Source organism: Strix uralensis, chromosome 26 (genome assembly GCF_047716275.1).
Source record: "Strix uralensis isolate ZFMK-TIS-50842 chromosome 26, bStrUra1, whole genome shotgun sequence".
Lineage (NCBI taxonomy): Eukaryota > Metazoa > Chordata > Aves > Strigiformes > Strigidae > Strix > Strix uralensis.
Window position 1 is genome coordinate 3,265,134 of NC_133997.1, and position 140,318 is coordinate 3,405,451.

At 46.6% G+C, this 140,318-nt stretch overlaps 5 protein-coding genes across 15 annotated transcripts in view; all 5 read left to right on the plus strand.

Moving 5' to 3' along the window:
* The first annotated feature begins 11,727 nt into the window (after positions 1-11,727).
* On the plus strand, positions 11,728-23,364 carry OAF (out at first homolog). Its single transcript, XM_074851094.1, is given in 6 exon segments — positions 11,728-11,809; positions 11,812-11,906; positions 11,909-12,148; positions 20,342-20,476; positions 21,044-21,224; positions 21,736-23,364. Coding segments are annotated over 6 exon segments (1,008 nt in total). The 3' UTR covers positions 22,011-23,364.
* A 4,437-nt stretch (positions 23,365-27,801) lies between these two features.
* On the plus strand, positions 27,802-69,055 carry POU2F3 (POU class 2 homeobox 3). Its single transcript, XM_074895025.1, has 14 exons — positions 27,802-28,087; positions 32,396-32,449; positions 33,234-33,302; positions 44,393-44,427; positions 58,001-58,105; positions 59,126-59,228; positions 62,459-62,541; positions 62,682-62,864; positions 63,252-63,393; positions 64,277-64,413; positions 65,560-65,721; positions 67,325-67,391; positions 67,943-68,075; positions 69,016-69,055. The coding sequence occupies exons 1-14, from the start codon at positions 27,802-27,804 to the stop codon at positions 69,053-69,055; spliced, it is 1,599 nt and encodes a 532-aa protein (XP_074751126.1).
* A 6,971-nt stretch (positions 69,056-76,026) lies between these two features.
* On the plus strand, positions 76,027-79,585 carry LOC141954860 (TLC domain-containing protein 5-like). Of its 2 annotated transcripts, none has more exons than XM_074894866.1 (3): positions 76,027-76,121; positions 76,565-76,764; positions 77,395-79,585. In XM_074894866.1, the coding sequence occupies exons 2-3, from the start codon at positions 76,569-76,571 to the stop codon at positions 77,931-77,933; spliced, it is 735 nt and encodes a 244-aa protein (XP_074750967.1). In that variant the 5' UTR covers positions 76,027-76,121; positions 76,565-76,568; the 3' UTR covers positions 77,934-79,585. The 2 variants fall into 2 exon arrangements, with proteins under 2 accessions (XP_074750967.1, XP_074750968.1); XM_074894867.1 differs by having other exon boundaries at positions 76,031-76,121; positions 76,568-76,764.
* LOC141954858 (TLC domain-containing protein 5-like) lies at positions 78,041-88,851 on the plus strand. Of its 6 annotated transcripts, none has more exons than XR_012632282.1 (4): positions 78,041-78,172; positions 84,326-84,525; positions 84,948-86,660; positions 86,939-88,851. XR_012632282.1 is itself a non-coding variant. In XM_074894863.1 (4 exons), exons 2-3 carry the CDS (start codon positions 84,327-84,329, stop codon positions 85,484-85,486), a joined length of 738 nt encoding a protein of 245 aa, XP_074750964.1. In that variant the 5' UTR covers positions 78,041-78,172; position 84,326; the 3' UTR covers positions 85,487-85,497; positions 86,285-88,851. The 6 variants fall into 6 exon arrangements, 5 of the variants coding, with proteins under 5 accessions (XP_074750964.1, XP_074750965.1, XP_074750962.1 ...); XM_074894863.1 differs by having other exon boundaries at positions 84,948-85,497; positions 86,285-88,851; XM_074894864.1 differs by having other exon boundaries at positions 84,948-85,497; positions 86,530-88,851.
* Positions 88,852-96,038: 7,187 nt separating this feature from the next.
* ARHGEF12 (Rho guanine nucleotide exchange factor 12) overlaps positions 96,039-140,318 on the plus strand; it is an 80,855-nt gene continuing 36,575 nt past the window's right edge. Inside the window, exons 1-6 of one of the 5 annotated variants that reach the window (XM_074851203.1) lie at positions 96,039-96,888; positions 129,470-129,493; positions 130,235-130,323; positions 131,930-131,986; positions 139,287-139,385; positions 139,850-139,899. In XM_074851203.1, the coding sequence (XP_074707304.1) occupies positions 96,857-96,888; positions 129,470-129,493; positions 130,235-130,323; positions 131,930-131,986; positions 139,287-139,385; positions 139,850-139,899 (351 nt within the window). In that variant the 5' untranslated portion in view covers positions 96,039-96,856. Of the gene's footprint in view, positions 96,889-102,905; positions 102,924-129,469; positions 129,494-130,234; positions 130,324-131,929; positions 131,987-139,286; positions 139,386-139,849; positions 139,900-140,318 lie in introns of those variants that run through there. The other 4 variants (XM_074851204.1, XM_074851207.1, XM_074851205.1 and 1 more) reach the window with 4 other exon arrangements.

Genomic DNA, 140,318 nt, shown 5'->3' on the forward strand with positions numbered 1-140,318 from the left:
CAGGTAAGTTCCAGGATCTCACCGGCCAGGAGCTGTCAACAGGCAGCATAAAGACAGAGCCTTAACCCCAGGAGTACTCAACCACGAGTAGGATCTTGTTTGTCCTTCTTCAAATGTTATTGCAGCCCTATGTTCTACCCTGCTGTAATAACCAGCCATGTTCTCCATCTTAAATCATTCCCCATCGTTTTTCAAAGCGTGCTAGGTTATCATACATTTTTTCATGTCTGCACACATGGCGCATAATGCACCGAGGTGCTTTCACTGTGTTTCAGGCTGGTCTGGACAGCACTCATCCTCCTGGAGCCACCGGAAAAGTTTTAGTGACAGTACAGAGTGAGTGTTTCATGGCTTCAGGGCTTTTGTTTGTTGATTGTATCACCACGATTATTTCAGCGTCTGTATTCAATACTGATTGAAACCACCTCGGCAAAAGAACAGAGTGAGAAACAGCCTGGTCATGAATCTCCACTAAGTCCCAGGGCTGCATCCAGCTTGCATTTGCACTATGTGAAATCCCCAGAGCCAGATCCTGGCCCCCATGCTCACAGGGACTAGCAGCATCCCTCGCATCTAATGATTTCAGGGTAGGACTAGTTGCAGAGGCAAAATAATTCTTGGTGTAAAATTATAGAAATCTAGGACAGAAGGGTAACTCTAGTGACCTGTACGATTATTCCTTCAGGACGGACTGTAGCTGAGGCTTATTGCTGTTTCAAATAATTGGAAGGTTTACTGACAGCCAAAGGAAGGCAGGAGGCATTGATGTGCCGCTGTGGGAACCAGGGCTCGCAGGAGTTCGTTCTGGATTTGGTGTGTAGCTTCTAGCTGTTAGTCACCAGACCTATTTTCCAATTTCCAGCTCATTCGTTAATTCCAAGTGTCACATCTTATTCCTTCCAGCTTGGGCTAAATCAGGTTTGAATTTTGCTGATGCTGAATGTCTGCCCACCTCCTTGACTCCAGGTAATGAGCTCGGCGAGGTTTTACTGGAGGCGCCTTAAAACAGAGGTGTGGTACAAACAGCTCTGTAAGGGTGGCTTATTCACTCTCCCCTGGTCATCCCAAGCTCTTTAACCCAGTTCCAAGCTGATCCCCGTGGTTAGACCCCCCACGTGGCTTTGATAAGAAGAATATAATCTAATGTAATATAACAATATTTTACAAAAATATTTCCAGCGAGCTTTAAGACCACATAAAATTAGGTGACACAAAATGAAAAGCATCTGTCCATAGATGAAGTGAATAGACATTTTGGTTAACTTGGGGGTTTTTTTAAAGCTGTTTGATTCAGTGGACCCATCAGTCAAACAGACTGCCTAAGTTTGCATTAATGTTCCAAGAAAGCACAGGAGAAGTTTCCAGCTAAATCTGCAAGAAAAATATTTGCATTTCCCTCTAGGCTGATTTCTAACCTAAATTGTTGGGGTTGGGGGTTTTGGGAGGGGGTTGCTGCTTTTCAGTAAGTTTCCACAAAATAGATATTTTCCTTTACTCTGGAAAAATGAAATTCAGACCACTGCAGATGCTCAAATGCCAAATGACTTTCAAGCACGAGAAAATTTTGAAATCGTGAGTATAAAACATATGGCACTTTGCTTTGGAATAAGTTTGGAAGGGAAAAGCTCAATTGTAAAGCTGAACTGAGGATGTTTTATTATTCAGAATGAAAAGAAAGAGCTTTCTTTTAGCTAAAGGAAGACAGAATTTTGAGCAGATCTGACTATTTTCTGAAATTGATTCTTTTCCAAAGACAAGCAACAGCCTTATTAAATATTTGTATTGTGGTCGTATTAGGTCAATTATTAAATCACTCAAGTGAAAACCAAAAGATCCTTAGGCATTTATTTTATGTGAAAGTGGATGAAAATGGAAACGACTAATGAGATTTTTCCAGTTTAAGAGAAAAATATTAACCACTGTCTCCCTCTGCAAACGTAGATTTGGGACAGTTCTGCCTTTAAACATGGGAGGCAAAGGGGGAAGGAGGGGTTCATTGCTCATAACTGAACTGGAAAAAATCCCCAAATACTTTTTTTGTTGTTGCTTCACCATACACAGGAAAGTTTGAAATGGAAATGAGCCTCCCTGGGGAAGAAATTTCAGACAGGACTATGCTGGCTGCCTCTGCTCTTGTCCCCTCATCTGCAGGGAAGCCGGACCCCTCGGCAGCTCCGGGGAGAGGGGGAGCCACTATCACCCCTCCCAGCTCATCCCTCTCACTGCGGGAACTGCTGCGGGGTGTTCGCCCCGTGGCTGCTGGCACTGGGCACCCAGCGACACCGCGCAGCGGGGCACGGCTGAACGTGCCTAACCTTTTGCTGAGGGCTTAAATTGATGCTGATCTCTCTTAACTGTTTTGAGAGTCGACCCTCCCCACGGGGCCGCCTCTCCCAGCCCGCGTTGCTGCCCCGGGTCCGACAGAGCCGGATGAGTGCGGTCAGTCGTGAACTCCGCTTAACTGAGCACCCCGTAACGCTCCCAGGACCTTGGGCTGGAAGACTCTGGGGTTCCCCTGAGCAGCGCTGTCGTTATCTTCACTATGTTACATTTACCCCATGCAAACGCCCCCATTTTGCTTTCTTGCCATTCATGTAACGTGGGTCAGAAGCCACTGTGGCTCAGTGTCGTGCTCAGAGAAGAGCAGCTTTCCCGACCCCTTCTGCAACTGGACATTCCCTGAAGCACAGCACCTCATTAACCTTGTTTTATTCTTTGTTGCTGCAGGTGTTTTTATTGCTCATAAACCTATTCTGGTCCCTCTCTTCAGCTATTCTCATCTTCTGTGGGCCATGACTCTTTTTGAAATGTCCATTTTATAAATCACTTTAATTAGTTTTATATCATTCTCTTATATTTATATCACTTGATTTAGGTTTCAGATTGCTTCCATTACATCTTATATATTGCTTTGATTTTATTTATGGTTTTTCTAGTGCATTTGCATTGCTTTCCTTAGATGGATATCATTTTGGCTGGATTTACAGTGTATTTCTTCAGTTAGATTTATATCTCTTTAATTAGATTTATATCCCTTTAGAATTTGAGGGCTTCAGTTAGATTTATAATATCTCTTTTTCTAGGCTTATCTTGCATGGAGATTCACATCCTTTTTGTTTTAAAGGATACTGCTTAACTCAACACTGATGTTGCTTTATCTAGACTTTGGTCAGCCTCCCAATTAGATATATGAAGCATCACCACCTGTTTTCTTTCCCGTTAATTTCCACTGGGATCATTCCAGCATAAACTGTGCTGATTTAAAGTAACCTCCTCCAAGTCAGCACCATCAGGAATGTAATGGAGATCATCTCACTAACTGGATTCCTCAGAATACCCAGTGGGAGTCCAGTTAGTGAGATACCACGTTTATTCCTTTCTTTCCTGTACACTGAATATCGCACCATCACAGGGGAGCTGAGCACCCTCTCCCAGCATCGCAGGGGCCAGGACTGTACTCTCCCAGGATGCAAGACTCCAGAATCAGTGTCCAGTTGGGCAACGTAGGCCCCAAACTGGGCTTTCCCTGTCCAAGCAAGTGCCCTAATCATGAAGCAAGTGAGTGTTGAGAGAGCAGTAGCATTTCCTTCTCTGCTTTCCTTTTTCCAGGAAAATACTCAAATATTTTAAGGAGAGCTCAGAGCTGGTCATCCCAGGCATAGTGGCATCTCCCTCCTCAGCATTTCCTACTTGCTGGTGTCCCCAAGACCACAACTGTGCAAGGCAAGCACGCACCGGGGCAAGGCCATGCCCCCTCACTCCTTGTTGAGCTCTTGCAGGACACGAAATTCCAGTGCAAGAGCCTGTGCCCCAACACCACAGCAGGAGGAAAGCAGCAGTGCTCTGAAAAGCCGCTCTTCCAGTTACCAGACGCTGAGAACTTGGCTTTGTGTTTCCTGCCCAGCTCTGATCACATCAGCGTAAGAAATCAGCTAGAAGGGATCTAAATCCACGTGTTTCAGGGTGAAAGCCAACCTCTGATTGAGACGGGTCAGTAGATGTCCCTGAGGGCTGTTATTTCAGATGTTCACAGCAGGATATTTGGTTGCTTTCCCGGAAACATGTAATTTGGGGCTCTGTTGGAGGGCAGGACAGTGGGCCAAGTGGACCCCTGCTCCTAGACCTTACCCAGTTCTATCTCTAAACCCACTGAGGGCCTTAGCTGATGGGCTTTAATTTCTATTAAGATCTTCAGCACTTAGTTTGGTAGGGGCACTCACTCAGAGGCCTCATGGAGACAAAACCAACCTCCTGAATCTCTTCTTTTACAAAACACAACACGACACTGGAGCTTACTGTGTGTCCAGGGACACTAAAAGCTTATGAGACATGCCACTCACACAGCTGCAGCGATAGGGTACGTGGGGCCTGGCTGTGGGAGATACCTGCCAACCAAAGGACAGCCTGGCAGCAGTGCAGAGAGTTGCACATCCTCCCCACCCCTGGAAATGGCAGGAAGGTTTCCCTTCTGCTCGCTGTGAGTACTGCAGGGCAGCCTTCATTGGACAGTTTCAAGAGACTTTTGCAGTGGGTGTGAATGGGATTCCTGTATTTGTGAGGCATTTTGGAGCCCATGTCAAACAGGCCAAGAGCTGGGTTCAGGAAAGGAAAAGGAAGAACTTTTTCACCTATCGATGCCTTCATCCTGCCCTGTCTTTGTCTCTCTCTGACCTCCCCTTCTTTGTGTTTATTCCCTCTGTGAACAGCACAAACCCTATGAGGCATGAAGCAGGGAGGGAGGCAAGGAATGTGTTACAGAAAGCCTGGTGCTTGATAGTTGAATCCAGATGTTAAGGGAAGGAGCAGAGTTGTGTGAGTGGGACAGAAAAAGGCTGGAGCAGGGGCACCAAGCCTGCCCTGCCTTTTAGACCAGTGAAACACAAAAGGGATGTGAATTTGACTCTTTGGGTACAACCTCCATTCTGCCCCCAGCAGAGGACAGAAGCTGGACTAAAAGGGAAGCCTGTTCAGATCTTCAGGGTAAGAGAAGGGCTGACTTGCAAAACCTCCTAAATCCTACTCTCCTATTCCAGTGCGATGTATTTTGGCCCACACCAAGAGGTGTCTTCTGCAGAAGGCATCCACAGCCAATGCTTAGCCCTGAGCCTGCTTCACAAAAGCAGCTGTTACTCCTGTGAGGAGCTGTAGGACAGTGTTGGCCCTGAGGAAGATTTTCCAAGAATTTCCTAGTAGCTGCCTGTCCTGGTTTAACCAGGATACCCTATCCTGGTTAAACCAGGACACTCCCAAATCTACACCATCAGCATGAACTCTGAAGTCCAGACTTTTCCACGTGATCCTTCCAGCTCTCATGGCCTTCCTAAGGAAGGGCAGCCCAGATCTTGATTACTGTTAGTGGATGATCCCCACCAGCTCCCACGGTTCAGAATTTCTCTCTTGGGGCCTCAGGTCCCCTGTGAGGGATCCTTATCTGTATTGCATGGTGTGGCTTCAAGGATATTATTTTTGTGGCATTTCCCTATTCCACCCTAGCTGTGAACCAGGTCACACGGACCATGGCCAGAGCAGGCTCATGCTTCTGAGTCTCTTCCCACAAATTTACCCAGGAGAAAAGGGGCAGAACCCCTTCTGCACACACCAGGAACTGCTCCAACTGCTCTCCTCCCCCCTTCATCTGCCTTTCTCATCGTCCCTGCAGCTGCACCCAGCCTCTGCATAAATGAGTATGGTATCTCAATTAATGTGCATCTAATCAGGACATCAGCATCTCTGGAAGAGAGTCTGCATCAGCTATAGATGTTGAGCACTCAGTTAACCTCCCAGTGCTCTGCCACTGGGGCCTGTTCATTTAATTACACCCAGGCTTCTGTACTCCTCAACCTTTTAATTGCCCGGGGCAGAGAATAGGGTGGTAAACAGGTCAGATAGAAGATGCCAGGCATTGTTTTGAGACAGTAAAGCTGTTTTTAAACACCATTCAGAAGCTTGTTTCATGTAATTGCCGAGAAAAGGAGGGCATTCAGGAGGGGCAGGAGGGAACACTCAAAAGGGATGCTGAATAGTTTTTAGTTAATGAAAAATGACTTGAAGCCTGATTCCCCTCTGTAACAGTGAGATCTCTACCGAACACCACAACACAAATCCTTTCCCAGAGCCTCAGATCAAGCCATAGGTCCTCTGTAGTAATATTCCTGATAATAGCTGGGATTTAGTCAACAAGTTGGGGGACTGGGAGAGTAAAAAAAAAATCCAATTAACTCTCCCAGAGCCCTATTAGTTCTGCAGTGCTGTGAACAATAGTAAAAAGCTGGGTTTTATGTGTTCAGATCCCCAAAATAGTTGCCCTGATTGAATCCTTCAAAAAGCACTGATGATTCTTTCATGTAGCTTTAAAAGCAGAGTTTGGCATGAAAATGAAGGATGGAAGATTAAAGAGATCAAGGCAGAACATTTTGGTCTGATCCCTGACCTCAGTTACACCAACTTTAGTTGAGATTAACACCAGCGTAAATAAGATGAGAAACTCAGGGACTGAACAGGGGGCAAAAGCTTGTTCTTGGTTGATTTTTGAAGACTTGGATCTCTCAGGCTGTTCTGGACCACTGCTGAGTGGGTTTTCAGAGCACAACCAAAAGCCTGCTTTTCTTTCCCCTTGCCTTTGCATTACTGCCCTGAACTCTGTCTGTGCAACCAGTTAGCCAAAGTGCTGGAAGGAAAAGTCTGCCTGGCTCTCGGGATGTGCACACAGAGCTCTTCTCAGGCCAGCAAGGGAAATAAACCTGATGAGGCCAGGGCAGGGGACAGAAAGCCTTGGTAAACCACAGGCAAGCTGCCCGGAGAAGGCTGGAAGAGAGGATGGCTCTCGGGATCTGCTAGCTGGATTAGCAGTCTGATCGGGGTACAAGGCCTGAGGCTGTGGTGACAGGGTGTTTCCTGGGGTTCTGCTCAGCTCTGCAGCTTCTGAGACAAGCTAGCTGTGCAGTGTTTTCCCTGCTGAAAGTGCTGCAGGAAGGACCTGAGGAGCTGAGAGTGTGCTGTGAGTAGCTCCCAGAGAAATGCATTGCCCCAGGAGCACAGGTGAGCCTTCTCAAGCCACTGTTCTACCTCCATCCAAAGCACATTGTGTTTCCCAGCTCCAGCAGGGTCAGGATCTTGCTGCTTCCCATTGCAGTTTGTCGGCAATCCTGGTCTGTTGTAAGTGAGCATAATCTAGTCTTAAACCTCTTGCCGTGACAAAACAGGTATATACACCAGCTTTGATGCTTGCTCCATCCATCTCCTCCACGCCTTAACCAAGCAAGGACAAGGGTGCTGTGCACAGTTCATTAGACACAGCCCAATAAATCACCTTGAAAGAAATATGGCTTGACATCAGTGCTTTGTCTGAGCTCCGGCTTGGAAAAGACTTGGTGTCAGGGCCCTGAGCACACCAGCAGGCACTAATTGCCCCAGCGAGCATCACACGCTCTCTTCCCACTGGCCCCACAGCTCCATTTAAGCCCAGGCCCCTCTGCCCTCCCCTGAGCTGGCTGTGTGGAGCACCCAGAGGGGGGCTGCCCCCCTAGAGAAGATGAGCAGTGTGGGACAAGGCTGCATCTTTGCCAACACAGGCATGATCCTGGGCAGGGTGAGCAGAGCAGGCTTAGCGGGGATAACTGGTTCAGCCAATGGTCCAGTGAGCACCAAGCAAGTGTGAGATGATAAGCCAGGTCCAGGGCCATGCTGAGAAGACAAGTCAAGCCAAAGAGGTCCTACCTGCAGTGGAGCTCAGGTAAGGGCTGGGGTCTTTGCTTAAAAGCAGCAGTGGAGCCAGGGCAGAGGGGGTGCAGGGGGAGAGCTGAGGCTGGATAACTAAGGCTTGTTGCTCTTGGGGTCCCAGCAGTTAGGCATGGCACAGACCTTCTGAGGGTGCCCTGCCTGGACATATGTGTGCCTTCCCTGGCAGCCAGGGATTCCTAGCTGCTGCATGGCTTCTGTACTGAATTTCTGTTCAACAGAGTGCAAACTGGAAGTGGCAAACAAGAGGCCTTTCTGAAGAAGTGGAGACAATTTGGAGGACCTAGAGCTTCTTGGGAACCACTGTGGTTGTTGATTTAGCAGTCTGAGGGGAACCACTCTGGCAGTGATAAAGCTTGTTTCTGCAGCAGCGGCGTTGTGCAGGACTAAGATCTGTAAGAGGTATGGTGCTGCTCCTGCATGAAATCCCCCTGCAGCCCCCGGTCACCCGACACAGGCAGGGCTGGCTTTCTGCCTGCTGCAGAGGGTAGGAGCAGTGTCCTTGCCCCCTCAAAGGCAAGGGATGCAGAGGAATTGCTGGCAGCAGAGTAGTTCTCAGCAAGCTGCTGTTCCCCACTGCCCAGCCTCGCACAACCCAGCTCCTCACTGAGTTACCAAAATAGTTTCTTAGAATAAGCAGCTTGTTCACAACAAACATCCTCACACTTTGATGTATTGCTGGTGCTGTTGTTGCGGTGTTCTAAATACCTTGGTTTCATGCTCATAATAAGAAAACTGGCCACAGAGCCTTACTGTAAGTTGATGAGAAAGTAGCAGTAATTATTGCTCTCTCCTCCATGGGAGAGTAAACTTCAGATGCTAATAGCTTCTAGACTATTGACTGATTACTCACATTGGGGTGAAACAGCAAGGGGAAAGGGCCTTTGTTCTCTTTGGTCTTAAATGTTCCCGTGTTCAGAGGACTGGGCAGGAAGCATCCTAGACTGCATAAGAGAGGGTTGCAGCAGTCGGATTTTGGACTAAGGGGGGGAAGGGATTTGGCGGGGGGGGTGGGGGGGGACAGGACTGGGCATATGTTTTCCTGGAATGGGTGAAGGGAGAGGATGGTGCAGGTATTTATGCATCATCCAGCTTGACAGCATGCATGCAACAGCAAGTGGGTGGTAAGTGGTGAAGACAGGGTGGCTGCAAACATTTCTGTTTGCCTGGTAAATTTGCATGCAGGGAAGGTAGGGCTCTTGCAAGCAGTTTACCCACAGAGCCTCGTGTGGGATGCTGTAGGACTCCTCTCACTCTCTGCTTCTGTTTTTCCCTTGCCTGCTAAGGCTCTAAGCTTTTTACAGTGAGGGCTGCCTTTGAGTCCAGGTTTTTGTGGTCATCGATCCCTTCCCGGTTTTCCAAGGTGCCGATGTGACACTGAGCTTCTGTAAATGAAGTTTTGAGGTGAGGAACAGGGAATGAAGATTTGTAGCTTGGCCAAATATTAGTGGTTTTCCCCAGGGATGACAAAGGATGCATCTAAGGCACCAAGGCAAACCCCATGTCAGATTGTAATCCCCTGCTCCCACGCACTGCCCTGCTGAAACTTCACAACAAAGCACAGCGGGGAGTGTTTTAACAGCATTTTTTTTTTTTTTCCTTAACCTTGTTCTCAAACACGGCTGAGGTATTTTAATGGAAGTTTCCTCCCAGTAAAAAGACTGCAGCGTGCACACATACCAGAAACTCTTGGCCCAGACCATTAACATTCAGTAAAACTAAACGCAATTCAGCAACTGATCCTGCAATGGGAACACTGAACTGGAAGGCATGTTCCAACGTTCCTACAGCTCAGAGAAGAGATTACATGTATGAAGAGCTGTCCCATGCAGCAAGGTAGAGGTGGCCAGTTGACACCAGTAAAGAATTGGTTTGGCCATTTGGACGTGTCCCAGAGTCTTTGAGCTGTACTTACTCTTCTCTGGCCACCCTTAATAGCCAGTAATTCTCCACACACCACTAACCTGTTGAAGTGTCTCTTGCTGGGATGCTGACCAGCCTTTAGTCTCGCTCAAATCTCAGCAAAGTTCTTCTCTCCTGTGCTCCCTGGTTACTTTTTTGTTATCTGCTATTAGAGAGCTACTTGTTCTTTAATTCTGTTGCCTGCCTGCGTTTTGAATCCCTTCCCCACCCTCCAGTGCTTCTGGTCTGTGCATCCATTCATTTTAGGACTGGGATCAAATCTGCCATTCCCAGGTCAGATTTAAGGTTCAGTTGTGCCCTGCTCAAATTGCAATCTGCAGGACTACAGCGTTCCTGGCAAGGTCCTGAGCCTCAGAAAAAGCTCTCCAAGACAGCATGCTTTCTGATTTCCTTTGCTCTAGGAGGTACCAGGGGAAAAATGATATCACTTACTCCAAGCCAACTTTGCTAGCTCGGCAACACAGCAAAGGATGGTCGTGAATTACCACTCGCACCCCAGGATGGGCACTGCTAAAACCTGCAGCTGGGAGAGTGTGTTCCCGCAAACGTGTAGAGCCACAGGGAGTGTGGCCTTATCTCCCTTTATCCTTTACTCTCCAGCACAGACATGGGACTGTGCTATGCTCTGGTGTTGAGGCTCAGTTGAGAGCTGATGGAGCTGAAGTAACCCTGGTGCAAGGGAAGTGGATTCCAGATCTGGGCCAAGAAGTGAGTGTGGCTCTTTGGAAGTCCTCCAGGGGTTATTTGTGCCCACTGGCCTCATGGCACTCTTCCTTCCAGCCCCTGCTGGGGTCCTCCTGTCTTTTTGCATAATCTCCTCTGAATAAATAGACTGTGAGTGGGGCCACCCCCTTTGCAGCTTTTGTCATGAGGAACTGTCTTCCTCTACGTTTCTACCTTGTGGGCCCTGCTTCTCTTTTTGTATCTGAGCTGAGCCGTTTCTTTCCTCGGATCTTATTTTTAGCGCTGCTATTGTCCTGAAATGTATTTCAAGGAGACAATTTGTTTGAGGGAGGCTGTGAGAATTTAGGGTTAAAACTTGTGTGAGGCCCCACAAAAAGCACTCCTTGGACAAGAGTGATCTCTTTGCCTGGAAGCGTGGATTTAAATGGTTGTTTCTATTTATTTCTGTGCTTCTCCTTGCAAAGCTCTTTCTCTGAGGCCCTGATCCTGCTGCCACAGTGACCTTTGTGTTTGCAGAGAGACCTTTTGAAATCAAAGGGGCCCTTCATGAGCATCTGCCCATCTGGAAGTGATTGCAGAACGGGGTGGGTGAAGGGCGGATTAGGAGCCTTTTGACTGTGAACTGCAGGGTCTGAAGTGACCCAGGTCCAGATGGCTGTGAAAGCAAATCTGAAGTGCCCCGCGCTCCATCCTCAGGGGCAGGCAGAGACCCTCAGGGGCAAGAACACGTCCTCAGGGGCAGGCAGAGACCCTCAGGGGCAAGAACACGTCCTCAGGGGCAGGCAGAGACCCTCAGGGGTAAGAACACATCCTCAGGGGCAGGCAGAGACCCTCAGGGGCAAGGACACATCCTCAGGGGCAGGCAGAGACCCTCAGGGGCAAGAACACATCCTCAGGGGTAAGAACACATCCTCAGGGGCAGGCAGACATCCTGCACGCCTCGCAACAGAGCTGTAACGGTGCGCGGAGAGCCTGAGCAATCATGTAAATGTCGCTTGATTCACAACACCCACATGTTTAGAGGACTCGGGGTGGATTTGTGCCGGCAGAAGAGCTGGGTTTGGTGTTACCGCTGCCCTCCCTTCCCCTTCCCAACTGCAGTTTGGGAAGAAAAACCCCCAAGCCACGCCAAGCGAGCGCGGGGAAGCCCCGGCGCTGGAGGGGGAGATGCCTCTCTCCATCCCCCCGCACCCCGCGGGCAGGCACGGAGCCGTGTGTCCCCTCCCCTCCCCTCGCTCCCCCGGGGGCGGCCGCGGCCCGGCGCTGCCCCTTTAACGGGGGGGCGGCGCGCAGCCTGCGCGGGGCCGGTCCCTGGGCCTGGGGAAGGAAGTGACGGCCAGGGGGGGTGGGGGTGGGCGAGGGAAGAGCCCGCCGAGGGCTCGAATGAAAAGGGCGAGCGGGCGGCGCGCCGAGGCAGCCCAGCGGGGCCGGGGCCGGGGGCGCGGCGGGCCGCCATCCCGGGCCGCCATCCCACGCCGCCGCTCCGCGCCCCATGGCGGCCCTGCCCTGAGCCCGCGGCGGCCGGCCCCGGCTCCGCGCCCCGGGGCGGAGGAGGAGGAGCGGGGGGATGCGCGGCCCGCGGAGCCGGCTGCCGGCGCTGCCCGCGCTGCTGTGGCTGGCGCTGGCCCCGCTGCCCGGTGCGCCGGGCCCCGCGGTGCGGGCCGAGCTGCGGGTGCGGGTGCGGCTGCCCGGCGGGCAGGTGACGGAGGAGAGCCTGCAGGCTGATAGCCGCTCCGACTGCGTCAGCCTGGAGCTGCGCACCGCCGACGGGGCCCTCGTCACCCTCACCGCCGACTTCAGACAGGTACGGCCCCGGGGAGAGCCCCCCCCGCTCCCCCATCCCCGCCAGCCCGGCACGGGGGGACGCGGGGCTTTCCCTGACCCCTCCCGCCGACCCCCAGCTCCCGGGAAGGCGGCGGCGGGGGGACCCGCGGGGGTTCCCGGCGGAGCTCCGAGCCGGCAGCACCCGAGCATGGTCCCTTCACGCCTCGCCGGGCAGCGGAGAGGGTGGGCGAGAGGACGGGGTCAGGGCTCCGGCGTGCGGGTTTTTGTGGGGTGGGTGCCGGTGGTGCCGGTGCACGGGGGGTCCCACCGCACCTGGGACCGACTCGGAGCCTGGGAAAACCCTGGCTGAGGGTCCAGGAGCCAGATCTGCTCCTGAGGAGTGGAGGGTCCCCCGGCACCCACTGCCGAGCGCCGGGGTCTTTGCAGTCCCCGCAGAGCGGTTCCCACGCCATCGCGCTGTCCCGGCGGTGTTACACCTGTCTGTAACTTGCCTCCTCCCTGGCGAAAATAGGTGCCAGAATCCTAGCGGGATGGATGGCAAAGCCTTCCCCTGCCCAGCTGCCCCAGCAGCTCTGCTTCTCTTCGCTGAGCTGGGAGCAGCACGGTTTTGCAGGGCAGAAGGGTCTCGGTGGTGGGGAGAGCTCAGGTTCTTCGCTCCTGGCTGGGGGTGACCATGCTCAGCTCTATCTCCAGAACATCTCTCCCCACGATGCATGTGGGATACGGGTAGTTCCTTAGGTGGGCTCCTGCTGTCTTTGGGAGCACGTGTGTGAGTTTGTGGCGTGGGAAGTGTTTGGCTGACAGCTGTCTGTGGGACTGACGACAGCCCTCCTCTAAGGAGAGCCTTTCCTCCAGCCCGTGCGTGAGAGGTCGCCTCTCTGCGGGGATGCGGTGCTTGCTGAGCCGAAGCCCAAGATCCCACACTTCTCGGCGGGAGATGGTAGCTTCTGGGCCAGCGTGGCATTCTTTGGAGCATGCCAAGCCTGGCTGGATGCAGCGAACTTCCTCTTGCACAGGGAAGAGCTGTTTGCTGCCATGTGGGTGGCACGGCTGTCTGGGTGGCACGGCAGGGTTATCTTGTTCCAGCCCTCCGTTCAGACTGTTTGCTCAGGTGGACTTTGGTTCGCAACAGGAGGAAGCTCAGACTCATGAGATAGGAAGGTGTTGTGTCCCAACCTGTTGTGAACCTTGGAGCCTTTTGCCAGGGATTGTTCTGGTGCCTCTTCCCCTTTCAGCCACGCTCTTTGGTCTTAGTCTCCTTGCAAGCCTCTCAGACAGCCCTCTTCCATCTGGAGGGTGCAGGGTCAAGCCCACCTCTTTCCAAGATGCTAGCAGAAGCCATGGTGATTTTGGAAGTGATGGTAGGCTCCGTGTACTGCATGTAGGAAAGCAGTCCCATGACTCCTGCTTAAAAAAAAAATAAAATTGTAAGAAGACATGGCACACCAGGGAAGTTAAGGGAAGAAGAGCTCTTGAGCCTGCAGAGTGTAAACTTGCATACCACAGCATATTCCTGGCCAAGGGAAATCCAAACTCATGATGGGTCCTCTAGGTAGGCCCTTTGGGAGCCTGGGATGTGACTTGGGACTTCTGGTGTCCTGAGCTGTTGATCATCTCAGCATTTTTCACCTGCTTTAGCTCTTCTTGAGGGGAGCTTGCTCTCAAATCTCATCAACAAACCCAACAGAGTGTATGTTGCCTCTTCTGTTGCTCTCATCCTTATTATAGTTGAGCTGCTTCTGGGGACAGGTTCTCTGAAGGTATCTTGACTTAAGTATGTTAAATCCTTAGCTCCATGCATCCCCTCAGCTCCTGCTGAAAATACAAGATGGTCCCTGGAAGGCTTTGCATCGGACTTGCAGAAGTCCATTCATAATCTTTAGTTTTAGAACAGTTGGGTACTGGCTCTCTTGGTTTCATGGCTTTGCTAGAAAATAGCTGAAAAAAGCCAGAAAAACATAAAGGACCGAGGAGATGAATTTACGGTGCAGTGAGTAATGATGTGAGCAGGCAGCTGCCTGGCCAGGCTTCCCCTCCTGACCTGTTCTGGCTGCACGCAAGCATTTCCCTGTTCTGCTCTGGTGCTCATCTCACTAATATTACACAACTTCTGCTCTCCAGAGAGAAGGTGTTGAGGCTCTTAGCCTTGGTAAAAACAGCTGGGGTTGTTGATCTGCTAAGGTTGTGTGGTCATGCTGTGGCCAGGATGCTGGGGTTTTGCACAAATGCTTTTTCCACTTCTCTGGCTTAAACTGCAGGGGGTTAGTCCAAAGGCAGATTTTTTTTTTTTTTTTTTTTCTCCTTTGCCAACAAGAAGTTGCTGCTAGACCAGGGGCTGGAGAAGAAAGGAGTTATAATGAGATCACGGTTCATTTCTCTTGACACTGGTGGAAGCTGGGTGGGACTTGAGCAGTGGTTGGGTCTTCCACAGAGGTGGGTTTTTCATTTCTCTTCCACCCCTGAATCCCCTCCAGAGCTGAACCTGAACGAGTCATGTCCTCAGAGCACACCAGGCTTTCTTCCCGTTCTGTAGTGCCGCACAAACTGGTCTGTGGGAGTCCAAGCTGGGACTTGATGTTTTCTGGGCAGTGCAGTAGTGAAGACTGTTTACTTTCTTGCAGTTTGAAAGAGTGTGATGAAAACACTTCTTCTTTCCCTGTGTAGTACTGTCAGGCATAAAATCTATTGCAAAAAAGAGTGAGGGGGGAACAGCAACCCCAAATGTTGTGTCTCATTTGAATAGTGTGATCTTGCCAGTTGTTCAATAGTGGCCTGAGAACAAAGTGGGTGGTTTTATTCCAAGGTCAGCACAAAGATATAGGAAAGTTTCTTTTTCCATTTGATTGCTGGAAAAGTTGTGTTGGAAACACAAGGGAGAAAGCATGGGTAATTGTATTTTAACACTTGCACTGCCAGTCCTTTCAGTTTCCTTGTTAATAAAGCTGATGTTATGTTATTCTGGGGTGGTGTTTTGAGAATTTCCTTCTGCCGGGCGTCCACTGTGTTAGGTGCTAAATGACCAGATGATACAGGAAAGCATCTGCCCAAAGACTGTATCTGTGTAATTTGGAAAGCAGTCTCTTCTCTGTAGAGATACCAAAAATATGAAAGGAGGAGCATTCAGCACTCTCTGGGAAGGCAGGAGGGATGGCGCATTAAACCAAGGTGGTGGTTGTTACCCTGAGCTGTAGTGAAGTATCTCAAAATGCTCTCTCTTGATCAGAGCACTCGAGGGCGGGTGGATAGTGGATAGCAAGGGCAGCGCGGCGGCTGCTGAGCCGAGCACGGGGCTGGAGGGCTCAACTCCTGCCTTACGGCCAGAGCTGCCCTTTGCTCACTCCACCGCTTTGGAGAAGTAACTTGTTAGGGAGGATCCAGTTTCGACAGTGGTCTCTGACAATTACTTCTAGGCATTGCTCACGTTGTGGGTGCTGAGCACAAGGATGCTTAACCTAGAGGATGATTTTCTGAGCATTGTGGGGATTTCTGGCTGCTCAGTGCTTGTAAGAGTCAGGGTCAAACCTTATTGCTCCTGAAAATATGGGGGTTTTTTTTCCACTCTGCCAGCACATCCTTAATTTGCCTTTATAGATACCTGAGCTTAAGAGGCAATGCACCAAAGTGCCTTCGTTCTAGCCATTTCCAGTAGGAAAGGGGTTTAAAACCATAATCCCCACCCAGGCAGGGTAACTCAGCTGGCTGGACCCCTGATGTGGATGCAATAACACATTCTCTCTGTTCACAATGACTTTCTGGCCAGCTGTAGCAGTTTCCCCAGGGCAGCGCAGGCAGGGCCCTGACCACAGCAAAGGCTGCTGACAGGGTAAGGAGTCAAGCCCAGGAGCATCGGTGTTACCCAGAGCCCTGAGCAGCTCAGCCCCTTCCATGTACCCCCCACTCTGAGCAGGCGTGTGACAACAGAGACAAAAGTGGGTCCCACAGCAGCACTGATGCGCTTGAGGGAGAGAAATTTGGCAGGAAAACTGTATGGGTTGTGGGGAAGAAGACATTGAAATAATTTATTTCCCTGGGAACTGGTATGCTCCACTCAATGTGAAGTTGAGATGCTGGGCTCAGATCTAGACCACACAGGCTTGTAAGTCTCTGTTGGATAGACCCGGGAAATGGGGGTTGAATTGTTCTCGCACCCCAGATGACAGTCCCTGGAGGAGCTGGCTGAGGACAGTGCGAGGAGGGAAGAAGTTTGATGATTTCCCTGCTCCTCCTTGCAGGCTAGTCTTTGCTGGAAGTCCTTTTCATAGGTGCAGGCAGCCTGGGCTGTTGGGAGTGCACTGATTTCCTTTCAGCCTTTAGGAAAGAGGAGCTGCTCTCCCCTGGCTGTGAAAGCCAAGGCTGCGGTTACCCCCAGTGCCATGGCTAGAGCTCGGCTGCAGAACTGGTTGTTCTCCGTTACACCAAGCATTTGTCGTCCAAACCTAAACAATAGCTGTAACTGTACCCGCCACACGAGTGCGGGTCAGGGCCAAGGATTCTCAACGCCCCCGTGATGAGTTCATCCGGAGAGTCCCCGCGTTGCAAAGGCAGTGTTCTGCTGGGACTTGTTCGCTGCTGGGAAATTTTGCAGAAACCCAGAATTAAAGGTGCCGTTTGTTGCCTTGGCCGGGTACCCGCCTTGGCACTGATTTGCCCTACTGCTGCTGGTGGGAAAGAGGTAAGGTGGCTGGGGAGGGAGAGGCGTGCTCTGAGTAGGAAGAACTTCAGTGGCTCTTTCAACGTGAGAAGTGTGACACGTTTTTGATGTGACAAGCTTGGGTTCTTACTCCACCTGAGGTTGCATAGCCAGGGCAGGGAGAGCTGGGAAGCTAGGGAAAGCCAAGCAAAGCTTTGAGACAGAGTGGTGAAGCAAGGCTGGGGAAAAGAAGAGACTGACTGCTCAGGAGAGAGTGGTCACTGCAGAGGACACACGTCCCAAAAAAATGGGCCAGTGTGTGGCACAGTTTTAGCCTTGCTCTGAAATCCACAGCAAGGGTCGCTTTGGGTTTACTCAGAGACAGGTAAAGGTGAGATTTTTCTCTTTAGAACAACACATGCCATAGGAGCCAGCTCCTCTAACAGAACAGTTTGGTTAAAGCTGTTCGTTGGTTCACTGGTTATTTCAGTGCGGGCAAACCCGGTCCATTCCTGTCTTTCCCAGTGCACCTCCCTCAGTATCAACAGGTGTGCTGGAAATCCCTGACACCTGGAGTTCAGGCAGCACCAGAGCCCTTGTCATGCCTCAGTTACTTGCTTTAGATGATGTGGAATGAGACAGAGCTGGGAGAGGGACGTGGGCCAGAAGCCCTGGGGACACAGGGAGGAGGAGAAGAAATGACCCCTCTCTGGGGGACCCAAGCCTGGCATAGCAGGGGGTTACAGGCGTGGAGGGTGGCAGCTCAGGGCAGTCACTCTTGAAGGCACCAGCGTCAGTGGGGCTGGTGGAATGCAGATAAAGATCTGGCTTTGCTGTTTCATGTACCTGTCCAAGCAGCTGGGCACAGAGCCTCTCGGATTCAGCTGGAAGGGGCCGCAGCAGGCAGGTGGGGAGCAAAGGACTGGCTGGGTGTGTGCCCGAGGACAGGAGGGGGGAGGCGTGAGAGCCATCAGCTGTGCCTTTCTGAGAAAGGAGAATCTGGGGCTGAAGGAAGGGATGGGTCACACAGTGGGACACCACCCCGTTGCTCTTTACTGTCTTCTCCCTTGCCCTTTCCTCCTGCAGCTGTAGCCCCCCCACTGCAAGACCACCTTTCCCCACCTTTTTCTTTCCCTACTTCCATCCCCTAACAGTGAGCTCCTTCAGTGATGATTTTTGCAGAGATCTTTACCAGAGGACTCGTCATGGACTCGTCAACCTATAAATCAGGAAGCACACAGAGATAGGCAGATAAATATTTAGATTAGCTGAGCAGCAGCCCCAGGCCACTTGCTCGCTGGTGTGATGGGAGCAAGGCTGGAGCTGGAAGGGATACAATAAGGTGCTTCGAGGGCAATACAGCAGTGGCTGGTGACCCTGTGCATGCCAGGCTTGCTCCTGGTGTCTGCCTTGGGTTGGAGGGGGGAGTAGGTGCTTGTCTCGATGCCGAAGAGCTGTTCGTTTGCTCCAGTGGTGCATTGATGTGACACAGATTTGGTCCTTCCTCTCCTGTGTGCTTGCTTGGAACTCAGAAACACTTAAAACAGATATTTAAAACCCTTGTCCGAATTCTTCACTGAACAGGGTCACTGAATCCAGGAACCCTGTGTATACTGTGGAAGTGGTGCCTTGGGACCTGCGCCCACTTGGGAGGGAGCTTACCTCTGCCTAGACTCTGCGGGGGCTCTGGACTTTGGAGGCAGAGCAAGGGACCTGCAGCTGGGTGGGATCGCTCGGGAGCTCTGGATCATTCGCTACAAGCAGTGAGAGCTGTGAATCTCTCACACATATCAGTGGTGAGGAGGAAAGAGAGTTGGATGTCTGAAGGCTAATTCTTAAATAGGCAGATCAGGAGGACTAATCAGTTGCTCAGCATGTTCTCATTTTACAAAAATTGCCTCCAACCTGGGAAGTACTGCACTGTTTTTAATCTCCTGCCTGTAGAGGTTTTCATCCCGAATGCAAAACATGGCTATCCCTGTTTGCGTTTTCCAGACTAAATGCTGATTGTTCAAAGTGAATTAAAATTAAATTCGCAGCTGAAGAATATGCCAGGGTCAGCTGCTAGTTTTAGTCTACTCATCCTTGGGCCCTGCACAGTATGGGAGCTCACAGCAGACGAGCTCAGCTGGACTAAATGTAGATCATTCCAGTGGTGCCAAGGTCTCAGTGGGAGTTCTCCCCATTAAAGCTGTCAAAAAATAATGATTCCATAGTAATTGCACAAGCATTTTTGGTGTATCTTTCTTCTCAAACTTCCTTCATGTCTTCCTCTTACGGCGAGTTTTCAGTCAGCAAATGCACCAGCAAAACCCTTTCTCCTGTGCTGGGGAGGGGAATGTATCCCAGATTGCAGCTGTTCTTTCATCTGTCCAGATGTGCACTGAATTGCATAACCATTTCTCTTCTGGACATGGAAGAGAAGGCAGGGAATAAATAGTGGGCTGTATGAGCTAGTCTGCAGAAAAGCTCAGCGCAGACACTGCTTAGAGCTTGTAGAAAAGAGAAAGGCTCTCTTCTTCTCAGGGCAGGATGACGTTTGGAAGAAGCTGAGCTTATGAGCCATACGACAGGAATAGCTCAGGAGGGGAGGGATGATCTTAGCAGCTTGGCATAGCTTCTGCTTGCTGGTCCCTAGCCACCCGTATCTGTCCAGTTCTCTGCGGAGGATGTTGTTAAGAGTGGTGGGTGCCAAAAGGCAATTAATTGCTCTTCGTACTGAGGAGGAGGCACCGTTCTGATCCATCTGCTTAGCCCTTGTAGTAGCATGGTCTGACACCAAGACAGGGGATGGCAGATTCCCACAGAGTCTACAAATGCCCCAGAAGCTGGATGATTTGATACCTGCATAGAAATCACCGTCAATCTGTGCCAGAACAGGGTATAGGGAGGTTTTGCTATTGAGTCTACGTGAAGGTAACCATGACTGGTTGCCAAGCTGGATTTGGAGATGGACTACAATCCATGTCAGAAGCTCTATATATAACATGCCAAAATTATTGACCCAGGTAGAAAAAGGAGGTCAGCTGCAGCTGATCATAACAGGTTCCTTCTGGCTTTAACAATTTAACTTTCATTTCTGTTCCACATGCTGTTGGGTTCAGGAGTAAATAACTTGTTCTCCAGGATGCCAGTTGCTCAGAAGCAAGTGAGGGAAGGCAGCAGAGAAAATTTGGGACTGCTTGCCCTAGGTAGTGCATGGAGACAACGGCTGTGTGATATTTGTTTAACAAAACAAAAGGAGACTCCTTGGAGGCTTGCCTCCCTGCTTGGTAAAGGATAGAAACCTCCAGCTGTTGTTTGAGGAAGACATGGATGTGGGATGTGACCTGGCAGCAATTTGTCCTTGCCACAGTGGGATTGCGAAATCCCTCACTTCTTTACAGGCACCAGTTATTACGCTGCAGGCTTTTGGGTGGGATTGAACCTGGGACTACACCCCTGTGCTCAGGTAGCAGAAGTATGAGACCTTTGACTTTGTTCTTTTGGCCGGAGCCTTTCTCTTTAACCCTGACTTCTGGGTTCACCCCACTGATGCCAAAGATCTGTGACTCTCACTCTGTTTATTTATGTCTTTGTCAGGAGGTGAAGATCTTCCGTGCCTTAATCCTAGGGGAGCTGGAGAGGGGCCAGAGCCAGTTCCAAGCACTCTGCTTCGTCACGCGGCTTCACCGCAACGAGATCATCCCCAGCGAGTCCATGGCAAAGCTGCGGCAGGTAAGGGGCACCCTGCAGCTGGCTGCAGTGCCGGCTCCATCCTCCAGTCCATCAGGGTTTCCTAGAGCTGTCCTGCCTGGATACCCTTCCCAGGCAGCTGCCCGATTGTTCAGCTGTTAGACCCACCTTTGATCACCCTTGCTGCTTGAGGGACTTGGTATTAAACTGAGTTTATCAATAGTATTGATCCTGTTCTACTAATATCCTAGAAGGAGGCATGATTTAGTTCAGCCTAGTCTGCATCAAAGGGCAGGTAGATGGTTAGAGCAATCACCATGAAAATCCCTGCCCCACATTGCCCAGTGAAGTAAGTACTGACTTGGGACCATTCGTCATGACAAAGCATTGAGAAACAATCACAGACAAATCAGAGCAGTGATAAACTCTCACCAGTTTCAGCATCAGTATGAAGTTTTTTAAGTGCCTTCCATCCAGAGAGGATGCAGGTGCATTTGCAGAGGAACATCCAGTTGCACATCATCTTATGTTGGCATGAAATCACAACATGCTATAAAGAATAATTTGTTGCAACCAGGATTCACGTTTTTGCTGTTTCATCCTCTGCAGAAAAACCCCAGGACAGTGCGGCAGGCTGAGGAGGTGCGGGGCCTGGAGCATCTCAGCATGGATGTAGCTGTCAACTTCAGCAAGGGGGCCCAGCTGAGCTCTCACATCCACAATGTCTGTGCAGAGGCCAAAGAAGCAATTTACACCCGAGAAGATGATGTCAAATTTTGGCTGGAGAAAGGTAAGTTTCCCTTGGTTTCGTTGGAACTGCTCCTGTCAGCAAGTTGGCACTCTGCTGTGATCTTCCCTGCCAGGTTTCTGGTGATCAGCGCAGATCGTTTGGGCTTCTCTTGCACTGTCTTTACAGTGGATGAGGCATGCGTATCGCTTGCACGGCGCGTTGCACCAGTCTGTTAGCATGTCTGACTTCTTTCGGTGGTGCTCTCCTAGTGAACCTGTTTAGGTGGGTATTTTCAAGGTAACCTTCCACCTGGTCCGTCACCCAAAAGAAATACGTTCTTTACACTGTTTGTGTATCTTTTGGCTTACTTTCCCCAGGGCCCTTTCTTCTCCCACGGTTCCTGTTTGGACTCATGTCCAAAGAGCCCCTGGAAATGCACTCTGTCTAACCTCCTTCTCCTCGACTGTCCTGGACAGCGTGCGGAGAGCGCAGCGCTTGCCTTGGTGGCTCTCTCCTTTGGCCTTGCCTTTTGGCAGCGCCCTGAGCAATGTCTCTCTGCTTTCTCCCGCAGGGGTGGATGGCTCCATGTTCGAGGTCCTGCCGCAGACATCGGATCTCCCTGACCTGCAGCGTTGCAAGCTGTGTGCAGACCGCTGGAAACCCTGCATCTGCAGCTACTCGCTGAGCATCGAGTGGTACCCGTGCATGCTGAAGTACTGCAAGAGTCGCGATGCTGGGGGCAAGGTTTCTTCTTACAAATGTGGCATCCGCAGCTGCCAGAAGGGCTACACCTTCGATTACTATGTGCCACAGAAGCAGCTGTGTCTCTGGGACGAGGAGACCTAGCAGAGCCAGGCCAGACCTTTTCAAGGGGCAGCTCATCTGCCTCCTGCCACCGTTTATGATGCTAAGGGCTTCCTGGAGCTGGCTGCTCCAAAGAAGGAATATGGTTCACAGCGGTGCCTTGTAACCAGGAGAGCTCTGTGTGTGTGTGCCTTTCCTTCTGGCCCCCTGTGACTCTCTCATACTGTGATAAGCAGGCTCAGCCCCCTGAGTGTTGATGCTCTCCTGCCGGGACATCCGGCTCCCTGGAAGAAGCAGGAGCCGCAGGTTTCTGGGGTGAAGCACCGGGAGGGGTGTGTTTTGCCCTGCTCTGGTGTTAGCAGAGGTGAAAGGAGGCAGCTCTGATCAGTTATCAGCCTCGAGCATCCTGATCCTGTCAGGGCAGGGAGAGAAATGGTCTTGATGACCTGGGTTGTCAAACATCTCTGCTGCTGAAGAAGCCCCTTCACTGACTTCACCACCTCCTGGTGATGCAACAGCACTTCCCAATGGGAAAACAGCTGTTTTATGGGACCACATACCTGAGCAAGGAAGGTGTGAAGCCTACCCAAAGCAAGAGCCTGCCTGTAGCTTTTCCTAGTATCCAAGTGGCTATTTTATCCTTCCTGTGACTAGAAGATATAATGGGGGGATACATCCCAGCAATGACTGTTGCCCCTAAAGGGCTGGTAATTAGGGCTCTAATTAATCCCTGTTTAGACTAGTGAAGGCCCAACTTTTTGTGTTGGTCCTGTGACTCTCCCACTAAGAAAGAAGCATCTAGAGACTTGTGACTACCATCATAACATTGTAGTTGCAAGGGGGGAGGATGATCCCAGGTGGGTTTGTGCTGTCGTTTTGAAGAAGACAACATCCTACATCTACGTCCAGTTTTATATCCTACTCTGCCAGCTATTCACAAGAAGCTCTTAGATAATTGTACTGCTTTGCTGTGCCTTGGTTTCCCCTATATGTAAAACAGGGACAACACTGAAGCTGACCTTGACCCTGGTGTATACCTGGAGGGCATCAGACAAAAAGCACTGCAGGAGTGCTGCCTGGTTCCCGTGTCCTCTTCCACCCAAGTTAGAATAAGCAGGGAGGGGAGAGAGGCTGTTGGGGTCATTGTGAACCCCTGTACCTCCTGGTGAAAAGCCTTCACAATGTGCCTTTTTGTCTAAAATACAGGAATTTTTGACAAAAAAAAAAAAAAGAATTTGGTCGCAATTATTTTTGTATTGATCACTTAAGGGGGGAGAAGGGAAAGGTATTTTAATATTGCAACATGAAGTAAAACACACTTGAAATGATTTTTTTTTTTAAAAAAAACAAATTATTTATCATTTGTAAGGTAAAATAAACTGAATTTTTTAAAGCATCTCTGGCCTAAAAGATTCTCTGTGCATAATAGTCTGTGACATCCAGACGTTTGGGGTTTTGATTAAGAGTTGCTCCCTTATGGGTAAATCTCAAGCCTGCACCTAGGACATTGAAGACCCATGGATGGGGGGGAACATCCTGCTGTTCGTGACCATGACCACGTATCGGTGTGCTCCTGCATCTCAAGCATAACGTCCACCAGCTCCTTAGTAGGGAGACAGCTGTGACTCTTCTCAAGCAGCTGTGGCAGCTTCGAGCCTGAGCGCCGGTAAGTAAAAGACCAGCAGTGGAGGCAGCTCCTGGGGTTAGGCAGGCTGGTGCCTGCTCTTCTCTCCGAGGGATCGTGGGGTCCCACGGGCGGATGTTCTCCAGATGTGCTGCTGCACCATGTGGCTGGAGGCTTGTCTGGGTCCAGCAGCCTCCATAAAGTATTCTTTGTCCGTTCCTCTGCAGCTATAGCTGAGGGGAGGTGAGGGCGGCAGAGTTTTGGGCCAGCTCAGAGCTCTAATTCAGCGGCTGCTGGAGGGAGAAACGTGGAGTGCTGATTCCCCCTAGTGTGGTGAACGCGGAGACGGGACAAGGACTCCTGCAGCCGCGGCCCTTCGCTTGCCCCCTTACTGCCATTTCTGGGGAAGCTGAAATTGCTGCTTTTTCACTTAGGGGGTCAGCGTTTACAGGGGTGTGTTCTCCGCTGCCTCGGCTCCTGCTGCGGTGGGACCCCGTGGGATTTGTCCCTGCTTGCCCGAGTTAAACCCGGCTGTGGGGCAAGGTGGGCTGTGGGCAGAGGGGGTGGGTTGCAGGGCGGCTGCGAGCTGTGCTGCGGGGAGCCCTGCGTAGCCCATTTCCACTGTTCCCTCCGGCACGGGGCTGCTGGGAGGGACAGGAGCTCGCTCTGGGAGCATTGGGTCATATCCCAGCGAGCTCCAGCGTGCTGATTTTGTAGCGGAGAGATTTTGCGCAGAGACACCTCGGCCCTTCCCCGGTTCTTGTGGCAGCATCAAGCTGGGGTATCCCCAGGCCACCTCGGGAAAGCAGTGTGATGCTCAGCAGTACCAAACCGTCGCCTCAGCTCGGGGGGGTGATGGAGGAGCCTTCTACGAGCTGGACCCACGCTCAGCGGAGCAGGTTGGAGGGGATTTTGAGCTCCTGCATGCAGCAGGACCAGCACTGTGTCGTGGGAGCTCTGGGAGTAGCAGATGAGTGACGGACATTAACTGGAAAATGCGCAGATACACTGAGCTCAACTCGACAGTCATTTCTGGATTGGTGGGCGCCCCGGCGGAGCTGGGCTTTGAGGGGAGGCAAGCAACCGGGGCCTCAGGTGGTGCCTCCCCAGGCTAATGCCACCTGCATGCCCTCAGCTACGGGGGCCTCCAAGGGGTCCGAAGGGTTGGCCAGAAGTGGCGGGGGGCTCAGCAATCGCGGGGGGCACTGGTGGAGCCCCAGCACTGCCTGGGCTTGGGACAGGGTGGGGTTCTGCCCAGGGCTGGGGGCTCTGCCGGGCTCTGGGGGGGCTCTGCCTAGGGCTGGGGGCTCTGCCGGGCTCTGGGGGGGCTCTGCCCGGGGCTGGGGGGGCCCTCCCCGGGGCAGCCCGGCTTGCGGTGCAGCTTTCCCGTCCTCCACAAGTGGGTGCTGGCGGAGCACGCCTCGGCTCTGCGGAGGTGAGGGGGGTGCGGGGACAGAACCTCCTCCGGGCTGTGCTCCGTGCCCGGGCTACAGCTGCGCACCCCGGTCCCTGCAAGGTCTCGCTGTCTCCCCAGCCTTGCGAGAAGAGAACTGCACTGCGGTGCCTTTGCCTTTCCAAAGAAAAATCCTTCTTCTTGCTGCACTTAAATAACACTCTCAGAAAGCAGCTGTTGCAGGTGGAGACAGGAGACCTCCCTGGCACAGAGAGAAGGCGCAGTTGGCCAAGAGAACTGGTATAAAAATCCTTGCTGCTAGAAAAAAGCAGTGGGGGATTTTGTAACATCTTTCTGCAGGCCAGGTTGGATGAGGCTTTGAGCAACCTGGTCTAGTGGAAAGTGTCCCTGCCCATTGGCAGGGGGTTGGGACTGGATGGTCTTTAAGGTCCCTTCCAACCCAAACCATTCCATGATTCGTGCTTTCAGGGCCCGTCCAAAGGCCATACTCCATAAATCAGGTGCTATCTGCAGAGCTTATCTTCCTCCAAGAGGGGAATAAACATTGACAGCAGGCGTGGAGGAACACATGAAAGCAGATGGATCATTCATTGATGGCCGTGGAAAAAAAAGAGCAGCATATCTGCTGGCATGTAGGAGTGATCATCTCGGGACAGAGTTAAAGCAAATCTGCCTTTGCCTGGAGAAGGGGGTCTTCTTTCCACAGCAGAAAGGAGTGATGATGCTGTGGTCCCTCCCCTGTTTTGTCTCTCTCTGGGTAGCAGAGGTGTTTCAGGGAGCTTAACAAGGGGGGGGTGTATTCTCTTGCCTGCATGGCACATCACTGAAGCTGTCTGGGGAGAAAAGTGCCTCGATATTAATGTTTTCCCTGCTGTTCCGTGGACCACAAAATAATAGTGGGAAAAAGCAGATCCCAGTGGCTGCAGAGCGGGACTGGTGGCGGCGCGGGCAGGGCCAGGAGAGGGCACTGCGGGCTTGCCCGTGGCCGGGCCAGCATCCCCGGCCGAGGATGCCCGGGATCCCTGTCGGGTTGGGTGAAGGTGCCACCGGCGAGGACCTGCCTCCCTGGGGCTCCGGGACAGGCTGCTCGGCTCTGGAGCAAAGGACCAGCACCAGCAAGCAGAGAGAAAAGATCGGTGTCAAGTGAAACTCCCGACTGGGGGACAAAAGGTGCTCTGATGTGGGGGGAAGGAGAGCTCTCGGGGTCCCCAGCCTTTCCAGGGCCTTCAAACTGGCTGGAAGCCACCAGCAAATCCACGTTTGACGCAGTGAAGACACTTGATCGCGTCAGTCTTCAGGATGGGGAAAACCCAGACGTGCATGCAGAAAACATGACCCAGACGGGTCATGCAGAAAACACTAGAAAACAGACCAGCAGCTGCCCAGGAACGCCCCGAGGATCAGGGCCTGAATGGCTGGGGCTCTGCCACAGGCTGGGGATCCGTGGCAGGAGGCCAGCCCCTCCAGCAGCTTCAAACAAGCTGCCTGTGCAAACCACCCCCTGCCACCTTTCTGCTTCCTGGAGCAGTGCTAAACGCAGCCCGCAGAAATCTCCCCTTGCGCCCTGTCCTGCAGACGTTAGTATGACTCAGGAACTTCCCCTCCGCCCTGCTTTCCCCCTTCCATTTCTCCCCCCACTTTCCTCCACTTTTTCCTTGTTAGAGTTTCGTTTAACACATCCACCCTTTCCTCCCAGCGTGTTGCCCTCTCCCGAGGATGTCCTCTCTGACCACGCAAGCCAAGGGCAACCACTCCAGCCCAATAACTCGGACTGGGTTGGAGGTGAGGCTCCAGAGCCTGCCCGCCCGCCCACCCATCTCTTCAGAGAAACCTGTCTTTCCAGGGAGGGAGAGCAGTATGTGGGAAAGCCGAGAGCCCTGGAACGTGAATTAGCCAGGGAGAGATGAATGTGTGATAGCTTGTACCTGGCAGCTACCAATTGAGCGTGTTAACACTTTCAGGAGGGGGTTGAGCAGGGCTGGAGCTCAGGCGTTGAACGCAGGCGTCCTGCTACCCTGGGCCGTGGCAGGGGTCATGGAGGCAGCGCACGGCAGGGACAGGGACCAGCTGCAGTGCCCAGGTCCATCAGGGTGACTGTTGGTCCCTGTCACGGCACAGAGCGTAGGCTGAGGATCTGGCCTCTGGCAGCTTCCTACAGAAGAAGCCAACATTAGGGGATTTTTTTTTTCCCCTGGCTTCCCTGGAAGTCAGTTAAATGCTGCAGCCTTAAACAACATGGAGGAGGAAGAGGCTGTCTGCCACTTCTCCACGCTTCTTGGGGGACTGACGTACCACACAGAGCACAAGTCAGGAAAGGGGAGTCTCCATGTGCTGCCTAACACTGTGTCTTTAGCCAAACCAGGTTACCTTTCTGCTCTTAACTTTCCTTTCTGTGCTGACTGTTTCGTACGGCATCACTCAGGTTCAGCCCAGACCTAGGGGATGCCAAGACTCAACCGCACAGGCTGTTCTCATGGCTCACTCTGAGCAGACCCCAGGGTTTATCAGAGAGGCCAGAAATGAAGTGAAAGGGCTGCTTACTGGAGGTGCATTGCAAGGGGCAGAGCCAAAAGCCTAGCCACGATGGGACTACTCGGATCTGGGGCTGGCGGCGGAGCCCCTGAAAAGCCCCCGGCTTGCAGCCCAGCGGGCAGGTGCTGCGGGGTGTATCTGTGCAGCTGAGGGCGGGCAAACCACCTTCCTTCCTCCCTCCTTCCCACCCCACCCCACGCCCTGGTAGCGCTGCAGGGACTCATCCATCCCCGAGTTACTAATATGCAAATGGGTGCTTTTGCATGGGCCGGGCGCCAGGCTGCTGGGTGTCAGGGCACCCGAGGGAGCCGGAGGTGGGGCGAGGCGTGGCGCGGCGCCGCATGCTCACCTGGCCCTGCATGGCAACAGGCAATGGAGCTCTAGGTCCCTTCGGGAGCGGACCCACGCCCGGTTCGAGAGGCAGCGGGTGGCAGAGGAGGGAGGGCAAACTGGCAGCCCCTGGTAACCTGGGGCTGACGGCAGGAGGCTGGGCGCACCGCGGATTTCCCTCCACCAGCAGGATGGTGAACCTGGAATCTGTGCACGCAGGTAAAGAGCACTTGAGGAAGGATCGGGCTGGAGCTCACCACGTAGCTGAGACCGTGGACTTGGGCAGGAAATGGGATTGCTCTGATTCCTATGAACTTTCCTCCCTCCTTTCCCTCCTCTCTTCTCCTGCTGGAGTCAGCTATCACAGGCAGTGGCTGGTTAAGTGCTCACGTTCCTACCGGGGGATGGATGCTGCCCTGATCCTATTTAGGGGGATGCCAAGCCATGCCCACAGTGTGGGCGCAGCGCTCGTGCTGCCAACCCTAACGTGGGTCTGGGAGCAGAGCACAGAGGTCTCTCAGGTACCTGGAAAATGGGCACCTAGTGCCTGACCTGTGGGTCCAGTCACTGGGATAAAGCCGGGAGGTGTGAGAGGGGATAAATTCAGAGGGATGTGGCAAGGGTGAAGGGGGGTGTGTGAGTGAGAGCGAGATGGGACGTGGGTTGAAAGGAGAAAAGTTAATGACAAAGAGGGAAAAGGAGGGAGAAATGAATGAGGAGGGAGCTGCAGGAGGCTGGGCTGGGTGAGGAATGAATGAACAGCGATACTCAGAAGGAGGGAGGCTCCTTCCAGGGAGTCTGATCCAGAGGTACAGCTTAGGTAGTCTCACATCTTCTCTGAGCAGACCTCCCTCTGCAATTAGCTGGGGAATGAGAGCAATCACTGCCAAATCCCTCAGAGCTGTGCTCAGCTCTGGCTCGCCCTGACAGAGTGAATTTAGCTTCTGCCCTCAGCTCAAGACCCCGTGCTCGAGGGGAAGGACGGCGTCCCTGGGCATGACGGAGCTGAGGGTGACGCTGAGGTGGGAGCAGGGCAGCAGCGGGGAAGGCCAGAATATGACAGACACCAGGGCATTGGGGGTACAGGAGCCGTGTGCCCTGCTAGTGACCTGCGTCCAGTGCTTTGTGCAGCACAAAACCCTGCGTGTTGTCCCCAGGTTTGGAGGGGAGGGGGTGGATGCATCCATCGTGTCCCAGGCCCGTTGCTTTTGCGTACCTATTGGCATGCTGCAGTGAAGCTCGGGCGTTTGGTGGTCCTGCCGTGCAGGGGAGACCTGGCGGTCCATGCTCAGTGCTTGTAGCTCCTCAACAGGCCCCTGTGCGGGCTCAGAGGCAGCCCTGCCAGGCGAGGCAGATGCTGTGGCAATGCTATCACCCAACACAGTGCCAGCCTGCCGCGGGCCAGCAGAGGTGGCCAAAGCCTCTGCTCCACAGCTGCATTGCAACCTCCCCACGGCTCTGGGGTGCCAGCAGCCCCTTCACAGCTGGTTGGCACCCCACTGAGCAGGCTGGCTCCCTGTGCCAGCCACGGGGGAGGGGGGCAGCAGGGGAGCCCCCGGCGCTGCGCGGCCGGCCGTGAGGAGAGGCTGCGGGAGGCTCGTGGTCTTGGCTCAGCGTGTGAGCCTGACTAGTCTGAGCACCTGCGATGGGCGTGCTTGTGTGTGGTGTCTCTCGGGGACGCATCCCCCGCAGGCTCCTATCCACCCATCTGCTTTGCTTGTGGGCGACTCTTTCTTCATGAGAAGATTCCCAAAATCGATACTGTGCCCTCTGTCAAAGCCAGTGGCATCGGTCCCAGGGAGGATTTGGCCAGGAGCTGTGCAGAGCTGGGTCCATGCTGAACTTCCATTCTCCCAAATCTGTGAGAAGGGCCTAAGCTTTAAGCAGTCTTTTCGCAGGGAGGGAGACCAGCCTGGCCCCAGACGCTTTCACGGGCCAGAGCCCAGCGCTGGTGGGAGGGTGTTTCTTCACCCTCGTGCAAAGGCAGTTCAGTGTGTTCAGTCTTGGAGACCCCAAACAGCAAGACCTTGCAGTAAGCTGCTCGCAGAGGTGTGCTCTGTTTCTTCCCTGGCCGTGCAGAGACACAGGGTGCAAGATGAAGGTGGGCTGCTCGGGCTCCACACGCCCTCCACCCTGCCGAGAGGGTTTCCCTGCAGCAGCATGTTCCCCGGCGTGTACCACCACCTCCTCCCCAGGCGTTTGGAGATTTCACCTTCCTGCAGCCTCCAGAAGGGCTCGGGCACCTAAAGGGCAGAAAATTCAATAGGCCCCATGTAATGGTCTCAGTCAAACTGAGTTCCAGCCCCCCCCCACCACCACGGGCTTTCGTTTTCCCTTTTAAAGTCATCAGGCTGGTTTACCTTAGTGCCCATGTCTGAACAACTGCTAGGAATAAGGGCTTGGGAAAGCTTTATTTGCTGACAGCATTTGTTTCAGCAAAAATATAGATGCAGATATATCCCCAGAGAAGTGTCTGCACTGGCAGAGTTTCTTTGGTCTGGGTGAACAAACCAGACTACCCCTACTCCAGGTATGTTTGCTAGCTGAGGTATAGCAGCACATTTTTAATATGGCCCAGGCCACAGTGGCGGCTCCTAATAGGTCTGTGGTTAGGAGTTAGGCAGTCCTAAGTTGCATTATTTTTCCCAGAGATTTTTTTCACTAGCCTGCTTATTCTCTATATATTGCCGACCTGGCAAAGCTGTATGGAAGGAGCCTGCGTTTAGCTGGACTCACAGCCTGTCGTGTTTTCAGATGGAGGGGAGGTCAAATCCAGGTGCATCACTCTGCCCTGGATTATAGTGGAAGACTCTTGGGTGTCAATAAAAAGGTGTTGCCTTTATCTTGGCTACACTTATATCGTATTAGAAAGTAATTCCTCTGTATGTCTGCTCCTTGGTCTTAAGGACCCCTTGGAGGATGGCCGGGGCTGCACTGCTGTCCACAGAAACACAAAAGCTGGCCAGCCCCAAACCAGGCTTTGATCTAAAGGGGTTTATTTTTCTTCCTGTTGCTTTTTTTCCCCCACAAGGTACTTAAACCGTAATAACTTGTGTACATTTATGATGGGAATTTGAATCTTTGTGAAAATAAAATTCTTCTGCTCTATGTATGAGAGAATCACAGGGTAATATCTTCTTATCTCCTGACTCCAGAAGGAGGGAATTTAACTGATGGCTAGCATGTGATATGTAATCAAGTCACAGCTGCAATTCCACCTTTCCTCCCCGCCCACCCCAGGTTATAAATGGCAGAGGGGCTGAGGACTTACTCCTAGGGGAGGGAGAGAGCTTCTCATGGTTTGCTTCTGTGTCTTCCCTTCTTCAACTCTGTCTGAATTGCTCTGTCTCTTGATCTGTGCCCATAAGAGACACAGTGATCTCAGTGATTAGATAATTTTCTTTCACTAAGATGTGTTCATTCGTTGTTTCTGTGCTCACAATGAAACCTGCATTACTTTTTTTGCAAACTTGCAGACTTTCTCACTAAAGCAAGCAACAAACTTTTGCACAGTTTATGGTTTTTCTTACTCTATTTTATGAGAACTTGGCTCTTTTTTTTTTTAAGACACTTTTTGGCAGCAAGCAAAACTTTGTGCTTTGTAGATTGCCTCAGTTAGGGTCCTTTGGCAGTATTACAAGACAAGAAGATGTTTATAGCTGATGATAATTACTCTTCCTGCAGTAGAAACACTTAGAAACCCCACTAAATGTTCATGTCTTAATTGCAGTGGGTTTATTTGAAGGGGGGGGGGGGGGAAATCCCACAACTCTTTTCTCTCTCCTTTTCCCCCCTCACTACTTAATACAACTTAAAGAAAGGAAATTTCTTAAGTATGTGAATGTTTCTGTGCTCTGTCTCTGATATAAAATCTTGTATTTTTTTTCTTTCTTTACTCATTTGCTGAAGAAAAAGACTCAAACTTTAACCTAAACAAAGCTATTCAGTTTTGGTCAAAAAAAAAAAAAAAGATAATTTGTCATTTGCACACTGGGAGTTTGAGTAGGGGAAAAGAAAAACTGAACAAACACACAAACAAAAAGGCCTGCCTGCTTTAGTGTGTGTAATAGAGGGAAATAGGTATAAAAACTTATGGGGTTCTTCTCACCCTTTTGGCTGTTTGGAAATAATACAAGGCATATATAGGAAAGAGGAAAAGGTTTGCATGATGCCTTTAAGAAGGCTTCCACCTGCCTTTTCTACCCCAGCAAAACCACAGCAAATACTGGCCCAGCTTTCACACTGTTGTTATTACCCGATGCAAATCGGGTGACTTCTGTGGCCGGGATTGGCTGCAGGAAGCACATGCAAATCAGTTGGTTCTTTATAAAAAATTATTATCTTTTTTTTTCCCCAACTAGCCTGGAAAGAGTTAAAATTCCCATGCAAAGGGTAGAAGAGCTGAGGGGGTGTCCATCTGAATTTGAATAGATAGTCTTCCTTCTTTTACTGGTGTGTACTTTGCCTCTGTTAAGGAGGAGATGAGCAATCCAGTGCAAAGTTGACTCTTCCCACCTTTTCTTTCAGCTGTCCCTGAAGGAGAACGTGGCCCCGGGTGTGGTGGCAGCCATCACTTCAAGGGTAAATGACAAATTTATTGGCTGGATAAGGATGGGGGGAAATACGCAGGAGCTTTATGGCAAAGCACTCCTCTTGCTCCTGGGTTGGGGACAGTGCTTTGGAGCAAGGCAGCTTCTTCATGGTTTGAGAGGGCTGTGAGGATGTGCATGTGGGAGAGAGCAGGGGTAATCGTTTGCAAAGAGGGATCAGACCTATTGAAAGGAACAAGCTGAGTTTGCAAGGGAGCGAGAGGAGAAGACTTTGCTTCCCTCTCAGAGAGCATCTTGCTCTGCGCCTGCCTTTCCAAGGCCGGTCCTCCCTGCGTGAGCTTTGTACAGCACCAAGCACCGGCCCAGCTGAGCCCTCTCGAGGGACAAGGAAAGGATGTGGGAGAAGGGGAGAAGGCTGGGAGGGCCCCCCTGCCTCTACAGGTGTGGTGGGGGATGGAGTCAGGCTGAGAGCCATGCCGGCTGGTTTGGGAAGCCAGAATAAAGCTCGGGGAAGAGGCTGGGATTAACCAACCCCTCATCCTCTGTGGGGGAGAGGAGTGATGGGAAAGGTGAGAGCACGGCAGCAAATTGGGGAGGGGGAAAGGAATGAGGGGGATGCAAAGAGCAACAGGAGGGAAAGTGCATCCTCGGAGCTGATGAATATTCTAGTGACTGTATGTTGAGGAATCAGAAATTTGAAAGTCTGATGGTTTATTATAATTACACATTCATTTGTGCTGTTTAGTGGAAGCCACATGTGCCTGTTGCCTGGGACTGTGACCTGTTATTAAAATCAGTTGTGCCTTCTTTTCCAGAGATCAAGATGAGCGGTGATGCGGCAGATTCCACAGATACTCGGCACGAACCTGACCAGGTGGAGCCAGGTAAGGAGGGTCCAGGATGTGGGGGGCTGGTGAGGGAACCCATGGAGGGAGGGGAAAGAAAAGAAAAGAAAAGAAAAGGGGGGGCACAGGTGCTGGAAGTTTCTGTCTGTGCTTTGCTTGACTCCTGTTGCTGCTACGTTACGCTCTTCCAACCAGCCTGGGAGCTGATCAAGAATGTGCTCTGGGCTAGGATTGCGTTCGTATCTTGATCAGCATGCAAGATCCTTCTGTAACAGCAGTGAATCAGTGTGTGTCTCAGTAAAGTCCTCTGCGGTTTTAGCATGGAAATACGCTCACGCCTTGCCAAAGGAATAATGCCATTGAAATGCTCTTGGTCCGCTCAGTTTAGCACAAACAACTCTTCATTTTATACACGGCTCATGCGAGGAACATTTCCTTAGACACAACTCCCCGGGGAATAAGCCCTTCTTGGCCACGTATATGTAGAAAAATAGGAAGGACTTTGGGAATAATCAAATCCAACTAGGTAGCTCCAGCAAAAATTGATCACTCCTCATCTTGAAGCATGATTGGGTTTCTCATCTCCACTACTCCCACCTGACGGCTGCTCTGTGGCTAGAAGCCCCAGTTCTCCTTGAATATGGAAAGCTGAAGAACAGGGTGTTCCTTTGAAGATGACAGTGCTGGTGTTAGTACTGACTTCTGCCAGGTTACCTACCAACTTCTGCACTGCCACAAGGTGTGATACGCACCAGAAAAATCAGTTTTGTATATTCTGGCATCGCTTCTGCCTGACGCTGCCTGCAGTGGGCTTTGAATGTGAGACCTCAAGTCTGTAATTTCACAAAGGCTCACGGTCAGATTCCTTTTTAGGCAAATAAACAGCAATAAGAAATATTTTTAGCACCCACTAGGCATAAGAAATTAAGATTATTAGAAACCCTGAGGCTCATCTATACACCTAGAAATAAACACCTTTTAAAACCAAAACTGGTAGAGACAGTGTGGAGGAATCACTGTTCTCTGAGTAATGGAGAGCCCTAGGCTTGGGGTGGGGGGGGTGTAACAGCAGATTAAAACTTTATGGAGAATGATGTTACTGTTTCTCTTTTACCTCTGTCATTTGAGAGAGCTTAGAAAAAATGAGATCTTGGTAAAACCAGAGAACTCTAGTCATGTTTTAATGGGACTAAAACTACCCCTTTATTTACACCTTACACTGAGGACTAGAAATCCTCTGTGCTCTTGCTATTAAACTGGGTTGTTTGACATAATCTAAGGTAGAGATAAAATCTGGTCTATTCACGTCCATGAACTCTGATTGACTTTGGTCAGGTCAGCTTCTGCTCAGGGCTTTCAGATGACCCCAAGTTGTTTTTTTGAGATAAATGTTTCCAAGCCGCCTAGCAACAAACATGTCCTCAACTTCCCAAGCTCTTTCAAAAAAACCCTGGTAGCTGTTACAGGGCCTTAAATTGGGAACCACAGCCTCCTGAAATGTTTCATGCATCTTAGAGTTGGTGGATAGCGTAGTTGAATCAAGATTAGGGAAGGCTGTATTATGTTGAGATTATGGTTGGGTTCGGTATTGGCTGTTACTAAATGTAGTGGGACATTCTGGCTGCTGATGCTGTAGTCAAAAGTGTTAAATGGGTGAGAAGCTGGCACCGCAGTTGATTGGATAAAATACGTTTTTCAGCTTAAGCTTCCCAGACAGCCATTAGTGTTAGCTGTAGCACCTCTTTCTAGTGGTAATTGGGCAAAGAAAGCAGAGAAGTGAAGTCAATTTGTTTTAAAATAATAAAAATGTTTGCAGCAGCATTAGCGCTGCTCTAGGAGCCTTCAAATCAAGCAGGGAAATCAGAACAAGTAAATCTCCTTCATTTGCAAAAGAGTGACACTTCCCTGCGGACTGATACAAGGAACCTGTTTAAATTATTCTTTTTTTCTAATGCAGTCCCCGTGACTGGTTGATGTGTTCAGGCTCTTCAGAGATCACTGATGAGAGACACTGCAGTGAGTTAGGAGCTTCTTGTGGGACTCTCTAGCCAAAAGCCACAACCCCTCCTGCAGGGTGAGCGGTCCCTCATGGGACTCTTGGAGGAGAGGGTGGCCGGGGCAGGAGCACACGCTATTGCTCACTGTATGTTCTACCTCAGGTGCAGTAAGCTGGCACATCAGCCCCACTGGAAGTCACGACCAGTCAAGCCCACAGAGGGTCTGCCTCGATGTTTTACCCAAAACCTCTACGCCTCTCTGTCGGGTTTTTTTTTTTTTTTTTCCCCTCTCTTTCCGACCATTCTGTTTATAAACAACAAAGCTCTTTGTACTGAGCTTCCCTGGAAGTTTTTACTTTCCCTTATACACATTGTTAGAGGAATATTTACTGCAACACCTAATAGTTTAGTGTTTTGTTTACTAGCTTCATGTGGGAAAATCTGTTTTCCAATGACTCATTAATTGAAGACCCATTTCCTAATGAATTAGACCAATCCACACAGATCCCCAAGGAATCTTGTTACCCCCAAAGGAGAGGGCAGTTACCAAACTAACAGTATTACAGCTTATAAAGAATGGAAATCCTTCTAGGTGCGTATTTACAAAGACCTTTCATCACCAAAAGATGCAGACTGGCTCCAAGAAGAATTAGGGAAAAAAAAAAAAAAAACCAACAAAAAAACACTGGAGGGAGTTGGGTGCCAAAACGCTTTTGTAAACCAAGCCCTTGATCTAAAACTGATGCCTAAAGATCTGATGGGAAGTGTCAGTAGCAGAAGTATAATCTCATCCTTTCATATCTCTGCCAGTTCTAGGCTTAGAGGGGAAAAAAGGGTAATTTGGGGCATTGTTTTACTTTGAAAGTGTTTAAAATAATCGTGGGGCTTTTTTTTTTTTTTTGAGAAAATTGTCAGAATTGTTCATCTCTTATAGGAGGTTAGGAAAGTTAAGCTTTTTTTTTTTTCTTTTTCATCTACACCAATTTCATAGAAAATGCTTCAAAGCTTTTTAGTAAGATGTTCTCCAAAAATCCATGTTTGTTTGATTCCACCCTTCCATGTCTACTGGTTGTAGCGAAACTTTGCCATTTTACAAAAAGCTATGATTAAAAAAAAGAATACATTCTAAGGAATATCACCCACCCTGCCCACTCCTGTGAATCTTAATCATTCCTTTACCTTAACTCTGCCTTTTTTATCATCACAGTATGCGTGTGAGGAGGAAGAGGGGGTAGGCAGGAGTTTCTCCCGCAAGGGCCGTGGTTTGGACTGACTTCCCCTGTTACCCAGGAGCTGTGTAGGTCAGTCCCAGGCCGAGCGCCGGGTCATCTCTCCAGTCTGAGGGTCGTCTTTACCCTTTCCTGGGTGATGTCAGCGTGGTTTAACGCTTGGCGTGAGGCGGCTGTGGCTGGGCTTGCAGGCAGTCCCACTGACTCCATGGGGGGTAATGACAAGCGTGAGTTTTATGCTTGGCTGTAAGCTCTTTTCATCTTTTTAAACTGATGAAAGCCATGCCAGCAAGTTCTGGGCTGATTTTTTTTTTTTTTTTTTATGGGAACTGTGGGGGCTTGGCACTGCAGAGTGTCGCCCCTGGTCTTCAAGCCGAGAGGCAGAGATCTCCCCCTTCTTGTGGTTTATCTAAGCCCTCTGTATCTGATGCAACAAAATGCTGAGGTGGGACTTGCCTCTGTCTGTCTGTTTGTTTGTGTCAGACACTTGTTCCCCGTTTATCTGCTTGATCAAAACAGGTTACACCAAGCAAAGCTACTTCCCTTTGATTTCATCTGTTGAGGCTATGGGGGGGAAGCCAAAGCTTTAACAAAAGGGCGATAGGGAAGCTCTTCAAACACAACCATCGGTAACTGAATAGCTGCAGGCGCTCCGAACATCTTCCCTCCCCACCCTGTAACAGGGGGAACTGGCCGGCCTGCCAGGAGCCCAGGGCGGGGTGCGCGATGGGCACCCCGGCACACGGGGAGAGGAGCTGGGGTGTGGACGTGTGGGTGCAATATAGGACAGCCCTACGGCGTTATCGCTGCCTCGGGAGCAGCTGGTATCGCTCCCTGGGACAGTGGGGTATGGCTGACCCGGCAGCTTCGCCCTGCTCTGTCGGGGCTGGGATCTGGAAGAGCAGCAGCCAGGTAGAGGAGTGCGGTTTCATGGGGAGGGCACACGGAGCCAGAAAGCTGGGCTCTTGGCCCGCTTCTGACTAGTGGCAATGGTAGCAGGGTTATCTAACCCTCACAGCTTGGGTAACCTATCTGAGTCTATTAGGAAGCAACAAAGCAGGTATCTTCTCTCTGAGGGTAAGAAAGACCCTTTCCTTAAACCCCAAGAAAATGGAAGCGGTAAGGAGCTATGATGCATCTGCTCCTATGGCCTTGCAAAGTGTCCCTTTTGAGGAGATGTTCCTGCGAATGTCATCTTCTCCCCTGGCATCCTCAACTTCAGCCAGCTTGTGCCTCTGGAAGGATATCGGTACGAGACACCATCCTCCGCTGCTGCCCCCAGAGACCTAAGGTCCCCTGGCAGTGGAGGAGGGAAAGCAAGGGCAGCTCTGGAACTGAGCACCAAAACTTCCACCTAGCACCCCAGCTTCTGTGTATTTAATGCATTTTGCATTAAATCAGGGTAGATGGAAAACCACAGGCCTTGTCTCAGTCTTCCTCTCTGCCACACACTCCCTGTACAAATTAAGTCTATCTCCGTTCCTCAGCTCCAAAGTGAGGGTCCTGATCTCTTCTGCCACCTTTTTGCCAGGGTGTAAGCTCTTTGATGCAGGTGCTGCTCTCCCCAGGGATGGTACCGCTCTGGGCAGAAGGGAGCCAGGATCTCTGCCAGGCTCTGGGAAGGCTGTTTATTGTATTCCAATCACAGGGGTCGGGCTAGGGGCTCTTTTAAACTTGATGGCTCATGCTGGAACAGGGTGTGGAGGCTCTGACCTCTGTGTCAGATTCTAACTCGGGCAAAAATAAATGTGCATCAGCAAGGGATGCCAGACTGAGCAGTGCAATGGCTTGTGTGAAATGAGTCGGTGGGTGCTCGGGCTGTGCTGCTCGGTGCACAGGCACAATCCCTGGTGCGCTCAGCAGGCGAGCTAAGGGCTGCACAGTCTGAGATTTTTTTTTTTCTCTTGCCTTTTGTTGTTACTTCTTCAGATCTGGCTGGAAACAGATTGCCAGGGCAAAGTCTTTTGAGGAAACTTGGCCTTCCCCGGCCCCCCCGCTGAGCCTAGACCTTGGCTACGCCTTTGCTCTCCAAGGCTAGCTCTCCCTGGTGAAACTTTCCTCAAAGCCTCTAGGATTTCTCTTGTCTCTTCCCCCTGCAGCCATGCACAGCCCCAGGCCAAGTCCCGGATAAATGAAAGCAGCAGCAGTCGGGCTGGAAACAGCTGGTTGCTATGGCAATTGGCCCTGCTCAGGATTTGCATAAGGCTGATGATTTTCATAGCACAGCCACATTTAAGGCAAGCAGGAGAAATTTCCATATTCCCAGCTCCGAGTCAGTTGGGGCGTGGGGGAGGCCAGGAGGGGGATATTTGAAATTCAAATGAAGGTGATTAGGGTTTGAGGTTGGGTTATTTTATTTTTTTTTTTCTTAAACATCCCATTATGGAAGAGGATAAAAAAGGATGGGGAGGGGAAAGGGGAACAAAAGGCTGGTTTGACTTGAATTAGAGGGGCAAAGGAAGAGCTGGTCTGATCTGCCTCTTGCCTCTGGTCTAAGAGAAGAGACTTGCCCTCTCCCAGCACCTGCAGGTGAACTGTTTTCCGTGGGAACAACTGCTGCCCTCGGGTTTCCTTCTGGAAACTGCCCGAGTCTCCCACACTCGCTGTCCTGCTTTCTCCCCCTGCTCCCTGCCCCGTGCGAAGGGTATATTGCACTCAAAGCTGCAGTGGGACTAGAAGATGGGATTTCTTTGAGGCACTGCTGACAAAGGAAACGTGTTTTGATAACCCAGGGGTTTCCACCCAAATAACACACTTGAGTCTTCAGTGAAAGCTTCCCCTGAAGTCTGTAGTCATCTGAGTCAGCGCAGATTCACTTCTCTCTAACCAGCCTCAACTTTCCCATGGAGATGCTCTGATGCCCCAGTTTGGTCCGTTTGTGTCTTTAGAGCAAATAGTTAACGTGAAAATTGCAGCCCTGTCCAGCTGTCTCCAAAACTCCCCATTCTGTTCACACTTTTCCTTGCTCCCTTTGGAAAGCACTTCTTAAGGCAAGGCTTGGGAACAGCAATCACACCAGAAGGGCACGTAAAGATCCAGGGAACTGACTGGTGTCTGCTCAGCTTCACTTTCTGCTCCCCAGTGCCACTGGATACAGCAGGGGGCAATCAGGGGTAGCCACTAAAATGGAGAGATGGTGATTTGAGTGAGCTCCTACCACCCAGGGCTTTTCCTGCTAGTTCTGGAGAAGGTGCTGGTCTGACTGGGAACAGTAACATCAGGGCTATGACTTGGCGTTTGCTTGAGTCTCCAAACTGAATTGAAATCCTGCAGGGTGTATTTGATGCTGAATATATTTTTAGCTTAATACAACCACATCTTTCTCGGTGCAGGTGGCCATTTTGCTTCATTTACAGCATGTGGGTCCAGTATTGTTTATAGTTATAATAATTGTTGCCACTGTTTTCTTTACCTGCTCTCGGGTAATCTTTTAACTTCACATGTCATTTGAGGCGAGAGATTTGATTTGTGTCTCAGTTAATGTGAACAAGTTAGTATCTAAGCTTCTAGAAAATGTACATTGAAAGGCACTCTGCATCTGGCCTGCTACGTCAGTCTCTAATGGCATCGTGCTTTATCAGCTGGAGTGCTAAAGTCTTCAGGATAGGTGAGATTAATCTTAATTTTAGATATTCAATACTTTGAAGCTGAAGTCTGACCTGCTCACCCCAGGCTCCTTGTACAGTCAATGATGAAAATAAGTATCTCCAGAAGGTGATTCATCTCTCTGCCGTCTATCTCTGGGGCGAGATGAATTGCCCTCTGGAAGCGCCTGCTTCCTCTCGGTGGCTGTAAAGGGAGCCTAGAGCAATTGGCTCGGAATTAGACACCTAAAAGTTAGACATCTAAGCCCAGGCAGCTGAATCCCCTGCCTGGTGTCTGCCTGGCACTGTTCCTCCATCGCCGTTCAGCTGTTCTGAATTTCCCTCCCAAATGCACGCGGCAGAAAACTGATTCCCTGTGGGAATTCCCCAACACCTGTTAAAGATTGAAATCACCTTCTAACTCCCTGTCCCTTCTGTGCAGCTGAGATCAAACCGTGGGGTGAATTCAGCGTGCAGTTGGGTGGGAAGGGGGATAAGGGCAGCCTCCTGGTTGCAGCCCTGGTTTTGGCACTGGGTGAAAAGCCACGGGAGGCTGTCGCTCCCCGTAGGTGACACCTGCATGTTGCTGCATGTGTTGCCTTGCGAAGAGGAGGGAACACCCCAATCTTGATTTTACTTTTCTCCCATTACGGCGCTTTTATCCTCAAGTGCTGGACTGGCTTGGCGGCTTCCAGTGGGAATCGTGTCGGTTCTGATAGAACCGCTTGTCTTTGGTTTTCAGAGCAAACGCCGCGTTCCAGGCAGGGGGAAGAGCAGCGGGTGGGGGGAAGCCGTCCGGAACTGTTCTGCTGCTCCCATCCCCAGAGAAACCTCCCCAGGCAAACTCGCACCAGATCTGATGCCAGTGCTATGCAAAACAGCTGCCAGGTGAACCAAGGAGAGCAACATGGTCCCTGTCTGCCGTGCTGCGGGAGCCAGCTGAGCTTATCACTGCCTTTTTCCTCCTGTCCAGAACACCCATAAAGAGGGGAAGGAAGGCTTTTTTGGTGGGGAAGCTCTCAGGAACAGTAGTGCAAGGGGCTCAAAGCAATCTTTCTCTATTTAAATCCCAGGGCTTCCCCAGTTTGATGCAATTTAAGGAGGGGAGGACTGCGTCTAGCAGACGCTGGAGACTTTGGATCCCATTGTGTCTGGCTGGTGTAGCAAGAGGCAAGTTGTTGGCTGGTGTGAAGCTCCATTAAAATTAGTGGAGTTCTGGCAGTTTACAGCAGCTGAGAATCTGCTGCCACTTACACTTTTCTTTCTTTTTATCTCCTGGAGCTAGAAAAGATTAAATCTTAAGTGCAGATCCTTGTTGTTTGAACAACCCGTTCCTTTAAGGAGAGAAATGACTACTTCAGTGTGAGTCCTGATGTTGATAGAAACTGGGAGGAAACCGAGTCTATTTTTAAAATATTTGTAGGAAAGTTACTGATTTAACTGAAAGAGGAGAGTTGTTATCCCTATCACATTCAAACCTTGGCTTGCAGCTGGAATCGTTTTAATTTTACTCAAACACAAGCTTTTACTGAAATAGAAAAATATGAGATTTGTTTGCAAATAAATCTGTGCACAAACACTCACTTGTCCTGCTGAAATGTTGTTGAGATTTGTGTATCCAGCTCCCATTTACATAACCACTGGGAGTAGAAATCACCTCGCCCAGTTTTAAATATCTCACTATTGGACATCTAAGTCTGAACTAGTTGCCCCTGGGTCCCTTTGTAGTCAATAAAGAGAAATAGTCATCTCCAGAGGGCCATTCATCTCAACTTAAGATAGGCGTCTAAGATAGGTCAGATGAATGGCCTCTGGAGGTGCCTATTTCTCCTCACTGTCTACCAAGACAGCCTGGGGCAGTTATCTCAGACTTAGACGCCCAAGCTACGACTGAGTTAATGTCAGTCTCCATGCATATTTGCAGTATACTCCACTGTCACACAACACCTGGCTGAGGTGCTCCCGAACACTCCTGCTGATCTGCAGCAGGACGTGCAAGAGAACAGAGGGTAGGAATTGGAGGAAGCTGTGTCTGGCCTTGAAGGAGAGGAAGGGGGAAAAAGAAAGGTGGAAGTCTGTCAGCTGCACGTGCTTGTGAAGGGAGTGAAAAGTAAGAAATGGTAAGCGTGGAAGAGGAGGAAAGAATATGCTGGAGAACTTGGACCTGGTGGTAGCGATATGGAGTGAAACTCCGTTCCAGCTGTGCATCTCAAATTGCAGGTTTTGGGGTGTATGGTAGTGACTCAGAGACATCGTCACTGGGACCCAGGGATTTCCCTCAAGGTCTTTGAATCTGGCCTCTTCAACAAGCTGCGTTTGAACGTGAGCAAAACTCTTGTATCCAGGATACCAGAAGATTGCCTTTTCCTTCCTGTTCTATTTTAGCAACTGGGAACTTTATTTCCTCCTTCTCTCCTCCTTGCCTTTCTTCCCTTTAGCTACTGCCTTTAGATTGCATCAACCCCCCATGGGTTTCAAAGGTAGAAACTGCAGGCCTTGAAGATCCTCACACAGTCCCGCTCAGGTGTGTGGATACTGATTGCGATCATCTATTAACACTATCAGCATTCCCATCGTTTATATGTGCAGTTGTTGGCTCTTGGGGCGTAGAGCTGGAACGCAATGAATGAACAAATTCCTCAGGCGGGAGCAGCTGGAGAGAGGTGGTCAGGGAGCAGATGGTTACAGCGAGTGGCACGGGAGCACGGAAGCACGTGGCAAGTTGGAGGTTGTAGTGGAGTAGGGAATTACATGGAAGAAGATAAAGACCTGAGATTGGGAAGAGAAAAAGCTTTGAGAAGCAGGTCGGGAGGAAGACAGGAAGCCAGGGCAGGCTCTAGCACAGCAGAAATGCAGACAGGCTGGGGGAGAAGGTGCAGAGCTGGATCTAGGTTGAGTTGCAGGTGGTGAGAAGACAGAGGAGATTTCAGACCAGGGGAGGGCAACAGCTTGTTCTGCTGTGAAATAGTGCTCTGGTATTGTTTGAGAACAAAGACCTGCTCAGCCTAACAAGAGCAGCAAAGGCAGCTCAGTTTCCACTGTCCATGCTGTTAACGTGTTGCAGATTAAATCTCCAGAGCTGTTTCTAGATAGCAGAGAAGAGGGTGCCATGAAATTGTTATCATTGACTCTAAAATATTTTGCCATCTATGAATAATAGTACCAAGCACGCTCCCCCTGAGGACCTCAAAGAACCATGCTGATTCACCTGGGAGTATTATTTGTATGGTGCAAGCTGAAAAGCTGTGTGCTAGAGGAGGGTAGAGGCTTGTTCAGCTGAAGAAAGCAAGTCAATGGGAGAGCTGGATTTGCACTCCTGCCTGCATAGCCTCTCTTAACCGCTTTCCAACTTTTTGCAAGAGAGACGTGAACTACTGAAAAACATGATGTGTTGAAGCTTGATCAGATCACAGGGCACGGGCTATGCTTTATGGGGAACGTTATACTGGAAAAAACAGGAGCAAGAGGCCCTCAGGGCTTGTGCCGGTGGGATGTGAACAATTTAAGACTGTTTATCACAAACTCAGTTGGACTGGAAGAGAACAACTCAGGGAATGGATTGCAAAGGGAAGGGAAGGGGTATCTTGGGGTTGCCTTTGCACTAAAGAGCTTCGTGGAATCCCTTAAAGCATTCATATCTGTGGAGCGTACAACCTTTCCTCTGTGATGTTCTTGATGAATTTGGCAGGTGTGATGGGGGGGGAATGTTTATCATCAAAGGGGAATGAGTGAGGGCCTGTGCGGTACCTTCAGGCTGAAACCTGTCTGATTTTTCCCCCTGTGCCTGCCAATCTCTTTTGGAATCAAGGAGACGCCTCTTGAGCACAACCCCACGGCACCCTCTGTTCCTTTAGATATCCCGTAATTACTCAGTGCCACACGGGTTCCTGAAGATCCCTGGTTAACAGCCTCGGCCACCTGTTTGCTAACCTCTCCCACAGTTAGTTCTTGTTTTGTGTACAGTGCCTTGGTCCTGGATGTCTCTGGAGATTTGTAATGTCCTCCAGCTCACCTCTGCTGGAATCTCCCTTGCAGTCAGTGAGCGTCCCCCCACCCTTGCTGCTTGGCCAGGTATCTCCCAGGCAGAAGCACTTCTGTTGTACTTCAGCAAGGGCTGATACCAAGAAATGTTGCAAAAGCTGCCTTTGTACTTCCATGGCTGCATTCGCACTGACTCCACCTTCCTCCTCCTCTCCTTGCTCTTACAGTAAACTGGCCTAGCAGAGTGTCTTTGGTTACGTGTGTTCTAAGTTCTGGAAAGTTTACCTCAATGCTGACTGTCATTAATACTGAGATATTTTTTTGTTTGTTTCGTGTAGGGAATGAACAGAATGGGCTGGACTTTAACAGGCAGGTAAGACACTCCCTGGGTTACCAGGTATTCTCCTGCTTTCTTGACTTACTGTTTTTTAATTGCTCATCTTGCTGAGTCCCAGGCAGCTACTGCTAAGAGATAAAAACTGTTAGGTCAGAAGCTACCATTAAACAGACCACATAAGTTATTCTCAATTCCCCTTGTGGGATAGAATGACAGATTAAACTTCTGGTTTCCAGGCCTTCCTATTTCATAGAAGTTCAGTTAATTACAGAGTTTCTTTAAATCACCATTTGCTTGAGGCTTTTTAATTTTTCCCATTGTCATTTAGAAACAAAAGGGACCTCAGTTACACTGGCAAATGTGTAAATCCCGCCCCAAAGCCCCATGCATTTCTACTGCTTGTGACACTGGTGCTGGAAGCACTGTGGTATGCAAGTCTAAGAGCACGGGGCTGACTCACAGGAGTATCAGCAAGGACTGAAGATGAAGTGGTTTGAGGTCTTCAAGTTCATAGGTCAAGAGCAGGCCTGCCTACAACAGCAGATGCCTCTTTGCAAGACAGTGGGGAAAGGGATAGCAGATAAAAGCAAGTGCTTTTTGCAGGGCAAGCAAGCCCTAATTGCAAATGAACATGTGAGGGACCGTTGTCTTTGCTGTGTTTGCTGTTATCCTTCTGCTTCATACAGCTAAAAGCAACCCCTGTCCCACTGAGGGCCTGGAGATTTTCATATGTGGCTCTAAGAAATCCCAAAATGTCACCTCAGAATTGCAGTGGGAGGAAGGTGGCAGGTCTTGACTTGGTGAGAAAATGCTCCGAGTCCAGAGCTAAGGACTCCTGTGGCCATCAGTGGAGCTGGACTCAGACCTTGTAAAGAAAAAGAGGAGGTCTAGAGAGCTAACCCACTGATGTACTACAGGACTCCAGGGGTTAGCCGGGGAGCTGGAGTGAGGAAAGTGAAAGGGGCTGTAACTCCACGGGCAGTCGGTAGCATTTGAAGCAGATGTTGGCACTCGTAACAGTACAGCAACCTACCTGCTTCCAGCCGTGCATTCCCCACATCCAAAGGTTGCAATCCTTTGCAAAGGCTTCCTGCTAGCAGCAGGTGGGAAGCTGAAGCTTCTCGCTGTGACTTTTCTGTCCTTCAGGCTTGCCTTGGTGGCTCTTCTCTGACAGATGTCAGCGAGCTGCTGTTTGTTTGTTTGATTTGGCTGCTCTGGTTTTGGGTGGGTCGTAACTTCCTATCAAAGGTGTCTTAACACGTTCAGCCATCTTCCAGGTTTTTGGAATACCCAGCTGAAAACAAAAAGTCTTGTGTCTCCAGCTCTGTGGATTGCAGAGCCCAAAGCACAGGCTTTCTACACGCCAAGAGAAGAATCCAACCTGCTTATAACTAGTGATAAAAGGAAATTCCCTCAAGATAGAAATAAGCTATGAAAGTACAAGATCATTACATGTTGCAAACTTTTCCTATGGCAACACCACAAAGATGGTAGAACTGGAAGCTGGGCTGAGGTTAATCAAGGAAACGTTATCGACTATGGTGAGGCGGTGCTGATTTACACCCACGGATGATTTGACCCATTATCTTTAAGGTCCTAGTCCTCTGCACGTCACTGAATGAGTAGCTGATGGTAAAGCTGAGGGGGCAGACAGCTTCACCGTCAGTAGGATTTTGGGACAGAGTCTGCTTGATAGAAACGCCCTCCTCCCCAAAAGACACTGTGGTTTTATGACAGCTTTTGTAGCGTTCACTTCCCACTTCTGTTTTTCTCCTTCCGTCAGAGGGGTACCGCAAAACCCCTTTCATTTGTGCCAGCATGTCTGAGTAACTGGGTAGCAAACCTGACCGAGGACTTATTAAGGTTTAAAAAGCAAAAGCCTGTGAACAAGCTCATATTAATGTGGGTTTTTTTCAATCTGGTCCGATTCTCCAGAGCACAGGTGGTGCCCACAGAAGGGATTTTGCAGTGATGTCAGGGATGAGGCTGTACCAGTCCGTGTGAGTGGACATAGGCGATGCAAATGGCTCTTTGTCTCCCTCTCTTGGCCCTCTCAAGGCCATGTGTAGACTTGAGCCATTATTGTTATTATTATTATTTTAAATGAGCATGAGCCCAAATGCACATGGGTTATACACTCATGTTTCAGGCTGACCTCAGCTATTGGTGAATTCATCTTCAATTCAGCAAATAGATTGCAAATGACGAGAAAAAGGGAGATATGGAAATATCAAAACGTTTTCATGTAAAATCAGGTGCTGAGCTCTTTCATTAGGGGTGGAGGTTGGTGGGTTTTTTAATTTTGGTTTGGGGTTTGAGGTTGGTTTTGGGTGGCTTTCTTTTTTTGTTACCTTGCAATTCAAGTTTTCAAACTGAAGCCAGAGAAGTATGGTTTGAAGCCCAACTGCAAACTGAATGCAAGAGCTGCTGAGCTCTCTTTGACTTTATTTGGAGTGCTGGGCGCTAATCACTTTGAAGATCATAAATCTCACATCATTTAAGCCTCTCCCCCAGTCTTTGTAGATGGCCTACATTTCAGGTCTGTTTCCCTCCCATGTTATGCTCCAGGCGGGAAGAGAAGGGTGGAGTGACCTGGTTAGACCCCTTACCTGCCTACCAATTCCCTGCTGTGGCTGCTCTCACCCTGCAAATGGGGAGGAGGGAAACTCTTGCGGAGTTTGAGGTTTTCTCGCAGTTTGTGGGTCAGCCCTGAGCTTTATGAGAAAGCTGCCTTCTGATCCCTCAACCTATTTGGCAAACATTTCTTCCCCCCTCCCCTCTTCAAACTCTCCTCCCACCTGGATGCAACAGTAATTTGTATGTGAATGAGAGGGGAAAGGGTGTGTATGGAAAAAGAAGCATCTTCTGCCTTGCCTATCTGGTTTGGCTTTTTATTTAGTGAGTCTAATGCTGGTTGTTTCCTGTTTATATCAAGGGAAATGCAAAGAGACAGCAATAAACTTTCACCTTCGGTGAGAGGCTGGCAACCTGGATAGGGACATCTGCTTCTTGATGGTTTGGGATCACATCCAGAGCGTGTCAGGGACAGAACTGAGTAACTCGGCAAATGTGGTTTCAGTCTTGCCATGAAAGGGCACAGAGTGGGACCAGGAGAAGGCCTGACGTGTTGAAATCAGATCTTTTCCTTGCTATAATGTGGTGATCCTTACCAGGTGATGCTGCTGCGGTCTTACCAGGTCTTGTTTGGTTTATTTCCCCGTTGGTATAAGCAGCATTTAAGGAAATACTGCATTGTTTGTTTTTGTAGATGGGTTTGAAGAGAGCTGTTCTAGAGAGACAGGTAATTCACTCTGTGTCTGGGCTTAATCCCTGAGACAATAGTGCCTTCTGAAATACACACACGGAGCTCGGGCTGATGGCTTTGGGAGATGACAGGGCTTATGTGCATGGTGTGAGTGTTGTAGCCCAGCACATAGTGTCATGCATCGATCTGGAGGAGGGAAACAGGTGCTGAATCATGGATTTCTTTTCCCTCAGGAAAGTGATGTGTAGGACCGTGTCGTCTGTTGGTCCTTGCAGCAATGCAGTCTCTGAGTAGCAGGGAGGAACAAAGGCTCAGACCTCCTCTCCTTCCAGAGGAGGGAATGAGAGGTCCTCTCCAAGCCCCTTCATGCTCTCCAGCTACGCTCCAGTGCTGGGAGAGAATATGTCTCTTCTGAAAGAAAGCTGAAAGGTTATGTGTTACCAGTGCAGCGAAGGCTTAGCAGGATCTGCATGTGCTTTGTATCCAAATATGTCATGCAGTTCCATTCCAGCAAAAGGCTAACCCTTGCAGACAGGCTGTCATTTGTTTAATGGTAATGATAGGTTTGATATTTGTATCAATGTAAAGGTGATCCTGCCGTGAGACTTTACAATATTTAAAACAGACAAGCAGGCACTAGTGTGATGGAGTAGCCCAGGGCTCAGCACAGCCTGAATTTTCCTGTTGGTTCTTTACTCCTATGACTTTAGTTTCTTTGGTTTACACCAATCAGGGAATGTAATAAGGATTGGGAAAAGGAGGTAGCTTGGAAATGTATTGCTGGGGCAGGAGAGATCTTCAGAACACAAAGGAAAGCATCCAGAACAAAATAAGGAAATAAGATATGCAATTGAAGTGGCCTTGTATTTCATATGCACATTAGCTCAACACGTACCTTTGCACATCGGGTTGTACTCATTGCCATTTTGACTGCTACACGTGACCGTAAGGGACATGTTTCCAAATCCCTCTCTTCCAGTGATCAGTCAGCATTAAATAATTGAGCTGCTTAAGATTCCCAGTCAGGAGAACTTGAGCAGACTTTTTTTGGCCAGTTGAGTGTGTCTGCTAGTATATCACAAAAGAGCGGTGAGAGACTGGGTCCATTGAAAAATTCCTCCCTTCCAAAACCAAGTGAAGGGTCCTGTGTGTTAACTGCCCTGCTCTCCGCCAAAGGGGTTCCCCTCCCTTGGGGCCTCCTTACTGAACTCATCTCCCTGCCCTGTTCATACCTGACAGAGTTATTGTCCAAGGAAACTCTAATTTTTGAGGTTTATGTGGATTTTTCAACAGTTATTTTGAGGTAATCGAGTGAGTTGTCTCAGGTCTTCACAGCTGATGTTCTGTAGACACATGATATGAGAAATTAAAGTGGGCAAACTGCACCTGAGATCTAAAATCCCTGTTGGCTCTTTTTCAGTGCCATTAACGACACTCTGACCTTGTTTGGTACTTTCCACCCACACGTCTGAAGGTACTTTGCTAATGAATTTAGCATCCCAGTGTCTCTGGAAGGTAGGGAGGTGTTTAACCCTGTCTTACAGATGAAGCAGACACAGACTGACTACCTGGCTTTTCCCAAAGATGCTGAGCACTGTGATTGCAGTTGAAATCAGTGGATGCTTTATAGGACAGTTGCCTGTGGACATTGAGGTGTATTGTAATCCAGGGACCTGCTCCCTGGCAGAGCTGGGATACGGACTCCGATTCTCTGATTCATAGTCTTGTGCTCAACCACAGACAAGTTCTTCCTCCCCTCCATCCTTTTGAAGGTGGAAAGAAGGGCCTAACTTGCTAGGTAGTTTGTTATTAATATCTGGGATGCAAAACTCCCTGCAGATTTAATTTTGCTCAATCAGGGCTTCCCTTCCCCCCAGGGATCTCTCTCATAGTTTTTCATTCCACTTTGTGTTCCCACCTCCCCCTAATCTCATGTGTTCCCTATATGTCATTTCTGTTCCTGCTTGGCTTTTCCCTGTGGGTAGTTCAGGTTTCAGTCTACCCTCCAGATTTCCATCCCAGTCCTGTTTTGCCCTCCTCTCAAGGGGAGGTTCACATCCTGCTTCCTTCTCCCCTCTGGGGATCAATTCAGATTTCACTCTCTTCTTCTCCGCATTGCCCCAGGGTATCAGCCTAAGTCTTGCATCTGCTTTTCATCTCTTGAGCCTTCGCTAACTGGAAATCAGCCCGGCTGTCCATATCTGCCTTGACTGACACTGGATCTAAGCTGAACACTACCTTGGCCTTTCCCTTTTGAAGTTTCCTTGCTCTGTCCTAGGGATAGACTGATTGCATAAATTTGTATGTGTGTGCTGGTTCTTCATTGAAATGCAGCCCTTTGGGAAAGCATCAGAGAAAGCCCTGGCTTGAGGGAAAGTCCTCTGTTTCTATATATGGCACTGTTTTGCTTAGGACAGATATGTAGAGGAACCCCTTCTTCAAGCTAGTTTTGTTCTGGCACCTTGCAGAGGCCCTCAGATGAGATTGCTGGGAATGAACTCCAAAACAGGCCAGCGACTCTCTGGGGAAGGTATGAGGGAAAGGGGGATGGAAACAGGAGGAAGGATTTGGTCTTTTAAGATTTTTTTCTCAAGAGGTAAACTGAAACCACTGAATTAATTTTATGCTAGCCAATAACAGCTGACAACAACCCAGCATCGCTTCAGTGTTGGCTGGATTGTATCTGTTCCTGAAGGTCCAACTGCAGTCTGTTCTCAAACTCCTGCTTTCCCGCTCCAGGCTTCTAAAGAACAACCTATATTTAAAAGGTATTTCCTATATCTGTTGCCTTGTCCACTGGCAGTATATCTTGTACAGCTGTTTTAAAGCTGTCTTAGAGATGAGGGAGAGACAGATAGGTCTTGTCTTAGTGCAAATTCCCTGCTCCAACTGCACTCCTATCATCCTTCGGGAAATATTTTCTAGGCTCACAGGGGACGAGCCTTAGTTTCATGGACCTGTCTAAAGGGACATAACAATTGTTTCCACAATAGGAGCTAAGCTCAAGGCATGGTTGTCACTGTCAAACCACTATTTAGGTTGCTTGGCACCTTTTTAAGCAGTGAGTTGCACGAACTACTGTGCATGGATATGACTCTTCTGCCTACTGGAGCATGGCTCATTGCTAATAAGGAGAGGACTCCGAATTCTTGAAGGCCTTTCATCTGGTGAGCTCCAAGAATTCAATCAAAAGCCTGCACCACCCAGCAAGGGTGGGGCCCTACACCCATTTTGCAGAAGGGCAAGTCATAGCATAAAAAGGTGAAGGCGATGGGGTTTCAAGCAAGGCCTCTAATTTTGGAAGCCTGACATCAGAGTACACTTTCTCTCTTCCCAGAAGTGCTGATCTGCTAGCGCTCCATGTGAAATCAGTGGGCTGAACTGGGGCTGCTCAGCCCCTTAGGAGTCAGACATTGGGTTTATGCTAGCAAGAAACCCTCTTGCCCTGCTTCCCCAACACATAGAATTGCCCAGAGCCACCGAGCCGGGAGCAGAGAACTGGCTCTGAGCTCCCTCTTCCCCTCAACTACTAGACTTCATTCCCTCCACCCAAAATGAAAAACGACGTGATACTCTCCAGCAAAGTTGATCTTTCTCACTCTCCCTTTCTTTCTTAATTATATTACTTGTGTGTATTTAATGCAATCCCTCTAGCTGCTCTTCTTGTGTCCCAGTTCCCTGGGGCGCGGCAACTGGTGCCAAAACTACCGTGAACCAATCAGAGAAATCTGCAAAGCTGGGCTGGAGCCAGCCCCAGTCACGGGAGCGGTCTGACTCCAAGTTAATTCCTTTCAAACGTGGGATGTGGTGGAAAGTGCCTTGCTACTGAGGGCTACCTGTGCCATGACACGCTAGGTGGACGCTGCTCTGCCCTCCTCGTGGATGACCGATCCGGGGACATCGGTACTGTACAGCAGGGAGGCAGTGCCAGGTATTTAGATGGTTTGTGACTGGTTGACAGCCAATGGGCACAGAGAATCCAGAACAATCACAGTTTCCTCCCTCTAGACAAGAGATCCATGGAAAGGGGAAATTTTTTATGCAGGGAATTTGGAGAACAGTTAAGGGTCTGTTTCTGGCCCCAGAAAAGCCCAATAAGGCACCTTTGCTGCTGACTTCAACAAGAACATGATTAGGCTCCAGGGAACCTGTGTGAGCATGCAAGAGGGCATGGGAGAAGCCATGAAGCCTGGTGTGTGTGAAATCGGATTGATAAGGAAAGGGGCAGGGATGCAGCCCAGGGTGGGAGCAGAGAAGATAAGCACAAAGGTGTAGGCAGAGGTGGAGTTCTGGAGAGCTTTGGAAGTTGGGCAAGTGAAATTGAGAGAGATGCAGGGAGCAGTGCTGCAACGCATGAGAAGGTTGGGGCAGAGGGGCAGGACCCCTGGGCTGAGGAAGGGGCAGGGAGAATCCTGGAATGGAGACATGAGAGAAATCGCAGCCTTAATGCTGGTAAAATTGTTTTCCATGCTTTGTTTGGAGGTTCTCACCATTCTGACCAAGAAAATGGCATCTTACCTTCTTTTTTACAATACTTCCAATCTGGCATGTCCACAGGCCTTGGCAGAGAAGGTGCCACATGCCTGAGTACCAATAGCAAGAGTGAAGATGCTGTAAGTGGTTGCTTTTCAGTATCTTTTTTGCCAGTTCTCTGCTCCCTGAACACAGATCACCTTCCGAAAGCACTAGCTAGCTTCTGTGCTCCTGAGGCTCGTGCAGAGGCTGCAGTCTCATGTGGAGAGCAGCCCTTTGTCAGGAGGCACCTCCTGAGCAGGCGCCGATACGAGCATGGCCATTCAGGGCAGGTGCTCTTCCCACCTCTGGTTCTGGTTCTCCACTCCCTTGCCCAGAGCCTGCTTTTGAAGCCTGCTGTGCTACACATGATCGTTTTGAGGTTTATTGTTCAGCACAGAGGAGAGCGGTGACTTCTTTCTTTTTCCTGTTCTCTGTTTAAAAGCAAAAACACTCTGGAAACGCTGTATCAGAAAGCCTGTGAATACAAAGCTGAGTGTGGTTCTGTTTGTTTTCTTTTGAGAAGCATGTAGCTCAGTTACTCTTAAAGTTTTGATTTCCCATCCTGACTTCTACTACAGCTAAGGCACAACTATTAACATCCCAAGCTGAACCACGGAGAATAAAGCAGATCAGATCAGGCCTCAATTAATAAACTCGGGGGCCTCATGTAGCTGTGATGCAGGTGTGTTGGGGTTAGGGATTACATTTTAATTTTTCAGCGTGCTGTCATTGCTGAGTTTTAGGATATAGTCTGTTAGGCATTCAGCACGGGATTAACTCCCCTATTGACATGCTGACAGGCTCTGAAAAATCCCACCCTTCAGTGTGAAAGGATATCAAATGTTATAAAGTGAATATCGTTGCACTGACATGAGGGTTTTCTGGTTTCTTCCTGGGTGTCTGTTAAGCCTTGCCGTACATGCAGGATAGTACATGTGGAAATAGTAATTGCAAGCCCATTATTATTATTGCTATAATTTATTATTAGTGTGTTTTTTATTTTATGATGCCCACGTGTGCAGGTAATTCACAGAGAAGTACACTTACACCTTCGGAAGGTGGGAAGGCTTAGTTAACTGCAATAGCCCTGGATCCAGTTTTGATACCTGTTTCTATCATAAAGCTTCCTCCCTTGACTTCAGGCAAATCACTTTGCAGCAGCTTCTGACAGCCCTGTTGAATTGAATAGCGCTTTGGGAGTGATTCAGCCCTGGAAGAACTGTGCTGTTGGCTTTCAGCAAGGGGCAACTGGTTCAGATCCTCTTAAGTCTGTGTGCACCTGCCCCTCTTCAACCCAGGGAAATAGCCTTACCGCTCTGCAGTGGGGGGAGGGAGGGATATGAGTAAGTCAAACTCTTAAACAGTTGTGAGTTGCTGACTATGAGATAAGCCAGATACGAAGGCAGATAAATATCTGTTTCAAAGAGGTTACTGTCTAAATAGAAACTACACAACAAATATGATTGTCTTCTATCTTACAATAACGACCGCAGTTCCTGCCTAATAACTGGTACTGGAGAAGGCTGACATGGCTTTGACGGCCTCACTCTGGCAGGGTACGGAGATCTCTTATCTAGATTTGGGGAAAGCATCCGAGGCTCTGGGTGCTGAATCAGTCAGTGGGTCCCACCTTTGCAAAGAGGATGACGGAGCGGTGCTTACGTTACATCAGAAGTGCTCCTCCAAAGGAGGTGGCTTGGGGCTGCATTCAGGCTGCCTGCTTTGGTGTCTAATAGATGAGAAAGACCAATTCAGATTACCAGAGAGCAGTGACCCTAAGCTGGGTTTATGTGAGGAGGGCTGCAGCTAGAGTCCTGCCCAACAAATGGGATCCAACCGTCAGTCCATTGAATCAAACGGGGGTTGGCCGGTCTGCCTGTCGGAAGGGTATGGCCTTCCACGCGGTGAAATCAGAGCTGCTAAGGTGAATCTTTCCAACTTCCTCATCTAAGGCTGGCTTTTTACAGCTTTGCAATATGTCTGCAGGATGTTTTCATGAACCGAATGTTTGCCAAAAGTTCACAGATCAGTTACAAAACAGATGTACTTTTTTTTTTTTCCTCCCTTTCCTACTGGTAAGGAAGAGTTTGTGCAGTAATTGCAGGCAGGTTGGGAGATGTTTTCTTCATAATTCTCCTTCTTATGAAATGTTTATGAAACACCTTCCACAAATCGGTTACGCAAGCAAGCTGAAGAGCTTTGATCATTTTCCATCGCCCTCAATATGTTTCTTAGTTTGTTTTGCTTTTTGTTTTTGTTTTTAGGCCAGAGATAGGTAAGAAACAATCCATCCTTGGCCAGGCCCAGCAGATGTGCTAGCCAACTAAGGAAAGGACGCTCCTTCCATCCAGTCACCCTTCCTGTGTTTTTCACTCTGATTGCCTGGGGGCAGCTGACCCTATTTTAAGGCTGTGAAAACATCCACTTGAGATTTCCAAGTGTGATTCCTTTCCTATCCCGGAGAAACCCTAGGTAGCTCTACGGACGGGTGCCGCCACCTGCCGTTCCCTCCTCCGGAGGAGCTCCAAGCTGCTCCCAGCCTTGCCCGGAGACTCCCCTCAAGCCCAGGGGGAAGAAGGTGCCTGTAGATTCGCAGCTGGCAGCCCAGGCTCCGCACCTCTCCCTAGCTGGATGAGTTTGCAGCCCATTACTTGGTCCCGCTGGTTTACAAGTCTGTTTTTCCTTAGACAGTGTTATTTCCCCAAATCAAATTCAATGGGAAGAAACTTAGCTTTGCTCCCAATGACTTCTTGTTCCCCATTCCCTGTCTGGCCTGATTGTCGTGTAAAACCAAGGTCCTGAGGAACCCCAGTGGGATCTGGTCCTGGTTTTAACTAAATCACAGTTGCTTGCTTGCAATGTTTTAGCAGGGTTCTCATCAAATACTTATGAGGTGATTCTGTGATAATTTCAACCTTTTTTTGGTTCCTTAAAGAAAACTTTTCTTGTATTTGTAGAAAGTGCTTGCAAATGAGTCAGATGCACTGGGAAAGGAGAAGGCAACTCCTCCCATTGTTTTATTAATTTGAAATTTACATTATTTTAAGGGAGTCTCATGATATTGAGTGGCCTCGCCCACAATGTGTGTGGTTTTTTGGGGTTTTTGGTTTTGGTTTTTTTAATGTACAGTTGGTAATACTGCCGGTTTAGCCAGGGAAAAAATGAAGGTGCAGGATTTGCATAAACCATCCCAAAAGTTTTGGATATACCCCGAACTCTTGCTAATGAACAATTAGCCAGCTGCAGGCCTGTTGGGGAGAGGAAGAGGAGGGAGAGGTAAATTTGAGCCTAAACCCAATGAAAATAGGTGCAGGGGAGAAGGATTTGTCAAGAACACACAGGTTCCCGCCCACTGCGCAGGAGGGAGCCAGAGAATTCCAGGGACGGGGGAAGGAGCAGTGGGAGATGTTGTTGTTTTTAAATCAGGAACCGGTCCTTTGCCAAACCCACCTCCCATTCTCATATTGTGCGATGCCGGGATGCAGCTACACACCCCTTTCACCCTGGAATGCTTCCAAATCATTCCGCTTGGCAGCTGTAAAAATTGATTTCAGTTTGGAAATGGCTCGTGCTTCTTCAACACTTCACTCCAATTGGGACCATAACTTAGGCGGGATCAAGTGCCTTGTTCTCTAAGACACGGATAACTTTTCTTTTTGGGACTGTTCAGACTTGGATGACGGCGTTGTGTGAGGGAGACACGCATGAATTGCAAGCAGGAGTAATTTTTAAAAAATAATTATTTATTTTTTTCTTTTTGGCTCAGATGACTTCTTTTTAATGAGCCGTCAAAGAAAAACGTGCATAAAACCATTTGCCTGCAATGACTGGATGGCTCAGGAGTAACGGTGTATTCTCCTGAGCCTTTTCTCTGACATTTAGTAACTTAGACACTATCCGCATTGATAGTGATCAAGAAGATCCTTCCATCTGATTTTTTTCGCCAGGCTAAGAGGGATGATCATGCCAACCTGAAAGGTAGGAAAGAACTGGAATTTGTAGCATGTATAACTCTTGTTGCAAGGAGCTAGTATTATTGCAAAACTAGTTTCGGCAATATCCAGAGCTATAGTTGTAATGAAGGGAGATGTTGTAATTCTCTTCCCTTCATGCAGGACCTTCCAAAATGCAGAGGTTATTGTTACAGGGCCAGCTCCCTGCACTGCAGCTGCGAGCCTCTTGCGATCACATTTTCTCCTTCATTCCTGCTCCTGTGGGGATTTGTGTGTTTGTTTGCTTTAGTCAAATTGAAATAAAACCTCCTGCAACCAAATATATTCGCTTGGGCCATTGTTTTTAAAAGCTGAATTTCTTGTCCCCCTCTGCTGGTGGGAGGTTGTATGACCTAAAGTCCACATCAGCACTGCAAGACCCCGGCAACCGCGACCCTGCTTGTCTCCTGGGGGATGTACTGCTTGGGAGTAATTTGATGGGAGATGGTGAGGTTCAGCCCTAGTAGTAAGAGTGAATCTGCAGTGCTGAGCCCGTGGACAGGGTTTTCAAGAACCTGTCCTTTCTGGTGTCCTCCTGGTTTTTCCAGTCCGTGTGAACTGAAGCGTCTTCTTGAACTGGAAAGGCTTAGATGAGGAATGGGACTCATGATGTGAGCTTTATTCCAGGCATCCTCATGCTTAGGAAAAACTGGAGCCTAGGTTTCAAAATTGTTTTCTTGGATCCTTTGTTAGAGAAAATGCGTTACAAGAGCTCTGTATGACTTTTCTCTCTCCTGTGCATGGCATCTGCGCAGAGACACTCTTCAGACAGCTTTCAGAAATTAACCTAAAAACTTCTAAAATCTCCCCAACCAGGTCCCCCTTTCTCCTGCCCCAGTCAGCCTTATCAAAGGATTTAAGCTAGTACAAAGTGATGTAACAGTTTTTTCGTTGGGTTTTTTTTTTTTTATTATTATTTGTTAGGTTGATTGGTTTTTTGGTTTTGTTTTTTGTTGTTTGTTTTTTTTTTTTTTTAAATGTAGTAGCAACATTAGAAATTAACATGGAGACTATGGAATAAACCAGAAACAAGGATTCCATTCTGGTCCTTGGATAAATTCTTCTCTTAAGAATGTGGACTCAGAAGTCATGATTTTTTTTTGGTAGACAGGAATCTTTCTTGAAGATTAAAGTAGGTCAAAATGACCACTGGACAAAGGGCTGACATCTGTGAACCTTTCCAGTTCTTTTTCCACAGCTTGTAAGGAAGCAGATTTTTCCTTGCCAGACCAGTACAATTTTTTGTTGCTTTCTGGTAGAAGCTGACCAAATACGTTTGGTGTCTGTGGTGCTGCATTTTCAAGTCTGGATGATTACACTGCTTTTTGAGGTCTTTTACTTCATGACCTTTCCTTTCCCATCCCCTCATACCTGCAGAACAAAATGAGAGGCCATCCATAACCAACCCCACCATCGGTTTGCAAGTTGTGATTTATAACGGAGAATTGCTTTGTGTCTTCCTTATAACTCCACAAAATGCCTCAGTGTGTTGTCTGAGGAAAGCACTCACACGCTTAAAACTTGGTAGGTCACTGGAACTTGGTTACTTCCTAAAGTGTTTTTATCAGTGTGTTTTAACTGAGCAAACTCCAAGCTTCCCCTTGGCTTGGCAGAGCAGGACAACTATGTCCATGTTATAAACTGGAGAGCAGAAGTGGGGAATGACCATGGCATTCTGCAAAGCCAGGGATGGAAGCAGTGAGTCCTGACCTCTCACTTTTCCCTGAAAGGAGCTTCTTCCCGATCCTTCCAGCCTCTCAGACTCCTAGCTGCCCCACGCCTCCTGCATCCCCTTGTCTCTGCTCCCTAACGCTACAATTACTTTGTTCTTTTTCAGATTAAAACCGAAGACCTCAGCGACTCCTTGCAATCTACAATCCCCCCTAGGTCAGGTCACCTTGTGCAGGGATCATCAATGATGCCCGGAAGCCAAATCGCAGGGGTAAGTGACTTTGCTGCTTGAGGGATTCAGACGTCTGAAACGGCACTGGTTAGTGAACCTCCGGAGAAGAGGCTGGTTTTGAGACACTTGCCAATTTACGTATGCATTTTGAATGTGGCAAAAGAAGACTTGAGGGTATGATGGACTAAATTGGAAAAGTGAACCTGTGTTGGCAAAAGCCAGCTTCCTCCTCAGCCTCTTTCTCTTCTGCAGAAAGATTTACATGGGTTCACAGGTAGACTGGACACATACTTGGAAGAGATTTCGTTTGAGGGTTTACTACGTAGACAAACCACACCATGCTCAGGAAATCCCTTGAACTGAAAATAATTGGAGACTGAGACAACACCAAGGGGAAGTGTTAGATATACTTGCCCTGGTCTTCCTCTTTCATGAATGTCTGGTTAATGCCATTGTTGGAGATAGGATTCTAGGCTAGATTAGCTCTTGATCTGAACCACTGTAGCCATCCTTGAATATGTTGCCTCAAATTGATTTACACCAGAGAATAAATTAATTCCTTGAGGGAATTTTTTTTCACTAAGGTAAAAAATTGGAGATTAGCACTTAACTCTTATTAAATTCTAGTGGGAGTTAGATGCCAGAAGGCCACACAGCTGCTCCATAATCTCTTCCCTCATTCTTTCGCGGGGTATTCAGATCCCTTACACAACTGAGGGACTGTTCAATTTCCTCAAAGCTTCAAAACAATTCTTGAGAAGCTCAAAGACTCATTTTCTTGAGTAATGAGTTCCTTCAAAAATATACCTCTAAAGAGAATTGGGCTTATTGGGGCATATTTTTTTTTTGTGTCTATCCCAAGCAAATGCAAAAAAAATACAGCTGAAAACTTCAGATCCTGGAGTACCTCTGGATCTGTAGCTCTCCAGTGCATGAATTAGACAAATCTGCTGTGTTGGCAGTTAAATGAAAATTGTGAATGGGGTGAAGGAGCAGGGAAGCTTTATGAGAGGTGATGCTGTGCAAAGACCTTTGTGTTCCCTTTGCTTTTTCCCATAGGATATGAGCTCTCTTCACACCCTGCAGCAGCTTGTATTGCTTCCTGGTCATATGCAGTCAGTTCCCCAGTTTCTTCTGTCTCAGTCTCAGGCCGGGCAACAAGGTAAGAGAAATAAAAGCTGTCAGGGCATTGTTATGAGCAGATACATATCTAGGAAAAACGTCCCTTCTCGTGACTGTTGCTTTTAACCTGATCTGTTACGTTTTCCCAGCAGGAGGGTGTCTGTTCCCCTGCTATGTTCCATTTTCCCCCCGTACTAGTTCCCACCCCTGGGATGATCCCGTACGCCTGTAGCTGCTCTGGGAAGGGTCCCACTCGGGAGATGCTCCTGGCACCTGTGGCTTGTGTGCACCAAGAGTGCCACCTTGGGGCCAGTCTTCGCAGGCTTGGTAGGGATCCTGCCTCTGAAATTCAGGACAGCATCTGCTTGACTCTCAGCAGAACAGCAAGGAGCCTGCTCCTTGGGGAGCAGTTGCAGCCTGCCTGGGCTCCCAGCCTCGCTGGGTTAGCACTCTTCATTTCTTCCAGAAAACTGATGAGAGGTTGAGTTGATCTCTCTAAGTACCTTAGAGGGAGAGCAAATCCAGGGAAGGAGCTGAGCTGCTCTGGTGGAAGGACGATGCTGGCACTAGAACAAAGAGGTCTAACCTAGCCAGGAGCAATGCGGGGATGAGAGCTGAGAAGTTTGGAGTTGCCAGTGGTTGTTCCCAAATCTCGCTCCAAGCCATGGGGCAGGAGAGGACAGGAGGTCTAACTACTTCTGAAACACAGTGTAATCAGCTCCACGAAAGGGATGAAAGGACTGAGGGCTGAACTCAATGCTTGAGAAAGTCCCTCTGTTTCTATTTTTACTGCCAATATTTTTTATGGCATTTCTCCAACAGCGGGGATACAGGCGTGCCATTGATGAAGTTCTATGCTGCTTATGGACAGACAAACATAAGCTTTGATCCATAACCTGACAGATGCAAAGGGGCTTGGGTCCTTTGCTCACATTCTTGATTTATTTCGGCACAGAGGTCCCTCCATGTGAATCAAAATTCAGAATTAAAACCTTAAAATCTCTGCAGCTGGAATCCACTGGTACATATACTCCAAAAGAAAACCTGTATTGTGTACGCAAGTGGGAAACCTATTTCTCATTGAGAGTATATAAACTCTTCTTGCTACCAAATGATGCTGAGTGATGTGTAAAGAAACTACTTGATGTGTATTTACCAATACTCTAGAATCTAGTTTGTTTGAAATGGCAGGGTCAGGATAATCTATTGCTTACTGCCTGCTTTTATTCATATGCAATAGGAAACGCATTATACCGCAAAACAGAACTTGCTTCCTTTTATAGAGTTAGAGTTTCTTCTGTTAAGTGACTCCCTTTGGCAGCTATAATCCCTTCAACAGATGGCCACTTGTTTGGCCATGACCCCTTTTGGTTCCAGACTTGATAAAGACTGGAGATCCTGGCCAGTAGCCGGCTTTTTGTGCAAGAGCACTTGCATTTGAATAGATGATTGCCAAGTTTTAATGATCCTTTACCATGTGATGCACAGCCACTGGGGAGTGAAAGTGAAGGCATAGATTGGTTTTGTGGAATTAGTTGTTTGGTACAGATACAGTTAGAGTGTTCTTCATACCAAAGAGATGCACAAAATATTCCTGAAATTGTCCCTTGGGCTTTCATGGGAACACCCTCAATGTTTCCTGAGTTCTGACTGGTGGGTACAGCAGTTCATGGATTTCATGGCCAAAGAGACTTGGTTGTGGGCTTAATCCTTCCAAGAGGACACGCATTTTGGTTTGGTTTTCTTGTTTTAAAGCTGGTTTTAATCCAGATAAGTTCCCAGTTCTGATTCATTGTGCAGCCTTTCAAACAGCTAATGCTGACACACTTGAATAAGGGGGTGAGAGCTCCGTGCCATAAAGGTGGAAACAAGCAGCCAGGTAGATGCTGGGAATGCTGTCAGCCAAAATATTGCTGCTGAAGTCTTCATCTTACGAAAACACAGCCTCGGTCTCATCAGCTGTCAAACCGGTGAATCCTGAATCCAGTCCATAATTTTCATTTGGGCTAGAGCTTAGCTTTCGCAAAGGTGTTCAATCATGATTTTAAAGACTCCAAATGACAGAGCATCCGCCATGTCCCTAGGCAAGCCATTCCGGTGATTAATTACCTTCACTGTTAAAAATGTGCACCTCATTACCAGCCTGCATTTGAAATTCAAAGTTGGAATTCAAAGCATTAGAGAAGGCTTATTGAAACACCAATCTAAATAAATAAATGGGAACCTGCACACGCAAACCTAAATTAAAAAAGGAAAGACAGAAAGAGAGAGAGGGGAGAGTGATTGATTCTGGAGATGATCTTTTTTTCCTTTTTTTTTTAGCAGAAGTCCATAAATTTCTATAGTTTTCCCTATAATTGTCAGTTACAATCAATAGAATATATTGGCTGTTTCAAGAAAGGTTATAAATCCTCACTGAATTCTATAGGCTTCACCCACAACAGACTTGAAGAACCTAACTAAATTTCTAGGGGACTACACTGCTTCAGTTGCTACTTAATCCTTTAGGACGTTCCTCGTAAGAGATATAGGTTTGTACTTGGCAGTTTGTCAACTGAACAATTACGCAGTCTCTATAAATACTAGTTTTTGTTAGTTTTATAGATTTCCCTTCTTTTGTCCTTTCATCATTTTGTGTCAGCTTATATATTCCGAAAGAAATTCAATTTATTTGAAATACAGTAGGGTAGAGAAGAAAGGGTCAGATGGCTTCAAAATGACACTTCAAAATGAAATGTATAGTAGAAAGCAGAGTGGGTAGGCTCATGAGATTAACTGTAGGATCAGGATTTTTTTAACAAGATCAAGTGGCTGAAAGTTGCAGTCAGAAAAGCTCCTATTGGAAATAAGATGCATGGTTTTTTAACAGCTACAATGATTAAGCACCGGGAGAGATCACCACTAAGGATGTAGTAAATTCTCTGCTGTTTGACATCTAAAATCAAAGTTATGTCTATGTAAAATGTCTGTGCCCTGGTTCAGCCTTAGGTTAATGAGCTACATGCAGGGATCAGTGGATGAGATATTTTACCTATATCATTACTGTAATAATCCCTTTCAGGCTAAAAAGCCATGAAAAGAACCTTTCCTTTCTCATAATCCAATTCAGAGCCACCCACATTGGTAATGGCTGGAATCCTCCTATTTTGAACAAGAGCTAACGTTTTCCATTCAGGGCTTCATGAGCCTTTCCTGTGCAGTGATGTTCAGCTGCCTGGGTGCTGGTGAAGGAGCTGGTCTGACCAGATGTGTCTCTCTTTCTCTCCTCAGCTTTACAGCCAAACATCCTCTCCTTCCCTCAGCAACAGGGCAGCCTTCTCCTCTCCCAGCCGGGACCCAGCCTGGCATCACAGGTAACTTGTCTCAACACACAGTCCCACACTGAGAAGCACCCACCTACAAAACGTGCCGCTTCATTAAGGGCAAATGGCAGAGGAAATGGTGTACTTTTCTATTGTTGTGACTCTACGCATCTTTGTTGTTGTTTTAACAGGCTGTGGGCCGTTCTGGACTCCCTGGCTCATCAGTTGAACCCCACCTGGATGTACCCCAGCATTTGCAAGTGGCAAAGCACCTAACTCCATCAGGAGCGTCTGAGGAACCCAGTGACCTGGAGGAGCTGGAAAAGTTTGCTAAGACTTTCAAACAAAGGCGAATTAAATTGGGGTTCACGCAGGTGAGCAGCCTCATCAGTGGGAAGGGTGGTGCCACCTGTGATGTGGACATGTTGGGCTGGGGGAGTTTGTGGCAGAGGCATGGATGGAGGAAGGGCTGGATTAGATAGTTCGGGTTTCTTTGGAGTATCCCCTTCCAAACACATGAAGAGACAAACCCTTCCTAGCACTTCATTACCACGACCTCATTATCTCCACCTTCTCCAGTACACAAAGGCCTCAGGGGTGTGGGGCAGGTTCCCATGGGAAGAGAAATCACTTTCCCTGCAGCACAGGTCACGGAAACAAGGCTGAACCTATTCTGGAAGCAATCTGAGAGGTGGTCTGACAGCAGGAAGCTGTGAGGGGTTTTTCTGAGCTCATGTTGTGATTTGGATCTTCTCTGGCAGGGTGACGTTGGACTTGCCATGGGGAAGCTCTATGGCAATGATTTCAGCCAGACCACTATTTCCCGCTTCGAGGCTCTCAACCTGAGCTTTAAGAATATGTGCAAGCTCAAACCCCTGCTGGAGAAGTGGCTGAGTGACGCAGGTAGGTGACATTGCATGCAGAAATGCCACCAGTCTTGGCCAGGATGAGAGGATCCATCCAGGAGCCTCCAGTAAAAGCCAGGAAAATCGAAGCTGGAGCTATGACCTCTCAGATCCGTGGCCGGGCTGGTAACAGAGTGCTTTCCCCTGCGGATCACACGGCGGGTGGCACAGCAGCCAAGATATCAAACCACATCTGTCCTTTCTCTCTGGCAATTTGGAGTCTGGGGCAGTCCCTGCATCGCCTCTTGCTGTGTTGCGTGGCCTGGGGCAAATCACTGGGCTAGTCCGTTCAGTCCCTCCTGTGTAAACTGGGAGGAATAGGAAGGGACTCCTCCTAAAGTGCTCAGAGCTCTGCCCATGAGCAGTAATTAGAAAAGGAAGATATCGCACAAGGGGAATCCCCAGTAGCAGCAGGATTAGGCTGGTGTCCTCTGCTGACTGCAAACTGCTGCAGGAATGACATTAGTCTGATGTGCTTCACCCAGCCCTTCAGGAGTTGCGGGTTTGACCAATTTATAATGTCAGGAGGTGTCTCAGCTACATGAGGCCTGAGCCTGGAGGTGTAAGTCAACATCCTTAACTGTGTGAAATTGCATCATTGGAAAATGCGTGGTGCCCAACAGAGCTGGCTGGAAACCAAGCTGGAAAAAGGAAAAAGAGTGTGTTGATTAAAATCTTAGCACTCATATTTCTTTCATGATTTGGACAAGATCAGTGATGGATTTGGGACTGCTGGAGCAATTTTAATCATCATCAGAGGAAGGATCAACAATGTACGAACATTTTGCTTATTTTAGGAGGTGCCATAATTCCCAGAAGGGATCTAGGAATGAAAATAACTATCTTCTTGAATATCTCTTTTCTCCTCCCTCTCTCCCCAGAATCTGCTCCTTTGGATTCTTCCATGAGCACTCCCAATTCCTACCCCTCAGTGAATGAGATGTTTGGACGGAAAAGAAAGAAGCGAACTAGCATTGAGACCAACATTCGCTCCACGCTGGAGAAAAGATTTCAAGATGTGAGGGGAAAATCTTGCAATGTGTTGTGAACTCTCTCTGAGTTTAGCATTTGTGAGGTCGTAGTAGCACTGAATCCTTATAAAGAGAGATCTCTTTTTTTGTTTGTTTTGATAGCAGGTTAGAAAATGCTTGAAGGGGTTAACAGGAAAAATGTCAAAAACAAAGAAATTGGATCAAATTATTTATTTGGTAAACCTCTTCTCTTTGGGAGTTGCGGGCCTGTGTCACTGGGACGGTGTGGCCATGGTGCAGCATGGAAACAGATGCCCCGTTAAACGGGTCTTGTGAGACCCACAGATATTGCTGCCGAACCATTTTACATTTTACGTTTTAAGACTTTTACATTTTAAGCATCAAGATTTTCAAGAAAAATCACTACAGAGAGCAAACAGGGCTTTACATCAGTAGGACTAAATTGTGCATTGAAAAGTTTTCATCAAAACTGGTTTTGACCAGCCCCCATTTTTTCTTGGCTTCTCCCTCATATCTGATCATATAAAAATTTCCTCCTAAGACTGTCAATGAGAACAAAAGACAGTCATTGGCAGATCATTATTGGCACCTCATTTTTAGCTAGTATGAGGCATTCTTTGTAACGGAAAACTGTCTTGGCATCTCCCTCCGACTCGGACCAAAACCCGTAGAGCTAAATACTGTCAAATGCACCAGAAAATAAGTGACTCAGAAGAAAGGATAGGTACTATTATTTCCCTTTATAAATAAAGGATGGAGGAAGAAAAAGAAATGGCTTTTCTGAGATGGTGCAGGTAGGCGTACAAAGAGCACTCAGAGCTTGTGTGTCCTGTGTGGTGATAAGAAGACCACCAGTCATCAGCTTCCCCCAAGCAATGATTTAGGTGCTGTTAAGATCAAAGAGCGTGGTGCTTTATGCAATAACAGGGCCAGGGACTGTGACTCATCCCCCACTGATTCCATGAGACTTGATGTTGAATCAGTGGTGCTTTCTGGTTCACAGAACATAATGTCTCACCCAAATATTTACCCTTTGTCTTAGAAGCAAATTTTCTCCCCTCCCCAGTTTACAGCCAACGCCACCTCTGCCTTTCCAGCAGCAGAAGCATACATTGATGCTGTACGTTACAGCTCTTTGGGGCTTTCTTTAACCTCCTGCCCTTTCTCAGCAGAACCCCAAGCCCAGTTCAGAGGAGATATCCTTGATAGCAGAGCAGCTCTCCATGGAAAAGGAGGTGGTTCGGGTCTGGTTCTGCAACCGGCGCCAGAAGGAAAAACGGATCAGCTGCCCAATGCCATCCCCCATCAAATCACCTATCTACAATTCCAGACTGGTGAGAGACTTTGGATTAAGGAGTTCTACATGCCATCCCAGACAAGAAGGGGAAAGGGTGGGGGGATGCAGTAGGGTTTGCTGGAAAAGGAAACAGGCCAGGACGCTTCCTTGCACACACAAGTCCCTGAGCTGCTGGCAGGCAGGCCCACTCCACAGTCCAGGGTGGGACTACACCTGCAGGAGTGTGCAGAGGGGCAGCTGGGCTAGCCGTGGATTGGACATGTACTCAACATCCCAGCTTGAATGGAATCTCATGCCCGCACTTACAGAACATTTATTCTATTAGTGAAAACAATAGAAAGAAAATACAAGTTTCCTAGAAGGTGCAGGTCAATATAACTGTAGGATAATTTATCCAAATAGAAGTGCTATCCCAAAACTTCTCACCCTGAGATTGGTAAATAAAAGCTTTCCAAAGCTAATGGAGTAGGAATCAGCACTCCATGGAATGAGAATTGCATCCATTCATGTCAACAGAGTTGTTAACTCTGAAACCTAATGGTAACCATTTACATATCGGCTTGTTGTTTTACAACTGTGCAGAACTGCAGAATACACTTCAGTGGTGTTAACTGTCCTTCTCTCATGTTGTACAATCACATTTTGGTAAGTGTATTTTCATTGCCAGGAAGGATGAGGAAAAGAGAAACTGTTGTGAGAGCTGGTGAAAGTGTGTCCTTGTAATCTACTGTCAGTGGCTACTGTGGATAACAAGCTACTATTGCATTTCTGCTAGTTAATAGTTGCGTAGCTGCTTCCACATATAAAAGTGGCAGGAACCTCCCTACGGTGTTGTTAGTGCCAGAGCACATGTGAGTGGGAGGGAGAGTACGTATTTGCAAGCAATATTTTATCTTGAAATCTTCTGGGTTTTGGAATTATCCATCAGAAGGCAGGAAAACATCACAAGAAGTTTGGTCACTTGTTGCACAACACATTTGGTCTACAGTCACAAACGCAAAATGCTGCTTGCAAGCCATGAATTTTTAAAGCAGTAGCTTTGGTGAATAATTTCCCTGTGAGTGCGTTGTACAAAGTATGCCTTTGCTCATCAGTCATTCTGAACAAGTGTCGCCTGTAGTTAAAGTATCACAGTTGAACAACAAATGCCCCAGGCTTGTTTTGATTGCAGCCACCAAATTACTAATTGTCACCTGAGAATTCTCACCCATCAAGAACTCCCTAAAGCAAAAGGGATTATTTGTGCCTAAAACCAGAGCTGGGAAGTTTCAGACTGAGAATATCCAGCCTGAAACATCCAAAGGGCAGCAGCTCCTACCAACTGGATCTCGGGACTTCCAGGAAGTTTGGCTTGTGTTTGATAATTTCAGGCTTTTCCACAGTTGATCCATAAATTTAGACTTATGTAGAGAGTGTCAAGCACGTGTAATACTCATTTTGGTTTCTTTCCATGGTCTTGGATATGGGAATGGTGCTTCTACACTAGAGTATAAATAGAAGTATCTGTGGGAGCCTCAGATGTAGATAAGAAGCCTGCCTGGGAGCCAGCACACTCTAAAGGGAATGTGAAAGGAGTGGCATTTTGTGATCTATACCCTCATAGCGCCAGCTGCTTACTGTTCGCTTCTGTTTCTCTCTAGGTGTCTACCTCAGGGTCCTTGGGGCCCCTCTCTGTCAATCCGGTGCATAGCACCATGCCTGGGACAGGTAAGCCTTGAGAAGCCTGTCTCCCTCACCATTCCTTCCCTCCTTTGCTCTTGCTCTCTGACTACTTGGTCTCTAGGTCACATTTTCAGGCCACTCTTAATAAGACCCTTGGGTTTGACCAGGGAAAGTATCCCCACGTAACTAGTGTACAAGGGATAAAAACAGCCAGGTCTTTCTCTTGGCTGGAACGACGAGATGGAAAGCTTCCTGGGCATGATAACATTCCCAGGATAATCCTAGGCAAATTTTATTGGCTGTTTAGGTTTGGGAGCCAGGCACACCTAGAAGCCAAACAAGAGGAGTGCCTGGGGTTAGGTTACTGTGTTGCTTCAGCAGAACACAGTCAGATCTCCTCCGAGAAGTGGGATTCACAGTCATAGAAACCCAGCGCTACAGAGGGCGCAGTCCTGGAGACCCCCACCCTCTGCGGGGCAGACAGTGACCTGGTGAACGACAGCATGGGTACAAGATATGGTGGGAGCGTTTGGGCTTGGGCTGTCCTTAGCAGGAAAAGGAGATCCCAGTCTTATTCTGCTTTCTCTGCTGCACAGTAACATCATCGTGCTCCCCAGGCAACTCCAGCAGGCCCTCGTCCCCTGGCAGTGCACTCCATGCCAGCAGCCCCGGCACAGCCCAGAGCAACTCCAAAGCTGCAATGAACTCGTCCGGTTTCAACTCTTCAGGGTAAGGCAGCGCGGCCCCACAGCTTGCTCCTTGGCAAGGGCATCGGAGGGCTTGGGAGAAAAGCAATGGGACCTTAGTGAAGAACATGCAAGCCCTTAGAGACTCCAGCAGTGTGGAGCTATGTGCTGGCACGTTCTTACATGAAGCTTCACATCTAACCTGAAGCTTCTTGGGATATGGCTATTTTTCTGCTTGAAGACAAATAGTACATCAAGTTTTGCCTGAAAAACTGTGCTGGTTTAAAAAAGGGAAAAAAAACCCCAAACAACCAAAAACCTGAATAGAAATGCTGGCCATAAGGACTGTCCTGAACCAGCCCCTTGTGTGGAGGAAGCAGAGAAAGGCTTGTTTTGCTGTTTCTGCTTGGATAACCCCCTCCACAGCCAGTTTTCTCTCCTGCAGTGCCATCCAGAGAGCTCTGCTGCAGAGTATCTATTGCACAGTGGCAGATGAACGAGGATTTTCCTCTGCCCTGCCTTTAGATGCTACAAAAGCATTAAGCCACACATGTGGGCTCAGAGCCCTCCTGGTTATTTCACTGAACATGCCTCTGCCACAGCCTGTGCTGCTCAGGCCTCCCTGCACTGGTAGTTTCTGCTCCATTGCATCAAGGATGCTGTGTTAGTAGGAAGGCAACAGGGAGCAGAGGGCGTTACCCGTAGCTGCTGGGCTTTCTGAGTCATGGCTCATCCTGTGCCGTGAATCAGAGCTCCTCTTACGCGAAGTCCAACAGCCGGGCAGCATGTGAAATCACGAGCACAATGGAAGATGTTGCTTAGAAAGACAGGGGTTTTGCTCTGAGCTTCCTGTAAGATCAAAGGATCGTTTGCTGGCTGCCAGGTTGAAGTAAGGTTACAAATGAAGTAATAATGATTTTTATTTCAAGGGAAACCATTAACAACATGGCAATTGTAGCTCTTATTCCCTGTGTTGCAAACAGATCTTGGTACCGATGGAATCAACCTACCTACCTCCACTGAGACGACTCCTCCATCATGTGTAAAAGGAGCTCTGGCTTCCAGCTATGGACCAACTTCTCTAGGAACAATGCTTGGGGCAACATCTGGCATTCCAGTGCCTTCAAAATGCTGCCAAATGAAGGTCTTGTTTAAGGGAGCCCATAGCAGCAGAACTCTCCAGGGACTCAAACTGCAGCTGACCTTCCCCAAGGATTCTCAACGCCAACAGTGACATTATAATACTCTTCCAGGCATTCACTTCAGGAATGAGCCCTTGCTTAGCACTATTAGCATGAAACACTGCCCTCTGCTTGCAAATCTCTGCATTCACACTGGATCACCTGGCAATCTCTAATCTGGAAGGATTTCTGTATCAGGACCCCCTTTTCCCCTCACTCATTTCAGAGCTTCCCATAAGAAGGGTCTATCATGCTGTTACTATCACGCACACGTACCATAAACCCCCAAACTGAGCCGAGGTTACCCAGTTCATTTCACCAGAGACCTGTGTCTAGATGTGAGCCTTGGTTTTCAATAGACTTCCAAGGTCAATGGCACTGTGCTTTATCCACTGCCAAACTCGCTTTGCTTTGAGCCATTCTGCTCTGTTTCTAAAGGTGCTTTTTTTTTTTTTTTTTTCCCTTTTTTGCTTTCTTTTTTTTTTTTTTTTTAATTAAGTATTTTAGAGCCTTCTTATTTTTTCCTTTTAAAAAAAAATTGTTGTCTTTTGCAAAGCTTGTGTCCAGGTCTTGTTATTGTTCGCAGCTGGCCTCACTGCCCCACTGGAGGACATCACTGTTTGAAAACCTTGGGTGAACTTCTGACTCCATTGAACACAGAGCAGTTTCTGTTGATTTGATGGGACAAGGATTAGTCTTGACCTTCCCTTCTTTCTTTTATTCATCCCTTGGGTTTTATCTGATACCAAATGAAAACAACCTCTCTGGAGTAGAGGTGTGCATGTGTTCTGGTCTTTCCTGAACTGTAAGTAACGTAGTTTGCCTGTTCTCTGCAGCATGCTCTTCTGTTCCTGGGAGGACAAGTTGATTTGCTCAGGTGTGAATCTTGAGGTTTGTGTGTGCAAGTGTTTCTTAACTTCATGAGATGCCAAAGTGTAGGAAACTTCAACTTTCACAGCATATCACCAAGGAAATTGTTGTTATGTTGCAACTCTCCACTTGAGAAGAGGTAGATATTTAATTTTGTTAAAGTAGACTTGAGTAATACAAATTCCCGGTCAGGTTGTCTATGGGTACAAGTAACTAATTCAGTGGAACTAGAGTAAGTGAGTGAATCTGATTCACAGAATGTAAATAGACATTTTTGAGCAGTAGACTTTTTTTCTGATGGCTTTTTTTTTTTAGGTAAATGTGAGCTTTTTTTTAAAAGTAAAAATCATCCTTTGTCACTTCTGGGGAAAAAAAATATTTGATCCATTGTTTCTTATCCTATTCATCGAGTCCTGTGTGATGAATTATTACTATAGGGAGTCTGTGGACCTTAAGAATTTATCAGCTACCTTCACACAAAGTATTGAGCCCTACATGCACATTGTATATAGAACTGCATTTGTTGCTTTGAGTGAGGTTTTGTTACAGAAGCAGACACTGATAATAATGAGAGAGGACTGGAAAAGATAAGGTAACATTTCTTGAAAAATGGAAATAAGAAAATATTTCTTTTTTTTTAAATACTAAAATAAGTTTTTTCAAAATGTTCTAACACAAAAAAGGGAGAAACTGTATTTCTGTTTCCTGGATTCCCTACCACCACTCATTTACCTCTAACTGAAACACTTTCATCATATCTGTTTTTCAGTGGAAACATTAAAATTAAATGAAACTTTTTTTTTTTCAACAAAATCTGTTGTGATTTAAAAAACATTTTATGTTGGGAAAGCAAGAAATGTAGATGGGAAGTATTATTCCAACTCTCCTGATTGCCATGGCCCTTCTTCTGCCATTAATTAAATTTTCTTACACGCTTGGAGGGTTGATTTCAAGCCTTGTTCTCCATTGCTTTCCAACGAGATTTAGAGATGTGAAATGAATTATTTGAATATAATCATTCTAAAGCCAAGCTGCAGCAGGTTTGGTACAGCTGCACGGGGGGGTTTCCTGGCAGATTGAAGGTTCCTGTTACTGTCTCTAACAGGGACTTCCCTGCAAGAACTCTCTTCTACAGCTAGAGTGACGGGAATTAAACGTGACAGCTTTTTCTATGGTGTGCCTCCATCACAGGATCCTTGAGGAAAAAACAAATTCTCCTCCAGCCAAGAGAATGATACTATGACAGTATTTTAAAACAACTGTGCTACGTCAACTACATTTAAACTTGGCTAGCTGTTCGCTGGGTCAGCTGGAGGGACGGATCCTGCCAGCGGGCCCTCCCTGCGTGAACCTACCCCTGCCCTTTGCCTCCGTGGGACTGCTCCTAATGGGGGGGCTCTCCAGGTGAGCTCAGGCAGGCTCTGGGGACACAGAGCAGCAACATCTGCTCAGCTCCACTCCAGCACTGGCTCTGTCCTGCTGGAAAAGCCTGTGTGACCGCTGCTGAACGCTAGTAGTGGAAGATCTGTAGAAACGAATGCACTCACGTATACACAACCAGGGACTGCTACTAGATGTTATCCACACACGAGGTCTTTGTTACTGGGTAGAGAATTGGGGTTGACAGGATATTTAAGTATTTTGCCTGATTTGTTTCCATTAATTTCATGTAAGCAGCTGAGCTAAACTGGCTGGGGGCTGATGGGGTGAGATGAGGGGATCTGTACTAAAATGGTGGAGGGTAGAAGAAACAGGAATGAACAAATCAGCAGAAATCTGTTTTGCAACTAAAACATGCCAGTGTTTTGTTGGAAAAGAACCTTTTCAGGGTTGTGTTTCTCTCTAATCTGGTCTAAAAGATTTCCAAAAACTATACTTTTACATGAAAATTTCAATTCTGTCATAGTTTTTAAAAAAATCCATTCAGAAAACAAATCATTGACCTGTACTCGTGTGCAGATAAAGTGTGTGAGAGGAGAATGTTCCTCTCCTGTCTTGGGCTGGGATGGCATAAACCCCACGGCGTACGAAGATGAGCCAATGTGCATTGACGACTCAATCATACCTGCCCCGGCTGATCCCTGGCAGCTGCACTGCTGTGGGCTTGTGTCCTTGGAGAAGAAATGCTGCAAGTCCTAAGGGAGAGGTGTGGGTGGTGACTGGCAAATTCATAACCCCTCCCTCAAGGAGCTGCCTTTCCTCTCAGGCCTCTCACTGAAACACCTCACAGGGGCTCCGTGAGGGCTGGCCAGCACTGTGAGAGGAGGATGGAGGACGAAACAGTCTCTTTTCATGCCGGCCTGAGAAGTGATTTGCATGTGACTGTTCACTGAGTGTGTTGCATAAAGTCAGCAGGATTTGGATTTTGACCAAATAACAGCCCAGGCCAGGGATGAAAAAGAGGGGTGGCTGGCTGTTGCTTTGTAATTATAAAGACCCCTTAAGGAGTTTCTGGATCTTTCAGCTATAATTTTACGATCCTTACTCAAAGCCAGTTCCACATGAAAAAGATGTTCAAGTGGTAGGAAGGGATCTTGCTCCAGCCTCTCCCTCCTAAGATACAGACCTTTTAAAATTAATACTCTACATAATGGAAACAAGTGCATCACAGGATGGCATGCTGCTAAGAAAATGACACCCTCTCTCTTTTACTTTTTTCTTTTTCCCTTTTTTTTAAAAAAAGTTGGCTATTATGAATATTTAAAGATTAGCAGATCGAAAGAATGAATTTAAACCACCGATCTGTACCTTTGGGACGCTCTATTTTATTTTCCTTCCTGCATGACCTTGAACAGATTACTTAATCCCTATTAGGCAACGGTGATGATAAGCCTCCCCTTCTCCCAGTTCTCAACTTGTGCTAAATAGCATAGTTCAGGAATGATGGACATCACAGCTGACACTGCTGCCAGTCATCACAGAAGACATGTAGAAAGCTCTAGTTTCCAGCTCATTTCTACTGTGAAAAATCTCGAGTTATTTCACTGATTATAAGCAATTATTTAAAAGCTCAGAAGTGACCATTATGATTGCCTTCATAACCCTAGCCTGCAACTTTTACCCAGTAATTCCTGCATTAATCCTATACCTGGTAGCTGAGCTGTAACTTGGCTACTGATTTCAGAGTCAGTTGACAGTCTCCTTAAACACGGGGTAAAGGCTCCCAGATGGTTGATTCTTTTTGTCAAAAGAGACCAAAAATAAAGTTGTGAAAGGCAGCTATTTACAATAATATATTTACAAGTTACTCTATCTGTATACACTCTTATAATATAGAGAAGATACATCCAGATCAAAATCTGGCTCTTAACTGACAGGGACGATTCCATTTAATTTTTAGAAATTCTTCTAAGTAATTTGCTCCCAGAAAAGCAGCACTGCATAAATTTTTGAATATTATTTCTGAAAGCTGGGAGGGAAATGACAAATGTATTAAATGCTGAATAATGGTATCTGCACATCAGTACTGCAGCTGAGATCAAAGCCAAGCTGTGTCAGGTGTTGTGCAAACACATCATGAGAGCTGATCTCCACTGAAAAGTTTATAAACACAATAACAAGTCTCTCAGATTTATTGATAAACTGGTCCTGAATAGGAAAACAAACAGTAGCAGCTGGTTTGTTTCACAAAAAGCTACAGCTGGGAAGGTAAGGTCTTCATCCCCCTGTCTTCTAGGAATACTTCCAATCTCACAGGAGCATCTAAAGGATTAAAAATATACAGAGCAGGAAATTCCAGCTTTCCAAGGCTAAGAGTCACCTCTCACAGCCACAGATAAACAACGCAGGGAGCAATTGTTCACAAGCAGATGTGCCTCACAGTGGCTGTAAGGACTCACGTAATCTGCTGAGCGACCTCGTCTGCTACCAAAGCAGTCTGCACGCTCTGTCCTACTCTCCTCTTGAGGAGAAGAGCTCCTCTGCTCCACCACCGTTAGGGCTCAGGCATCAGTGATGTGAACCCCAGGAGTGAGTGAAGAGCTGAGCTGCCAGCTCAGTCCCTCTCTAAAACACCCCTGTGGGTCCCATCCCTATCGCCTGTGAGTATAAGGGGTGTAACCCCACTTATCTTTTGGTTTTGTTTGTGGTCTGGATATTCACAAGTTCTCTGGAGAAATGGGCCAGATCCCATGCAGCTCCAAAATCAAATCAAGGACGTGATACGCCTTTGGAAGTTATGGTCTGTCTGTAGGTAGACCTCTCTCTCTAGTTCCTGCTCTTCTCAGCCAGAGAGAACTGAACTGTCACTCTCAGAAAATAAAATGGACAAATACTCCTGACTTCCCTCTCTGTTGACGGCTGCTGGAGTGCATATAGGAGATGCACTCCTATTAACGACTGACATCAAGGCTGACTTTTCCACTTAACTGCTGCAGCAACTCCAGAGCTCTAAGGGAGTGTGCAGACCAGGTAGGAGGTGGGATACCTGATACATCCATGATGTTTAGCAGTGCCCAAGTTCAAGCAAGACTGGGAAGGGCTGGAAAATTAACAATTTGCTGTTGGTGTTTAATTTCTTGTCTTGTTCATTCCCCTTTCTTTCCTCCTCTGTTTCCACCTATGAGGAGAGTGAGTGCAAGCTGGGAGAACAGGGCTCTGTCCCTTGCCCTTCCCAGCTTTTCCTGTGGCCTGAAAGGAGACTTTGAGCATTTCTAAGTGTCCAAATGATCCCTCATCAAGTGCCTTCATCATTCCTGGTGCTCACAGCCTTGGGACTTACAGTCCTGGTAGAAATAGCATAGATCCTAACACTACAAAACAGTGCCTTCAGTAGCTGGGTTTAAGTTCAGGCTCACCTTTACAGATGTCAGCAGGGACTAGTGCCCGAGCTGCACTGGGACCCCCTTCTGCAGTGTCTGCACAGCCTGTGGGCTTGCTTCAGAGTGGGGGCCAAAATGCTGCAAAGGAAAGAAAAATAAGGAAGTTTCATCTCAAATATAAGAGCAACCTATAATCTACAGTCCCAACTAGAAGTGTACCTTAATGTATTACTTTTATAGCTTTTATAACACAGAGAAACATCCTATGGAGAGCCAAGTGACAGCGGGTGAGGCCTCTCATGGTCCGAGTGATTGTCTCGCTCTCAGCGTCGAGTTCTGTGGCTGTAGGAAGGCTTGGGTTCTTTGGGTCACACAACCTCCTTTAGACAGTTTTTAAAGCAAACCAAATAAACAGAAATTACATGGTATGGACACAAGCTGGCTGTCAGGGCTTGGAGGAAGCACAGCCCTTTCCCGGTTACTCACCCCTGCCTCTGCCCAGCCCTGGTGCTCAGCCCCAGCTCAGCTCCTCGCCCACTCACCCTGTTCTGCGTGTTGCGTGTCCCATCTCCCCGCACATCCCGCACCACTCCCCAGCTCCCGACCCAAACTGCCCCAAAGTCACCGGCTCCCGGCTCTGCCTCCCCTCCTCGCAGTCAGCACAGGACAACACAAACCCCCACCCGGCCCCTGCTTCCCGGAGCAGTACAGAACTCGAAAGGGGACTCCAGGACGCTTGTTTAAAAAGCAAGAAAAGGACACGTGCACCTCCCCCCTTGCTTTATTCTCCACTTTATTCTCCTTTATAAGAGAAGAAAAACATTCAGTCAAATTAAAGCCCGGGGACCCTCTGGGGCTCGCCCAGCCGGGCGGGCTGTAGCGGGATGGCGGTGCCAGCCCGGCGGACACTCCTGTCCCTGTTTCTCCTGCCCCGTCCCCCCCCCCCCCCCCGCCCTGCCCCCGCAGCACGGCTCTCTCCCTGCCCCGGGGCACGCAGCGGGGCCGCTCGGATCCCTTCGGTCCCCGGGACAGAGCAGAGGGGGATGAGGAGCATCCTCCGGGGGCGGGGGGGGGCAGAGAGACCCTGCCCGGCGGGAGCTGCCCCGGCTGGGGGCGGGGAGGGGAGGGGAGGGGAGGGGAGGGGAGGGGAGGGGAGGGGAGGGGAGGGGAGGGGAGGGGAAGGGAAGGTAAAAGCTTCCCGGGGCGCCGCCTCCCTTCCCGGGCAGTCCCGGAGCCCGCGGCCGGGCGCGCAGAGCCGGACCCAGACCCGGACCCGGGGTAAGGAGCGGGCAGAGGGCGCCCGGGGGTGACCCCGGGGGGAACCGCCGCTCTGCGGGTGCCCGCGCTGCCCCCCCCCCAGCCCCGTGCCGTGCGGGGGAAGGGGGTCCCGGCCCCACGGGTGTCTTGCCGCTTGTCCACCGGCCCCGGGGGGCGAGCGGCCGTCGGGGAGGGCTCGGGGGCGTGGGGGGGGGGGCTTGCTGGGATCGTGTTTGTCCCCAGACGCGGTAGGGCAGCGTGCTCCCGGGAGGGGTCCGAGGCGTGTTTTGGTGGGATTGTTTGGTTTGTTTTGCTCATGTGTGTGTTTTGGGTTTGGTTGTTTGGTTTGTTGGGTTTTTTTCCCCCCTGGGATGGGCTGGGGTGGGTGCTGAGGCAGGCAGCCTGGGCGAACGCCCCTTGCTGAGGGGGCTGCCGTGCTCACAACGTCCTCGCTCGGTGTTTAGCAGGATGGTTTCCATCGTTCTCGAAGTGGCCTGCAGCCTTGGTGCCTGGCTGTTTCTGTACATCTGCTTCTGCTACTGGAACAAGCACCGTTCCCACGAGTGGAGCTGTCGCTTGGTCACCCTGCTGCATGGGGTGATTGTCACCTGCCTCTCTGGTTACGTGGCTCTCTGGGATGGCCCCTGGCCTCTGACCCATGCAGGTATGTCTGGAGTCTTACCCATGTCCTTGTCATGTGGTGGAGTGGGGGGCTGATTGCTTTTGCTGTCTGTTCTCTTGCGTTTATGCTTCTGGGATGGGATTTTATTGAACTCCCCTGCTTCTTCTCCAGCACTTACCGCTTCTCACTGTTAATCTTTTTATTCTTTTTTGTTTGGTTGGTTTATCCTTGTACATATGCAAAGTTTTCAGGTTGGCAGCTTGAGTTTATTGCAGCATTAGGTGTAGCAACGTGTTGAAAATAGACTTAAGTGCTGTTTGCATCTTTAAGGGTGTAATAACTGCTGGCATTTGTTTGCTGTTTTCTATCATTAAATCTCAGATAGTTCTGCTGATGGGGTCAGGCTTTCCATGCCTGTTTTCTAAAAGGGAGGAAGAGAAAAAGAGGAACAGAAGTGTGGCAGGATGGGATGACCTGCCTGGGTCTGCAGGGCAGGCTGAAGTGTGGAGGGAGAGCAGAACCAGACATCCAAGCTTCCAGCCTGGCACCTGGCCCATAGGATGAGGCTGGAAACTAAGGAGGAAAGAGACACACTCACAACCTGTATTGCTCCATATAGCAGAAGAATGTCTTAAATTAAGACTCCAGGCTTATGTACGTCTTTCTTTTCAGGTTCACCAAACACACCTCTTCAGATCCACGTGCTGTCCCTGACTTTGGGTTACTTTATCTTTGACCTGGGCTGGTGCCTGTATTTCCAGACAGAGGGGGACCTAATGCTGTTCCATCACACGCTGAGCATCTGTGGCATGATCATGGTGCTGGGCCTCGGGAAGTCTGCTACGGAAGTCAATGCTGTTGTATTTGTTAGCGAGATCACCAACCCACTGCTCCAGACCCGCTGGTTTCTGCGGGAAATAGGGTGTTACCACACCTTCCTGGGAGAGGTGGTGGATTTCTTCTTTGTGTTCCTCTTCCTGGTGCTGCGAATTGGGGGAGGAGCTCTGATCATGTACGCGATGGTGATATCCCCTGATCCCAGCTGGCTGCTCAAGGCTGGAGGCCTGGCCATGTACATCGTATCTTTGGGGTTCATGGCTGAAATCTGCCGCTTTATCAGGAGGAAAATGTTGAAAAAATACCATTCCTGGACAAGGCTGAGGAGTATGAATGCACCTGTGAAAACTAATGGGCACTTGGCAGCTCATTAATGAGTTGTGGATGACAACCCTTTGGGCTAGGATCCCTGCTACTGAGGCCTATTCCTGTGAAAAGAACTCCTAAAAGTGATGTAGAATTGACTTTCTGGCACTGGCAGTGGTCCACTACCCCTGGAGGAGATGAATCCGTGCTAGGAATGCGGGGAAGCTGACAGAAGAGGAGTTTGAGTGGAAATCTGAGGAACCTGGCACATCTACTGAACTCTCATTCCCTGACTTCTCCAGCAATGGTACAGTCTCAAGGAAGGTGGCAATGCCAGACCTATTCAGTCTGCAACAAATAATTGCACAGTCTCTATGTTCTGTAATCATTTTGGAGGTAGAATTATTTTACAGTGTAGAGCCAGAAAATGAATTCTGAAAAATCCCATCTTCCTGCCAGTGGGACTGGGTAGGGGTGTGACCTAGCAAAGATTTACTGAGCCTCACTCTCCCTTAATCCTGGAGTTGGACAACACGCTTGACTAAGTACTTGGATGCAAGCCCCTGAACAAGATTCCTGTGCTTGCGAGGTTATAGTAGAGTTGTCCTTTGAGTGTGTGAAGTGATGGTACTTGAGGTGAGGTAATGTTTTACCTCATTGTTTTTAATGATACATTTCTCTTTTTTGTTTTTAAATACTTGCATTCAAGCAGATACTGATCTCAGAGCAGTGTGACTTCACTGGGATTGACTCAGGCCCTTGCAAACAAGAGTCAAGAATTAGACTTGTGCCAGTAAACCCCATAAGTGGGTGTTCACCTAGCACTGGATTGCTTTAAAAAAAGATCAGGCATGTTGTGGGTGAGAGATGGTAGAGAAGAGCCCTCTCTGGATGCTCTTTCTGTCCTGAGGTTGACTTGTTTTACAAGCTACTTCAGCTGAGTGCATGGCTAACAAGTCTAATATGTGACTGTATTTCCAGGGGTGACAGTGATGTTTAGGCAGATCTCAGTGTAACATCTGCTCCATACCAGCAGGTCTCAGAGTATGGACCAGTTCTGTTGTTTTCTTTACCTCTCAGAATTGTGTTCTGACATTTCCCCTGGGGTTTTAATGTGAATTTCCTTCTGCTTAAGGCTGCAGTTGAGATTTACTCTCCCATAAAAGCCTGGCTTACAGCTAAGAGACAAATGGCCTTATGTTGCCCTCAGGCTTAGCAAGTCTGGTTGCCTTTCCTTGCTGCTTTCAAAGACCTTGTTTAGAGGAGCTCAAGAGCCCCTGAAACGGCCTGTGTGGCTCTTGCCTAAGTGAGGTGTCACCCCTGCTGCAGAGGTGAAGGAGGGGAGCAGTGGGAACACAGCTGCTGGGGGGATGCAGCCTGACTAGCTCCTCCGTGCCTCTTATCTCACTGACTTTGGCACTGGTTAGGACAGATATCTGCCTTGGCTGGGGATTAGAATAAGGTGTCTGGAGAGATTAAAAAATTCCATGAATTAACTTTTGACATGCCCTCTGAATGCACTGCAGCTGTGAATCCAGGCAAGTTAGCAGGCTACTATGTTTAGAAAAGCAGGAGCCTTGCACCCCTGATAGGTTGCCAGCATGGCTCTGGGGAGCCTGGCCTTGTGAGGTATGAACTCCTGCCAGAGTCACTGTGCTCTTCTGAAAACTCCTGAGTGATGAGACTTCTAATAAAGTTACGTTCTCTTTTTAAAAAGAAATGATTGCTGTAATGTTCTTTTGTTCTGGGTCTTAAGGAAGCAACTGAAGTTAATGCTGAGGAAAACAGGCTTGAGGGTAGCCTAAGCATGCTAAAGCTAGTCATCCCTGACAAAGCTCTGGCTCAGGCCCTTCATGCAGTTCAGGAAGGAGTGAACTGGTGGGGAAACAAGCACAGACTGAGCCATGTGCTCTGGAGCTCAGGCTTGAGGTGTGAAGGATAGATGAGAGTCAGCTGAAGCTCAGATTTGTGACTAATGTGGCCTTGCCAATGAATCATGGTCAGTACCACAGGGAACTTAAGAATGGGCCATTAAACTGAGATGTTTGCTCTTGATGGACACAAGGTCACAGGGGTAACTTAAATTCTGGCCATGGTCTGCATCCCAGGTTGCCTCTTTTTCTCTGCAGCAACAAGGTGCCTCTGTTGCTGCGTTTCATCCTAGGAATGACCAGTTTAGAAGGCTTGGGTTACAAGGTGGTTTGTCTATGCTATTTTTGGAGAAGCAATTGAAAGCATGAGAACACCTCTGGTGTTATGTGATGTCCTAAGCCACTGCTCTGAGTGGCTGTTTCCAGCTGAGAACGTGCTACTGCTGGGCCAGGACTCTGCTGTCTGGAGTGGAGGTGGGGCTGGGCTTGGCTTCCAACAAGAAAACTCTCTTCCTTCAGCTGAGGGACAGTAACCCAGTGCTCCCAGCTTGGATGCAAAACAGAACTGATGGTAGTTACTGTGTGAGATTTAAAGCAAAATAAGTGCCCTCAGGTGGTCATGTACCATGTCTCATCTAAGAATAGTTTTAGTGTTAAACCCTCTAATGTGATGCTAGAAAAGCATCTGGCTCCACCCTCGGTATCCCATTGGATTTCTTATTTGCTAACGTTTCAAAGAATGTAATTTTTAATACAGGTGCCTGATTTTTATCTGTCAAATGTCCTCGAGGGCTTTTACAGTCACAAAAAGTGAGCATCAGTCTTGGCCTATCGCTGAGGAAGGCTATGGGACTTGTGTGTATTTCCAGTTCCTGTATCTTTCCGGCTGATTTTTGGATGAGAAGTTTCCCAGTGTTGGCAAGCTAATACGTTCTGTGACCCTCCAGTGTTGTAAGCTCTCCTTAGAATAGGTACAGAAAGAAGGCAAGAAGAAAGAATGTACTGCTGAGGGAGGGTGTAGCTGTACTGGACCGGGTAGCAGAGTGCAAATAACTGCTAGCAGAGGTTCCTGTCCTGAGCTGTTTTGCTGAACGCTGTTCATCTGCAGGCAAAACGAGCCAGCGCCACTCAGCCTGCCTATTTAAACGGCTGACTCTGCACAAAGCAAACAAGAAAATTAGTGTATAAGCTGCACCTAACTTCTGGTACAATCCACTGGGAGGTGATTTAACTTGACACCTTGCATCTCACTAGATGCAAATTTTGCACATGGGATGATCTGGAACAAAAAAACGCCTCAACTCCTCTATATTTTACCTCGGGCGTTAAGTGGTCCTTGCCTCGTTAGGACTCTCCGAGTGCTTTTCTGTGACCATCTTTGTCATTCTGCCTGGCTGCTCAGTTTCTGTGCTATGAGTCAACATCAGCCCTACAGCTTTCTGTGTCAACACTGTTCTTTGTCCTAACCTAAATATTAGAACAGCTCCACCTCAGTTGTTTCTGAGGCTACTGGTGCCTGGTCCAGCAAAGGTGGAGGAAAGCAAGAAGAGACTAAGATTTGTGAGGGGAAGCCAATGCACTATGAGTGAGGATGTTGTGCTGAAATAGCTGAAGGATGAGCATCTTGAAGCAATGGGAACCTGTGCCTGGCCTGAACTTGAAAAGTAAGATTAGAGAGATATCCAGTTGCAAACAGGCTTATTGCAAGTGCTGTAAGAGGCAGGACAAGGCACTCCCATCATCTCTATTTCAAAAGGTAAAACCTGACAGGGTGAAGGAAAGAAAAACCCACCCTATTTCTGTGTGTGAGAGATTGTTTTGATCGCATCTTAGGAAAGGAGCGTGTTGGTTGGAGGCACGTTTTTGTCAGCTGCTTTAGGTGTCCTGCTTAAGCCCTGGATTTTGCTGCTCTGTGGATGGAGAGGAAGGCAGGAGAGAGGAAAGATGCGGTTTCGCCCTGGATGCTTGTAGTGAGAAGAAACTGCGAGGCTTTGTAACGGCCGCCCTGCAGGGGCTGAGGGGGCCGCGGAGGGCAGGGCTGTGCCCTCTCCCAGCCCGCTGGGGCGGCCGGCCCGGGGCTGTGCGGGGCGATGAACCCCGCGGGCTTCGGCACCTTCCACCCGCGCCGCACTGACGCGGTTTTGCAAGTCCGGGGGCCGTCGGGCGCTGGCCGGGGGCGAGGGAAGCGAAGGCCGCGTCTGCCCGCGGCCCTCGGGGCCACGCGAGGGGGCTGGAGCGGGTCGTGGGTGCGCGGGGCTCGTTTCCTGCGCCCACGGGCTCCAGCGATGCTCCGGGGGGGTGTGTCTGTGTGTGTCTGTGTGTCTGTCTGTGTGTGCGCCCGCACCTGCCCCCGCTCCGCCGGCGGCCGCCCCGCGGGCACGGAGCCCCCGGCAGACCCCCGCGGTCAGCGGCCTCCCGCGGGCCCGAGGAGCGCTGCGGCCCCGCCCGCCCCTGCCGTCCCTCCTCCCCGCCAGCAGGTGCCCCTCGGCCGCCGCCGCCGCTTCCTCTTCCCGGTTGCCGGGGGCGGGGGAGGCGCCGGGCCGGCCCCAGCAGCCGCGTCCCTGCAGGTGGGTGCGCGGGGCCGAGGGGCCGGGCCTGGCCCTGCCGCCTCCCCCGGGAGCGGCCCGGCCCCGCGGAGCCGCGGGAGAGGAGCGGGGCCGGGCGAGGCCGCGGCGGGGGCGAGCGGGGCGGGGGGGCGCGGGCAGGGAGGGCGGCGGGCGGGCTCGGCTCGGCTGGGCAGGCTGCGGCCGCGGTTCAGCTCTCGGGGCGCCTCCATTTTCTGATTTGAACCAAAAAAAAAAAAAAAGATAACGGTGCTGTGCTGGGGATGCCCGTGTCGGTTTTAAGCTCCTTCGGGGCGAACGGGGCTGTTCTGGACTCGGGTCTCGGGCACATGTAATTACCGCAGAGCCTGTTTCACTGATGTCCCCATGGCTGCTGGTGGCACAAACGATACTGTAATTACAGCTGCTTTTAAAAGGATGTGGCTCTGTCCAGTGTGCGAGGACAGGCGTCATTCACAGGTGCAATATCTATTGTATATGGCAATGACAAATGTTAAGCTTTGATGTGCGGTTGGAAGGTGGCCCCCATCTTTCTTTCCAGGGGATGGAGAAACATTTTTTTCACGAGTAGCTGTAGAAAACACCTCCAAGTGTTTAAAAGGTCATTTGTCTTCCTCCTACCAGCCTTCTCCAGCTGGTCAATCCCTTTTGTCACATCAGAATTCTTCCTGCCTTATCTGCCCTTAGTCTAAATGCGTATGGACCTGGAGTACCAGGGATGTCAAGGGAAACACCTGGTCAGAGCAGTTAATCACATCCTTATTTAATTTCCCCGTGTTCTGGAGGCCCATTATGCCGTAATGGTTTTGTTTACGCATCCTCCTAAGTCATCCCAGGTAATACTTGCAACAGGCCAAACAGGAAGGTTGGGCATTGCAACTCTGACTCCTCATCACGCGTAGTCCTTTCGGTGTTCCCCAGCCCTGGGCGTGAATCCAGCACGCTGGCCAGCCGGGACCAGCACGACCAGTGGCACTTTTGCTGTTGTGCAACTGGAAACTCCTGTATCCCCCAGCGTGACTCAACTTCTTTTGATGTGCTTCCCTGAATGCTTAGGAGTAATGAGGCACATCTTATATCACATGGAAAGGTATTAGCCTAGAGTTGAGGGTGTTCAGCCTGGAGAAGGCTCAGGGGAGACCTTAGAGTGGCTTCCCAGTACTTAAAGGGAGCTTTAATGTGTTGTTCCACTGGAAGTTCTCTTGGGGAGAACAAGGGGATTTTACAGGTTTTTCTTCCCCAAGTTGTCCTGGAAATGTGTTAGTGCTAGAGGTTAAAATTCAGTAGCAGGCGATGGCAATGCCTCTGTGTTTCTCTTGACTTGCAGTTGGTGTCACTGCACTGGGAAGATTGCTGAGCAGTGGATCTAGCAAGACACTCTACGTTTTTTGGGTTTTCTTGGGTTTTTTTGTTTTAGGAGTGGAGGAACCAAGCTAGCAAACAAGATGACAGGATGAGTAGGTCAGGTGGGGCAACACAAGCAGACCAGTCAAATGCAGATACATGGGCAGGGAACTAAAACGAAGGGGCAGGCGTAGCTCTGGATCAAAGCCTCGTTGCTGGATGCGGCACTCCTCAGCCTGTCCCTCGGGCAGTGCAGATGAGCACAAACATATCCCAGCAGATCCTGCATTGCAGACTGGTTGGGGAAGTCCTCTGAGGTGCTTTACCAAGTCGCGGAATGTTTTCTGTTCAGCAGGCTAGGAACTCCCTGCCTTACAAGGTCATTGCTTTCAGGGTGTCTTCCCACAGCTGAGGTGACACTGGTGGGGGTCTCTGTGCTGGTGGCCACGTGGTGAATCTGCTCTAATTTTCAAGAATACCCTTCTTTGATGTAGGCCTTTCCTCAGAGGAACTGCAGTTCTTCTGCAGAAAAAAAACCTGTCAGGAGCAAGCAACACCATCAGGAAACAGCACAGTAACTCAGCGCTGGGATGGTTGCGGGTGAAATGCTGCAGTGGATTGTGCTAACGCTGCCAAAGGCTAGAGCTTCTGATGCATTTTGTCTTTCTGTTCCTGTGACAGGATGCTGTTCCCCCTGCCTCTGCGGGTAGCCTGCAGTCTGCTTGCCTGGCTTGCTCTCTACACTTGGTTCTGCCATCGCTACAAGCACCGGAATTACGAATGGAGCTGCAGGCTGGTCACGCTGACCCATGGCATCCTTGCTACCTGTCTCTCTGCTTACATTGGCTTCATTGATGGCCCCTGGCCTATGAGTCACCCTGGTAAGTAACGAAAGTTGTGGTCCCAAGTCCCCCAGTGGGTGAATGGCACAAAGTGGGGTTCTCCTACTACCTCAGTATCCAGCCCACTGGAGGAATGATGATTGTAATGATATCTGAGCTGCTTTGTGATGGAAGTACTAGAGAAATGGAGAGACTGGTACTGTATTTTGCTAGTGTAATGGCCCTCCCCAGCTGCCGTCTGGCAGAGTGTGCGATCACGTTGCGTGGTCATTACGTGTGTGCAGCTGCTGGACTTACAACTACAGTATTGTGACTTGTCTGCCTTCTCCAGCTGAGCTGTGATCAGTACAAGCTAATACTGGCCTGCCAGTGCTGAAGGTGAATACTCCCTCCTTGTCTCAGATCCTGCCTGCTTGTTGCCTCCACGCTTTAAAGCTCTGTCTGGTGTCTTTATGTTTCAGGATCACCAAACACAACTCTCCAGGTACACGTGCTGTGCCTTAGCTTGGGCTACTTCCTCTTCGACCTTTGTTGGTGTGTGTATTTCCAGACAGAGGGTGCCCTGATGCTGGCCCACCATCTGGTGAGCATCTTGGGCATCACGGCGTCGCTGGCACTCGGGGAGTCGGCTACGGAGGTCAACGCCGTCATTTTTGGTAGTGAGATCACCAACCCACTTCTGCAGGCCCGCTGGTTCCTGAAGGAGATGGGATGTTACCACAGTTTGACAGGTGATGTGGTGGATTTCTTCTTCGTGGTCCTCTTCACTGGGGTGCGGATTGGAGTGGGGGCCTGGCTGATGTACTGTGAGCTTGCTTCGCCCAAACCCAGGTGGTACATTAAGCTGGGTGGCGTCATCATGTACGCTGTCTCCTGGGTTTTCATGGTCAGCATCTGTCGCTTCGCTAGGAGGAAGAGCATGAAGAAGTACCACGCTTGGAGGAGCCGGAGGAGTGATGAGATATACTTGAAAACTAACGGACATCTGAAAAACCACTGACTGGATCCTGAGTAAGACTTCCTCGAGTTCACAGTCTGGCAAGGAGGGGATCGTGCCTGAAATGCCACTGTCGGGAGAGGAGCCAACACACGTTAGAAATTCTGCAGCCAAATTTATCCTTGGCATAACTCCACTGAAATCCATGGAGCTATGCCATGGATTCATTGGACCTGCAGTGTTTGACCTGGCAGAGGCTGGCTCAGTGTGTACATAAGCATACGCTAAATGAGATGAGTGAAAGAAGGGCTAATTTTACAGACTAAACATAACTAGTCCAGCAGTGCAGGTGTAAATAGTAATGTTAGTAGCAAACTCCTTCAGCACTGGTAGAATATTGGAAGGGAGGAGAAAATAACACTAGATCTTCATGTTCAGTGTCCTGTACAGTCTAGACATCTAGAGTGACTCTTCTTAGGGTTAGGAAGAAGCATGTTCTAGTGTTTCATCAGAGTTGGGATTCCTGGCTTTTCCACCAACTCATTATGTGACCTTGGGCAAGTCACATAACTCGAACTCTGTGCCTAATTTCCCCATCTGTAAATTGGGGGTGATGGAGCTGATCCATCTGTGTTATGCACTTTCAGATCTTTACTTGAGAGGTGCTATATAAATGCAAAATGATGGTTGTTATCTGCACTTTGTTTATTATCCCTGTGTTTCCCTTGGGAGAAATGATTTTGGTGGTTGAGCTAGAGTGTGACTCTAGGAAGAACAGTATTTCAGGTAGGTCGTTGTTTCCTACCCTAATTCCTTTTAATAACTTATTTAATAACATATTTATAACTTATTTTTCTGTAGTGTCCAGAAGCTCTAATCAGCACTGGCGCCTTGCAGGACTAGGTGCTCTGTGAATACCCCCAAAGACACAGCCCCTGATGTGAAACGCTTTTCAGATTTTTTCCCTCTTCTTCATCCCTGACTGTTAAAACTCTGCCCACTCCCTCCAAATACTGCTTTTAACTCCTTGAGTGACCCAACACTCTCCATTATGAGAAGCCCCATCAGGACTTGCCAGTAAGTGGTTTTCTGGCCCATGGGCCAAGCCCTGTTTTGTCTGCAGAATGCCAAAGTTCCCTCTGCTGTGCTTATTGGCCCGAATGCAGGCATAGCGTGGAGCCAACCTGAGACCAAACGGCATGCCTTGAGACTGTCAGACAAATACTCTCCCCAAGCTGTAAGTAACTTTAAAATAAGTAACTGCTGAGTGTTTTACTGCGGCAATCTGCAAACAATCTGTAGTTGCTGATTCTGGCAATCTAAAGGGAAGAGGGGCCAGAACCTGATTTGTAGTGAAGGCTGTGTATTTCTGTCATCCCAGATTCAGATCAGTGTATCTGAACCCAGAGTCTGCCACAGTGTTTGGGGTAGTGGGGTACGGTAGGTGAATGTCTGGGGGCTCTACGGAAAGATGACTGAAAAACACTTGAAACTAGCACTGATGTTTTTCCCCAGGACCATAGATACCAGTTTCGACAAGAGTGTTTCCTCAGATCCAAATTGGGATGTCTGGTTGAAGAGTGGCCAACATGCATATTCAAAACATGGTGGCTAAAGGTGGAAGAGCTCCCCAGCGTCAAATCTGTCCCCTGCCCTGTTCAAGCCAGAGACCTAACCTTGGCTCTCTTTCATCTGAATTGATACCTTGATCCCCAGGCTTTGAATTCACTTCTGTCTCCCTGATTGGATCTGGGTCACATTATAAAGTGAGCATTTATAGGGTAAGAGAAACTTATTTTACAGCCTAATAATTAAAGAAGCGAAAGGCACAGAATCTGGCCTTTTTTAAGCAAAAAAATGAACCTGACTGGCAGAAAAAATAGGTGTTAACTTCTCTGGTCCCATTTGCAGGGTAAAACTGTCCCCCAGTTGGCAGCTTCTGGTGTTTATTTCACTGTATGTTCTTAAGCGCTGTTTCTTTGTTATTGCTGTCATTACGTTGATCATTTATTTTGAGCCTCAGCATCAAGCCTCCAGGGCAGCTCAGGTGCTGGTTCTGCTGTGAGCTTTGCCTGTTGCAGCCAAAGACGTGGAGAGCCCAAAGCACTTCAGATGGGCAGAGCCAACTGATGGGTGAGCTGGTGCTGAAAAGGAAACTTGACTCATTTAGCACAGCACAGGGATACGACTGTTGAGCCTCGAAGGGAGCCAAGAAGGGCTAGTTGGGGCTTGCTGGTTCTTTCCCAGCTCTGTTGCTGTTGGGCATGTCAAGGAGCCTTTTTGCCTCAGCTTACCCACTTAATTAAGTGGGTACAGTATTACCTACCTCGTGGAGTGTTTTCATGTGTTAACACTGAGCCACCTTTGATGAATGCGTGGTGGTCTGTGTCAAGCTGTGCTGTATAAAGGCAAAATGCTGTTGCTTTGAGCGAAGCACTTCCCACTATGACCCATCATCAGTACTTTGTCACCTGAACATGGCACTTCCTGGCATCTGGCTTGCCTCACAAAAGCAGGAGCCCAAGGTGCTTTGCAGAGGTGCTTATGGGTAGGAGTCCAAAGGAGTAAGCTAGACGCACACCTAAAGATCAGCAGTGCTGCTGCTTGTTCAGGTGGACTCCCAAGTTGAAGAAAGGATGTCTGGTGGGTTTTTCTTAGTAAGGATTGCAGTACATCTGGAGCCAGAAAGAGTTTCAGCAGCCAGCCTGACCAGGTGATAAGGACTTTCAACAGCAAGTCCTGAAGAAATGTATGTGAAAACAGCCTGCTCATTTCTCAGCACAGCTGTTGACTTGCCCACCAAGAAGAGTTTCCTGAGCAGTCCCGATGATTTGGACTCTGACCTCTGCTGAGGTTTGGTGTGCAGCTTAATGCGTGGTTACAGCCCGTCTGTGGGGGCTGTACAGCCCGTACCTGCCCAAGTGAATAAGGCTGTCAGTAACTGCAGGCATCTATGAAACACCTTGTGTGAAGATGTTTTGAAAGACCATGCACTTTTCATGGCTGAGTGGTCACCTTCTTCAAACTGTGGGGAAACATAGTTGGAAGTAGAGCACTGTGATCAATGTTGAGGCTTTAGAAGTTAAGCAGGGACACCAGAAAACAAAAGAGCAATGAGGAGTGGCTTTAGGAAGTAGAGCTAGCAACGATGTATCAGAGCAAGGCCTGTAGTCTTTGTCTAGTGGGCTCCAGCATAGAATCACAGAACCAGAAGTATAACTTTCAAGCTATGGAGCACATGGTGGGACCTGTCTTCAGGCTAGTCCATAGTGGCTAGAGCAAACTGTAAAAGGAAACTGCAGAACTAGTGTGAAATAATAACTTGTGTTTGAATTACTGTGTAATAGCAACTAATGTTCCACCAGTGAATGGTGTAGAAGCTTTGTATTATGTTTTATAAAATAAAGATTATTTAATTTTATGAGGAATTTCTTTTCTCTCTTTGGATGCAGTTCTTAAGTTGTATTGTGTGTTGCTGGATGAGTCGAACAAAGCCATGGTCCGTGGGTGCTTGTCAGGGACTGAGCCAACAACTTGTACAGCTGTCACCATTTAACAGGCAGAGACACCACTCTTTGCAAGGTCGTCCTGAGGAGTACTTAGTAGTTTGGTGTTTGCTAATAGGTGCTTCCAGGTTGTTGACTGGCTGAACAGGGTGCATTTCTCCCATAGGTTTGTTCCCAGGCCTTTCATGGCACCTATCCTCAGGCGACTCATGGAGCAAAAATGTTTCCTTTGTTTTCCATGCCCTGTATGCTAAAGGAGAAGGTTCTGCTGTGTTTCCACACCATAAACCATGAGCTCTTCTCAGTCATAAACTAAGCGTTGTTGCCTGGGAATTGTTTCATTGGAAAGTCTGATAGGAAGAGAGTATGTTTTAGCATTATTTGGTGTTGCCTTGCGTGGGGGTACTTGCAGCTGTAGAGATGAGCCGAAGTCTGCACCGTGCAAAGGTCCAAGTGGTCCAAGTGGTGTTAATCTGTGGTCTGTGGCCTGCTGAGGTATTGCTTGTGTACTGGGGAGCTGTCTTCATTCAGAGCCAGAGAGAAACTGCAGGGCTGTGCAGCTGCTGGGATCTGTGTATATCGTGCTCTGTTCACCCCGCAAAGCTCCCTGGGCAGGACTGACTGTGCCACGTAACGCGCTGTAGGAGATGCGAGCTGCCAGGAGGGTGTTGTGCAGGGCTCAGGTCTGTTTGCACAGGGGCTTCTTTTGCCCTCGATGCAATAGGTTAGCACTGGGAAAGCCACCAACACACAGAACAGCTTTGTGAAGCGATTTAGAAAGTTGTGCACTCCTTTTTAAAAGCAAAGGATGCTCCTAAAATAAGAGAGGAAAGCTTTTTTTTCAGTGATGCTTTCAGCGATTGCAGTAAGAGACCTAGGCACCGAGAAGAATTTCTGTGCACTGGGCGCTGTACAGACCCAGAACAGAAGAAAGGCTCTGCCCTGCATGGCCTGTGCCAGCAGCTCCGAAACTGTGTGTAGCCAAGCCCGGCTCAGGAAAGACCTGAGTGTTAGTGTTGCGTTGGTCAAGAACAGCTAGTCTGCCTTGCTGATGGTCACAGCTTTTTGCCAGAGATCCAGCATGCCAAAAGTCTGCTTTCTATAAATAGTTAAGCCAATTTAGTTGTTTGCATGTAACCCTTAAATCTACCTCAAAATCCTCCAGGTCCGGGGAGCAGCTGTGTAGATGTTGGCTAGAGGTGCTGGCCTGTTTACACTCTACAGGCAGCCCGGCTGCATGATGATGGGGTCTCAGGGACTGCAGTAATTTATGCTGGGGGTTTGTTTAACCTCTGAGGTAGTCCAGAAGCAGAGAAGAAAGTACAGCAGCATTCTGAAGCTTTGCTTTAGAGCTGCAAGTGTCTTCCAAGTTTCATGTCTTCAGGAATGATACACCAGAATCTAGCCTTAAGTCAATGGACAAATGTGCTTTGACTGTAAAGAGTGAAATCTGCCCCCCTACCTCCATTTAATTTCATTTTTTATCTTCCCATTATTTATTTTAAGGCCATTTCTTCCCTGCTGCCTGCCTTTTGCTTCTATTGATGGCCCTGCAGTAGAGATTTGTAAAATTAACCTCCTCTTTCAGTCCTCTGCCCTCTTTTTCTAGCTGAACTCCTTATTTGTATTTGAAGAAATTGCAATTTTGTGATATTCAAGGCTTTATTCCCTTGCAACAGTAGTCCAAGCACTGATGTGAAAGAATAGCATTTTAAGTCTTTTGAGTCTGCTGTTAGACTAATACCAGTGCTGTCAGCAAGTCTGTTTCTTGGACAAAAAAGATGAAAGTTTTAAGCTTCATGGAAGTCATGGGTATGTTCCTGATACTTGCAGACTTTGTATGGCTTGGCTGGAAGTAAAATAACACATCTGCTGCCATTTCCAAAGAAATCAAATTTCAGAGACGGAGTGGGAGAACCAGTCAGCATTAGCTCTGTGTTGCATAAGCAATTTCTGGGCAAGGAGCAACTCTTTTTTGGTTATACCGATATACCAGCACTTTTCGCTTTCCAAGTCAGCTTCAATATGTGCTCTAGTAAATTCAAGTAGGAGAAGGTGTTAAGATTTTGCTGGCTTTGTCCTGCGTCCATCAAATTCCAGGGGGAGTTTGGCAGCTGATAAATTGGCAGCATATGGGATCTTTAGGAAATGACTTTAAGAAGGAAGTGAAGAGATCAAGGTGTATGGAAAAGCTTTTGCAAAGCAAGAACAGTTTACCTGTAGTTATTTTAGTATGGGAAGGAGAAAGTGTTTCTGTGACTACTCAAATGTTACAAAGTACAGGTTTTCTGCAGTGCTTGTATTATGTTTGAATGGTGTAATGTGACAGAAGGTTAAGATCTGTTCACTGTAGCTGATAATCCTCAAATGTGATGAGAAATAATGTTATTCTCCATCTCTAGATTTTACCCTAATAACCAAGTACTTATTTTTTTTTTTTTAATCCCCCATCCAATCAGAGGACATTGATTATAGCAGAGAGCAAGAGGGAAACTCATAACAGAATGTACAGCGGCTTCATCTGTCCTTACAAAGGTTGCTGCTTTAATTATGCTGATATGGAAAGAAAGATTAGTGCTATAAAAATGCTTACTGCAATGTGGATTATCCAGGTTTAGGAACTGTAATAAGCTGTCAGAGTGGAAGGTCTGATAGATTAGGCCATCTGGTCTCAACAAAGTCAGCAAAGTATTGCATTTGTGTGCAAGTGACTTAAAAGCATAGGCCAGCTCTGTATGCATTTCCAGCATTTCCAGTGAACTGGATGCAGAACAAGCTGCCTGGCTGTAGTAGCAAATCATGTGCCTATTTTAAGGTATGAGAAGCTAAAAGGCTTTGAAATTGCATAGCAATGTGGAGCACAGCACAAATTCATGGGGTTTTTTTTCAGACTAGGGTTGCATCCAGACGTCCGTTAGTGGCCGTCGGATCGGTTGGTAAGTTGCTCTAATGGCTGATTATCCTGTCTGAAATGTGGTGAAGGGAAATTTTCCTGAAAGAAAAATTATTACATTCACTGTTTGTTCATACTTAGAATTTGAAGTATACCAGCTATTAGAGGCAAGGCAGTGTTATAAATCTGGCATCAAGGAGTAAAAAAAAAAAGTATCATCCTTTGCTGATTTTCTACTTTTCTTTATGCTGAGCCCATGGCAGTGCAAAGCCTGATGAGCTGCCACATCTGGGTGGGATCGAGTACACCCTCAGCAAGTTCACCAACAACACCGAGCTGTGTGGTGGGGCTGACACGCTGAGGGAAGGGATCCATCCAGAGGGACCTGGACAGGCTGGAGAGGTGGGACTGTGCAAACCTCATGGAGTTCAACAAGGCCAAGTGCAAGGTCCTGCCCATGGGCTGGGGCAATCCCAAGCACAAACACAGGCTGGGCGAGGAGTGGATGGAGAGCAGCACCAACATCAGAAGGACACGGACCTGCTTGAGTGGGGGCCAAGAAGATACTCAGGGGGCTGGGGCACCTCCCCTGTGAGGACTGGCTGAGAGAGTTGGGGGGGTTCAGCTGGAGAAGAGAAGGCTCCGGGGAGACCTTAGAGCGGCCTCCCAGGACTGAAAGGGGCTACAGGAAAGGGGGGAGGGACTCTTGATCGGGGGATAGGGATAGGACAAAGGGTGACGGGTTTAAACTGACAGAGGGGAGATTTAGATTAGATATTGGGAAGAAATTTTTTACTGTGAGGGTGGTGAGACACTGAAACAGGCTGCCCAGAGCAGTTGTGGCTGCCCCCTCCCTGGAAGGGTTCAAGGCCAGGTTGGACGGGGCTTTGGGCAACCTGGGCTAGTGGAAGGTGGCCCTGCCTGTGGCAGGGGGGTGGAACGAGATGGTCTTCAAGGTCCCTTCCAACCCAACCCATTGTATGATCTGAACCCTTCGGCGGCCAGAGTGCAGCAAGCAGAGCCCCTCAAAGCTCTACTACCTGCACCGCTCAGAAATGCTGCGAGCAGGACCCCGCTGCTGAAGTGCCGGTGGGGAGGGTTGGGGACGAGGGGTGCCATACAAGGCTGTCCCAGCAGATGGCAACAGCTCCTCAGTGAGCTTCGGGTGCGAGGCAGGAAACCTGGGTCACTGCAAAAAACACCTCGGTGAAACCTCTCTGTAAGTCTTTCAGGAGTCCCGTATGAGGCACCTCCACGGATCTGTCCTTTTGGTGCCATCCTTTACTTTAAGGCAAAGTAAGAAGTTATCCTTCGCAGGAGTCAACCTTCTTCACTTCAGGGTCCTCCTTACTTGAACTGGACTGTAAAAAACAGACTGTCGGGGACATTGGTGCTTTGCCCTGGAGACACAGAGGGATGAGGTTAATGCACAGTTTCCACATCTAGCATCCACGTCTGTAAGACAGTACTATATGTAAATTCAGGCTAAGTGATGACTTTAGAGCTACCAGAAAAAGTCTGGTTTAATTGCCACTGCACTGTGTAATTGCTTATTGATTTCTCCACCCTCCACCCTCGATTTCACATTGTAAAACTGCCCAGGCAGAAGTATCGTAAATAGGCATCTATATTCATGTAAGTACGCAATCATCTCCCACCAAAAAAATCAGCATTTGCGGAAAAGAGAAGCAGGTATGTTTTCGGGAACTACTTTTGAATTGTTTTGTTGGTGCTTTTTCTTTTTAATTGTCACATTAAACATTGAAATGTGAATGCAGCCCATTATGAGCAAGAGTTAATGTACTGAATCGTGTGGCATAAAGGTTTTATGCTTCCTTTTTGTCATTGGTGTAGTTTTGTGTGATGCTTCTTTTGACAATATTGAGCAAATTTTTGGCAAATGTTAATCACTGTCACTCCACTAAATTTTACATCGATTTACTGCAGCAGGGATGTTTCCTTCACCTTCCTGTATTTTTTTTAGGATTTCCTCCAGCTAATTGTTGTTGTCATGCACAATAAAATATAATTAAAGTAATAAAAAAGCATCGAGGCCTAATATGCTAATGCTGGGCCTGCCATGAAACAGAAGGTCTCCCAGGAGCCGTTCTCTTTCAAGGCACAACACTCGATGTCCCCTGAGTTAAAAGCAGGGAGGAGTTTATTGCAGAGAAGATGCAATAAAGAGATGTATAATAGACAGACAGACAGACAGACAGAGGTATTCAGTCACTCCGTTAAGTATTGCATAGAGCTGCAGAAGGAGAGGCAGTTGTGGCTGCGTGTCTCGCACTCCCCCTCCACCTTTTATTTATTATTTCCCCAAGCCTCTATCTTCCTCAAAAGGAAACCAAAAGAGGAAGTATAAATGTCCTGCGTATATATGACAAGTATCATGTAGAAAATGATTTCATCCCCCACTTCCCCTCTTTGCACTGAACTTCTTCAAAACAACACATTCTTCAGACTATCAAAGAGTCTCCTGGCTTCCTGATTCACGCTCAGTTCGCTCCGAGGAGGAGGCAGCTCTGTGTTGTGGAGCGGCAGGGTCCTGAATACAGCGTCAAGCAAGGTATGGTCCTGTGTGCTTCATGATGTGTCGGGTCCTGAGTTTCCAGCAGCCTGTTTTCTAGACTTTCCAAGTCCAGTGTCTTGGTTTTTAAGAAGTATATCAAGGTAAGATTAATTAGAGGGAAGAAGGATGGTGTCCTATATGATTGGGATTAGCTAATGAGATTATTTTGATCTGTTGGCATTTGGTAGGAAGGTCTGATGTTCTACAAGTTCCTCTGCGCTGGGAGGTCGGGTATTAATGCCCCCCGTCCCTGGCAGTGGAGCTGTCCTGCTTCCCATCCCACTTCTGTGGTGTCATGAGCTTTAATTCCTGGCGCCATGAAGTGCGGTGGCACGGAAGGTTCCTGAACGTATAAACGTTATTCCTTGGCGTTTGAGAACAAGAGTTCCTGGCTGGCGTTTATTTATCCCCTTGTGTTGGCAACGAGATTTTGGGATTAGGTAACGCACCTGGAGCTCTGCTCCTGATCTGTTACAGTTTGCTTCGTGCCGTTTGTGCGTTGTCGGACACAGGCTCTGCCGTTTCGATCACGCGGGGTCGAGGCGGGCGCTTCTCCCCACAGCCGTGCTGGATGTGGCACGAACGGCCCGGAGATCCCGCAGCGCGCCAGCGAGGATGCGCCGGCCGAGGAGAGGGAGATCCACTCGTGCTGAAATCTGAGTGTCCAGCCATTCTGCACTTAGTAGGGGTGGTAATACACAGTCTCTTGCTCGCCGTTTCATACTGGAGGGAGGTTTTTTTGCATTAAGAGAAGGGGAGAAGGAGCAGGCCCTCGGCTGCAGTGTTTCTGGAAGGCCGAGGTATGCGCAGGGAGGGATCAGCTCCCCTTCTGATCTTGGATTTCTGTTGACCTTCACCTGTGAGGAAAAATTCCTAAGGAAATGTGTTGTAGCCACACAGGGCACACGACACTGGATACGGCGCTATGAAAGGTCGCTGCGCGGCTCCCGGCACCTCACGATTTTAATTTGCTGGTTATTTGCTTTGTTATAAGTTTCTTCGGTGTCCTGTTTTCCACCGTGCAGATGGAGGGACTCCCTGCCCCGAGAGCTTGTGACGAGACGAAAGAGAGGAGCGGGGAGGGAGGCGGCCGGCTCGAGCTGGAGCTCCGGGGGGGTGGGAAGGCTCCGGCAGAGGAGGAGCCACCGCGCCCCGGCCGTGAGGGGAAGGGCAGGAAACCCCCCGGCGGCCTGCGACGGGCCGCGGCCGGCGGGCGGGAGGAGGGGCGGGCTGCTGCCGGCGGAGGGGTCGGGCGGGCGGCGCGCCGGCGGAAGGATCCGGCGGGGGGGGCGGGTGTGAGGCGGCCCCGAGGTACGAGCCCCCCGAGGCGCAGGGGACGGGGCGGCGCGGGGGAGGGGCGAGCGCGGAGGCGGCCCGGCCCGGCCCGGCTCGGCGCAGGCTCCGCCGGGACTGCGCCGCTCCCGCCTCGCCGCCGCGCAGCTGGGCCGGAACCGGGCCGGGAGCAGCGGAGCGGCGGCAGGAGCGGGCCGCGCCGCCAGCGCTCGCCGCGGGACTTTGCCCCCCCCACCCCGCCCCGAACCGGGCCGGGACCCGCCGGCGCCGCGGCTGAGCGGACCGAGCCCGGCCGGGGCCTCTCCGGCAGGCCGGGCCGCCGCGCCCCGCTCTAGCTCGGGCCGCGGGCGGGACAGGCGGAGCGGCGGGGCATGGACCTGCGGGCCTAAAGGCGGCGGCGGCGGGGCGGCCGCCCTTCCCGACCCCCCTGCGGGCGAGCCGGCGGGCGGGGGGTCGGGGCGGGCCGGCAGCGGGACATGGGCCCCGGCGCGGCGGCCCTCGGGACACCGGCAGCTGGCGGGGCGCGCCGCCCGCCCCCCGCGGGCGAGAGGCCGTAAGCAGCGGCGGGGAGGGGGGGACCGGGACCCCGCGGCCGGGCAGCCCCTCCTGCCGAGAGCCAGCCGGGGGGGGCGGGTGTCCCCGGCCCCGGGGGGAGCCCCGCGGGCAGCCGGCCCCGCTCCGACGCTCCCCGGGTTTTTGGCCGCTGGCGTTGCCGCCTGCGCGGACACCGGGGGCTGCCCTGCGCGCTGGAACTCCGGACCGGTGAGGATTGGTTGCTTCGGAAGACTTTTTTTTTTTTCTCGGCACGCGTTTATTCCCCCCCCCCTTTTTTTTTCTTTTTCCTTGGGGCTAAGGGAGCATCGAGGGGAACAGCTCGTTTTGTTGGTTTTTGTTTTGTTGGAGTTTTTCTTGAACATCCCCCACACCTCACTTCCGTGGTCTGGATATTCTGGGTGACTGCAAGAAGAGTTTTGGAGTTGTTTTGGATATTTTTTTTTTTTTTTTTCCCTCCTGCCCTTGAACTGAATTTGTCCTCTGTGCATGCCTCTTCTGGAGCAAGGCTGGATCCTGAACCTCAGTGCATGTGGGGGGCAAAGCCTCGTTAATATCCCTGCAGTAATAGTAAAATGTAAATTGGATAATACGACTTCTTGCCAAAGGCTCCAATGAGTGGCACACAGTCCACAATCACGGACAGGTCAGTATAAAATGAGATTTTTTTTTTTTTTTTTTTAGTTTTTGAAGTCTAGGCTCTTCCCCAGAGCTCGTGTGCTTTTGCGTTCTGACTTCAGTGACAGTGGGCCAGATGGGATCAGAAAAGCAGGATTAAATCTGAGTTTCTGGGAATCAGTATGTACCTGGGGTGGCTGACTGTCAAGACAACTGCGTTGACTTTGAAACTGGAGTATTTCAAGTCCAACTGCTTTCAAGCCTGCCAGGCTGACTTTGTAAGAACCAGGAGTTGTCAGTCAGCTCCCAGGACAGGTTGGTGCTCGGAGGAACACCAAAGCAACTGTTTCTGAGAGAAGTTAAAGCAGAAAAAGCGATAAGAGCTTAGGATACAGCTCGAGCCTGAACTCAAAAACCACGTAGAGGATGTACTTTGCTTCTTGTTAGGTGAAGCGTTGTAGCCTTCGAAAGAGAGGTCACTTCAGGCGAGGGCAGGAGGGGCAGCTGATGAGCAGGAATGTCTGCTGGTGTCTACGCTACCTTCGCAGTAGTCTGTCCCTTGCCTTGAGACCTGCTCAGGTCTCTGGGCTTCTCTGCAGGTGCTGCCATGTGCGTTTCATTAGCACTCTGGGGTTCTCTCGCTTGTACTGGGATGCTTCAGAGGCAGGGGGAAAAATGTGAGGGGAAAAAAAAAAAAAGTTGTAAACCTCTTATGTGCTTTTGAGGCAGAAGTATGGAATGCGTGTCTTCAGGTTTTTTTGACAGAAGGAAAAGATACGTTTTTGATACTTGTAAGCTGAAAAAACTTCTCTTTTATGATGTATTTATTATATTCTCCTTTATTGTGCGTATTTGGTGGTTAAGGTGTGTGTGTGACACAGGCCTCGCTGCCTAGGGCCTTCGTGACCAGCACAAGCAGTTCTGGCACAGGAGAGAAACCAGCTGTGGACAGGCAAGAGGGCCAGTGCAATTCTCAGACTTAGGCCTTCTCGTGGCTCCGCAGCTCTTAACAGGCAGTGCGGTTCCTGAGCAGCGCGAAAGGGCTCTAGTACAGCTCAGAATTGTGTATAGTCTGTGTTTGTGGCTGTGCTGTTCAGAGAGTACGAAGGTGGCATTTCATTGGCTTTGTAAGGATTTTGTCACGTACTTAAAAGAGTGTGTATGTCTTACGGCAGGTTGCAACGTATCAAAAGGAACGACAGGATTTTCATACTGAGAAGCAGTTGAGTGATGCAAGGGAAGAAGCACAAGGACAGTGAATTTAATTTGCTTGTTGGTAAAACAAAATACTTTCCGTTACTGAATTGGAACAGCCAAATTGAAAATGAAGCGGAGACAAAAAATGTCTCATTTCCTTTTGCTTTCAGTCACGTCAAGAGGATGTTTTTGTTTGGTGTTCCGTTAAGGTTTTGGTTCAAAAGACTTTTAATGTCAGGTGAGGAGCTGTCTCCACAACCCTGGCAGTGAGAGCCTTTTGGTGGCAGGGTTGTGTGATGGTTGGGGAAATGCAGGGAAGCAGGGCCTGACATTGGCGCTGCTCTTCGCTCCAGCCTGAGGAACCCCAGCCCTGGGGGTGGGAAGGGAATTGGGTTGTCGTGGCACATTTATTCCCTGGCTGAACCTTTCAGCAGAGCGGCGGATGTGGTGATGCCATGTTCTCATGTGGACGCCTGCTCGCTAGTGTCTGGAGCAAGGCCACTCCTTTTTATCCACGGCGTTGTGCAGGATCTGGAGCGGGGTGGTTTTTGGTCACTGTTGTCCTGGCAGTCCCTTGGTGAAAAGCTTGCTTCCCCATTAGGCCCAAAAAGCCTCTGTATTGCCTCCTTAAATCCGGCTCTTAAGTCTGGAATGTAAAGCAGGTGCAATGTAAACAAACTCGATGCTTCTAGTGTCATTAGATCTACATGGTATAAATCATATGACATGTTCAATTCTTTATTTATCAGTGACCTTCCTTGGTGAGATCAAGTTGGGAACTGCCTTAAAACAGAAAAACCCAGCTTGCATCTGTGCCAAATGGTATTACAAATATAATAGGGTAGCATGGGCCTGCATTTTTCTCCATGTTAGCTTTACATATTTGCATTTTGCATATGTATAGCTGCTTAAGTCCCTGTTACAGACAGCAAATATTTCCTTTTGTATCCCTTCAGTTTAAGGTGGCAATTGTAACGTGTTTTGATAGCTGTTAGACATTTCCCTTGTCCAGGTTGCGCTTGTCCCATCCTTAACGTGTTTTGTGTCTTCTATGTTCTTGTTGGTGGTGTTGTGTATGGCATTAAAGTTTATGTAAATTAGGAGTGTATGAATGGCCATTTTTAGTGCTGTTCTGTAGCCAGTATGATAGATTATGTTTTCATTAAGCCCCCTCATTTTTTTCTTTTTTTTTTTTCCTCATTGCGTTTTCTTCTTTATCGCAAGAAAGTTCAATGGATTTCCGTGTCTGAGACTATGCTGAAATACAGTCGTACCAGTTCATATCTCATGTGTCTGGGATAATTTTCTCTGTGGAACAAACCTTCACCCAGTTAATTTTGATGATGGGTATGCTTCATCCCTGAGTTGGATTCTGTTATACATCTGGCTCTCGAAGCAGTATCGTTTTCTTGCATCTTTTTCCTCCAGTGTCTTAAGACTGGAGGGAAGTGAGTGCCTGGGGGAATGGGGGAATACCAGGTATTAAACAAAAAGACATAACAGATGTTAAGACTTCTGAGAGTGTAATGGCTGTTCGGCAAAGTTACTGAAGAAGCATCTGACACGTGCTGTTCCCAGTCTCCTACTCCGCATTTGGAGAAACATGTAAAGGTGCTAGCAGAACAGAGATTTACCTTGTAACGTAGTACTTGAGATTTTGAAATATAGAAGCAAAAAGCGGTCCAGGATAGCCTTGGTGCCCTGCGTAGCTTATGGTATGAGAGAGTCAGAACTTTAAGCAGTTACATTTACTTCCCCTTCTTTATTTCAGGATGTTCTTTTACTTTGTCAGCAGCTGCTTTTCATAATCCTGTTGCCCAGTGGACTGTATCAAACAACTCATCTGCAGCCTTATTGCTTTGCCACTTTATGTTTGTAAACATTTACACCCTGTTAATTTAATCTTCTCTTAGCTATGCTGTATTTGTTTAGAGGTCTCCTAAGGTGGCATTTATCTTGCTTAACTTAATAAGTCTTTGAGGTAGATGTCTCTATCTGAGCTGTTTGTCTAGATTGCCTTTATAGTTAGTGGAAGAAAATAGGCACATCTGGGGGACTATTTCTTATCCTAAAGTAGGTGTCTAAAAATCATCAGGTGAATGACAGAATGCCTGCTTGTCTTCACCCAGCTTTGGATTTAGGTGAGATTTGCCATACATCCTAGCCTGAAAATTTCTGGTTGTGGTCTTCCTCAGTTACTAGTGTTAGGTTGGAATTTTGTTGCTGGGTGCTGTTTGGGGCTGTCAGTGTGAGGACTTTGGAAGGGGGAGATGGGGCTGCAGGGACCATCTGAGGCCAGCTTTGGGACCTCGCTCTGGGTAGGGTGTGTTAAAGGAGGTGTTTTCCTGTTACTTCTTTGAGACTGCGCACGAGCGTGCCCGCGGCCACTGGCTTCTGAGCCCTTCTGGCCCAGACACACTTGGGCAGGCCGGCTGGCTTTGGGCGTTGCTCTGTTCTGCCGTTTGTGGCAGGCGATCCGTGGCTGAGCGAGATAAGGGTTTTATTCTTTGCAAGGACATACTGGGGCCAGGATGAAATTCGGCAATTTGCAGGCTCTGGTTGGCCACTAAAGGATGATCAGAATCCTGCTGTATCCTGTTATGACACTAAAGAAACGTTTGTGTGCGATTAATTTTTTTTTCTTGTCTCGTAGTTAACTGTATTTTTCTTCCTGTAACCATTCCAAGCATGCTGCAGAGTTGAGCAATTGCACAGCTACAAAACTTGTTTTATGTTTCTTTCTGTTTATTAAAGCACAATAAAAGAGTGGAGGCTCTTGCTGCTCTCGCAGTACCTTGTTGAGGAACTGATGAATCTTCCTATGCAGTTGCTTGCAAATGAGTTTTATTTATAACAGTGCTGTAGTTTCTGTTGCTATGATTGGAAAATAGGAGAGGTAGAATTTACACATAATTACCCTTGAGAGGTTTTAATTGCTGATTTGCTCCTGACTTGGTACTAAAATAGACCCTAATTGTTTCTTATGTGCTTAGATGCACTTTCCCTGTCTTTGGCTGTTTGTAAGTCCCCGTGGTAACTGGGACTTCTTTAGCTGTATGGTGGGAAAAAGGGTTTTATTTTTTCCAGCAGGGTAAGGGTAAGAACTTAACAGAAAGTCACTCCTTAGTGTTATTGAGTAGCTAGATGTTATTATCGTGCATTTATTTAATTAGTAGAGTTTGTAAGATCTCATATTTATGGGAAGTGGGCTGCAACACAGCATCTGTTTCTATGGACTAAAAGGTGTAATAGTCATCAAGGCAAGACTTGCGCTTTCCATCGTTGGGCCTTCACTGTGTGTGCAAATTAGTAGTTGACATAGTCTGTGCATAAATTCCTTCTTTATTTTGCTTTTATTGAAGCTGTCAGAAGAGAACACTGTCCGTGATGTTTACTATTGGCTAGGAAGCAAATGCTGCCAGTTCATGCTGCATAGTTTATTAGGGTTTTTACTGGAGACAGAAGTTGAGGTGAGCTTGATTTTCTAGTTTTGAATAGAGCTGTGGGCGTCATGATTATTTGGGTGGAGGCAGGAATGATATTTCATCTGTTAGCCCAGTTGTATAATTCTCCCTGTGCACATAACTCCTATTATGGCATTTATTAGTGTTTTAAATGGATAGATTAGGAGCAGTACTGCGATGTAGGCTACTTCAGTTTTAGACTTTTAAAAATCTTGTATCATGCCCTGATTCCTGTGGATCTGGACATTTAGCAGAAAAAAAATACTCGCCAGAGGTAATTATGGAAAGCCTGGAGGGTATGAAGGATTGCATGAGATGTCTGGAGAAATGTCCTGGTGATAATCTGAGATCTTCAGATACAATTCCTGTCAACGTGGTATCCATAGGGGCACAGGTAAACGTGAAACACATAAACCCTGCTGCAAGATGGAGGGACCTCTTTGACTTTTCCAGCCTGATCTAGTCTGTCCTACAGAGAACTCTGACTTACCACGGTAATGTTTGAGTGCCGGTAGTGCGTTGACACAACTAATGACTGTCATGTATGGGTTGTCCTTCTCTGCGATGCGTCCCTCCCCTTTCTTCCTGTGGACGCTTGTTGCACATTGGAGTGCTTTAAGATCACTGTTCTGTTTTGTTAAGGCCTGCTGCTGTCCTATTTAGAGATGCCTGAGAAGAAATGTGCATCTTACCCTTGGAGCAGAAGTCGCTGAGGTCACTGGTGGGTTTTGTAGGTGTTCATTTGTGATCTTCTCAGACCAGTCTTTGACTTCTGTATTGATGAGCATGACCCATATAGGAGAAGAGTTTCTTGGTCCTTAAGGGTGACAGCACTGACCAGTCTTCCTACTGGAAATCGAGGTGGTCTTCTGTTTACTCTCAGAACTATTCTGTATCGTGTTGTAAAAGTAGTGATTTAGGCATTGAGGATTATTTGGCAGTCCATCTGAAGGTAGTGTAGAGCATTCATGTATTTGCCTGGGGAAAGCAGTGCAGACACCTGTACCAGTTACTTTACATATTTCATGACTATATCCCAACATCTTTTGATTATTTCAAGAAGTGGGGTCTCCTAGTGAATTTGTGCCTTAAGCGTTTTGTGTGAATCCTGTTCAGTGAGTAGCTTCAGTGCCTGCTTCTGTTTCCTGGCTTTCCCAAGAAGCTTTGGAGTATAATCAACAGGATTTTTGACATTAATGGTTTTTTTTCCCTTTTTTTCCACAGTGTTCTGGGTAGCATTGTTTGCCTCTCATGGTTACAACTGTCCGCCCCCACCCTGGCCAGTGCAGTGCTATAGCATGTAGTTGCGCAAAGTTTCTCAAAGAGGAGCAGTGTTTGCCTTGGTCTGGAGACTGAATTCTCCACTTAAACCTCAAGGTGGTCCTTCTGGGTCACCAGGAAAGTATGTTGGCTGTGCTGCTCGAAAGATAAGCTTAGGCTCTGACTTTCAAGGCTTTATCCTCCAGGTTTCTCATTGAATACCTCTTCCTTCCCTCTGAAAATTAGCAGTAGGAGACTTACTAATTAATGCATTTGTATTATCCTTGAATATCTAGACTGGGTGATCTGAGATGCTAATAAAAATGTTTCTTGTAGCATTCCTAAGGCTTTGCAAATATTCCTCTGCCTAGGCACTCTCCCTTCTTTCACTCTAGTCCTGATATTTTATCTACTTTGAGATAACTAGATCTTTCTTGTGTAAGAGATGTCAGTAGCACTAAGAGAAGTAGCCTTGAATGCATAGTTTCTGGTAGGTGATGCTATGTTCTGTTCTCTGGCCCCGTTCTGGATAATTATTAGGTTTAAAGAATAGAAGTCTTAGTTCATGTCTCAGCTTGATTAAACTAAAGGCCAGGAGACTGGATGCAGATAATGTCTTAACATCAGAAGAGAGGGCTCAAAATAAGAACAGGGGAAGCAGTAGCAAAGTAATGAGTAAAATGAAAAGGGATGTAAAACGTGCAGTGTTTGATTAAGAATGTACAAGGGATAAAATACAAGGCAGGATACATACAAAATAGGAACAGCACACTTAGAAAAGGACAGGAAGAAACAAGGTTTACTCATTTTTCTTTTAAAAGAAAACATTTAAAAATAAATACATTAAAAATGACAGGAAAAAGCAGTGTCCTTATGTTTAAAATGTAAGCATAAGTATAAATAGTAAAAACAAAACAAACAATCTTCAGACTGTGACATTCACAAATTGTCTACTGAACATCGCTTGTGCTTTGTTATTACTCTGCATCCTTTCCTTGAGTATTTTCCGTATTGTGTCTGTTTGACTTCTAAGACCAATGGGCAGGAACCCTTTCTTGCACAGTCTCACCATTTAGCGGAGTCTGGTAAATAAGAAACATTGCTGTTTACATTTGTTGGCAAAGGCTTAAATATTATCTACTTGGCTATTTTAAGCTTTGTTTTGACAACACAAACTTCTGAGCTCTGCGATGTCAGTTGGTAAGGTACTTCATTAAATTGCTCTGGCACTGGAAAAGCAAATGAATGGTGTCCTTCCTGAGGCTGAATACCTGAGGTGGAAAAGATCCTAAGGCGTAGCATGTGCGTTCCTGGACTTGAAATAATGTGGTTGTACTCTGTCTGGATCATTGTCATGTTAGTTACTTGGCTGCTGTCAAATGTCCTGCTGAAGATAGGCAGTGTCCCTTGCAGGACTGGCATGCTAACAGTGTGTGCTGTCTTGGAAGTGGCACTTGGGTCTCAGGTCATTTAAGGGTTCAGAAGAACTAAACTTTTTGTGATCAGGGAACAGAGCTATGTAAAAGATGGACTGAACTGTGTGAATTGAGCAGAAGGGCCTCTCTTGGTGGTTACAAAGAAGTTGCAGTGTTGATGCAAGAAACCTAAAGGAGAATCCCCAGGTTATGGGAGTTCTTGGTTGCTCTCAGTTGGCACAAGAAATGTGTGTGCAAGGGCAAGACTTGAGCAGAGCTCTTAAAATACGTATTGGAAGTCTTCAGAGATATTGGTGGAAATCTTAATTTTATCCAAGCGCTGTTCCTCCTTGAAACAATGAGTAGCAGCACCACTATTCTTGTTTTGGTGAGAAGCTATCTTGAATTTATTTGCGGACTGAATCCTCGTTCGTGGTGTCACAGGCAGTCGTTTTACCAAGAGCTTGGGTGACTTCCCAAGACGAACCAGTAACGTCTGAAGAGTTAGATATTCTTTTGTGGAGTCCTGAATGAGCTGTAGTGCTGGAAGGGGCTTGGGTGGGACCTGAATTGACCTCAGCAAGCATTTCCCAGTCTGGAGGAAAAGACCCATCTATTTAATAAAACACTAGACTGATCCGAGACAGGTACAGGATTCTGAGTCCACCACTCCCATAAACATACAAGCTTCAACCTGCAGGCTTACCTGAAGTATCTGATTGCTGCTTGAAAGTCTTTTTACCTGTTATGATAGTGGCTGTTAGTGTAGCCTATTGGCAGCACATCAGACAAGGCGTCTCCTCTCAGTACTCCTGTGGCACAGAGGCACCATTGCAGGCTTCTGTTGTGCCCAGATGCAAAAGAATATTCTGATGAGTAGGGACTGAGATCAAAGCTACCAGAAAAGTGTTGGAAAAAGGGGAAGAGAATTGAAGGAGGGAAGCTATAATAAGTGAGGAGAAAGAGGAAATAGGAAAAAGCTGCAATGTGAGACACGAGAAAGTCAATAGGAAATGAGTGAGAGGGAGAGAAATGGGAGAGGTGGTGGCAACTGCCAGATAGGAGAGAGGTTTCCTGTCTGCCAGTGCATTCTGAAGGCACACGTCAGCCCTAAAAGGACTAAGACCTGCTGGTGTAAGGCAAAAATCCTGACAAACCAGGGCTACAACTGTGTTGAGTTTTCTGTGGAGGACTGAAGATATGTGTTTGGGGTCTGGGAGTACCCGTCTATTTCTTGAGGAGGCAGATACTCTTTGTTTGGGACCAGACGACTCTTTCAGCAGCTGTAATACCTCCTAAATTTTGCTCTGGTTTGAGTGACAGCAAGTCCCGTATAACAGTATTTGAGCCGTGATGATGATAAGTCCTGTTCGTTTGTTAAATGGCTTTCAAAGTTGGTGCTTGCAAGTAAGAAAATATTGTGGTTTTCTGATCTGTGTCGACAGGATATTTCATTCCGCCTTCTGAAAAAATTAGGATTATGTGATGTCCCAAATTAAGCAGTGGCTTCAACCAAAAGTAAGCTGCTGTTCTCAGATCATTTCTGGTTTTAAAAGAGTAATTTTCCCCCCTGCTGCAGATGCTGTATAGCCATCTAATCTGACTTAGGTAGGCAGCATCGTAACAAGTTTGAGAAAATATTCAGGGGGAACTGTAATAGAGAGAAGGGCATGAATTTATATGAGGTGAACTCCCTAAATGTGAGGGGGGTGAATGATGGTTTATCAGAATACTTCTGTGTCGAGGATAGAAGTTCTTAGCTTAGAGATCTCATAATGATGAACTGCAGCTCTCTAGTTGGCAATTTGTTCTTGCTGTCTGTTGAGAGACACAAAATGATAGGTTGTGGTTTGCCCTGCGTAGTCCCTGCGGTTTCAGTAGCGGAAGTGGTTCGTGTGGGTGCAGATCTGATCTTAGCAAGCCAACAAGCTCAATCATTTTGGCTGGTGAAGGTGGTATGGGGATACTGCAGAGAGCGCCATTTGCAATTGTTGTGGGATTTTCTTTGTTTTAAGGATGTGTCAAAGTCTGTAGGGCACCGGTAAAATGAATACCTTTGTCACAGATGACTTCTCTACCCTTGAGTTATAATAGAGCCTTCAGCAGTAAAAGAAAATATCTTACATAGTTTGGAAATAGGTACATGATCTAAAATAACTTTGCTCTGTATCTGGTCTAGTTGCGGGTGCCTTGGTGTATGAGTTTGATAATAGTTACTCAACAGTTGGATTAAGTATAATGTTGCCAAGCAGTGCAGCCCTTTGAGTAGTATTGAAAGCTCCAAGTTTTACACTCAAGCATGTCAGGTCTATGAAGTTATGTAAAATGTTCAGCCCACTCACATTATGGAAATTGCTGTGAGAACAAAACCCTGTAATACAAAAGAAAAAAAACAACAAAGCAAACAAAAAAGGCAAGCACACTTTTTTGTTCTTCCACTGTGGAAAGATGTAGGAATGTTGGTGATAGCTTTAAATGCTAGAGTGTTGTTTACTTTGGATGGTAACCAGCTGTACGTATTGCACAGCAAACCTTGACCTCCTCTCTCTTTTCCTTTTAGTAGACTTATCAGGTTTTGCACTCATCAGCGAGACATTAACTATGTTTTTTGGCGTCTGCACCTGTTCACCCGTGCTTTTGACTCCCCCTCTGTAGATGGGCTATCTGGCTGTGCTCTGGCCCTGGTAGGCCAGACATGCAGTCCTTGGTTTAGGCCAGGAAAACACTCCTTTCCTGGTAGCGTGAAACGTGCCTGCCCGGTTGTGAGATAGAGTAATGCTGCGTGGCGGGTGCCAGGCGGAGGGGAATTGTCGCTGTGTGCTGATCACGGCTTGTTTTGACAGTTGGCACCAGCCTTACTGGAGGAGGCTCTTTCTCTCCACAGAGCTCCTGGGTCACGTGTGAAGCAGAAGCAGATAATTAAGCTTAGCTGGAAGGGGGAGAGGAAATAGCCTTGCAACAGGTTTGAGTTTTAGGCAGCCTGCAAATCTAAATGCTCTTGCTGGAATCCAGCCAGATGGCGAGAACCTGCTCCTTTCCCCCTCTTTTTTTTTTTTTTTTTAAATTTTTTTTTTTTTTTAGTCATCATGTCTCTGCGGCTACTGGGAGGCAGCTTCACTGAGCCTGCTTGCTTACTGCAATGACAGGAACATCACAGTAGCTTGGAGCGTGCTGAAAATCTTGCTCCATCTGTTGCTCTTCATATATGGAGAAAATGGCTCCTTCTGATCTAGAACACGGTTCTTGGAATATTGATGGGTTTTGATCAGTTGTTGGATCAGCAAATGGCTTCAGAAAGTTGCTGAATTTTACTCCACCAAAATAAGTTGGTTCCTCTGCTTTTATTGGGAAGTGGGAATATGTTCTCCCAAAAATAAGTTTTCAGTTAGAGTGTATGTAGGGATTTAGGGGTTTTCTTCCCTTTTTTTTTTTTTTTTTTCTTTTTGTTTGTTAAATGAAATGTCTTTTTAGATCAAAGCTGCTGCAAAAGTGCATTTCAACAGCTAGGTAAAGAGAAAGAAAATAATAAAGAACATACAAATAATGAGGTGGGGTTGGGGTTTTGTTTGTTTTTTTTAAAAAAGAAATATTTGTAATTGGTTGTGAGGACAGGCACAAAGGGACTCTGGACACTTCAAACAAGGACTCTTCTGTTCAGGGACCTTGTTTGTTTAAATCCCCATGTGAAATCTCTTCATCTTCTTCTCCAAGTTGTATTTGGATCAGTTTGCTGTGGTAGTAAATTTGAGATACAATGATTAGCTGTATGGCAATGAGAAGCCTACTCGAATATCTGGGACCCAAAAATGGAAAGCTTGTTTCCTGTGGGATTTTAAGAAATACTTGCTCAGTGGTGCTAAAGCTCGTAGCATTCCTGAAGGTGGTCGCATGCTCTGCGAATCCATGAGCGCTGCATCCTCCCTTTGTCTCCGTTACCTCTCCAGCTGTGTGCGTGCTGGATATAGATGTCAGGCTGCATGAATCTGGCACAGGAATAACAGATCTGTGGGGCAGCCCTTTGTCAGTGACAAATACTTTGGCTGTCGCTGTGGCCGCAGGATCTGTTTCTCAGTGGCAGTCAACCCAATTCAGTTGCATGCTAATGTGCAGGAAGAAATGCTCAGTAGCAAATGGATTTTGTCTTGTAAGATTGCGAGCTGCCTGTACTCTCCCCCTCCTCGCTCTTTTCCATCACGTGGAGATGTTTGCTTTAGATTAAAGCACTTCTGCTGGCATCCTGGTGGTTTCCATGCTGCAGTGGGTCTGATTACATATATTCCATTTCAGAACCCCAGGCAGAAAATACCTTGGGAGAAATTGCCTTACTGCAGGCTGTTCACAAATTTAAAGAAAACTTATTTCCCTTACTGATTTAATGTGCTGAGGACTGATGTTTTGCTGGTGACCAGTGCTTAATTTTAATGCTTGCGAGTTTCTTGCATATGTGGTAACTCGAATCATCTCAGTTACTTAAACTCAGCTGTTGGTTATGGTGATAACACAACATTTTGTTTAATCCTGTGAGGATGTTTGACTGTGGACAACTGCTGATGGGCAGTGACCACGTTCAGTTAATACAGTATAGCGGAAATTGGAGAGGGAGGTCTGTGTATTGGCATGTGGAGCATGCTTTGACACAGCATTGAGGGAGTTGTGGTTTCTTGCAAGCACGGATGACTCTCAGATCTAGCTGATAAGAACAAGCATATTAACATTTCTGTAGGTAAGTTGCATGCATGCTCTGCTTAAATGGAAATGGTAACAATTTTGTGTATTTGATGATCAAATGTTATCTGAAAAGCAGCTGCAATTACTGTGTTAAAATTTGCCTGGTTTTAGCGCTACTGCCCCTCCAGAGATTAAAGCAGGAAGTGTCTTGTGAGGCTGTATCAGTACTCAGCTTGTAAGCAAATATTAAAAAATGCAGATGAATCAGCTACCAGGCCCCACTAAAGTGCTGGCCTGCCTCTTTGAGGAAACGTACCGTCATAATTGCCCTGGTATAACTAGCTATGTGAACGCTCTTGCTTTGGAATTTCAAAGTAAGAAGCAGATGCGCTGTTGCAGTTATAATGGTAAAGCTTTCTGGCAAGATGGAAAACCTTTTCCTCCCTGCCCATCTCCTGACCCCTTGCATGGCTTCGGTGGTGTGCTTTAGGCATGATGGTTGCTGTGAAGGGGGAGATGGAGAGCCCTGGGAAAGACTGTTTATGCATTGGCTTGAGGGCAAAGCAGAAATCGTCAATAGGACAGAATCCGAAATAAAATTAATTCTAGGGGAGGTAAACTGGTATTTGGCTCGTAGACAATGTCTGGAAACACTGTGAACCGTAAATATCAGTGGTTGTATGTTCCTTGTCGTACTGAAGTGATGAAAGAATTACAGTACATTCTAGTGCCTTAAAGAAATGGATTTCTGCGTTTTCAGAGGCCGGGGCTGTGAATACAGGTATTGTTACCTTGCATTTTGGGTGGGTTTTTTTTCCCCAGCTTTCAGAATTTCGGAGTGTGGGGCTGCAAATGCAGTATACAGTCATGATAAAGCCTGTGCTGACTTGCTTATGGGGTCAACATTTTGATGCAGTTTGTGTCCTTTAATTTTTTTTTATATGTATTGTACTGTAAAGCCGGGGCGGGATGAAGTCTACAGTGAGTTGAGAATGACCTGCAAAATCCTTTGGAAACAATAAGTCAAACTGCCCTGCTCCTCCCCTGGTTCTCGATATACAGTGAGCAGTTGGTAGTTTTTTTAGGCCTGAAAGTATTTATTGCTGAAAATTTCCAACTCTAGAGTGTACCATAACAAGGTATTGAGTGCTAAAACCATGTTATTGGTCTTGTGTTTTTATGTCTTTGAATTATGACACAATTTTAGCAACTGCATTCAGCAGTTTGCTATGAATGAAGTAGATTTTTGTCTTAGAAAATGGAGTATCTAATCTTTCTCTCTTTTCAAATTGTCAGTTATACAGTAATTGTATCTCTCTTTAATGTGCCATTTTGGCATTGATTCAAGTTTGAATTTAGTGACCGGCATAAATATTGTATTTTGGAGCTGTTTTGGGGGGGCTTTTTTTTTCATAGCAGTCTTACTGGAATCAGTTGAACTTAATTCAATGACAGGATAAGCAAAAATTTGTTTAGATAGGCTGTTCTGAAATGTTTAATGCCTTCTAAAATTGTTCATGGTAAAAGATCAAGGAAGGAAACAGTATGACCTTTTAAATGAAGCTCCATATATCCCATTTTCCTATGCCAGAAGTCGGACCAGACAATGAGAGACTGAAAGAATTAGGGTTCTCTTTCATAAGGGATCTTTCATTTTTTGCTTTTACAGATAGGTTTGTTTTTTTTAATTTTGTCACAGATTTAGTGGACTTTACAGCTGTCTTTTAATCAGTTTCCATATTAGTACCAGAACTTTCTTATTTTAATTACTGTCTGTGGAAAATTGTCCAGTATCATGTTGTGTGTCACAGTAGAAAATGGTGGGTCCTTCTGTAATTTTTTTTTTCTTTGGTTAGCAGATTCTTTACTTCAGTAATATCTATTATTAGTAAATGCTTGCAATTAACAATTGTGCTTAAAGTTTTAATGACTTCAGTGTTTTCTTTTTTGAAGATGATTTTTCTAAGCACTGCATTTTGCTTAGGGTTAATGCAGCCATGCATTAAAAACAGACAGATGTGGTTCAGTCTTGTAATGATTGACTCTGTAAAGTAGGTTGCCAGTCTAATCCTAATTTGTGCTGATACGTGCTTTTTAGTCAGCTGGCTGGAGCCCGGAAGGTGGGTTTTGTTCAGAGCAGAGCTGGAGGATTTGTATGGTGAATCATTCAGTGAGGTGCATAATAAATTGAGTTGTATCTCAAGCAATAGAGAGCTGTTATATTTTCTTAATCCTCTACCCCTGCTTTTGTATTTTCCCACCCTGCTCAGTTTATCAGTTTCTCTCACGTCTAAATCATCCTTACTTTTTCCTCTGTGGGTAGTACTTCTCTGGAGCTTGTCCTATGTTTGATTTGATCTCCTCTTGTTTCTTCTATGCCAGTTTTTAATTTGAATTTTGCCTGGCATTCTACAGATGCTGTCACTTGACTTTCACATAGTGACTGCTGAAGCTGTTTCCACTAATGTACTTAGCAAGTTGGGAGTATTTCTTAGGGGAGTCTCATCTGGTATCTAGGATCCTAAAAGCTTTTGGTTAACTCTCATGGAGCAAAATGCTCTGAAACCCTAAAGTTTGCAGGTCTTTTGGCTTGCATGTGCATTGCTAGCACTCAGTTTAACTTTCCTTCCCAAATATGTTGTATATGCTAAGCATCTGTGAACTTGGTTTCTGTACCTCACAGGGTGCCACGCAGAGTTCTCTTGCCAATCTTTTAAAAAAGGAGTTATGGTACTGATTTAAGATTAGAATGGCTGAGTACTGGTCAAGTAATCTGGGTAGTATTTCTACTTTAGCAATTGTTGATCTACTTTTTTACTGCAAAAATAAATTCCTGTTTCTGTACCTCAGTTTCCTATTTTTCAACCTAAGTTCCAGTAATTTAAGGCATGTTTCTAAGGAGCTGAAATAATGAGGGGTTTGTATATGTGAAGCAGTGGTTTTGAAAATTATTATTTTATTTGACATAAGCTCTCCTTAAATTGTCTACTCTGACTTGCAGAAATTCCTAACAGGAAGCTTCTGTATCTTTAACTTCCACTGCCTGTTATGTAACGCAACATACTTCGGATACTCAAATGAAATACTAACTCATTTGATCATCAAGTTGTCTTTGGTTTTCCATAAAGCATGCCTGAAGTAGCCAAACAGAAGATTTCTTAGTTGTGTGCTGCTTGTGAATTGTTGATGCTTCAGTCCAATAAAAGTTCCTGAAAGGGCACGATCCGTGCTGTGAAGGCGGAGAGGCTGAACTTACTCACTTCCCATGCGTCAAGTCGGCGCAGTAATGCGCACGGCGGAGAGAAATCGTCTGTGGGTGATGGAACAAGTGTGGGGGTAACTGCTGCAGGTGGGCAGTGCTGCTGTCAGAAACTATTGAAAGCTCAATATCGGTTCTGTAAAGACAGAAGGTCAAAGACCAAGATGTGTCTAAAGCAAAAATAAAATGTCCGTGACTTGAAAATAAGGCAGCATGGGCATAGAGAAGAAAAAAAGGTATAGTTTATAGTTCTTTCGGTGACAAGAAGAAGTGCCATTGTGAATGAAGTGTGAGAGTTCTCATCTTTTCATGAAAAAGAAATTCGCCATACTTTACTAAAGTGAAGTTCAATGCCTCTAACATGTTTGTGATTTCTCAATAAGTACATATTTTCTAAGTAGTGACCCAGTATTCTGGTACTTGAAAACACTCAGACGTTTCTCAGATGTGTCTAAAAGATGCAGGTCATCTAATGGACTCTGTGTTCTTGCAGTATCTTGCTATGTCAGATTTCATGCGTATCTTCTTGTCTGTACTTTTATATTTATATACTCTCTCTCAAAAAAAAAAAAGCACAGTAGCCTTTTGCTAGTTCCTGTGTATTCACGATGCGCAGGATGGATGTTGTTGCTTTATATGAAAGATGGGAGAAATTAACATCCTGAGCCCGTCGAATGAAAGGGAGAGACTGAGGGTGTGTTCATAACGTATGGCTCTATAAAGTATTTAGGTACCCTGATGGGGGAACTGGACAGCCCTTCTGCCTATCGTTTATGATTTTAGGGGATAATGAAGTGCATTGGCAAGCTTTTTATGTATTGCTGTGATGTGTTATGATGTTAGGGATTCATTGATTAAAAATACATTTATCCATCTATCCCATATCCTGATAGTATCTGAACTAAATCCTTTTTTAAAAATAGATCTCTTCATCCGTGAGTCTTTGAACTTCCCAAAAATGATGAGTGAGGTTTGGCCTCTTCAGCTAAGCTGCAACCAGGATGCTTAGCGCTCGGTGTGTGGAGGCCTTAGGTTTTGTTGTAGAAACCCAACCAGCAGTGGTGGTGATCAGATGCAGAGCTTCTCTTACTGCTTCGTGGACTTTTTTTTTTTTTTTTCCACAGGGGTGTGGACTCTGTTCCTTGGGGACCACTTTGCTTCCGCTGTACTGAGCTCTGGGAAGCTGTTCGTTTCCCATGCCTGGCTCCTTATTGGGGTAAAGGTCTGTGAATTCTGCATAAATATTTACCATATCCCAGCCTAACCAGCAGAGAGCTGCTAATTGTGTTATTGAACAAGGAGAAGAGCTTTGCTTATGTTGCTTGCAGGGTGTGTGGTTTGTATATGGGCAAGAAATAAAGCATTCCTTAGTCAACAGAGAGTGTAAGGGAGGCAGCAGGGACCAAAATTGCAGTTACTTGACAAAGAATGGTGGAACAAAGAGATGTGAAAATTTTGGAAAGTGAAAGCTGAAGTATACAGGCTTGCCACTTGTAGTGTGATATTTTAGAAGCACTTACTTAATTGTCTTAGGTTTTATTACGCTTTTTCTAAAAGGGCAAAGAACCTGGCTAAATGAGGAGTTACCTACTTATTCTTTTACCATTTTTCCTATGCTCTTAGGAGAGATTTCTTTTTTAATTCTGTGGAAAGTAGCATCTCTCTTCCATGTTTTCTTTCCTTATCCTCCTTTCCTGCTGTTGTCCAGGACTGTAGGAATCCCCATAGATTTAAAATAGTGATACTACATTCACAGTCCTAGCCATATCTTAGCTATCTCTCCTTTCTTCTCAAAACCTGGTTGCACCAGACTCTTTCTTGCTTTTTTTGGTCAAAGATTTTTATTTTTTTTCCCCCTCCAAATTGTTTTCTTCTTATGTCCTGTGGCTGAGAGAGTACCAAGGGAAGGAAATCTGTGAAATCAGAGTAGGAAGCAAGATATAAGCTTCCATTCCTGAATCTTTCTTGTTTTTACGCTGTTTCCTGGCAGCTGCATTGGTTTGTACTTGAAAGGAATGCATTGTGTTGCTTTGTCCCGAAAGCTGTAGATAAAATACAAATAAAAATTAATACTGTAAAATTAAAAGTTTATTGTGTCCATAAGCAAAAAAACTGCAGCCAACAGTTAAGTCTTACATGACTGGTCTGTGTAGTTCTGCAGCGATCATACTGGATAGCAATCCTGTTAAAAATCAGTTATTTGTATGCCCTTCCCCATCATAAGTGAGAGAGAGAACTTTTCTCAAGTTGTGACGCATGCCACCTTTGTGGTATTTTAAGTCTGGACATAATGGGCTTCAAAAGGTGGTTGGTGCTTTGGAAAGCAATGTTTTTTCAGAAATTCAGTATTTCAGGAAAGAAGCAATGTACAGGGCTGGCCCTGTTTACTCACAACAGGCCCCTATTGTTTTGGCAGGGTAAAAGAAACCTTAGAGCAAAAACTTAACAAACTCAATGTTGGTCTCAAGTTCATTCTTACAATAGTTTTCCAAACTGCTGTTGCTGTGCTCTGTGCTTAAAACCTTGATCTGCTTGATACTTTTCCTGACAAGACTGAACGTTCATTTGGATTCTTCAAAGTGTTTTTGACTTCGTTACAAGGAAGAGAAGGCTGCAGTATGTATTTCTGAAGCTTTTGAGATTGTTTTATGGTACAAATGCATTTCTTTTCCCAAGCGTTGATGCCAGTAAGAGACTTTTTATGTTTAAGGGGATTGAAAACATCCTTTCTGACGAAAGGTGTAACAGAGACTTGAAGGACGTTTCTCTTGTATACCTCAATTTGTTCGCTGACCTGAATGGTTTCAAATTAAGTATTTTACGTGCAAATTTCAAAAAAGCACTCTGCTTAGAGAAATTTGAGTTTTGCAAGGATATAAGGTGTAATACTCTGCAGTGTTGTAAATATTCATTCTTACAATTGTAAAGCAACTTATAAATCTTAAACTTGTGGTATTTTCCTGCAGTAGGGTAATATGTGCTTTTAGTGAAGGGTAAACCGAGGCACGCAGCTAGGGAATGTGAATTTCTGTGGAGGGGAGCAGATCTGGTTCTCACCATCCGTTCCAAACTCCACTTGTTGGAGTGTGGTGTTTGGACTGCTGCAGTCAGTAAGAGAGTACCCTGCGCAATGAAGGAAATGGGAAACAACTGTTTTAGGCAAAATGTAGTTTAGTAAAGTAAGGCTTATTGGCCTGCTCACATTGTTTCATCTATGTTTCACTTGATGATGAGCATTAGGGAGAAGAATTAGGAAATACTTGATTTTAAAATGTAATCCAGGTTTAAAAATATCTCTGTTTTGACACCCTCTTTATGCCTTAGCAGTGGCTGTTTAGTGCACGTGATTCTCACTCAGGCATGAGTAAACTGGATATGAAGCTGTGCTCTGGGATTTGCAGTGACTTTTCCCTCACTTCTTTAAGTCTTTGTGATTTCATGTTTGCTTAAAAAAACGTACTGTTCATTTTTTCTTTGTGCTTCGGGTCAGATACCAGGACTCTGAAAGGAAGGGGTGCTAGCCAGTGAGTATATGAGCAGCTGGCTATGTATTGGGGTTTTTGCTTTCCTCTGGTTACCATTTTCTTTTTGAGAGCTGACATTTTATTTTCTGATTTGTGAAATTCCTAGAAAATGAGGAGCTGGGCAAATGTTTCAAAATATGAACCAATGAAATACAGCTTACTACTATTTAGAAAATGATAATGCATGCCACTGGAAAAGACAGAAGCATGGAAAATACAAGCTCTGGCTGGGAAATTATTGCATGCTTAGAACCATGGAGCAGATAGATGTAGGGGTAGGAGTTGATTTCTTTGGCTTCCTGTCTGCTGTGTAATTGTAGCCTTGATGCAGTTGTGGCTTGGAGATTATATTTGGTACCAGCATGCATTGGACTGGGCAGCACAGAAGTTGTGGTGAGTGTAGTCTAAAAAATTTGGTTGAGAGAACTGAGGAAATGCAAAAGAAAGTAACTACTATTAATACATTAAGTGGTTTGCTGCAGTTTCATCCTTCTAATAGGCCCCATGATTTGGGAAAAAAGTGGAGTTTAATTAGGAATGGTAATTCAAATAATGAAAAGTTATTTCGATTGAGTTAGATGATTTTATGGCAAAGGCTGAAATAGAGATCTTGCTTTCTCTCTCTTCCTGCTGTATGTGGCGGCTTGGATGCTTGTTAATGGAGAGCCAGGCATCACACTGCCTGGGGCATGGTTAGAGCCCTGGGAAGATTTACATTAATCAAACACAAACAGACAGTGTAGCGTGAAGAAATTTCTATCCCGCTAGCAGTGCTCACAAACTTAATTAGGTTATTGGGGCAGAAAAAGAAAACAGCCCCTTCACCCTCCAATCCTTCTTCCCCAGGGCTTGACCAGTCACATAAGCTATAAGAGCAGTAAGCTCATTGCCCCCCTGTTTTGACCTCCCAGTTTCTTTCCCTGGATGACAGAAAGAGGCATGCTTTCTTTCTCGCCCTCTTTCCTGCCCTCTTCTCTTCTGATACACTACAGAGGCTCTGTTTTTCTGAGACCCTGTGCTTTTCAGGTGCCACGGTGGTCGGGTGTTTTCAAAATGCCTGAAAACAGAATACATGACGTGGCACAGAGTGACCCTGTAAAAGGCTGAAAGTGGATTGAAGGAAAAATCTCGCTGCCCTATGCCAAGCCTTTGTTCATGTGCATCATGTGATGCAGTTTCTTTGATCAGTGATCTGATTTAATGACATGCATGCACATATATATGTATATAGACATACACATGTGTACGGACATATACATAAATACATACAGAACGTGTGTATCTGTGTATTGTATTTACATAAATACATGTATAAGTATATATTGTTCTGTCCCTTAGGACAGTTGGAAACACTAAATTTTAAAATCCTAGCTCTCTTGTGTTTTCTTGTTGCATGCAGTCTCTGTGGGACCTACGTGGATGCTGTTCTCTGTGTGTCCATTAGCAGTGCAGCGATGGGCCACAGCTGATGGTGGTTGGGAGGAGGTGGGAGAGAAGAGGTGGAGTTTCTTCCCTTCCCTCAAGTGGTCAGTGAAACAATCAGGCAGATGCCTCTCAAGGATATCGGATAAGCGTAAAAAAACCAGACAGCTTCCAAGAGGGGTAGCTTGCGCTCCTTGGAGAGGACTTGGTCTCAGTGTGCTCCCCCTGGAAATGGGCCTTTGGGATCTCCCTGTTCAGCTGACTTTGTCTTGTGAAACAGGTAATATCTGACAGTCTTTGTTCCTATTCTGTGATATATGAATATATTGAAAGATGAGAAAATAGCTTCCTTGATTGCAGAGGAGAGAGAAAGGATTTTTTCCTTTAATATCTATTGGGAAAAGGGCGGGAGAGGAGGTTTTTCTCTTTTAGCTGTTTTTCTCTTTTCTTTTAATAGCTGCAACGTGAACCTTAGTTACTCTTTTGTATTTTCATTGCGGAAGTGGCCAATTAAATAGGCTTGCTGTGAAAATTTGTGCCTCAGTGTCTCAGCTCAAGAACAAAGGTTTTGACAGCAAGGAGGGATGCCTTAGATGTAGACGCTGGCAGCACTACCTTCTTTCCATTTCTCCACGCTGAATTACATACCAGCATGTTAACAGAACCTTCTCACCAGACTTTTTAGACTGCTTTTGCAGTCTAAGTGAATGTGATTTTTTTTTTTGATAAGCTGATATTTTATGCATGTTGATGTTAAATTAGCTATTGGTGCTCAAGAAACCATCTTTGAGTGTTTTGGGTGGGTTTTCTTCTGAATACAGTTTTCACTGATCTTTTCCTTTTTTTTAGGGGGGATTTTATTGTAAAGTGCTCTAAAAATGAAGCAAATTGCAGCAATAGAGGGTAGTCACAGTGATGGTCTGGACAGTACTGTTGGTGCAGAATTGAGACGACATTAATACAGTGACAGCCATCAGAGCACTGAGAGGCTTCTCTCCATTTGCAATAGTTTCTGCTAATGTATGGATTGAGGATTTGAAGTAGAAGGGCTGTGAGATGCTAATCACTGCTGGGGGGATTTGGTTTTTACATGTATACAGATATATATATATGTGAAAGTATGAATGTAAGAAGCATTTTTTTGCATTTTTTTTTTTTTTTTTTTTGTGTGAGTGGTGCTATAAAGTGGTTACTTCCCTTTGTGGACAGATGCTTATTTTCCAGGAAGGCAACACTGTAGGTGGCTCTGACATGAAGAGGTAACTGTCTAAAATACTGAGCGACAATCTGCAAGTTATTGCAAGCTCTGCTTTCACCAAAGTCAGTGAGAGTTGGCAGTTCTCAGCATTGTGCCTGTGTGAGGAGGAGGTACCAAGAACTGGTGTAAGTGAAGCGGGTGGGGAAACAACTTAAAACTGGTTATGGTATTTCTGATAGCTTGGTTATCTCTGTGCTGCTGCCACATGTCTTGAGGAATTTTGCATCCATCACCTCTTAGCAACTGGTAGGTTTCCTGAGTGACTGTTTTTTCTTTTCTTGTATTTTTATTTATTTTAAGAGACCCAAGAGAAAAATACTAATACAAACATATTTGGAGGCCTATTAATAGCAATGTATTTGACTCACATGCTGTTCTCAGGATCTTGAGCCATTTTACAAGTACTGTGGCTTTGCTACTGTTTTTTTTTCTCTTCCATTTTATAGAAGAAGAAACAGGGCTTGATGTTGATGTGAAATCCTAATCCTGTGTTCTTCTCCAGTCCTTTACCGTTGGTCTTTCTGGATTTATCCTGTAATTTAGATGAAGGGGAAAATGAAATGCAAAGGAGCAAAGCATGCCACGAATGCCTGTGTAATTTTTTTCACTTCTCATGCCGTGTATGCTATGTGCATCTTTTGTCTTGTGTTTTATAGGTGGGACCTGCATTTCAGGGGAGAAATAATAGGCATGCACATCACAGAAGTCTCTCTTCTTAGGCCATGTAAATAACTAAGATAGCTTTAACTTCAGTATGTAGCATTGCTAATCTCTTTATAGTTCAGCTTGCATCACATATTTTCTTTTGGATACTTTAAAAATATGAGTTAATACTAGGATAGAAACCCTCTTGGGAGGTGTTGAAGCAAGTAAAGTGAAATGTTCAGTTAATTGCACATTTTTAATTTAGTCTCAAATAGTTTAGATTTCTATTGCTCCTGGTGTTTGCATCTACATGAGTAAAACTTCTCCATCAGAATTAGCTAGATTGGAAGCTGTGAAGGACTAAGAGCTAGTGATCTACTATACAGGTTAAGCAACAGTGTGGTAATGATTTCTTGGTCCTCTGTGTTACAGCTTTTGTTGGTAAAATTGTGTATCCAGTTTTTCCCTGATGTAAATTAGGCCACTGGGAGCACTTTGCCTTTGGGTAGTTCAAGACATATTAGCTGTAAATTAGTTTATTGCAGCTGGCAAATATTTAGAAGCTTTGCAGAGGTCCTAAGGGTGGATGTTGTCTGCACATCCCATGCAGAAGGGGTGTAGTTTGACCAAAGGTTCACGACTGGGTGGGAGAAGGAAAGGCAGGGCTGAAAATGCTTTTTGGTTGAGTGTCTGCTTAGCTTTGAACTGATAAATTCCTAGTTCTGATGAGCAGGCAGGTTCTGGGTTTGAAGTGTTGGCATTATATTTCTAAACCAGTAGACACTCACTGACCTTTAAAACAAGCTAACAAGAGAATTGAAGGAAAATTTTAAATTAAGGCAAAGTGCCTTTCTTGGAGCTAAGTATTTTAGTCATGATGACCTTATTTATCATAGGAGTAACTTAATGAAATTTTGCGTTGTACAGTAGGTCAGGCCAACTTCTAATGCCGTTTGAATATATAAATCCAGCAGTGAAGGTGTTGCTGAGCTCTGTACTTCTGCTGATGTTCTCAAATTGTAGTAACATCTGCATCAAGGTAAATCTCCAGTGAAACGTTGTCAGGCATGAGTTGATAATGCTGAGGAGCAGAACAACTTAGCCTTGTTGGTTCTTTATCTTTTGAAAAACATGCTGGAGGAATAGTAAATATGTCTTAATGTGGCTCCTTTCTTACTGGTATCTAGCACCCGAGCCACATTTATTAGTTACAAGCTATAGAGGTGTGGTGTTCCTGTGCCAGGCAGCTGTACTCACTTACTCACCAGAAATGTGATCTCTGGGCCAAATATTCAAATGTGGCTCTGAACCTTGTACATATATTTGCAAAACTTGAAGCTGGGTAATTGGAGTTAGTGTTACAGTATTTGAAAGCTATATATCCAGTTGTATTACGTGCACTGTGTTTTTTTTTTTCTCCTCCCTTTCTAATTGCTGTCTTTTGCTGTTTTTAAGAACTGTTTCCACAGTAGTCTCGTTGCTGGTTCATAACAACCACAAGCTAGGTATGGCATTAATAAGGAGCTAGGCTGTGTGCCTAATGAAATGCAAAAACTGCTTGACACGCTGGGGCAACACGAGTGATCTCCAAGCCCTTATGCGTGCGTTGGGTGAAAGCAAATCCCATGGCAGTTGATGGCTTTATGGTTTCTACAGTTGGTTTAGGAAAATAAAATTGCCTGGCGCAGCGTTCTTGTTCCTTTGTCTCTTGCTTTGATTTTTGTGCATCTAACTAGAAAGCTTTTCCAGACGCCGTGTAGGAGGAGTGGTGGTGGGGAGGCGGGGAGCAGGGCTGCTTCCATTGAGCCAGTTCTGTATTGCAATTATTGGCAAGCAAAGCAAACATTTCATTTCCCCGTAATTAGCTCCAGTTTAGGGAGGCAGGTTAATTTTGACTGCCACGCCCTGTCTGCTCAAGAAACCTTGTTGCTTTATTTGATTCTTTCATAGAGGAGCAGTTTGTGGGCAAAGGGATTTAAAACAATTTTCAGAAATGAAGACTGGAGAAAAGAATTGGAACGCACATGTTCTGCACTTTTTTTTTTTTTCCTTCTCAAAGAGCTGAAGCTCAGGTTGCCAAGATGATATGAAAATGTGGAAAAAAGGGCTATTTTGGAGCTCCTCTAGTATGGCCAAACCATGCATATTTCAGCTGCTTTTCCTTTTTTCAGGGAAGCTTGAGCTCTTCATGCCTGGGAATATTTGTCTATAGCCTACTTAAAAATAAATAAATAAGCGAGAAAGCTGGGTCATAACTTCTGAAATCACAAGGCTTGACCTTTCTGCTGTGCCTGGTCAGTTCTGTTAAGTGGGTCATGCAATAAAAGCTTGCAGCAACTGGACAAATCACGGACGTTTCTTCTCTGCAGTGCTCTAGAGTTCTGCTTAAATTTTTGTTTTGATAACATTTTCTGATGGTCTTTTTAGAAAAATACTTGGCCTTTTTCAGTATTGCTGGTGTTTAATTCATTTAAGTTGTTTCATTTCAAAGATGTCAGTATTTCTTTCCCAGAGTGGGAACTGATGGATTTAGTAATTTATAACCAGTGATGTTGGGAAACTAGTGGGAAGTCACCTGTGATTTGGCGACCTCTGCTCTTCAGTTGTTGAACAGAGTTTATTCCTGCTCTGAACTACGTTCTGTGGGCAAACTGCATCCCTGTTGCCCAAATCTTGCTTTTAGGCTGAATCTAAAAGCAGCGTTAGGGAAACATGAGCAACTTGGTTTATTTATGTTCTCTTCCACTGCCCCCTCCCCAGTTTTAGTTTGTTTGTCTGCTTCTACCCCATTGTAGAGATATTAAACAATAGTTGTCCTTGTCTTAAAAGGCTGGAACTTCAGGCCCTGTAGATGGAAAGCTGATGCTTCTGAGCCTTGGAAGTCAGTCAGGAGTGGAAGAACAGTACTGGCTGCTGAAAATGTCTCTGTCCCCTCCCCTTTGTAGAGTTTCTGCGGGGACTAAAAGTTCTTGCAGGGTCCTGGCTTCAGCAGCAGAGCAGCACAAAGGCCACATTGAGAATAGCTGCTGGGGAAGCCCTCCTTCCTTGCCTGCCCTGTAAATGCAGTTCTTTCTCCATGAAAAGCCCTGACATCAGCTCTTGGAAAAATCCAAGTGCTTGTGTCATGGAAAATAGCTGAGGCACTTGCTTGGGCTGGGACTGAATGACTGAACTGTGGATGAAACTTCTCTAGAGATGCTTTTCTTCTCCCTTTCCAAACGTTACTGTTCATAGAGAAATACAAACCCTTCCCATCTGGAAGTTTTACAGTGAAAGGGTGCTAAGGAAAGAACTACAGTTGGCTATAGTATGTTCAAAGCTGCTTGTCGTTTCTCTTTTTTATTTATTTTTGTTTTGTCTGTTTAACAGACACTGTTGCAAGCTCCTTTTTAGACCTGGTCACATCTATCTGCAAAGGAGTGTTTCCAAGAGAGAGCAATGCTCATTTGGATGGACGTACTACCTGTATGGTCAGGAAGTTCCATGTACCTCCATGTGTGGAGGCAAAATCTCCATGTTCTTGTAATCCGTTTTACGAAGAAGACTTATCTTTGCATTCTGTTTTTCTTTCATCTTTTTAAACTGATTTTTTTTCTCTTTTCTTGCTCCCTTCTCATGCTGCCGCTTTCTCTTCACCCCTCTTGATGAAACCCTCACACAGAATAAATCTCCAGTTAACTGCAAGAATGAAAGAGATATCTCTATCTATTATCTATCCATTTTTGTTTTAAAGCTCAAAGAGGAAACATCCCTGTGATGGAAAGGTGCTCTCACTAGCACCAGTGGAATGCTCTTTCCCTGTAGAAATACCTTTTGGAGTCCTGACCTTCTCTTAAAGACCATCAGAAACCTGCCAGCTTTCCGGACTTGTGAAAAGGCATAATTATTTTTTCTTGATTTTTATAAAATTTATCTTAACCTAATTTGAGTTAAGCGCTTAACTCAGCACTGTTGGTTGCCATAGCACTGGTCCCTTGCATCGATCCTTATACTGAGCCATCAAGAGGTATGTTGATGGGCTCTGTTGGCTACTCTGCTTTTTCTAACCTAAAAGGAAAATTGAATGGCATACTCTAGTTATGGATAGAAGCGGTGGTGGGCCAGAAAAACCATGTAACGTTGACTGAGTTGGAGGTATTCACTGATGCTTTATTAGGGCAAATTCAGCACTGAAGTTGTTGGGAATGTGTAGAAGGTGGAGCACTGTGTGGAGTTGACACAGAAGATATTTGCTATATGGGCTCTGCAGTCACTTCACTAACCTTCCTGTGGTCCTTCTCAGAAGGCAGTGGCTAGGTTTATTCACAAAGCTGTCAGTAATCTAAAGCTAATAATGCCACAAACGATTCTTCCATGAGTCATTGCGTCAGCTGTAGTTGCTGCCTTGGACTCCTACAAAAATAACATGGAAACTTTTATTGCCTTGCTCAGTTTCACCTCCTTGTGCACTTGCAGGTTCGTAAGATCTGTCCGTAGGCTCTGGCAGCTCCCAGGAACCCACTGGTTGGGTCCCTTCTTCAGCCTGACTGTTTCTCTGCACTTCGCATGACAATCCGTGGTCATCACTATGCAGTGGGGTTTTTCTGAGAAGAAAACTCTGGTTACCTGAGCTTAGGTACTTTGATATGGGGAGAAGATGACACTGCATAAAACTGCTCTTTAAGTGGGTTAATGCGAAGGTAAATAGACCTGATGTGTTGAATCGGTGTTGTCCACAGAATAGGTGATGTGGTTACAGCTGTAGTTTGTGGGCAGTACAGTGAAATGGCAGACTTCTGTCTGCGTTTTTTCTTGGTTGCTAATAGTTGCCCACTTGCTGCATCTGTGTTTCTCTCTATCCGCCTGTCATTTGCTATCTCATCAGTTCCTTTTACTCAGCCACTGTCCTATACAGAACATGTCTACCTCTTTTTTGTTGTGACAGAAGACTGCCTTTAGCTCTATATTAAGGTCACATTGGTACTGCTTTTGTTCAGGTCATGTCAGCACTCTCCCATAATACCTTTCTCAGGGCTTTTAAGCCCTGCAAAAAACTGCTCTGGTGGGTATGTGCATCTGCAAACTGGGAAAACAAACAGACTTTCTTTTTTTTTTATTCTTCCCGTCTCTTTCAAGATTAAATTCTGGGAATTATCTGAAGAATGGCATTTAAGACATCCATGCTTACTGTACTTTCAAGGCACTTACTTAAACCTACTAGATTTAGACAGAAAATGTAGCCTTTTTCTGACTGCTGTCAGTGCAGGGCCAGTCATGGTGTTGAAAATAAAGCTTAATAGGTGCTGCAGGAGTTCTATCACTAGATGCACTTGAAATAGTCATGAAGTTGTTCGGTGATTTTTTTTTTTTTTTTAACTGTCACCCAAGAACAGACTTCAGTTCTTCCAGTTACAGGATCTGTTTGGGTATGTATGAGCAAGAGGAGAGTACAATCCAGCTCAGCCTTCCAGAAGCATAGCTGCCAGTTACACAACTTGCTTTTCACCAAAATCCATGGAGGTGGCGCTGGCAAAAGGCATCCCATTCACCAATTACTTGGTGAAAACCTCCTGAAGTAGGATGATGTCATTTTAAATAGACATAGGGGTTTTTTTTTTTTTTTTTTGGAGGGGGGGGAGGGTCAGATCAGACTTTGAGTTAACCTTTGGTTTTCCTCTTCTCTTTCTAAATGTGTGAAAAAAACAAATGAGTGAACCTGTAATATTTCTCATCAGTCCTGAGTTTGCAGTGGTCAGGTGTTTTTGTTGCTTTTCTTTGAAATTTAGAATTCTGTAAGAGGGTTTGTCTGTAACAAGCAACGTCTTATTTAAATGAAACTAATAAAGCAATGAAGAAGCTTCTATTGCAACTGTTCATCTCCTAATTAAAGATTAGTTCTGTCAAGCAAGCAGTTTTTGGCTGTTCTCTTTTGTATGGGTTTCACAATATTTCTTACTCATCTCGGCACAACTTGTAGTAATTTATACTTGCATCGTGCAAACACACACAAGCTTAATTTCAGGCATGTGAGTAGTCCTGCTGAAGTAAATGGAACTAAAGTTAGGCATATGAATAAGTATTTCCAAGGTTGAGGCCCTTGTCTGAATCTAAATATTTTTGTCTTTGATCAGTTTTTGAGATAGCAGTTACTTGAATTCTGGTAATATTTTAGTATGGGAGTAAAAAAAACCCCAACATGGTTATCTGAATGCTGTGCTATTTTTGGTCAGATATATTTTCAACCTCCCAGGCTAGAATGGAACGCTTTGTACTGTTGGAAGCTGGGAATCCTTTCTCTCTCTGGTGTGTTTTGACACATCAGGTCTTAAAACTATTTTTCTGTCTTGGCTTGAAGGTAGTTGTTAGGCGCTGGTCCAGTACTGAATGGTGCATGCATGTGTGAGCTAACTTGGAGAAGTACAGTTTTTAATCCACAGTGTTACTAGTTGTAGGTATATTTTTTCCACTTGGCTTTACAGTAAATAGATTTTCCTAATGCAGCATGACTAACAAGACATACTTTCAGTAATTTGTTGCATTTAAATTACTTAAACTATTTGACCCAGTATTTTAAAAACAAAATGTGACTTGGCTTTTAATTGTTCCTGGTATTTGGGAGAGTGGAACAACTTGTTTGAAAATGTGCTGATGTTCATCAGTTATCAGACAAAATGTCTACAGGGTTTTATCATGTAGCCTACACTTGCCAGCTAGATTTGGAATTAAGTCTCCAGCTGTTAACCGCACCCTGCTGTGCCTCCAGCTCGCATGGTGTTTACAGTAGTAGGTGAAATACATTTTCTATGTTATATGTAGTGCTGGATGCTCTAACACAGTTTCAGTACTGCTTTCAAACAATACTGTTTCAAAGTGAAGATAAGTTGCACTGAAATACAAGTAGTTGTTGGATAAACTCCTGGGAGCTCTTCTGTGTTCTTTGATTATACTCCATTGATCCACTTATACTTTTCTTTCTGCTGTAGTATACGAGCGATGCAGTGTTTGGGAACTGATGAATGTCTTCAGCTAATGAAGAAGTGCTAGGTACTCTTCAGGTAGGAACCTGGGAGGAGGGGAGGAACTTCGGTACTGAGCGCTCCCCACAGGCTGGCTAGCAGGGTGGTTAAATCCCAGTTGTAGTCTTAGCTCAGCTGACTCTTCCATTTCTGATTTCTGTGATTTCATAACTCAGTGGCCTGGAACCATTTCAGGTCCAGCAGGGAAGTTTTTCAGGGTGGGAAGTTTCACTTCCAGCCTAGCTCAACAGAGCCCTTCCTACTCCAGTGATTTTATGGAGTACCTCTGAAGTAAAGCAAGTGCAGGAGAGGGCCTGGAGCTCCCTCAGCCTCACCGCCTCTGGTTGAACGTGCTGCTGCCTGTGCCCCAGAGGCTTCGCCGTGATGGTGACCTGCTGCCTGCCCCGCTTCCCCGCCACGTCCCTCCCTCCCTCCCTGCTTCGGAGAAGAAAGAAACGCAGGAAGCTGGCGGGTGGCCAAGGGGCTCCAGAGCTTCCGTGGCCGTGCTCCGTGGCCGTGCTCCGTGGCCGTGTGCCCGGGACAGAGCCCGAGGGCAGCCAGTGCTGCGCTCCTGCCATCCGGGCCTGGGCTCGGGCGTCTCTTCCCGTGGGTGTCACGGCAGTCCCCACGGGCGGTGGTGGCTCTTCGGAGCTAGCCGGCTCCGTGCGAGTCCTGACCCTTTGGACCGAAGTGCCGTGCCTACAACTGTGAGCGCAGTTACGGCCTCAGACTAGGGAGCTGTGGGATTGTGGCCCTCGCTCTGCGGGACTTCCATGCTCGCCGTTAACATCAAAGCACAGAAACAATTCCTGATGTTTTCAGTGCCATTTTATATACGCAAACTTTAGGGTTCTCTGTCTAAATAATGAATGTCGATGGTCTACATATAATAAGTAGGAAGGTTTGACACAACTTTCTAGACCTGTAAAATAGAACATTTGCGCTTCATCCTTGAACACGTAATGAATAGCTCTGAACCAACCAAAACAGCACAACAATGAACTAACTTTATTTTGTTCAAAAATCGTTTCTTTTGCTGTAGGAGCGTAAGCCTGGAGAAACACTATGGGATAAAGGTTTTCACTTAAATGCTTCATTAAATATTTGCTAGTAGTGTTAGATTTTTTTTTTTATGCAGCTCAAAAGTTCAAGTGCATTAGATAAAATATGTGGTATAATTAACCTTAAGCATATTTTCCTGCCTTTGGAGAGACGATAGATTGTCTCTGCCTGGATTCCTTTGTCTCCTTTTCTGCTTTTCAATGAAACGCTAGATTACTACAGCATCTGTTTACCATACAGTGTTCAGACAGGGTTAGGTTGGCCTGAGATGACTTTTGTTTTCTTTGCTTTGGGATTCCGGTTGTCTGTCTTGCACAAAGTAGTTCTTTACTGGCCAAAATTTGTAAGTGGGAGGACTGAATGCTGAAGAGATCTGGCTTTGCACGTAGAGCAGAAGAAGAGGCTTGATTAGCTACACGTTCCTCGTTTGAATCAAAGTGCATTTCCCAGACTTCTGAGATGAAAACAGTGCTTTTGGAGGGAGGAGGAACGAGGACTCCCGCTTCCTGCGGAGTCTGTATGCAACCTTTTTTCTTCACTTAACTTCTGTGCTGCTTTAGGTTCCTACGACTTAGGCAATCAGAGGCCCTATCTATCACCTTAATGTTGAAGCCGTTGTTGTATTTCAACTAAATTTGACGCTGTTATCTAAAGGATGACAAGTGTTTTGATGTGTATAATTATTTTCAGTAGTAGACAACATTTTAATTTCGTTTGCCTAATGTGTCATCAGATGTTCGTTTCAGAGTTGCCATATTAGTGCATGCTTGCATAGGGGATTGGCATGTGTGAGCTGGCCAGCATTTAGGGTGTATACGCGTTTAATGGAATAGCGATTAGTCAAAGAGAGGGATTAAGTTGAGTGCTTCTGCTGTGTATCCAGTTATGTTTTTCAGGTAATGGGGAGGGAGTTATTGTAGCTTTAAGACTGTGCTATTTCTGGCTGGGCCACTCTATGTGTAGTTATCGAGGAAAAGAGAATAGGTGAATAGGTGACAAGGTTGCCCCTCCTTTGGAGAAAGGAGCTTAAAACATGAGGTGTGCATTTTGGGTCATCTCCTTGGCGCTGCTCGAGGAATCTTTGCTGTAATGCTCTGAAATGCTTTCGGAGAATGGTTTGGTTCTGAGCAGTGGACCAGTTGGACAGGGCCATGGCTCAGCTCAGTTGAGTCTGAGTTTGGAGGTGGTATCCTTGGGACTATCCTGCACTGATGTTGCCTTTTTCTAGTGCAGACTTACCATGGGACTATAGATCTTTATCAAATAGGATCTGTTTAAACTATGTTTTAAAAAAAAAAAAAAAGAAAAAAATTTGAGTCGTTTAATACCCTGTCAATGTTCGTGGTACTATATTTCTTTTTACTTGAATCTCTTCTCTGCCTTCCTCTAACCCTCACCCTATTACTTCTTGGAAAACCTGTATAAATAGGAGAAACTGAATGCAATAAGGATAACTTATGTATATGGGGGAAATTATCAGCTATATAATAATTGTAGATGTCTTCATTTAGAACAAAAAGTGACCTGAGTTGTCTGTTCTTTTCTTATATGTACATACACAGCTCTAAATGTTTATATTGCTTTCCAGCCAAAGGATCTAAAAACATTTAACAAGTAGGAATGGAGCTAATTTCTAAAAAGTTCTGAGAAAAAAATACTTCTGCTTCATGAAAGTAGAAGTTGGTGCTTTAAGCTACATGGCATACACCTTGCTCTGTCATTTTTCTGTAGCAATTCAAGGGAAAAAAACCTGGTTTCATAAGTCCCACATCTTTTCCTTAAATGTGTATAGAATTCTTCCTCCCTTTAGCTGTGAGTTTGTGTTGCCTGTTATGTGTATGTCCCAGTAATAATATTTGGAATAGTTAATATAATTTCGACTTAATTTTACTCTGTTGTGCTTGTCTCAAAGATGTATAGTTTCACGAAAATGGTTAGGGATCTTGTTAGGAGATGTCAGCATGAGCTCCCGTGTTACCAGGTGCTGCAGAACCCACGTAGGAGGGAGATAACCAGAATGTCTCAGCTATAGGAGAATTTTCAGTTAAAGTTTGGACCTTCATTAGATACCAGGTACTTGGTCCATTAGCAGGACAAAAAATCAAGCTACATTGATTTTTAGTGTATGAAACTAGTTGTTATTGGAGGAAGATGATCCATGAGCTGCTACACTGTACTAAGAAAGACCTACTAGATGCTGGATTTGAGAGCACAGGTTCTGCTTCTGTTCTTAGTTCTGTTTGAAACCTTAAGCATCTCGATAATAATTCTTTACCTAATCGACTGTAAATGAACTTAATTGGCTGAAGTAGAAAAGACTTGTTCTCTTGTGAAGGTATTACAGAAATGTAGAATAACTGTATTTAAGCATTAGTGATATCAAACATAATATTGAGAAACAAAAAATGTTCATTAAACTTATGTTCTTTCTTCTTTTCAGGTTTCCTCTCAAAAAACCTACAAGGTGAGTTATTGAAGTTTGACTGTTTATCTGTATTGCAAGTTATGATACAGCCTTTTTCAGAGGAGGAATGCTTTTAAAAGGAAAAAAAAAAAATGTACAAACACAGATAGCAGTACCCATTATAGATGTGAGGAAATTAATATCCAGATTGGGACAGGGTGCCAAAAATATAGTTGGTGGTGCACTTAAAGTGCATGGCATAGTGTTACCATTTGCACTTCTGTTACGTACACTGGCGGGTTGTCTTACCTGAGATTTGAGATGCTCGGAGAAAGTGACACTGTGTCGGTGCCTGATGTACAGACACTTCCTTTGGGGGGGGCTGTATTCTAAATCTTTAATTTTTGCATACAAAGAGGTTTAAGGTTTGCTGGGAGAGCAGGTAGAGGTAAGATTTCAGGAGGTTTTTCAGTTTTCTGTAACTTAAATTTATTTTGCTTTTAAAATAAAATATGGCCTGCTGTTGAATGATAAAGAGAATGCACTTGCAGTTACTAATTTCGAAGGGTAATGAGACTGTTTCTAGAACCTTGGATACGCTCCCAAAGCTCCTGAGGGAGATCAGTTTTCCACTTGAATTCAGTCTGGGAATAAATTTTTTAGGTGAACCTAATGCGTACATTTTAATCTAAATTCCTTGTTAGCAAACAGAGCTAGCTAAGGTTATTTCCGAAGGCCTCGCCAGCGAGGCGATGCTTCTGTGGTGTGGTAGTCAGGATCCTCTGCTTTGGTTTGACACAGACACGGCAGCATTCTGAGCAGAGAGTCTCCAGCTGACAAGAAACAGAAGGTTGAACGCTGCAGTAGTACGCACGACTTTGATCCGACAGGTAAAGTCCTAAAACTTCACAGGTGAAAATCTAGACTTTCTATTTGAAAAGTACTGGGGATTGAAATAAAAATTATTTTAATGTGACAGCATATGTGGTTTTCAGAGTTGCATTGTTTTGCGATTGCAAAGCCTTTTTGAAGCATGCGGGCAGTGAAATTAATATGGGCTTGCTTTTAAACATGCTCATCTACAAAGCAGCTGTTAACGGTGCAAGAATAAACCTAGATTAGTGGTATCAGTGAATAATTATAATTACTTCCTCTTTCAGAAAAGTCAGTCTGAAATTTCAGTAGGCAAATACTGTAATTAGTTGTGAGTAGTTCTTTTGGCTGTTTTAGTTGAAGTGTGAAATTGGAGATGTTATAGGCTCGACTAGGGCTGGTATTCCTTGTTGGGTTGGTTGGGTTTTTTTGAGCCTTCGTGGATTTTGGTCTATCTCCGTCACTTGTAAAGTGAACTTGTACTTTCCAACATGATATATTTTAAGATAAATGTCCATTTTTAAAGGATATGCTATCCTATTTTTTTAACCTTCCAAAAGGTTAAATTAGGGTCAATTTGGTAAGCCTGTCCAGTGCTGTCTTAGAAATCAGGATGCATGCAGGGATTCTTTATTCTCTCTGAAACACTAACCCAGTGACTACTCTGTGTGTTCATGAAATGCATGACAGGCTCTTGTCTGAGCCTCCTGGCCCCATGCAATGTGTGTTTTTCACGTCTGTGCATTCTGCTGTGTAGCCCAGTCTTTTCCCTGGGGCTTGTGGAAGACATGAGAGTTGAATGTAAAGGTGGTATGACTTGTAGAATGTGTTTTTTGCATAAGACATCTGAAGCTGGTGTTTATAAACCATTCTGTTCGTTAATGCTTTCGGCCACTAGCTGCATGACTCCTTCCTAGTGTGCACAAAATAAATTAAAATGGGCTTTTAATGTTAGCTTAAAAAAAAATCCTGTAAGGATTGTAAGGATGTAAGTACACCTGAATTAGTGCTTGTTGTCTTTACCTATTTGCAAGGACAAAGGAAATGTAAAATTATTCAGGTTGGGGTACGTCAGAGGAGGTCTCGGGCTATAAACCTGTTTTGTAGAAGGAATTTGTTTTCTTCAGAAGCAAATTTCAGGAATCCTGTAATCTTAATTTGATGAAAGTCATTCCAATTTTGAGAGCTGTTACCTGGCATCACTGTTAAGATGCTTGTGATCCGATCTGATCTGATAGATGAACTCTGTACTGTAGCCTTCATAAAATTCTTTTGTTTTTAAGGGGTGAATTCAGAATGCTGAACTACTATGTGTATGTTGATTACTTGCTCTGGAGATAAATGTTAACAGAGTTTCTATGCTTGGAGTGTTTTTTTAACCAGAATACTTCCTGTAGTTCATTGCAAAGAACTTCTTTTATTGTGTCTTAGATTCTGTGTCTTCATGCTCGTATTATTCACCCCTTATTCCAAGTGTTTCACCTATGTTTTGTTCACATCTTATTTGTGTTTTGCACGATTTAACCTAATAAATCAGTCTGTGTTTTTCATGAAGTTTTTTTTCTCATGTTTGGTCTCCATATTTTCTATATCTCTCTCTCCTTTTCTCCTGCTCTCGTGCAGATAGCTCCTCCAAGAAGACAAAGTCTAGTTCGGAGGAGAGTAGATCCGAGACGTATGGTAAGCTAAAGCAGCTGCTGCAGCCTTGCACCTTTGCAGTCTGCTCCATGCTTTCTGTCTGTGCACCCAAGGCTTTTATCCTTTACGTGATCCGCATGGTTGGCTCTGCAGCAGGGATTGGGAAACTGGGTTTTAACGTTGCTTCAGTGTATCAGCTTGTAGTTTTTGTAGTGGCTGGAAACTAACCCGTAGCTGGCAAGCATAGGCTGTCACCTGGATTCTCCTGTTATCTATTGATAGTTGGAAAAACTTGCTGGGACTGCCCTTCTTGGAGATCTTCTGCCACTGAGTATGTTTGGCGTTGTATGGACACAGCTCATGGTGTGGACTCCAGAAGAGGTTTTGTGGTTGTAGAAGAGTCTGTGTCCTGTTCTAACTGCGGAGGTTAATCTGGATGAGCCAGCAATTCATCTTTTTGCATTATTTGTAGAGGATCGGTTGTCAGTTCCTTTTCATATTTCACAGAAGTGGCAATATGTATCTGTAAATAATTTCAAAAAATGTAAGAATATGAACTTCACCATTCTTTGTTCCGAAGAAGGAGTAACTTCCCTGGCAGTCCTGTATTGTTGTGTATTACTGCTGTGTTGTGGGCTTGTGGACTGGGACAAATTGGCATATAACAGTTTGGGATAGGAGTAGCCCCCCCCCATCATTATGCTGTCAGTACACCATGACGGGTGCTGTTGGAAATAATGTCTACCAAATACAGCCTGTTTGCTCATCCTCCTTCCTTAGCTTACATCAGCTATGTCAGTCCTTGGGCTGTGACACTCTATCCTACCTTTATGTTAATGGCTTGTTGAATTTCTGATCTCTAAAGATAATTGCGCTTGTATCTTAGAAACTAGAAGGTAATAAGTTTTCACAAGTTGTTGGGTGGTCTTTTGGATCCTACCAGCTCCTTAAGACCCTTGGACCTAGGCTGAATCTGGCCAGTACTGCTACATTTCATGGTTCTAAGTGTGCATGTCCAGCTCTGTCTTGACTCCAGCTGTGGGTTGCCTTTCTTTTCCTTTCCTGTTTTTTTTTTTTTCTTGATATTTAAAACAGTCTGTGACACTTTCTGATTTTTCTCTTGAGAAAATTACTTGCTGTATAACCTGCTGTGTTGGACAGATGAAATGACTCTTCCAGTATCAGCTTTATCATTCCACTAGAACAAAACTGCCACGTATTAATGGCTGTGATCCAGCTTCCGAAACCACCTATGTAATACAAAATGATGCTGTCATAGCTTCGATTGTAAGGAACATTAAAAAAATAAAAGCAAAAAAACCACCGCCAAACGCAAAAACCACCAACCCTGAAGAGTTCCTCCTAAACCAACATAGGCATGTTAGCAAAAGCCCTTTAGTTGGTGCAGTTCAGGGAGGTGTGATCCGTTTCTTCTGTGAAAATGAGATCTCTTAACTTTCTCTGGAATTTTGAATCACACACTTTTTTTTTTTTGTCTAAAGAAAAGTATGACAGACATGTTCCTCAGGATGTGAGACTGTTCCTCAGAAACTGTAAACAGGTTTTGAGAGTGCCTTGATTTGCTTCAGCAGAGCTGGAAACCTGTCTTAGGGAGACCTGGCTTGCTGCAGCTTGTACGTTTTCCTCCCATGCTCAGAGAGAATGAACAGGGAAGTGGCCTGCTCGAAAAGCAGGTACTTTGGGATGAAGCTTCACATGAGCTTGTGTTGAAGCCTTGACCAGTTCTTCCCTTTGCCAGGCAGATGCTGGTTAGTGACAGTGCAGTCAGGTTGACAAGATCCCTGTGTCTTGAACCTGCATTAATTTTTGCCTAATGCTGCTTACCCATAATATACTGGAGGTGCTGTCAAACCCTTGTAGGTTAATTACAGGAAACATTTGGTATGCTTGATGGAATGTATCTGTGTTTATACTTCTCCCTCAGTCTGTACAGTGTCCTGGTTTTTCATGTATGGCAGAAAGAAACATGACTTCCTAACGTAAGCCTTTACTTCCCCCAAAGTTTCCTGCAGATGCTCTATCCATGTCCAGTATCTATGGGAGCAGTTTCCACTCATCCTTCCTTTCCAGTGGCCTTTTCTGTGTTGGACCTTGCCCTGCCTTTTGTCTCAACCCTCTACTTTTCCCAGGTTCTGTGGTATGTGCCGAGAAGTCTGTTGTTTGCTTTGGACAGGACCAAACTATTTAAAAACCTACAAGTAGAAATGCTGTACTGATATTTTTCTCGCTGGTGACTGGACGTTAGTTGGCTCTTTCTTTGGCTAGCCATTGGGAAGTGAATAATAGAAGAGTCTTGAATGACATCAGGAAAAGGAGGTGTGGCTTTTGTGTATGTGTTTGTTTTTACCTCTTGAAATTCTTAATTAAGGAGCCAGAGACCAGAATTTCTTGAAGATATGAGTGGCTTGGAGGGGAAGGCAAAGTGGCTAGGTAGGGAAATTTTCTAATATATAGAGGGTGATTTATAGTGACATGAAACTTAGAGTGTGGTATTTTCTTCCATCAATCCAACCATCTCATATCTGTGCATTCAGATGATCAGGAGAGAGATTGAGCGTAGTTTCAGATGTGCTGTAATTTACTAATTAGTGCCATGACCTCCCACGATACTTGATACCTGTTTCTTCAAGTAGAATTCTTGTCTCTTAAATGAAGTCGAAATTAGTTTTCAGGGTGGTAGGTGAGGTATCAGTTACTCTTCCTTTTTCCCTGTGACTTGGTTGCTGTCCAAAGATACCTTCTTTTTTATTTAGTAACGATCAGTTTCTGACCCAAATATTAGACTAGACTGTATACATACTCTCTCATGTAATCTCTTCAACTTTGGGATAAGTTTTTAAATCTTTTTGGTTTGAAACCCCAGGTTTTCCCCTGTTGAGATATTTTCAAATTGAACTTACACTTCCTGTTTTGTTTCTTGCAGTTCTTGTCAGCCTTGTGTTTTTATGTTGTGGCCACCATTTTTCCAGACTCTTGAAAGGACTCTTGGGAGCCCCTCATCACTACCCTTACAATAGCCAGAAAGGGCTGCGAGTGCAAGGGGCACTCAACCACAGGGGTTGAATGTGTCGTTGCCATGGAAGCAGATAGTTCTATTTATCATGGTTAAAATACAGGGTTCTCTTTTTCTAGAAAGATTGCCAAGCCTTATTTTATGAAGGGTATTCAGTGCCATCGTTATTAACAGTTTTATCGAGACACTATACACTGCACTAATTTCAAACAATACACTTTTTGCACTGACTTTACATGACTTCTGTTACCGGGTTAGTGGAAGAATCTGAAGAATGCTGCTAATATGGCACATGGTATGAAGATCATGGTAATAACTAGAACTAAGTGAAATTCAGAATTTCATCCTATGAGAAATTCTCTTTATTAAAGCTGATCGTTTTATTTGTTTTGAGGAGCAGGGTTTCTGAAAATATGTTATAGAAATAAAGCTTCCCAAATGAAGTGAAACATTTGGACATTCTCAAAACCCCAAGGAGTTTGTTTTTGTTTATGGAATGATTCATTTCAAATCACTATATTAAATTGCATTTTCCCATTGTGGCCTCATGCCTCCAGGGAGGTTATAGTTCACAAGTCTCCTCCCATGCCATGTCCCACACAGTTCGATCAGAGGAAAAGCTACATTGTGTTATGGAAGATGTAATTCATGTCTCCATTCTCTCTAGTGAGTCAGGTTTTTAGAATGAACCCCTGCTCTATTTGTTGTGCTCTGCTAGGGAAATGAAATTTCCTATTTACTGAATAACTTCCAAATATTTAGGATGTAGAAGAGAAGAAGGTAAATGATCTCTTTACTAGAGAAGCTCTCGGACAATCGAAATGTGTCTGGCAAGACCGTTTGAGACAATCATTTTTAGCATGGTGTGTCAGTGACCTTGAGGAGTTCGAACTTTACCCTTCCCTATTATCCAAAAGGCACACTTGTAGCTGGGCTGGAGGACTGAGCCACCATGTCGCAGAGGGAATAGTGCCACCTATTGAAGAGTTGCTCGTCTTAGCTTTTCTTGCAGTTCCTTTTTCCCGAGACTGGTAATTTCTAACTGCTTTCATTTTTAATCTTAAACCTCTTTAACTGCAGCACACGGTTAGCTGCTTTACTGTACTCTTGGCTTGAGGCTATAGGAGTGGGTTTGGGGAATTATACATGAGGATTAAAAAGGATTTTTAAGATTTTTTTTTTTTCCCACAGAATTTTATGAATCCACTCAAGATATGAACATGTAGTCCAATTTTGTGTACTTAAAGCATAGTTACAGTGACGTGTCCTCATTTCATGACTTCAAGATACAGTCATGTGAAAGCAAATGAGGGAATAAGATTATTATTGATTTGCTTTTGAGTATTTTCAATGATGAGTTCTGTTGACCTTGTAATCTTTACTAAGCTTCAGCTGGAAAAAGTGAAATATCATGGTAAGACACTTCAAAATGAATGACTCGTGATTTCCATCCGGGGAGCGCTAAGAATTGGAACATGAAAGCAGAAGAGGTGATTGAAAAGCTGATTGCCACTTGCTAACATGGACTTTTCAGTGTTGCCCCAAACTTACAGACTTTAATTAAAGTGGGTGAAGTTGGTTGAGTTAGTAATTTAATGTAAGAGTTCCTGTATGTACTTGTGATATCCAGGCGAGACAGTAACAGCTATTGAAATCTTCACGTTGCGTGTCATTGGGCTCTCAGTGGTTTGTGGCTTTCCTTTCAGTCCATTCCAGAGTGTCTAATGAGGTGTTCAAGGTACGAGATGTGGGCTATGAAAACATTGCTGCTCTGGCCTTAAAATTCCACCACTAAGCAGATTTCAAATAGAATATATTTTACTTAAAGAACAAAAGTGAGCAAATGACAGATTTGGAGGGTCTCTTTGCTAATTTTTCCTCATAGCAAAGAAAACTCGTGAAGGTTACTTCTTTTAGTCTACCTGGTTCAGACAGGGAATGCTACCAAAGCTGATCTAGGTCTGCAGGTAATAGTGTTATCTTCAGCAAAGTTTGAGATAACTTCATTACAATCACTATAGAGCTGTAGTGTATCTCCATCAAGCACAGTATCTCTGAGCTGGCCTACGTAGACCTCTTTCCAGCCATTTATATTGTGTTAGGAGAAGGGTTAAGTGCCTGCTTCTTGTCTAAAGGGAACAAATATAGGGGAAAAGCAATTTGGGTTCAAGTTGTCCTAATTTCAGTTGCCTCCCCATTCTAAAATTAAAAGGTGGTCTTGGGTGGAATTGAGACTTGTGGTGTGAAACGCTTTAACTTGATTATTCTTGGAACTTAAATTATACTCTGTAAGGTCAATTTATGTTGCATTTCCTACTGCATTGTCTCTGCTTTGGCATCAGGTTCATTCAGAGAGGAAGCTTGTCAGTAGATCCAGGGATTATTGGTTCTGGAAAAGAAAGAAATTCAGTGGAAGAGTGAGCATGCAGGGCTATACTGTGCCTTTAAACAAGGACAGCTCTTATGAGTCAAAAGATTAGTTAGTGTCTTACTCATAAAACCTGTACGTCTGGCAGCAGAGTTTAAAACAAGCAGTTTTTATGAAATAGCATATGTTCTCTTTCCCACACCCCACCCTGGGGCATCATTCTTGTGAAGTGAGACTTAAAGAAGCTTGGTCATATAGGAAAATGGGAGGTACAAAAGGGAGAGGCATGTTCTTTCACTTAACCATATAAAGAGGGTGTGAGGGCTGGTGGGTTTTTCTCCTCTCATCTGCTTTCACCTTGCATCCATTCCATCAGCTTACTGCAGATCGCTGTGTATAGCAGAATTTGCTTCTACTTTTTCAGCAGAAGGGGAGTTACTGGGGTATGATACCGTGACCAGCCTGCTGCAGAAGTGCTGGAATGCAACCTATTCCACTGCTCCCACACCCATTTTCACATGTGCCATGCTCAAGGAGAACAGGGCTGACTGGGCAGACAGTGTTTTCACTTGAGGCTCCTCATTTCCATTAGGAGTTGCTCCAGAGAAGTGAAAGGAGCTTAGTGGTGTGAGGGTAATTTAAGACATGGGTATGACTCCACACTCTGTTACAAATAAAAATTATTTCAGAAAAGACAGCCTTGCTGGGACAGCATCTTCACAATAACCTTTGCTCCCTCCATGCTAAATGAAACTGCTGCAATTTTGGTATGTGATTGTGGAGAGCTCCAATTCTTTCTCAGGATGCTGGTGTAAGAATTTTGCCTGATGTGGCTTTAGAAATGAAGAGGCAGAGCAAGCTCTTAGAAATAAGGGTGATGTTTAGCAGCTGGTAGTTTCTGCTGTGTAAATAAAAGAATGAAGCATTTGCAGACTTCTTAAAGTGGCTTTTCAAGATAAGGGCTCCCTTGGTAGGCTTTTTGCAGGTGCTCTTAGGGAAGTGCTCTGCAATGAATATGCCAGGATTGTTGCTTTGTTTTGGTTTTCCCTTATTTGGTTTTCAGGTGAACAATAGACACACACACAACATTTCACCTTTTTAAAATGCTGCACCTACTAAGTACATTTATCTCTGCAACAGCATTTATGTTCACATTGTACTGAGTAATCCTAACACTGGGAAGCAAAACAAGTTCCTTCTGATGTCACACAAGTTAAAGGAGGAACAGATTCAAACTCCATCTCCTGGGATTTTGGCGCTGTACACTTCAGCAGCTCAGTGGGAAGTATGGTCTTGATTTCAAAAGTCTTGTTTGGTGTAGTAAACGTGGCTGGTTCTTCTTTACTGCGGCTGTTCTGGTTCTGTGTGATATTCTCATCTGGAACAGAAGGTGCCCCGAGATGAGATTTTTACTGAGAACTGGCAGAACTTTTCCTGATCAATAAATCTGCTTTAGCCCAACCCACTGATGTTAGTCTGAGAGATTTGTGACTTATTTTTTAGAGTAGGTTGTAAAAGTGGCTTGGTGTTTTTGATGCTGTGCTGGAACATGACAGCCCTCTGCCGTACTTTGAAGAACTATTAATACAGACAAAGGGAAACTGTGCTCATTGGTTCATGTACATAGCTGCTCTTCTTTAAAAGCTGCTTTTACCTCAAGTTGTGTCTGATGTGCCAGAGCTGTCTGCATCTCTGCTGTTGTATATCTCTGTTTTGTGTAACTGAAGCAATAAGCTTGACCTGTCTTGACATTCCTATCTGTTTCTGGACTGATGCCCTGTTTCTGTCTCTCATATATTTTTCCCTCTGTTGTATTGTACCAGTTTCTTTCAGTGCTCTGTGATTATCTAGGAGGATAAGGTTTTGGACTGATGCCTAGCTTGTGTCTCTTTGTATTTCTCTCCTCTTTCTTCTGCCCTTTCCCCACCTTTCTTATGCAGGTCTTGTTCAACGGTGTGTTGTTATCCAACGGGATGAAAACGGATTTGGGCTGACAGTCAGCGGAGACAATCCAGTCTTCGTGCAGTCCGTCAAAGAAGGTAAGCGGACTGGCTAAATGTGCTAGCCAGAGAGCAGCCTAGAGGGCTTTCATGTGAATCAAAGAAACCCGTGCATGAGCTGGAGGAGAAAACTCCAAATGCCTTCCTCACGGGTGGGATGGCTGTAGCTTCGGAATAGGTGCGCAAGCCCAAAGCGCGTCGTGCTGCTCGATGCAGTGAATCACCTCCTCGGTGTCTGATGTATTTGGAAACTGATCTCGTGCGTCTGAGAGGGAGTAAATGACTCCTTGAAACTTGATGGGATTGTGGCTTGATGTGTCCACTGTAAAATGAGAACAGAACTGCTCTAGCCTAGATACTCTGAGATTTTAATCTGATAGAGACAGAGGAAGCTTGGGTGAGTGCGGGAAGTAGCTTTGCGTGGAACTATAGAAGTGCTTAAACTGTTTTTGCTTTGAATAGTTCTATTGAAACTGGAACTGAATCATTTCTTGCCTCTCTAGATGGAGCAGCCATGCGGGCTGGAGTGCAAACAGGTGATAGAATTATCAAGGTAAGGGCATTCAAATCTTCAGAGAAATGGATCCTTTATATTAAACGAGCTCTTTCCCCGAAAGAATGTCATTGATATGTCTGCTGTGATGTTTGCATTTGCCTGTGGGATAGAGGAATGGTCTATGTTTCAGTGTTCTGGGGACGCCAGAACAGTAACCACTGAAAGCCCACTGCTGAATGTTAGTTTTGTTGTGGAGATCACTCTCATTTCAGAACATCGTCAATGAATTCAGCATCCTACGAGGTTCAAGTATCACATGTACAATAAAAGCAGAAGTGACGGAGGAGAGAGGAAGAGAGTTATTAATAATTACCTGTAAATAAATAGTCATCTTGGATTACTGCTTTTCCCCTAACTGCCCCCAGATCTGTGTTCTCTTTTAGTCCCAAACAAGAAATCAAGTCAGTAACTAAAAG

What these genes read in the sequence shown, in the direction of transcription:
- POU2F3 (XM_074895025.1), top strand. Translation starts at nt 27,802, where the DNA reads ATGGGCCGGGCGCCAGGCTGCTGGGTGTCAGGGCACCCGAGGGAGCCG. An exon ending in GTCTCAGGCCGGGCAACAAG is followed by an intron (nt 59,229 to 62,458) that starts GTAAGAGAAATA and finishes TTCTCTCCTCAG; the next exon opens with CTTTACAGCCAAACATCCTC. An exon ending in GAAGTGGCTGAGTGACGCAG is followed by an intron (nt 63,394 to 64,276) that starts GTAGGTGACATT and finishes CTCTCTCCCCAG; the next exon opens with AATCTGCTCCTTTGGATTCT.
- LOC141954860 (XM_074894866.1), top strand. Translation starts at nt 76,569, where the DNA reads ATGGTTTCCATCGTTCTCGAAGTGGCCTGCAGCCTTGGTGCCTGGCTG. An exon ending in CTGGCCTCTGACCCATGCAG is followed by an intron (nt 76,765 to 77,394) that starts GTATGTCTGGAG and finishes CTTTCTTTTCAG; the next exon opens with GTTCACCAAACACACCTCTT.
- LOC141954858 (XM_074894861.1), top strand. Translation starts at nt 84,327, where the DNA reads ATGCTGTTCCCCCTGCCTCTGCGGGTAGCCTGCAGTCTGCTTGCCTGG. An exon ending in CTGGCCTATGAGTCACCCTG is followed by an intron (nt 84,526 to 84,947) that starts GTAAGTAACGAA and finishes TTTATGTTTCAG; the next exon opens with GATCACCAAACACAACTCTC.